Raw genomic sequence first — 144179 nt, 5'->3', positions numbered from 1 at the left:
AGTGTACCGTTCAGTGTTTCTACCAACATAAATGTTGGTCATGGTGTTTACCAACAGAAAACACAAATAAACTACAAACAATTGAAATGAAATATCTCAGGAAAGTGGCACAAAAAACAAGACTAGACCGAATAATAAATCAAACCATAAGAGACAGCCTTCAAGTTGCACCTCTGAATCAATTCATAACACAAGCCCAAAATGTGTTTAAAATGTGTTTAAAATTTTCTGTAAGATGTGTTTGGATTGTTACTGTTTGATGTGGTCAAGGGCTATCCTTTTTCATTAGTTATAATTGCTTTAATATAATGCAAAGCACACACCCTTTCAGATGTGTATGATGTAATGCATTATGGGAAAGTTCACTACCCAGACTATTTGACCTTTTGAGGTGAAAAAGTAAAGGGGGTTCATCATAAGACCTAGAATAATTAGTATAGGAGTGCAAGAGCCTGCTAGTATTAGGCGAAAAAAGCCTCAGCTCTTATCATCATATATAGCTAAAGAATCGTTTTTCCTTTTTCACAAGTCATGCACCTGACACAAGATAAATTGAAACTAAAGCACAAAGATGACTGATACCAATGGCGGCCGGTGAAAATTTTAAGTGGGGATGCTGCATATAAAAAAAAACAAAAAAAAACCTTTTTTTTTCCTAACCAGTAATGAATTTATTAATAAATAAATTTACATATTAAAAATTGCTTTATTAAAAATATTTCATCCTCACCACGAACAAACACCAATAATAAAAGTTTCGTATCAATTGCAATGACAAGTGCAAACGAATATCGGCGTTAGTTCGCAGTGCATTTGTTTTATTATTATTATTATTATTATTATTATTATTATTATTATTATTATAAAAACCGCCATGGAGTCAAAGACTCATCGTGGGAGGTCCACTGTTATACACACAGTTTATCATACTGTGCCTTAAATATATTCACTGTCTCTGCACACACCACACTCTCAGGCAAAGCATTCCAATCACTCACCACTCTCCATGCAAAAAACCTGCTCCTCACTCTCTTGCTCACACCCTCCTTATACAGCTTCCAGGAATGACCTCTTGTTCTCCTGCTATCCTCACCCATTCTGTGCAAAACCTCCCTGACGTTAATCTGGTAATAACCACTCAACAGCTTATATATCTCTATCATATCCCCCCCTCCTCCTTCTATCCACCAATTTTTGCAAATTGCATTTTGTCAATCTGTCTTCATACTCTACATTCCAGAGACCAGAAACCACCTTAGTCAATCGCCTCTGAACTTTTTCCAACGCCATTTCATCTTTTTGAAAACCAGGTGACCAGATCTGTGCACAGTAATCCATATGTGGCCTGATCAAAGCCTTATACAAAGGAACCATAACATCCTTACTTCTACAAGTCAATGTCCTCCGCATCATTCCCATTATCCGCTGTGTTGTCTTCACTATTTTAGTAACATGTCCCAGAAATTTTAGGTCCTTGTCTACAATCACTCCCAGATCTCTCATTTCTTCTACTTCTTCCAAGATATTCGCACCGATTGTGTACTTTACATCCCATCTCTGCTTCCCAAATTTCAAAACCTTACACTTTGAGACATTGAATTGACATCCCCACTTATTTACCCATTCAGACAGTGTATTCAAGTCCTCTTGCAAAGCTACAGCATCCACACTACTCCTGATAGCTCTGCCCAACTTTGCATCATCTGCAAACAACTGCACATCACCATTCAGACCTCTCCAGATATCATTTACATACAAATTAAACAGCAATGGACCCAAAACAGACCCTTGAGGTACACCACTAGTAACTTTCCTCTTCTGGGATATCGCTCCTCCATAGACAACTCGCTGATACCTATCAGACAACCAATCTCCAATCCAGTGAACCAATCTACTGTTCAGCCCCATTCGTTCCAATTTAATTACCAGATTGTCATGTGGCAATTTATCAAACGCCTTTGCAAAATCTAAATATACCACTGTATATGCAATACCCTTATCCAACGCATTTGTCACTTTATTATAAAAAGTAAGCAGGTTGCTAAAGCATGATCTTCCTTTAGTAAATCCATGCTGGCCACCAAAGAGTATTTTTCTGTTGTCAACCCAATTCTGAACTTTATTCCTAACTAACTTCTCTAATACCTTGACCACAACTCCAGACACACAGACTGGTCTATAATTCAAAGCCCTACTCTTATCACCTTCCTAATGAATTGGAACAATTTTACCTTCTTTCCACTCTTTTGGAACTTGACTCAGTGAGAGACTCATGTTGAAAATATATATACAAAAGCTGTTGTTAACTCTCTGGCACATTCCCTCAAGACACGTGGTGAAATAGCATCAAGTCCCGCAGCCTTATTTACATCAAGTCTATTCAATTCCTCATATACCTCCTGTTCACTTACTAACAGTTCCTCCTCTTCCTCCTCCTCTTCTCCCACTACTTTCAAGTTCTGCATGATGTCACATTCGCAAGAGTGAAATACCTTTAGAAATTGTTCATTAAATATCCCAACTATATCCTCCGCAGCGGTAATCATTCCTCCGTTTTCACCAATCAATCCCATTCTACCATAATCATTCTTTCTTCTACTGGCGACATATCGAAAAAACTCCTTAGGATTTTTTTTGGCCGCTTTAGCTAACTGATGCTCATACTGCATTTTTGCTACCCTTATCAAGCTAGTCACCTTCCTCGCCTGCTCTTTGTACTTTTCATGCAACTGGTTGTTATATATACTCATTTTGTGTTTCTTCCATAATACCTTCTTCTTCCATACTGCATACCTTATCTCTTGATTCATCCATTTTACACCCACTCTGTTTACCCCCTTGACCCTCGGAATACACTCTGATATTGCCTCCACCAAATAATTCTTGAGTATGGCCCAAGCAGCATTGATATCCTTTCCATCCAGTTCTTCTTTCCAATTTATTATCGCAAGCTGTTTCCTGAGCTTTTCGTAATTACCAGTCTTATAATTCCACATATATCCCTTTCTAACGGACGTCCTCGAATGACTGGTCACCCTGCACGTGATCACCTCGTGGTCACTCTCACCAACTGGTGGAAGATAATTTGTGTAACGATAATTGAAAAAATATTCTTTTCATATTTTCAACAGTGACACTCGTCATAATTCAGCCTTGTATCTATAATAAATAAATAATTATATGTTATTTTAACAAAATAAAATTTACAAAAAAAAAGTTCACCAGGAACACACGCCATAATATAAACGTTTAATATCTCACAGAAATAACGCGCGGAAGCATACTAAAAATACACTGCCGTTTGAGCAGTTACAGTTGGGAATGACGTAACGTGCAATGACAAGAGCAAACGATCATCGGCTACTTGCGACATAAAGACTGAATAATATAAGCACGTAAACACAAGAAAGATATTTAATTAACCAAATATTTCGGTCTGGAAATATCAGACCATCTTCAGTGGCACTACAAGAACAGTTTAAAAATAATAATAAATAAATACGAGGTGGAATACTAACAATAGATCATTTAAAATTATTATTATTGTTTGACACCTCCAGGGAGTCCAAAGACTCAACCAAGGAAAAAATAGAACAAGCCGCGTGAAAAAAGGTTGAAACCGGTCTGGTAGTGACCTCTCCTCATAATGTAAAGCAGTATTACATCTCCTAGGAGCTGTGTTTTACATTATGAGAAAATATCCAGGGTAGTGAGGGAGCTTTCTCTACCTTTGCTTCGAGTTGCCTTGGTGTTGTACTACAAGGTGTTCACTTACGCTTGGATTTGTCGATAGTTCTTCGGCATGAAACTCTTATATCGTAGTTTTCGATCTCAGAGTTTTGCATACTGGCTGTAAAATAATAAGGGCTTTTTATCTCCTTAATTTAAGCTGCGTGATGTTATATCACTGAGTATTAAAGGGAATATTTTTAACAGAAACATGACTGAAATAAAGATATTGATAGTAGTAGTAGGGGAGGCGGTTTGAACCAAATGCATCCGGTGGGCGCGGCTTTTCCCTGAGGGTATATGTGTCAATGGCTTCAGCTCATAGTAGGGGTGACGGTTCTGACCAAATGCATCCGGTGGGCGTGGCTTCCTGACGTCATTGTGAGTGACGTCATGAGTTTGGAATGTTAGGAATTTCCGTGTGGGCAAGTGTGTCACTGGCTTCAGTTCTTGTGTTTTGGTTCGCGTATGGAATTGTGGGGTATTTTTTTGGTTTGCCTATGGAATTATGGGTGATGATAGATATAAGGATTCGTGTTGTGATTGGTGGGACACTTTAAACCAAATGCTTCCGGTGTGCGTGACTTCCTGAGTCAGGAATTTCCCTGTGGGCAACTGTGTCACTGGCTTCAGTTCTTGTGTTTTGGTTCGCGTATGGAATTATGGGTGATGGTAGAGATAAGGATTCGTGTTGTGGGTGTGTGTTGTTTTCAGATGTAGATAAGTGACGTCATTTGTTATTTGTAAATAAATGTCGTCATTTGTTATTTGTAAATAAGTGACGTTCTTGTTTTGAATGGAAAGGATGATATTAGTGGATAAGAAATCGTGTCGTGATTGGTGGGACACTTTAAACCAGATCAAGATCAAGATAAGATAAGGAAATGTGACGTGAATATTTGTTGTTAGTTGTAAATAAGTGACGTTATTGTTTTGAATGGGAAGGATGATTTTAGTGGTTAAGTAAACTTCTCGTGATTGGTGGGATACTTCTGACAAGATCAAGATCACATTAGGATTCGTGATGACGTGAATGTTTGTTGTTATTGAGTTTGGAATGATAATTTAATTTAACTATATTCTATGTCACACAAACATGCAGTTTTTTTTTCTTCTATAAATGGTTGTACTAATTTTCCAATACATTTTGGGTATTTCTTTCCTGTTAAAGTGTGGGAATTCTTAAAGAAAATCGTGATGGCTCTCGTGTTTCGAGTTTTTCTGAATAATTAATTATATACTTAAAAAACCTGTCCTTAAACACACATATTAGATATAAAAAATCACTAATGTATCCATGTTGATACTCTAATATATACCCTATGATTATTCTTATGGAAAAAAAAAACTATTCAGTATTAGAATTGCGCTTACCAAAAACATACGAGCAGTTGTTATGTTTAAGTTAAAAAAGTACTTACAGTTTTCCAGATGACTCTTCGAAATACGAATATTCCAAAATAGTTGAATTTATATCCACAACACAAACACAAAAACCACAAAGAATGAAATTTCTGTAAATACTGTAACCTGAACTAGTTACTTCGTCCTTTTAGATTACAGAACGTAGATGCTGGGCTTTCGTCATTTGCAATATCCCCGAGCGAGTGGTTTTCTTCAAAGGGGATGACATGAGTCACATCCGTAAATTGGGGTATTGTTCAAAAGGTATCATTTCTTCAAGTTTGGATATTTCTCAAATAATTTCATATGACTAAGGACTTACTATCAAGATGTTTGAATAACACATATCCTAAAATTATTCATTCTTCGTTACCGTCAGGATTCATTGGTGTTGTTAATTAATGCTTACATTTAATTTTAATTTAGAGTAGTATCCGATTGGTTGTCTGTATTAATTCTTTCCCACTTGGGAAAGTCTATGCGCCATTTTGTTTAGGGTAAGTGTTATTTCCGGTTTCGAATTCCGATTGCTGTTAGAGTATGGAATTCAGACAAGTGAAATTTTTATTATTATTTTTTTTCAATTGATTCGTTATTTTCTGTATTTTACTTTTACAGGTCATATTCTAACAGAATAACTGAGCAGAATTAATAAATATATAAAGTATATGAGAATATATTTTCCAACACTGTATATTTCTGATTAAGTCTTACCTTTAAGTATCTTTAAGGTCGCCTTTTGTTGTACGTAGATGAGAAATCGTGTGTTTTGTTTTGAACTCTTGGTTTCCGTAGGGAAATTACCAATATAACTATTAATTTTACCTTCGATTCCTTGTGCTCTTAACCTATTTCTGTAAGTAGAATTTATTTGTGAATTATTTTCCCAAACTGTTAATTTTCATTCATTAACCTTGTTTGTAGATAACGAACAAATAAGAATTTTAATTCAATGAATCAAAAAAAAAATTCTCTGGTTACTTTGTGGCATGAAATTCACAAGGGAAAAAAAAATGTTATCTTCCTTCTTAAATTTGTATAACACATATATGACACCCAATTGTTCATTTAAATTTACACATTTTACTGAACAAAATATTATTTACAAATTGTATTTACTGACAAATTGTATTTATCTAACAATACAGAAAATAAATAAATTGAAAAATACATCAAAGGTTCTTCCATGGTTGTGGAATTGCCATCGTATGGTTTTGACAATGTGACTCTCATCTGAAAGTTAATTTTTCGTTTGGCATTCGTTGGGAATTTATTACTGCAGTAAAATTAAGGGTTGTGTATTTATTTCTTTGAAACCAATACGTATACTTCAGATATACGACACCCAATTTGTTCATTTAAATTTACACATTTTATTGAACGAAATATTATTTACAAATTGTATTTACTGAATCTAACAATTCAGAAAATAAATAAATTGAAAAATACATCAAAGCTTCTTCCATGCTTGTGGAATTGCCATCGTATGGTTTTGACAATGTGACTCTCATCTGAAAGTTAATTTTTCGTTTGGCGTTCGTTGGGAATTTATTACTGTAGTAAAATTAAGGGTTGTGTATTTATTTCTTTGAAACCAATACGTATACTTCAGAGAATTATTAAAAGCACAGAATCTTTCGTTATGTTTCCAAAAGCATTTAAAAGTACACGTTATGTTTTCACGTTTCAGGCATCCAATTTCATTTAAATCAAGAACAGGCCTCCCTATTAACTTCGTTAATGTTTTTGATTTTTCTCTTCCTTTGGCAAGTAATATATGATATTTGCATGTTGATTCTATCATCCAATCTCTTAGTTTGTCCAAAGCTAGTGAACCAATTTCCCACTTCAGCTGATGGTTATATTTTATTAACCAAGAATTCTGATTTTTAACTCTTTCAGGTAATTCTTTCCAACTACAAGGTGATTTTGTCACTGCATATCTTACACTAATTCCATCAGAAATACAAATTTCTTTAGGAAATAAATTTGAACTCTTATTCAACAAAAATTGTACATCAATTATCCTAATGATAACTGAAAATTCGTATTTTTCACCCACTGTCGATTTTTCATAATCGTTTTCCTTCATTCTTCTTCTTCGATTACTTCATATGGCACCACAAATAAATAGTTATTTATTATTATTTCACTGATTATTAGCTCTGATCGTATACTTTATGGTAACATTCGTTTACAAAATTCTAAACAATTAGAACTTTTCACAAAGAAACTTTCAAAGAATTTGTGGCTCACCCATTATTTTTGCATTACCAAACACAAATCACAAAACAGCAGCTGCAGTAGATGAACGATTACCTTAAGTCCAAAGTCACTCAACTCTCTGGTATTTTCTTATAGTACTGTTTACACTTACCATCCCCTACCCTGACATTTTCCTTCAAAAATGAACCTTTTGCACAGATGACTCAACGACATGTTTTCACATGCCGTTGGATATACTGTTGGTGTGTTTTTATCTTACTTTGTGTAGGGAAAGGTAAAATTTGTATATGTGTTATCTGTAGAGTACAAAGATTTTCTCTATGCCAAACTTTAAAGAAGTGTTAAATTCACGTTTTGTTGGTTTAATTAGGTGCTTCTGTCTCTCTCTCTCTCTCTCTCTCACCCTCTGTAAAAATAACCAAATTCTGACAGTTCGGATTTTCGATTATGTGAACGATTTGTTTTCAGATAACTCAAATAATGTCAATAGGTAGCATTAGACAATTTCTAAAATAATCAATACACGGATTTTCGTTTTCAACACTTTTTTTTTCCTGTCCTGGCATTAATTTCACAGTTGTGATTTTTTAAAATAATTAAACAGAATTGGATTAAGATATAAAGTTGTGGATTTAAATATCAAGATCTAATCAGAATAACTGAGTAAAAATTCACTGTGGAAAAACACAACAACAAAAACACACATCTTTGTTCATTTAAGTTTACAAATGCACATTTTATTTTGCTGAAATACTATTTACAAGTATATTCACAGAGAAAAATTCGAAACATGTAATTACCTAAAATATTTCACAATATTTAGTTTAGACTCTTAACATTTTCCAAAGAGTTCAATGAATAAAATTTTTGTTACTCACTGTTTCTTGGTTACATTACATCAAAATAGCTGGTCACACAAAAGAATTTTTAAATCAGATACCATGGTAACCACACTTCCATACGTTTGATATTGTGTCAGTCTGGAAATGACACCATGCCTCGCTAAACATTCTGTGTATTCTTTTGTCAGCAAATATACACAAACAGTTTTTGTAAAATGTTTGTAAATGTCCCAAAATAAAGAATCTTTATCGAATTGGATAAAATCTTGAAAGTCTAATTTTACCATTGATGAATTTAAATGTTGAGCGATAATTTTTCCCATTATACGGACAGATGGTAATTCAGTTTCCAAAAATAGTAAATGATTATCAATGTCGTACATTTTTGTTGAAAATCTCTCAGCTTCTTCACAACTAATAGAAAAAACCTTACTTCCAGCAGCTCCTGTATCATCAAGTATTAGTTCCCCATCTTGGCATTTCAGAATATAACAATCACCGAGGTCCATTTCGTAGTCAACACTTCTTTGCAAGTAGCCGAGGATATCAGACCACTTCCTGCATAATTTTTCCCAAGTGGTCCAGGATAAATACATCACAATGTACGTGTCTTCTAAAATAATAATCGGTTTCCATCCTTTTAGAGCTAGGTGAAGAGTTTTGTCTCGTGCTATTTTCCTGAAGAAAGAAAATTTCAATGACTTTTGTGGCTCACCCATTATTTTACTTTACTTTACTTTCCTGGATACCAATCACCACAACACAATACGATAACTTCACAGGATGAACGAATTGTCGTAACTGCAAAGACACTTGACCCGTTTATTTTTCCTTATAGTACTGTTTACCTGACCCTTAACCCTGACCGTTCCTTCCAAAATGAAACTTTTGCGCAGATGATTCATGGACATGTTTCTACATGGTGTTGGATAAACCATGATGACAAAGGACGGATGTGTGTCACCCTGGAAAAATTCCAAGATATCTTATCTCAAAAACATCACCCACAATTCCATAGCCAAACAAAACATGACAACAATGTCGTTATGTATTTGGATATTTCTGGGGAACATATGTCTCTCATAGTGTGATATCACAGAGGGTGACAGATGTCTTCCCTGCAATGCTCCCCCACCTAACCCCATCACCCTAGTCTCTCACCATCCCCTCTCCTCCAGAAGATGTCTGCTCAGCCTAGTGGAGATTAGTGAGCTCATCGTTTGCAGATATCTTTTAGTGATGTCACCTCCAATTGACACTGATAACTTTTTTGGGAAAAAAAATTTAAAAAACTGGTTTTTTATGATAACTTTTTAGGAAAAAACGTGTTTTTTATGAAAACTTTTTTGAAAAAAAATAAAAAAACGCGTTTTTTTATTTTTTATATTTATATCCAATGGCATGTGAAAACATGTCATTGAGTCATCTGTGCAAAAGGTTCATTTTTGAAGGAACGGTCAGGGTAGGGGATGGTAAGTATAAACAGTACTATAAGAAAATACCAGAGAGTCAAGTGACTTTGGACTTAAGGTAATCGTTCATCTACTGCAGCTGCTGTTTTGTGATTTGTGTTTGGTAATGCAAAAATAATGGGTGAGCCACAAATTCTTTGAAAGTTTCTTTGTGAAAAGTTCTAATTGTGTAGAATTTTGTAAACGAATGTTACCATAAAGTATACGATCAGAGCTAATAATCAGTGAAATAATAATAAATAACTATTTATTTGTGGTGCCATATGAAGTAATCGAAGAAGAAGAATGAAGGAAAACGATTATGAAAAATCGACAGTGGGTGAAAAATACGAATTTTCAGTTATCATTGGGATAATTGATGTACAATTTTTGTTAAATAAGAGTTCAAATTTATTTCCTAAAGAAATTTGTATTTCTGATGGAATTAGTGTAAGATATGCAGTGACAAAATCACCTTGTAGTTGGAAAGAATTACCTGAAAGAGTTAAAAATCAGAATTCTTGGTTAATAAAATATAACCATCAGCTGAAGTGGGAAATTGGTTCACTAGCTTTGGACAAACTAAGATATTGGATGATAGAATCAACATGCAAATATCATATATTACTTGCCAAAGGAAGAGAAAAATCAAAAACATTAACGAAGTTAATAGGGAGGCCTGTTCTTGATTTAAATGAAATTGGATGCCCAAAACGTGAAAACATAACGTGTACTTTTAAATGCTTTTGGAAACATAACGAAAGATTCTGTGCTTTTAATAATTCTCTGAAGCATACGTATTGGTTTCAAAGAAATAAATACTCAACCCTTAATTTTACTACAGTAATAAATTCCCAACGAACGCCAAACGAAAAATTAACTTTCAGATGAGAGTCACATTGTCAAAACCATACGATGGCAATTCCACAAGCATGGAAGAAGCTTTGATGTATTTTTTAATTTATTTATTTTCTGTATTGTTAGATTCAGTAAATACAATTTGTAAATAATATTTCGTTCAATAAAATGTGTAAATTTAAATGAATAATTTGGTGTCGTATATGTGTTATACAAATTTAAGAAGGAAGATAACATTTTTTTTCCCTTGTGAATTTCATGCCACAAAGTAACCAGAGAATTTTTTTTTTTTGATTCATTGAATTAAAAGTCTTATTTGTTCATTATCTACAAACAAGGTTAATGAATGAATATTAACAGTGTGGGAAAATAATTCACAAATAAATTCTACTTACAGAAATAGTTTAAGAGCACAAGGAATCGAAGGTAAAATTAATAGTTATATTAGTAATTTCCCAACAGAAACCAAGAGTTCAAAACAAAACACACGATTTCTCACCTACGTACAACAAAAGGTGACCTTAAAGATACTTAAAGGTAAGACTTAATCAGAAATATACAGTGTTGGAAAATATATTCTCATATACTTTATATATTTATTAATTCTGCTCAGTTATTCTGTTAGAATATGACCTGTAAAAGTAAAATACAGAAAATAACGAATCAATTGAAAAAAAATAATAATAAAAATTTCACTTGTCTGAATTCCATACTCTAACAGCAATCGGAATTTGAAACCGGAAATAACACCCTAAACAAAACGACGCATAGACTTTCCCAAGTGGGAAAGAATTAATACAGACAACCAATCGGATACTACTCTAAATTAAAATTAAATGTAAGCATTAATTAACAACACCAATGAATCCCGACGGTAACGAAGAATGAATAATTTTAGGATATGTGTTATTCAAACATCTTGATACTAAGTCCTTAGTCATATGAAATTATTTGAGAAATATCCAAACTTGAGGAAATGATACCTTTTGAACAATACCCCAATTTATGGATGTGACTCATGTCATCCCCTTTGAAGAAACCGCTCGCTCGGGGATATTGCAAATGACGAAAGCCCAGCATCTATGGTCTGTAATCTAAAAGGACGAAGTAACTAGTTCAGGTTACAGTATTTACAGAAATTTCATTCTTTGTGGTTTTTGTGTTTGTGTTGTGGATATAAATTGAACTATTTTGGAATACTCGTATTTCGAAGAGTCATCTGGAAAACTGTAAGTACTTTTTTAACTTAAACATAACAACTGCTCGTATGTTTTTGGTATGCGTAATTCTAATACTGAATAGTTTTTTTTTTCCATAAGAATAATCATAGGGTATATATTAGAGTATCAACATGGATACATTGTGATTTTTTATATCTAATATGTGTGTGTGTGTATGTGTGTTTAAGGACAGGTTTTTTAAGTATATAATTAATTATTCAGAAAAACTCGAAACACGAGAGCCATCACAACTTTCTTTAAGAATTCCCACACTTTAACAGGAAAGAAATACCCAAAATGTATTGGAAAATTAGTACAACCATCTATAGAAGAAAAAAAAACTGTATGTTTGTGTGACATAGAATATAGTTAAATTAAATTATCATTCCAAACTCAATAACAACAAACATTCACGTCATCACGAATCCTAATGTGATCTTGATCTTGTCAGAAGTGTCCCACCAATCACGAGACTTTACTTAACCACTAAAATCATCCTTCCCATTCAAAACAATAACGTTACTTATTTACAACTAACAACAAATATTCACGTTACATTTCCTTATCTTATCTTGATCTTGATCTGGTTTAAAGTGTCCCACCAATCACGACACGATTTCTTATCCACTAATATCATCCTTTCCATTCAAAACAAGAACGTCACTTATTTACAAATAACAAATGACGACATTTATTTACAAATAACAAATGACGTCACTTATCTACATCTGAAAACAACACACACCCACAACACGAATCCTTATCTCTACCCTCACCCATAATTCCATACGCGAACCAAAACTCAAGAACTGAAGCCAGTGACACAGTTGCCCACAGGGAAATTCCTGACTCAGGAAGTCACGCACACCGGAAGCATTTGGTTTAAAGTGTCCCACCAATCACAACACGAATCCTTATCTCTATCATCACCCATAATTCCATAGGCAAACCAAAAAAATACCCCACAATTCCATACGCGAACCAAAACACAAGAACTGAAGCCAGTGACACACTTGCCCACACGGAAATTCCTAACATTCCAAACTCATGACGTCACTCACAATGACGTCAGGAAGCCATGCCCACCGGATGCATTTGGTCAGAACCGTCACCCCTACTATGAGCTGAAGCCATTGACACATATACCCTCAGGGAAAAGCCATGCCCACCGGATGCATTTGGTTCAAACCGCCTCCCCTACTACTACTATTGATTAATAATATTAAATAACAAAATTAATATGAATTAATGAGTTTTCCTGATTAGACTTTCCCAGATTTTTGATATAGATATACAGTAATTCCGATTCAGGTTAGGATGATGGAGTAAGGCCTCTATGGTTTCTTTGAATAAACAATCAAATTTATAACGGGATCTATGTAAGAGGCGAGTTTTTGACCAAAGGATGTTGTGGTTAGTTTCAATCCCGTGCTGAGCCAATCCAGATTTTTCAGGTTTGTTGTGATATATGGAGGACTGATGTTCTTGGATTCTTTTTTCAAGAGAACGTCCAGTTTGTCCAAAATAGGAGAGTCACAGTTGCAGGAAATTTGATAAACTCCAGGAAGAGACATAGTTGAGCGTTTGTCTTTAGGAGAAGGAAAATGGGAAGATAATTTGTTAATAGGTGAACACGTAGCTGTTAACTCATATTACTTCAGAATTCCTGCGATAGGTTCTGAAATCCCAGAGATGTATGGAATTGGAACTCGAAGTATTGAATCTTTGTTGTTTTGTGGTAGATTATAAGAATCAAGAAGATTTTGTGTACTCTTTTCGGAAAAGCCATTGTGTTTTGTGTTGTTGGATAGTAGAAAGTTCTTTCTGTAGAAAATTAGAAGTAGAACAATTAGTTTTGGCTCTTCTGATTAGACATTTTATGATTCCTGTTTTTTGACAACGATGATGGGCTGATTCTTTAAGAACATAACGACCTGTGAACGTTGGTTTCCTGTAAACTGTAGTTGTAAGAGTATTTGAAAGTGACCGGATGAGGGGAACGTCTAAAAAGATAACTGGTTGTTTTCTTCCATTTCCATAGTAAGGAATTGATGTAAGGAATTGATACTGTTTAAAAAAGAAGGTAAGGAGTCTTTGTTGTGCGGCCATACAGTAAAGATGTCATTTATATATCTTATCCAAAAGGATGATTGAGGGAAAATAGATGAGAAGAGGACTTTTTCTAGATGTTATAAATAAAAGTTGGCTAAAGAAGGAGAGAGAGGACTTCCCATGTAAAATTTGTTTTGACATAAGAAATATCCAACTTTTATTTAGAACATCTAGAGAATGTCCTCTTCTCACCTATTTTTCCCTCAACCGTTCTTTTGGGCAAGATACATAGATGACATCTTTACTGTACGCACAACAAAGACTCCTTACTTTCGTTTTTAAACAGTATCAATTCCTTCCATCATTGTATAAAGTTTACTATGGAAATGGAAGAAAACAACCAGTTATCTTTTTTAGACGTTCTCCTCATCAGGTCACCTTCAAATACTCTTACAACTACAGTTTACAGGAAACCAACTTTCATAGGTCGTTATATTCTTAAAGAATCAGTCCATCATCCTTGTCAAAAAACAGGAATCATAAAATGTCTAATCAGAAGAGCCAAAACTAATTGCTCTACTTCTACTTTTCTACAGAAAGACCTTTCTACTATCAAACAACACATGGAACTCAATGGCTTTTCCGAAAAGCGTGCACAACATATTCTCGATTCTTATAATCCACCACAAAACAACAAAGATTCAATACGTCGTGTTCCAATTCCATACATCTCCGGGATTTCAGAACCTATCGCAAGGATCCTGAAGAAATATGAGTTAACAGCTACGTATTCCACTATTAACAAATTATCTTCCCATTTTCCTTCTCCTAAAGACAAACGCTCAACTATGTCTCTTCCTGGAGTTTATCAAAATCCCCGCAACTGTGATCTCTCCTATTTTGGACAAACTGGACGTTCTCTTGAAAAAATAATCCAAGAACATCAATCCTCCATTCATCACAACAAACCTGAAAAAATCTGGATTAGCTCGGCACGGGATTGAAACTAACCACAGCATCCTTTGGTCAAAAACTCGCCTCTTACTCTTACATAGATCCCGTTATAAATTTGAACGTTAATTCAAAGAAAGCGTAGAGGCCTTACTCCATCGTCCTAACCTGAATCGGAATGACTGTATATTTGTAGAAAACGTCTGGTAAAGTCTAATCAGGATAACTCATTAATTCATATTAATTTTATGTTATTTAATATTATTAATTAATATCTTTATTTCAATCATGTCTCTGCTTAAAAATATTCCCTTTAATATGATAAAGAGCCAAGAGGCTATTTTTCCGGGAACATAAATTAAGTTAAGAGGGATAGTAAATCCAGTATTATTTTACAGCCGGGTACGAAACTCGGAGATCGAAATCTAAGCGTTTCATGCCGAAGAACTATCGGCGAGTCCGAGTTGGCCTACCCAAGTGATGACTTACGCTTGGACTCGCCGATAGTTCTTCGGCATGAAACTCTTAGATTTCGATCTCCGAGTTTCGTACCCGGCTGTAAAATAATACGAGATTCATTATCCCTTGTAACTTAATTCCCTTTAATACTTAGCAATATAACGTCACGAGGCTTGTTCTATTTTTAAATGATCTATTGTTAGTATTCCACCTTGTATTTTTTTTTTAAACTGTTCTTACAAGAACAGTTTAAAAAAAAATACAAGGTGGAATACTAACAAAATACTAACAAAAATACAAAGACCATCTTCAGTGGCACTACAGTGCCACTGAAGATGGTCTGCTATTTCCAGACCGAAATATTTGGTTAATTAAATATCTTTCTTGTGTTTACGTGCTTTGCTTATATTATTTTATTCAAACGAATATTGGCGTTAGATCGCAGTGCATTTGTTTCGTAATCTAAAGCGTTAATCGAATAATTCCAATTATTAGGTATTCAATCAATGTCAAAACATAAGCTGTAACCTTTAACATGTACTGCATTTATATATAATGTTGTAAGCATTGTCATTATTTATAAACACAAACAAAATTTATTTTTTTCCTTGGGGGTACTGCAGTGTCGCAGTGCTTATGTACGGGCCGACACTGACTGATACCCAGGCCTTACCTGCATTGGCCTTCTCTGCCTGGAGTTCCTCTCCAGTCATTCCTGCAATTGATTGTAAGACCACATTGAACTAAGCTGATGGAACTATTTAAAAAGCATTCATAGTAAACATAAATTTTATCTCCTGCTGGTGAATATTGCATAATGTGGGAGGTCTACACCACGTACCCCAAAATTTGACTGAACAATGAAATTTCCATAATACAATATTGTAAACTGGTTATGTGGCATACTTCTGATTTGAATTCAAATCTATGTTTCGTCTTAACCTTCCATAAATGGCATTTTAGTTATAAAAATAAAAATTCTCTTCTTATTGCTGATAGATAGGAGGTACTAAAAAAAAACCTTCTGTTATAAGTAATAGAGCAGATTACTGCAATTTGTTCCAAATTACAATAATCTGCTCCAAATACACAGGGCAGCTGTAGAATGCATATTCTGTTTCCAATCACACAGATTGGATCTCCAATGTTATATTATCTCCATTTGATAGTATTGACTGGAAGGCTATTGCATACAATTCTCCAAGCAAGATCCCCTCCTTTAAGGTATCCTTGGAATTTTAGTAAGTTACAAAATTAAGTGTTGTCAGTATCCAACTATGGAAGTTTGTGGCAAATGAAATTCCTTTATACCAAATTTTACTTTTATTAATGGAAATGTCTCTGCCAGAATGTAGCAATCTTAGAGTTAAGCCTAGAATGTTGTAGTATTCAGGAACAATTTCAGCATTTGGAGTAAATGATTATAAAGGTCCAAACATAAGGAAAATGAAAACCAAGGTAGTACTGGAGAAGATCTGTACATGCGATTGATCTGCAACATTGCATGGATTTTTGAAGCTCGTCATCATCTGAGCAATTCAGGTATAGGCTTTTATGTGCTGTTCCTGCTCTTCAGATGAAGTTGGTCATTCCATCATAGTCTTGTATGTCCGCAGTCTCTTCTTCCTGTAGGTTTATATGCTAGTTTGGGAATTCTATTGTTATTCATCTTTTCTATGTAGTGTAACCAATTTTGCTGATATTCTTCTATTTCTTGTACGATGTTCTTTGTATCTAATCGTTCTCTTATTTCTGTGTTTTTCTTTTTATCTAATCTAGTGAGTCCCAGGAGAGGTCTTTTGAAGCTATATTGCTTAAATAACAGAATTTAAAGACAAACTCCAAAAACCTCCATGAGGTTTGATAATTGAAGAAATTCCTTTTTAACTTCTATCAGCTGGAGCTACACCCAGAAGAGATACCAAGTTTGAAGTAATATCCATATAAGTAGTCAATAGGTGTCGCACCTTAAAATACTGTAGAGAGAGAGAAAAAAATCTCTAATACACTTGGTTATACTATAAATTTAAGATGCCAAGAAATATATTCTTGGTTTAATCCTTTATCCAAGTGTAAGCAAACTGTATGTGTGTATTATCTTCATATCTGGACTACTCTTGTATAGAGGCTGTCTTCAAAGCATTTGCGTATTATTTTTGTTGTTGCTTATATTTTGTATTTCTGAATGTACAATTGTAATCAAAGCATTTGCGTATTATTTTTGTTGTTGCTTATATTTTGTATTTCTGAATGTACAATTGTAATCAAAGCATTTGCGTATTATTTTTGTTGTTGCTTATATTTTGTATTTCTGAATGTACAATTGTAATTCAGTTACATGCTAGAGTAATCGATTTTTATTAATTAAGCTTTTAAGTGGTCTGCTAAACCACTGCTAGACCTCAACAACTGGAACATGCTGATAAGTGTTAGCTTTAGCGAACAGGACAAGGAACTGATTTGTTTTAGTGCCATTATTAAAAAAAAATAAAAAATCAACATTTTATAAGTGTAGATACTTCTCTCATGAAATTAATACAAAATGACCAAGTCAATTCTCACTAACAAACATTGTTTATAGTGAATGAATTGGTATAGTAAAGTGCTAAAAAAGTCCCAAACTCCTTACAATGCTTGGAAAGAAGTCAAGGGACACCATAATGTGAGGAACAGAAAGACATGGCATCCACCTTAAGATGTAGGACCTTTCACTGCAATGACTAGAGCAATCCTACAGGGCATACATTAAGCAGTCATTGGGAATTTTGAACCATTCTCTTGTGTGGTGGGTGTCCCTGGACCTCACCTGACACTCCAGTTCATCCCACAGATGTTCAAGTAGGGGTAGAGATCAGGGCTGTGGAGGTCAAGTGAAGTGTGGTGATGTTCATGCTCACAAACCATACAGTTACAGTAGTAGCCTCATGACATGGAACATTGTTTTTCTGAAAGAGAATGGTCATTTCATACTACATTACAAAAGTAGGAAGCATTGTCCAGATACCTCTGACTTCAATGTTTGCGGCTTCACAAATAGAGGTCCAAGGCTAAACCAGGAAAAACAGGACCATACCATCGCACTGCCACCTCTAAATTTCATATTTTTGGGGGTTATGCATCTGGTAAGAGATGTTCACTGGGCAACCTCCACAGCTATCCATCTGTTTAGTAGAAGATATAGCATGATTCATTGCTCCATAACAGCTTTTGAAGCTTTCATGTCCTACTGTACATGCCCTTTGCACCACTGAAGACGTGTGTTGATTTGGGTAATGCGAGGCTTGCTATTGCAGTCCTACCATGGAAATTCATGTTGTGAACTTCTGTTCTGAATGTTTTTGTGCAGATTCATTCCAAGTGATGCCTGGAACTCTGTATTCAATTACAGCTGATGAATGGCAGATTTTACATATCCTTTGTAGCACCCTACACTCATGTTCAGCAAGTGTTGTTGGTCGTTTATTGCTGGTACCACCAGGGCCGACAGAAGCGGGAATTCAGAGCATGCAGGCACCGCTGGCCGGGCACGGTTCATAAATTTTTAAGAAACAAAATTTTTATCTTAAAACAAAATTCTTAGAATAATCAATAATAAAATAAATAAGGCCAGATACACCGAATAAAAATTTAAAAAATTGTATATAAATTGTATGTTTACAATTTTGCAGCAAGAGCAGGCTAAATGCTTGGCTGCAGAATGTTGTGTCTACTGCAGTCTATCTAAAGTGAAACAGTGAATGAATTTCTGCGCAGAAACGAATTTTCATACAAAAATTTTGTTGCTACGTAACCAGTCATATCATATGACTGGTTACCAAGCAACAAGAGCCTACTGACAGTAGCGCAGTGCAGACTATAATTTCGTCTCTGTGTCGTGTTGTGTAATAATTTCTTGTGGGTATAAAATAGAAACGGAATCAAAAATTAAAAAAGTTATCCGCTGCACAAAATCGTAAGTATCATGCTGCGAAAGAAGCAGATATTAAGAAACAAACTGGGGCTCTTAATAAATTTGTTAAAATATTAAAATATTCTGATGCAGATTGTAACCAAACTCGATACATCAGAAATCAGAGTTGACGAACCGTGCACATCATCCAGTTTTCATGAAAGTACTATTGCAACTATTGAACAAGATAACAAGATGCACGATTTAAGTGAAAAACAGAAGATTTAGTCGTAGTTGACCACGAAACTAAGACATTGTTAGTCTCTGTAAATTTAGAAGATCCAGGTGAATGGGAAAATATTGATGAAAAATTACGAGTTGTTTTAATTGAAATGAAGCCTGTTCAAAAGAAAAATATATATCCCAGAGATACATATGGTCGTAAATTTGGCGACACGTATTGTAATAGAAAAATGGAAAACGAGGAGCTCGTGCAAAGAACATGGCTCATTTATTCCGAAACTTTAAATTCTGTTGTTCGCTTTTGTTGCAAACTTTTCGCACCTACTGAATCAAGTAGTTTTGTAGAAGGATATAACGATTGGAGAAATATAAATACAACTTTGCATAGACATGAGACTAGTTTAACTCACATGAAAATTTTCTTAAAATGGAAGGAACTTGATAAAATTTAAAAAACAAAACTACTATTGATTACCAGACTCAAAGCATGTATGAAATGGAAAAAAAACATTGGACGAGTGTTTTTAGAACGCTTGATTGAAATTGTGAAATTCCTTGGTAGCCAAAATTTAGCTTTTCGCGGATCATCTGATAAATTATGTGAAAGGAATAACGGCAAATTTTTAAAATTAGTCGAACTATTTGCGAAGTTTGATCCCGTTATGGAAAATCATGCTGAAAGGGCCCTGCAGCGAAACAATAGAGTACATTATTTGAGTCAAGACAGTCAAAATGAAAAATTGGAAACCTTAAGTAACTCATTCAGGAATACAATTTTATTATCAATTCGAAAATCTAAATATTCCAAAATTTTAGACTGCACACCTGATGCAAGTGGAACAGAACAAATGACCATTATTATTCGCTTTGTTTCCTGTGACAACGGAATTGTCAAGATCAGGGAAAACGTTTCAAGTTTGCAGATATATCAGATTCCACAGGACATGGTTTATGTGCAACAATAATGAAACAACTGGAAAAAGTGAACATTCCCGTTGAAGACATGCGAGGTCAAGGGTTATGACAATGGGGCAAATATGAAAGGGAAAAAATATGGGCTCCAAAATTGGCTTTTGAACAAAAATCCTCGAGCCTTTTACGTTCCATGTGCTGCTCATACTTTAAATTTAATCATTAACGATGCAGCCAAAGTGAATGCAGATACAATTAGTTTCTTTGCAATTATCCAAGAAATATACAATTTCTTTTCATTCCATCACAAACGTTGGGCAATCCTTTTAAAGTTCGTAAAAAATTTAACATTGAAACAGCCATCAGAAACGCGATGAGAAAATAAAATTGATGCAATCCGCCCTCTACGATATCAATTAGGAGAAATTTACGATGCACTTTTTGAAATTTTAAATAATGAAAATTTTAATAAAAAAAACTCGGCATGAAGCACAAACATTATGTGCTAAAATAAAGGACTACAAATTTATTTGCTCTCTTATAACTGGGCATGATTTACTTAACAGAATAAACCCTGTGAGTAAAATGCTTCAAGATAAAAATATGAACATTACACTTGCTTTAGAATCTATCGAAAACTTAAATATTTTTTACAAGAGTATACAAATTTTAAAGAAGTTCTAAAAACGGCAAAAGAACTGAGTGAAGAGGTGGATAGAGAACAAGAATTTAAAACTGGTACGGAAGTTCGACGACGAAAGAAGACAATTCAATTTGACTACGAACACCATGACAAAACGCCACAATCGCCAGAAGATAAATTTAGAGTGAATGTGTTTTATACACTTCTAGACGTTGCAATGTGTTCGTTAATAGAACGTTTTGAACAATTAAAAACATATAATTTCAATTTCTTGTATAGATTACCACAAATTAATAACGAAGATTTACGAAAACATTGTGACGATTTAGAGATTCTCTTGAAGGACGGCGACAATAAAGAAGTAAATGCAATAGAACTATATGACGAGTTGTTTTCCGGGATATTTTTCGGAAGGATAATTTAAATATTCAAAACCCTTTCGATATTCTTAATTTTATTGTGTCCAATAAAATATCTTTCCCTAACTTTTCAATTGCTTTAAGAATACTATTAACCTTACCTGTTACTGTAGCAAGCGGTGAACGTTCCTTTTCCAAGTTGAAATTGATTAAACCTACTTAAGAACAAGTATGTCACAAAAAAAGGCTTGTTAGTTTGGCGTTAATAGCTATTGAAAATGATATATGTGCGGAATTAGACGTTAAGACTTATTTCTGATGTTGTGAATATGAAATCAAAACTCCTAAAATTTTAATAAAAAAAATTTCAAGTATATTTATTTAATTTAATTTATTTTCTGTTATTCTATAAAGATTGTATTTTTGAATACTTCTATTAAATGTTCTAATTATTTCTGAATTCTTTTATTTTCTCATCTATCTTGAGTTTCTTTTATTTTCCTAAAAGAGAGTTCCACTTATAAAAATTATTAAAAAAAAGTTAGTAAGAATTTAGTAACTTGTAAAATGTAAGAATTTTTAAACTTTGTTTCAAATAAATTTTAACTTTAATTAAAATTCATTTTAATTTTGTTAGCGATTCCCCTGCCTAGTCACACGAACCAACGTGTGGCTGTTCTGTCGAAATTTAAGAAATTTGAAATAATTTAAATTTTTATTATCGTAAAAGAACCACACACGCCCGAATCGTTACAGGGGCGCTTAGATAGAAATTGCATGCGGGCGACAAAGACCCTAGCGCTGGCACTGGGTACCACTTGCCATTGACTCCGTGCTTCCATCTCAATATGGTATAAGTGATTGTTGGTTTGGGATGGTACAATTTGTCAACCATTTACCGAACAGATAGCTCTATCACAACGCCTCTTTCAACGTTAGTTTCCTTCTGACAGCCATTTCACGTAGACAGTTGCACCAACTTGGGATCATCATATTCCAATTTATACCGGCTACAAAGACATGACTTGTTACATGGCACAATTTGCCTTGCTCATATGGATGTCAGTTGACTTCTTTCCAAACAGTGTATATCAATTACTTGCCCTAATGGGTTAAACTACACTGCTAGCTTTAGATTAGGAACACCTGTTTAACGAGTTGGTACACCTCTCTGCAATCACAGCTTGCAGACACATAGGAGTAGATTGCACAATGTGTCAACCATCCTCCATGATATCTGCAGCAACTCCAATTCACATTCATTCCATGGTGGAGAACATTTCTCCGAGCCCATTCTAGCATATCCCACATGTTCAACTGGGTTACAGTCGGAGGCTTTTTTTTTGGGGGGGGGGGCAAGTCAATGTGGCGATTTTGTCTTGTTTTTCCTGCAGATATGGAGATAGTTAGCTAACATGTCCCTGTAGCATTCACGTTTATTTGTGGGATTTTAACCCACAAATAAAACCGCTTAGGGTGTGCCAGGAGGAAACTCCCTAGACCACACCACATCAACCAGCATGTTTACGCAAATACGAACCCAGCCATCATGGTGCAGCAAGAAATGGGACTCACTCCAGGCTACCTCCTTCCATCTGTAGAGGGTCCATTATCGACGTTGCTTGGCCCATGCGAGGCGTTTGTGATGCCTGGCTGTCATCATGGGTACCTTGTTGGTCTCCAGCTGTGGAACTCCAGGCAAAGCATGGTGCATGTGTGAAACGGGTCGAAATGCCCACTGTTGTACTCATTGGTGAGCTGTGTGACTTGCATGTCGTTGCTGAGTTACGAGTCGTGACGTAGGATCAACTACGCGAAGCTGACTAATGTGAGTTTCTGCTGGATGTCTTCATGGTTAATCCAGCTCTAGCATACTCTTGATAGTACGGAAGCAATCAACAGGTACAGCTGTTTCCAAAATACTGGCATCTGCCCGAGGTTTAATTAGCTTATGTCGTCACGTTTTCCCCTTACTGGCAAAGGTTTGCTGACTGCGTACAAAGGATAGGTGTGCCCATTTATAGTAGCCGCACGTGATGTTGATATCATGTGATACTTCAGTATTGCCTTGCATATGTAAATAGGTGGAGTCGTTTTAATGCAAAGCTAATCCAGTGTATAATCAATAACTGCGAAGAGACCAATCTTGTACAGTTACCTGCTGAAAATAAGTCCTTTTCTCAATTTTTTGCATTACTGCTATCTGGACCAAGATGTATCGTTTTATAAATGTTTGTCCTCAGCATTGACTCCAATGTCACCATTAATCCCCAACAAAAGTCTTTATGTAATAGCATACCTACTGAGATTTGTGTATAATTACATCCATCCACTTTTGGTATATTAAGAAAAAATGAATTTTTATGAGCAGGGTAGGTTTTTTCGTTTTCGAAATTAGTATATTGATAATCATTTCAGTCTTATCTTGATTCTGATACCAATATATATATATATATATATATATATATATATATATATATATATAAAAAATACACAAAATCGTGCATGAAATTCAATTTTGTTAACTTTTGAAATGTAACAATTTATTTTACAATTCTTTACACAATATAAATAAATACCAACAGTAGCAGAATTATAATTTACATTAGAAGACGACGAAGAACAAGCTAGTTCTTTTTTTCCAAACATTCGCATAACATGCATGTTACTATATTATCACAATCAACATTTAGTATTTGTACAAAAACAGTCCTTTGTTGCATTTATTCGAAGAAAATTAATATAACACTGCGCCATGTGAAGCAGTCTAACACCGCTGTTTTCTTTTCTTTTATGTGGAGGACTGGGATAAATCTTTAGATATAGTGAAAGATGATGACCACCAACTCGTAACTTCTACCAGATGACCGAGAACAGAATTTCTTACTCTTTGCTAGCGACGAAGTAGGCCAGGAAGAACTTCCACGCCAATATAGCTAACACCACTTGAACAAAATACGACAGGAATAATTTTCTGTGAAATAAAGTTAAAAAAATGTGAATAAACTAAATTCATGAAATGGGTAGTGCATTTATTAGTAGAATAAATAAAATAATGAGATAGGGTTATCGCTTTTAAAAATTCTCAGCTATTATTCCTTCCACTAAAGAGAAACTTAAGTTTATTATGGTAGCGCATGGTTGAAAATGTTTATGAATTGACCATCGTTATTTGATGAGAATCATTGGAGGAAAGAGTAAGTTATTTTCAAATTAGCCACAAAATTCAAATGAACGATACATCCAAATTTAATCTGATTGTTCATGATCTTTAAAAATTGAGTAGTAAATCACTGTGGATAATAAAAGTGGCAATCGAGGATTGAATTCCTTTGAGCTACTTTGTAGATTTAATCTTACTGCTATTTACATCCCTTGAAAATGGGAGTCTCGATGGACTATATCAAAATTATTAATTCTGCAGTGCATCTGGATTATCGGATTATTATGTGTTCCTATATTGAGGTTAATTTTTATAATCTAAGTTCGATAAAAGTTTGTGGACAGAAGTGTGCTGATTATCGGCACTGGAAGTTCTAGTTCACATTTTGAACATTCTTAGGTTATTATTCGTGTCATGTTATTAAGCCTGAACTTCAGTGGTCTTCTCTCCCACAAAGAATATTCAGTTTGCAAAGGTTATCCATATATGTACAATAGGAATAGGTTGACATGGTTGTTCCAAAGTTATATTTGAAATCTTAACTGGAATAATCATTTCAGCATGCTCGCTCTGAAATCACTCAGTCCCTCCCTCCCCGCCCCACACCAGGTCATTTCTTGAAAAATTTGAACATTACCTATTGTAATTTCGAAAAATGACATGTGTTGCTGATTATTTTCAATGGTTCCGAGAGATATTTTTAGTAGTGGTTATTACCCTCAATATAAGAAAACGCTTTACTCCTGAAAATTGACCGATTAGGCCTAACGTGAAATTGAGTCCTATGTTCCTGACTTAATAGTCGGCTCTCAATTTTTCGTTAGACCTAATCGATTAATTTTACTAGAAGGCAAATAAGCTTAACTGTTACAAGCCGTGATTACTTTGAGAGAATCAAAATTTATTTTCTATGCATGCGAAAGGAATTTATTTCTTGGAAACAGCTTTAAAATTCAATGATTAGGAATACTGTCTTTATCTAATAGAAAGGTACTTCATTCACAGTATCGATGTCTTCTTATAGAATGAATCGAAAGAAGTCAAGTTAGTAACAAATTGATTATATCATACGAATAACAGTAAACTTGCAAATACTTCTATCTTTGAGATGTATTCTGGGGAACAAAATCATTTCGGTTTAGTGAAATAGATAACTTGAGCATAAAATAGAAGAATGGTTCAAACTGCGCAATAGTTTATCATGTGGGTCTTATTGCGGGCTATTTGGAGTTATAGCTGAAGGAACTAACGGTTGTTTCAAGGATACTTGCGACATAAGGCTGAATGATATAATCGCGTAATCACAGGAAAGATATTTAACCAAATATTTCGGTCTGGAAATAGCAGACCATCATCAGTGGTAATACAAGAACAGCTTAAAAAATACAAGCTAGAATACTAACAATAGATTGTTAAAATTCGCCGCGTGATGTTAAATCACTAATTATGAAACTGAATATTTTCAAGTACAAACATGATTAATTTTTTTTTATAGCAAATTCAATGAGTAATCTTGATTAGACTTTCCCAGATTTTTGATATAGATATGCAGTCATTACGATTCAGGTTGGGGCGATGGAGCAAGGCCTCCACGCTTTCCTTGAAGAAACGTTCGAACCTATAACGGGATCTATGTAAGAGGCGAGTCTTGGACCAAAGGATGCTGTGGTTAGTTTCAATCCCGTGTTGAGCCAATCCAGACTTTTCAGGTTTGTTGTGAAGAATGGATGATTGATGTTCTTGGATTCTTTTTTCAAGAGAACGTCCAGTTTGTCCAAAATAAAAGCGATCACAGTTGCATGGAATTTGATAAACTCCAGGAAGAGATAAAGTTGAGCGTTGAGATAGCTGTCTCAACGCTCAACTCAGTCTCCAAAAGTTAGATAGGGCTAAAAAACGGCCTTGCCTACTTCCTTTACGGGAACAAAAATGTGTTAGCTAATTTTTCCGATTTAAAAATTGCTTTATTAAAAATATTTCACCCTCACCACGAACACACCAATAATAAAAGTTTCGTTTCTCACAGAAATAACTCGCGCAAGCATACAATTTCTCTCCACTTGTCACTGCGTTAGATCGCAGTGCATTTGTTTCGTTATTTAAAGGGTTAATCGAACAATTCCAATTATTAACTATGCAATCAATGTCGAAACATAAGCTGTAACCTCTAACATGTTGTATTGCATGTATATATAATGTTGTAAGCATTATTTATAAACACAAACCAAATTTATTTTTTTTTTCATTTTTTCCTTGGGGTGCCGCAGTGCTTATGTACAATCTGCCACTGGTTTGAATTTTAATATTTAATAGCTAACCTTCCATGGTTGTACAAGAAAGTGCCCTTTAAACTCGTATCCTTATAAAACGAACCATAAGGAAAAACTACTTACAGTTTTAATGCTCTTCTTGCTGCTGGAATGGTTTTCGGATCCTCTTTTAAGAGAAACTTCCTGACTCCTAGAATATTATATTCTAAATATCTATTCCAGTTTATATTTCTGACATCGAAGTTGAACGTCTGAAAAACATATGCAGTAGAGAAAATATTAGTTGTTGCTTATGTACAGACATTTCACACAATGAAAAATTTTATTCAAACAGCATGAAAAAAATTTAGTTTGTAGTATTCTTCATGCATGACAAAGCGTACATGGAGACCTACCTGCTTGGCTGGCTGAGTAGCTACCGCATTTATTTTCAAATCTACAGGATGTTGATTGCAATTCCATCTTTGGGATGGATGTTTGTAGATGTCTAAATGGTACACTTTTTTTACTTAACCAATGCGCGATCCTGCTTATTAAAGCAGTAAATTGCTATATTAAGTCTATCGAGGAGTGGATTATCTAAGCCCATTTACGAAGCTAAAGCGTTATTATATTTCTTGAATGATTTAAGAAAATATGTTAAATACTTACTATTAATCCCCATCAAAATGAGTTGCAGTGTGTTGCAGAATTTGTGTGTCTAAAGCGACGTATTGCCAAAATTTAAAAATACAATATAAAATAGCAGACTTTTATAACTATTTATTTTTAACATTTTGCGCCCCAAATCTAGTTGCGGTGGCGGGCGCCTCTTTCGCCACGCCCTCGTTATGGCACCGCAGGCCTTATTTTAAGATGGATAAATGCTCACTTTAAATTATTTTTTGTACTGTGCAAAAAAGTATGGATATCCTAAAAAATAATTATGAAATAAATGTGAAATATTTCCTAGTTATTTTTATATTTACTTAGGTTACAATACTTCGTCCAACCATACGAAGAGCCTAAGTATTTTGTTATAAGATTTAAAGTTAAGACGGATGCAGACATTGGATTATCGGTGAGGCAGCTATCAATCGCATTTTCTTGGGGGAGGTTGTTTCAGGAGAAAACGTAGAATAATGGGACATAGTATATTTGGATGATAGAATGAAACTTTGAAAACTAAGGAAAAAGTGCTGTGCAACTCCGAAATAATAGCTAGACGGACATTTAAGGAAGCTAAATTTCACTAAACGAGGAACTGTGTAAGGGGGGGGGGGCTGTTGTTTTTTGACTCCCACTAAAGAAAGGTCTCAAAACCTATATCATTACCACCATGGGCGAGTTAAGGATTTTTCTATTTCCATTCATTTTTAGTATTTTTTTAATTCATTTTTTTATCTGGTCCAGAAATCCTGTTCTACAAACCAAACATGAAACTTGTCAAGCTACTTCAAGCCATCAAATAAGCTGCGGTGGTCTCGCATAGGACGACGAAATTCATCTCCCGCTTAAAGACTGCCATTCCTCTACGTTGTCTATTGGAGAACGGACGTGCTAACCACTCGGCCACCCAAACCGGCGTACGCAGCAAACCAATTTCCTCATTTTAAAGTAGTTTGCTTGTTACAAATTGCTTTTGAATATTTGATTAATCTGGATTTTACTAAAAGGGTCCACATATATAGATGAACACAAATAAAGCTTAAACTATATTACAGAATCAATTTACTTTGTTCTGCAAGACAAGGATTTCAAGTCCTCATAGTTCAACTTCAAATTCGCAGAAAAGTCTTCGTTCATTGCTTCTACTTATGTCTTTTGGAAAATGAATGAGTGTTCCAAAAAATAACCAGCAGGAGTCTTTCAAAATGTCGACGGGTTTTTATTTCTCCCCAACCTTCTGTCTCCAGAGTGGCATAGATTAAATCTATCATAACCTCACGGTAATAGCTTCATTACACACACACTTTTCTTTTACCACAGGGGAGATAATTTAAATCATTGTCTAGTATAAAAATAACTGAGCATGAATTGTCGCACTAATTCATGATGTACAGAATTAGTTAATCACCAAAACTGTCCTATAGTTAACTGACAAGTTATTTACAATACTTGAATATTAAATAACTCACCTCCTTATCTGTGCCTTGTAATTCATCGCCAAGTTGCAAGACGTTTTGAGCTTCGAATGCCCACTGATGGGTGGTAAAGTATTCTAGCCTCTGCAACGCCTCGTGTATTTTTCCGTATAACCTGAGCATCCTGCAAGGGGCAAAAATATTATTGTAGAAAGGAGTCAAATATGCCTTGTCAATATTACATAGCGTGCTAACAAGTGAAATTACTCTGTTTATCTAGTTCTTACTTTCATATTTTCTTAATTTAAAAATACTACCCTGCCATTTTGCAACAGCACGTGGCATACAACTAACAGGACTACCCAATAATTAAAATATAATCATCTGCGAACTGTGAGTCGTTAAAACTACGGGTCATCTTTCAGAACTTAACTGCCTTTCATGCTATTATCTACGAAAGGCAAAATATCATGGTTTTGTACCAAGTGGAGACAGACTAAAAGGTAATTTGCAACAAATAAGGTGCCCATAACAAGATTAGTGATGGGCATGCCATCTTTCAATATTTCAGATTTCTACCTATTATAGAAAAAAATGGGTTGTTATAGTGCCGTCCCTTGCAAGTTTTACGTAGTGCTTTAACATCTTAACAGTCAACAGTTCCAAACAACAAGCTTGTTTAACATATTGAGAACGGTTAAGAACTAACCTAAGAGGTTGCATCTTAAATATTGTCTATTAAGACGACAATTATTTTGACGAAGTAATTACTTCAGAAGAAGTAAATTGAATTGTTACCAGCGTTGAAAAGTTCATTACATAACTACTACTTGCAGTGAGGAAACTTTTACAAACGTGTCGAATCAGTAAAGATTGTTCCCAAAGTTAATCTCACCACATTCATTTGACACATTGGTTTCATACCACTGTTGCTGACCCGTGTCGCATACTTTAGCACTTACCGTCCAAAAGAGAGCTAATTTAAGTATATTGTTTGAAATATGCACAGAAATTCAATTTTTCATTCCATACATGTAAGGCCATTTAGAAATTAAGGCGCGTCTAAATTAAGAAATTAGTCTTAGTGAGCAAGCGGAAGGATAACTTTGGTATTGTGTATTCGTTTCTGAATTCCCAACTTAAGTATATCAGACTAACTGGAACAGTCTACTTTCTAATAAGGGCGACTTATTAGAAAGTGATATTGATTTCATTCAACAGAATGTTATGGAATCGAAGATAAATTGCAAGAAAAATTAAGATTCAGCTATTGCGATTCTGTGACGCGTTAAGATGAAAAACCGATTATCAACCTAGATTTTTCTTTCTTCCTATGCCTTGGAGATTCAGAGGTAACTTCTAAATATCAAATTCTTTTTTCTCCTTATTTTCTCTAGAATTTGAACATTTAATGGGGGGGGGGGCGTGTTTCAAGAAAAAGGAGATCAAATTTGAATCAGTTGGAATGAGTTTCTCTGGTTCAAAATAACTGGGTCTAGCATCAACAGCATGGGTAGCAAGTCAAGACTTTAATTTTAAATCTCAGCAAACCAGCTAACTTTCTAAAGTAATAAAAGATAACACGACATTAACAGACAACTGGTAAGGAGGTAAAATGTCCTTGACAGAAACGACATCATCCGAGCTGATTTAACGGAAATATTGTATTTGTCAACAATCCTTGCTATTTGTTGCTACGTTCCTGTGTATGGAAGTATTTGTCCCAGATTGTAGCCTGATAGACGATGTGTCAATTTTTGTCGGTTTCGTGAAAAACAGTGTTACTGATCTCTTCTTTCCGTGATGTCTGTTACACTGGACGAAATAAATTGGAGATTAACAAATTCTATATTTTTTCTACATGCTAGCCGTATAAATGTTTAGAAATAAACTGCTTGGAAAGAAGTCAAATGGACATCCCATGGGCAAGATGATTCGCAGCACGTAACGAGTCATGTTTGTAGCCGGTATGAATTGGGCGATTATGGTACTCCAAGTCAGTGCAGCTGTGTCCGGGTGAAATGCTGCAAGAGAAATGAACTGACGGAGTTTAAAAGAGGCGCTGTGATAGGATGTCATGTTGCAGGCCGATCTGTTCGGTAAATTGTTGAGAAATTTGGCCATTCAAGGTCAACAATCCAAGGTTACACCATACTGAGATGGAAGCGCAGGGAATCGACTGCAAGTGCTACCCGCAGTGGATGACCCACAACACTCACCGAACGTGAGCGAACGGTGCAACGAAGCGACGAATCACTACACCCATTTACCAAGAAGAGGGGAGGTGTCTGGATGTGGTGGATGCCTGGTGAACATATCTTAACAGATTGCGTAACCTTGATATGAAATTCGGAGGTAGTGGTGTGATGATGAGGTCCTGGTTTGGCCTCAGAACTCTGTATTGGGTGCCACGAACACTGAATTCCGAGAGCTATTTAAGCATTCTGGAGAATGCAATGCTTTCTACTTTGTGGCGTTTCTACAGAAACGACCATTATCTTGCTGAACGATGAAAAGAGACAATGTAGCATATCATAAGCCTGCTGTTGGACTGTGGTTTTTGGACTGAACGTCACTTGACTGGCCTCTCAGAGCCCTGATCTCAACTCTGTTGAACATCTATGGGATGATCTGGAGTGTTGGGTGAGGTCAAATGATGTCCGCCTTACAACAGGTCCTGGAACTCATTACATGCCCACAAGAAGAATGGTCAAAAATTCTTATTGATCACTATCTTGCGATTGTGGAAAGTATGCCCCGAAAGTATGCAGCGAAAGGAGGTCCTACATCTTTAGGTTGGCACCATGGCTGTTTGTTCCTTACAGTATGGTGTCTGTTGAATTCTTTCAAACCAGTGCGTCATATTTACTTTGCTCATCGGAATAGTAATATTTTAAAAACATTAATCTTGTTGTATTAGCGCTTATTACCTGATATTTGATATGGATGTTTTCTCCCTTTCCCCAATCAATTATATACCGTTGCTGCTGTTGGTTATTTTTTCTTTGTGATCTCTCGTGTCCAAGGACCAAAATGTCATACCTTCTCAGTGCTAAAATTTGGGTTAGAATTTCAAATGTTTTATATGAAATGTTACGAGAGTTTACTGAAATCAATATTTCAACTCTTGATGCTCGAATAATCCTTCCATTCTCAGCGCTAAAAAGAACTCCAATTAGCTAGTGCCGAATTTCACTAGCTAATATACTTTTATGCATGATATTGCAAGGACAATGTCCGATAATATCACCTTGAAGGATATCGATACGAATATTCAGAAGAGAAAAGATTCCAAATTCAACACAATTTTTGAAACATACCGAAATATACTTGACTCAGCATGTTATAAAATTAAACATTGAGAAGGTTCTGATCTCCAAAATCTCAGCATACAAGTATTTATGGTTTTAGAACATAATGTGGGAAGGGCAAGTGAGAATTACAGTGATAATTAGTGAACAAAATGATTAGGCTTCTGTACACATTGAAAAATTTACCTCTACAAAATAGAGGTTTAAAATATTAAATCTACTCTTTGAATTTTTTTCGTGCTCCAGTAATCTATATATATTAATCGTGATAATTGCAGTCTTATTTTAAGTATGTTAATTCATCTCTAGAGTAATAGGAGCGAATCCGTTGTTTCGAAATGGCGTTCGAATTAACCGAACAAAGAAATTATCGACTATACAATTTGAAAATCAACTTACCTTGGTTTTTTCCCTGCAATTGCAATCACAGCATCGGTTATTACTGCTGGGATATAGTGGTCAAACAACTGGCATATGGCATTTGTAAAGTGAAATTTCTTTATACTTCCACCAGGATAACGATACACTTCAGAACTTGGATATAATGCAGCAAACGGTTTGCTTCTCTCTAGATACTCACTCCATGTTAACTTATTTAAGGTTCCGGAAGCGCAGTTGTACACCATAATTCCTTTTGGCCTGGATGAGATGGATTAAGTCAGTACTTTTCACAGATACGAGTTTCTAATAACAGTCTAGCAATAAAATTTGATAGTATAAAAAGAAAAACTGTATATCATACTGGTTGAAGGTGACTGAACACCATTGTGTTACAGCAATAATAATATTCATTCACATTGGTATGCAAAGTCTTTCAAGCTGATGTGCTAAAAATGTTTTTTTTTTTTTTTTATCCTATTGATTTTTGTATCCCGTTAAACTGAATGGAGTGCTAAGGTAGCATAAGCACTTAATTATACACTGAATCTAAAGCAATATTTTCTATTTAGCGAAGAAAGGCGATGGCATCCAAATCGCCGTATTTGATTGAAGAATTTAACCAAAGGGAATTTGTCCAGTGTAGAATCCACTGCGGAATGCATGCTTTTCCGAGAGTGGCTGGAGTTTAGTTTGAGAGCGGTAGTAGTAGGAAAGTGTGCCGAAAGTGTCATGAAAGCGAGTATCTGAAGTGTATCTCAGGTCGCGAGATTGACGTGGTGGATGAAAGTCAGAATGCGACAGAAAATTGTGAATGTGTGATAGAAAATTGTTATAACGCCGGACAGCATTGAGAGTGAGTTCAAAAGTGACACAATTGATGGTGAAAGTATAGGGCGAGAGAATGGATTGACTGATAAAAAAAAAAACAACAACGAAGAGTTAGCTGCAATGAGAGAGATGTGAGAGCTCTTGCGCGGAGTGATATATAGGGCGAAGTAACAACTGGAGCGATTACAAATATGTCTACCGAGTGGATCAGCTAACAAAAGAAGCAAGTGCGTGATAAGATAAATGAGATCATGATCGGGAGTGAAAGAAAAATTAAGGAGCGAGTGTCGTATGGTGATTCAGTAGTAAAAGGTGTAATAGATTAGAGTTTGACAAAATCGTGCTTTCCCGGTGCGAAAATTAATAATGTAAGTGAGGCTATTAGAGGACAGAAGCATAATGTGAAAGAAATGATAGTAGTGGCTGGAATGAATGATTTAAAAGATGAAAAATTTGCTACGAGAGAGGACGCGAAAGATTTACTAGCGGTAGCAAAAGGAAAGAATGAGAAAGTTAAGATAGTTAGTCTGTTACCGTGGTATGACAGAGTAGAATTGAGGAAGGCTGTAATTGCGAATGGCTCTATGTGTAGGTTATGCAGGAGTGGTGTGGAGTTTGGAGCGAGTTTGACGGGCGAATGGACTTATACAAGAATGGTTTGCATCTGAATGGATTTGGTGTTCGGAGAGTGGAAAAATTGTTGCTGAATGAAGTGAAAGTGGATGTGCAGAATCAGGGAAACTAGATCTTTTAGGGAGAGTGGGGATGCTATTAAGTGGACATGCAGACATCAGTGAGGCAATCGAATGTAATAATTTGTATATTATGCCTAAGTTAGGGCGAAGGATAACAAACCAAAATGGGATGGTAAGGTATCAAAATAAGGGTAGGGCTAAGGGACTTCTGCACTTTATGTACCCTAATGACAAGAGTATTCGGAATAAACAAGAAGAATTTTTGCCTTTGTTCTTCCTGGCCACAGGTTATTGGCATTAGTGCGACATGGCTAACAGAAGATGATATAGTTAGTGAGACAGAATGTGAGGGGTATAGTGTGCTCAGGAAAGACAGAAAAAGAATGGGAGTGTTATTCATGATAACTGATGAACTGCAGCCAAGGAGAATAGAAGTTGAACCACAGGATAGTGAATAGAGCACAATTGAGGCTATGTGGTGTGAGCTCGAGGCCAGCAGAACAAAATATAGAATTGGGTGCTGCTATAGACCAGGTGATGGAATAAATGGAGATAGTATGCAAATAGACTCAATGAGTGGAAGACGGGTAGTTAAGGGGAATTTCACTATGGTAACATTGATTGAAAGGAGGAGAGGACACGTGGGAGAAGGATTTTATGCATAATATATATTTTATGCAGTTACTAAGGGATAACTACCTGAGACAGCATTTAATGGAATATGCTTGACATGTTAATTGCATCTGAGAATTTAACAGTAATGAATATGACCACGTTGCCACCAATTGGTGACAACGTGGTCATATTCATTATGGTCATATTCACAAGCTTAGGATATTGCTTGGTTCAGTGCCATGGCATGTTAAACTGCAAGAGCTGGATGTTGATAGTGCATGGGAAGTGGTTAAGGAGCGTTTGTGGGAGGTAATAGCTGACTGCATACCTAGAGTCCGGAGAGTAAATCAAGTGGGAGTTAAATGGATAAATAACACCATTAAGCTTGAACTGCAAAACAAGAAAGAATTGTGGATGAAATTTAAGGAGAAAGGTTACTTGCAGGCACACGAACAGTACAAAGCACAGGCCAGAAGGGTAACCAGTGTGGTAAGAAAAGCAAACGCAGATTATGAAAGGAAATCAGCAATGCAGGCTAAAGTGAATCCCAAACAGTTCTTTCGATATGCTGCGAGTAAAAGAAAAACGTATACGGCAAAATGATTCTAAGGAATGCCGATGGCAGGGAGGTCATTGAATCAGCTGAAATAGTAGAATTACTAAGCGAACACTTTCAAGAGTATATCATCCAGGCTGTGATATTGCAGGAATGAGAGAACGAATGGTTGATACAGGAATTGAAGTGAATGAAATGGAAGTGAATAGTATATTACAGAACCTTAATGTAAATACATCTGTGGGATTGGATGGTATACCGCTGGAGTCTTACGTGAAGCGTCAGAAGAATTGTCAGTTCCCTGTACCATTTTGTTTAATTGAAGTCTCAGCTCTGGGTTAGTCCTGATGGTGGGGGTGGAAAGAGGGGAAAATAGTTCCACTGCATAAAGGAGGTTCCAAGACTGCTGTTGCAAATTACCGACCGATCAGCATATCAGGAATCGTTGTCAAGGTTTGGAGATATTAGTCAAGAGCAAAATACAGGAATGAGGACATCATGGTTTTGTGAAGGGTAGTGCCTCAGTGACTTGCTCACGTTTTATAACACAGTGACGGCTGAGCTAGATAAGGGTAATGGGTTTATAGTGATACTGCTGGACTTTGCTAAGATCTTTGACAGAATATTACATGGAATTCTAATCAGTAAACTGCAGCAAATGGGGATGGTTATAGGGTTCGTGAGATGGAGAGGAGGGTGATTGACGGAGAGATATCAGAGAATAATTTATTCAGGAGTGGAGTCCAAAAGAAGGCCTGTTACTAGTAGTGTGGTGCAGGGTTCTGTTCTTGGACCACTGCTATTTATTTTGTTCATTAACGATGTAGGGAAGGGTCTAAGAGGAACAATTTCTTTATTTGCTGATGACGCAAAGTTGGGTTGAGCAATAATGAATGCACATGATGTCAAAATTTTGCAGGATGATTTGGATAGATTGGCAGTGTGGGCTAATGAGAATGGATGTCAGTTTAATGTAGCTAAGTGCAAGATTATGCATTTTGGGGTGAAAAAATTACCACATTGGTGAAACTCTACTCCAGGAGATTGACGAGGCCAGGGATTTGGGAGTGTTGGTGGATAGGGAGTTGAAGTTTAGGGGCACATAGCAAAAGTGGCTAAATCAGCTCATCAGATGACTTGGTTACTAATGAATACTTTGACGAGCAGATAAGATAAGTAAATTATTGTTCCTCTTTATCGAGCCTTGATAAGACCCCATCTTGACTACTGTGCCCAGATCTGGGCCCCTTGGTTTCTTCTTGATGGGGTAGAGAGGATCCAGAGGCGAGTGACTAAGATGATATGTGGTCTATGGAATGAACCTTACGAGAACAGGTTCAAGATCTGTGGGTTACAGAAATTGGTTGATAGGCCGAAAAGGGGTGATATAATTGAGATATTCAAATTACTGAAGGGTTTTTACAAGATCAATTCATAGGAAATTTTTCAGAACAGAACTAGGGGCGTCCATGGAAACTGAGCAAGAGTGTAGTTAGCAAGGGTGTCAGAACTAGGTTTTTTTACTTGGAGAGTGGTGAATGATTGGAATAAGCTGCCAGAGTCTGTTGTGGGTACCATGACTGTGAATGAGTTCAAAGCAAAGTATGATAGATACTGAGCAAATGTCGAATAGTTGTCCTTGATTTGTTTAGGGCCTTCCTCGATGAGTCTAAAAACTCATTGGAGTTGCCCGTAATAATAATAATTTACAGTAAGAGTGACAGTAGGAGTAGCGAAAATATGTGAATGTTGCTTAAAACGATCATGGAATATGGAATTCATAAAAATATGAAAGAAAGTACAGCATAATTAAATTGGAACGTTTATGTGGGAGATTTTAAAAATTCTGCTCCAAGTACATATGTCCTGAGCATATTTAGAAATTTTCCAATTTTAATTTTGGGGTCCGACAGGAATTAAAATCTAACCCAAGTTTTCCTTTGCTATTATGCACACAACGTTTGAACGTGACGCTTCCGAAATAACTTTATTAAAAAAAAATCTTAGTTATCTAGGCGAAAATATCTGGAAAAACTCCAATAAAGACATTTTTAACGTCAATGAAATAACTGATGATACGAGTACCAAATTTAAATACAATAACATGTGCGTGAACGTAAGAAAATGTAATTCATGTTTACGGGAATATTGACTTAGTTTTTTAAATTCCACCCGTGACATTCTGATTTCTATGCTAACTATTATAAGTAGCAAGCATAAAACTAGGATACATTTCACAGAACGTTGCACTAAAAAAGGATCAACACTGAAGTATATCTTGAATAATTTGATGTCTAAGTAAATTATGGGAGTCAGCTGGGTGTGATACAATTTTCAATGAAATTTGTGTACCTTTATAAGTTCGCCCACAGATTCGAGACCCTTCGACACATGTCACATAAAGGAGAATCCATTTCGATAATAGGGTAATCAATCCGTCTTCTGGGATGAGTTTGTTTATTATTACAGGTCGGAAATTTTAGCTTTTCTTTTACGAACTTTGTATTTTTTAAAGTGTAACTATTTTGCTCGTATAACAGTTGGAAAAATGTACGTAGAGTATTAACAAAATTAAAAAAAAAGGTATAGCATAAAACAAAAAATAATTATACAGAAAAACAGACTTTTTCAAATGAACTTAGATATTCTGAACTTACAGTTGAGAGAACTTAGACACTTTAATGTCCTAAACCGATGAATTATTTATGACTTGTTGCGACTCTCTTAACAAACCCATGCAAAAAAAAATGTAGGAAAAACATACCATTATCAAATCCTTTTAATCTCCATAGTCATCTGAATCGGTGTCCGAATCGCCATCACTTTCACTTAAACTAATCACCAAAGATTCGCATAATTCTTCGATAATTCCGTCTCTGTCCCAATACATATTTTCCAATGAGGTGACAAGAGAGTAATATTTTCCCCATGTTTGAATTGCAATGCTTTCAATCGCCTGTTCTGAAAGCTTAAAAAGTTTCGACATATCAGTATCCTCCCCAGTTACGTTGCGATGGCGAATGAAACTTTTCACTTCTGCCCAAACATACTCAATAGCATTAATATAGCAATGTAATATTAATATACTATATTGCATTAATATAGCAATAGAATTAAAACTACTCAGTAGCATTAAAACTGTATCCGATTTCATTAAGTATTTTCCTTAAAGTTTCTCTTTTCCAAGGGAAATTAACTTTTTCTTTAAGCACAGGAATCAGTTTCGGAACAGTTGGCACTCTTTTCTCGATCACGTGAAATTTGTGAATAGTTCTTATAAGGAGATTTTTAGGAGATTTAAATTTTGACTTACCTTCACCTTTTGATTCCCTACGAATTCTTTTAACAGTCGACCCAGATACGCCCGCAATTGCACTTGCAAATTGTTTTATGACTTGAGAATGGGGAACAAGGAGACTGCCTTTTAACGATTTTTATTCGCAGAATGTCAGCACATTTTTCAATATTCTTTTGCAAGAGCTACTGAAACGTTTAACAACACAAGTTGTTGACTGTACTGGATCCATTATACAAATTAATAATAAAAAAATGAAAAAAAGGCGACAACAAAAATCAAGCTACTAGAAGTACAGCGACAGACAAGAAATCAAGTGATTTCGCTTGTTGGCGACCAATTCGTACATCATTTCTTTCTCCCCTTCAGCATGAATCGACTATTCTTGGCAAAACGCCAAGCAGAGATCTACAAACGGTGGGCGTAGATATGCCTATATGGTATTGACGTAACTTCTATGGGTATGACAAAGTTACGCAACAAACACAGGTCTGATAAACGAGCAGTTAAGTGTGATATATACAGTATTTGATCGATAACTAGCGTAAATATTAATAAGATGCACAGGTTAATCCGTGGAGCTTTTATCTGTATGTATGTAAAAAATGCAAAGAATAGAGACGGATTAACGTATTAACACGTTAATCCGTCAGCTTGGCAATGAACGTGTTAACACGTTCATTGCCAAGCTGATGGAATTTCGTGTGGTAGCCAATTTTTTTTACTTGATAGCGACGTCCACGCGATAACGCGTGATCGACCACCCGGTAAGAATTGAACCCGATATTGAACCAGCATCGAGTGTTTTGACGAGTTCATGTTGAAAAGGAAAAGAAAATTCTTTTCACTAAGGTAAATTCAGTACACCAGTAAGGTGTACTATCATAACAGATCTAATTATTAAAATTATTGGCATAGCGAGCTGATGTCTACAGGACAGGATTACTTAAAAACAACACCTTTTTGCTAGAGACCATAGATGTGCGCTTTGGGCGAGTTTTCTTTATGTATAATAATACCAATATGTATCATATTGCTTAATTGAAAACATCAAGCATATTAAATGAAGTAATAAGTTTTCTATGTTTCAGTGATGTAGTGGCTTTAAGTGTCAAATAAGGTTTTTCTTTCAAGGAAGAGGCCATCATATGAATAGGTGATTTTTTTATCGATTCCAAACAAATTACGCGTGAATCCCTGTTCAAAGAAAGGTTGTTAATCTACTATCGCGTGATTGTTTCACGGTTAGATAATCAGAAAAAAGGATAGAATAAATTATGAACTTTTTCAAGTAGTTAATAAGCAGGATGTCCTACCAGACAACGAAAAATAGTTTAAAGTTAGAGATTTATGGCAATAGTTTATGTGATTCAGCATGCGATTGGCATAGTCTGTTGAAGGATTATGTAAAAAAGTGCAAATGATTACATTGTTCAGACATTTTGTTCTTTATAGACACGTATTTCCTAATGAATTTCCAGCGCTAGAATGATCACCATGAAAGAGTTATTCCAGATTTACCATAGAAATTGTTACGGTTGTGCAACTCATTTTCTGAAATGAATCGGCGAGAAACAGGGCGAGACATCTAAGATCAATTTGTCATTCACAATAGGGGAAATTGTGTTGTTCATCGCATCTCCGATGTGCAATAAATTACTTCACAACTGTTCTGTCCAGTTCACTGAATTGTATTAGTGTCAGTATCCACATTTAGCTGACTTTTCTCTGAACAATATTGCAGAGATTTCAAATGCTGCTTCAAGTAGATTACTCTCGAGCAGAGTTATATGTGCCGTTTTCATATAGCCTCGAAACTTCCTCAAACAGCATGTGATACAAGGAACTCGAAAAGTCAGTGTTAAATATGATTACTGACAGGGGATTGTAGTTAATTATTCTGCCTTCGGTTGGTGACGGTGATCAAGAAGTACTCGCTTGGGAACTGAGTAAGTTTATGAAACTTCGTTTCAGGAAGAGTTACGTGCTGAACTACAAAGCAGCAAATTATGATTATCTGAGGAGTATGCCGGGTTCTGCGCCATTCTATCAATTGCTGGATGGAAAACTTCTTAAAAAAGATACTTCCATGATACAATATCCAAATTGTGTCCCAAGAGTTCGAAGAACAAACAGGTGGGAGAAAAATGGATGTGTAACCTAATTAAGCAAGGGGTTTGCAAGAAGAATATAACATGAAAGAAAAACAGCGTGCATAAGGATGTCCATTATGAAAATTATAAGCAGCAGACTAGAACAGTCGCAATTGTACGAAAAGCTAAGTGAGTATGAAAAGAGACTAACTCTGCAAGCTGAAGACAACCCAAAGTAATTCTATCGTTATACTGCTGAGTTAAGAGATTAAATATGAAAGAACTACTAGATGCAGATGATATACGGGTGACTGATGCAGAGGAGATTGCTCAATCTCATGAGTGCCATTTTGCTAAAACCATCCACCTGGTATGCAGCACTGAAATCTCCATTGTATGAGGACTAGGTATTAGAGCTGTTGCACAAACTGAATATGAATTCTGCAATAGGGACTGATAGGATATCTGCGCGAGTGCTAAGTGTTCAGCTGAAATGGCTATTCCGTTGACCAGGCTATCTAACTCGAATCTCAGAACAGGGAAGATTCCAGATAAGTGTGAAAGAGTATGGTAATATCATTGCATAAATGTGGTGCAAAGACTGGTGTACCCAATATCAACTTAGTATCTATAGAGTGGTGAAAAGCTTCGTAAAAGTTGGTTAGGACTTGCATATAGAAATGGGTTGACAGAGAATTATACGTTGTCACTAAACGAAGCTCATTTGAGCAACTTGTTTGCGTCCTATAATAGTTATCGGTATATTAAACAAAGGGAATGGATACACCATGATACTTTTTCATACTTTTTATTTTTCATGATACATGAATTTTGGTAAGGCTTTTGACAGAATAGAGCATGGAAGACTTGCGTAAATTGGAGAATATGGGATTGGATTATAACCTATTGTCATGTCTAAGAGGAAGGCTGACAGATATCAAAGTCGTATATGGGTGGAGGGGGGGTTGAATCTGGTAATTAGGAGCGCGCTGATGTGTAGTTCTTGTAGAATGATTTGAACAAGCGGGAATTATGAGCACACGAGAATGGCTATCAGTTCAATGTCAGCACATGTCAAGTCATGCACTTTGGTGTGGCGAGATGACATTGAATATCTCGCCACACCAAAGTGCATGACTTGACATGTACTGACATTGAACTGATAGCCATTCTCATGTTATATGCTAGAAGAAACTGATCTGGCTAGGAATCTTGGAGTCTTAGTAGACAGGAAGTTGAAGTCTAATTGCCGTATAGTAAAGAATGCAAATATAACTTAGAGGATAACTGCAATGCTGAAACAAACCGACATGTAAGTATGTTATTTTTGCCTCTTTATAAGACCTCACTTGGATTATTGTGCACAGGCCTGCTTTCCTGATGTTTCTAGTGATTTTGGTAGTGGAAAGAATGCAAAGTAGACTTAATATCAGGATTGTGGAATACTGATTATGAAAACAGATCGAGAATTTTGCCCACATTAGTAAATAAATGAGAAAAATAAGTGATATGATTCAGACTTAAACTTTGAAAGGATTTCAGTAAATGGAAATTTATTTTATGGAGTCGGGAAAGGACACGAGAGCATCCTTGAAAGTTGAGAATGAATGCCGTCAATGGGGTGAGGGTTAAATTTTTCCTCGGAGTACCGCGTGATTCGAATGCATTGCCATTGCATGTTGTGTGGATTCAAGGACAGGTAAGGCAGCAGTACGGATAACATTTGGCCTCTCTCGAGCAGTCACCGACTCCCTGGAGGTCTTAATTCCCTATTTATCGCAAAACCGAGTCATGAGACTAGACACCTCATTTCGTTCCATACACGTTTGTGGTGCCAATATATCCGAACCAGAAACAAATCAACAAAACTATAAATTGATTGTTTAAATGGGTGTTAAGAATAACTGTTTACATCGCGTTAATGCAATGAATGCTATGGGGCAAGTATATATTTTAAATTCCACATGTTATCACTTAATGTAGAATGAAACCCACGTTACTTCAGCATGTCAGGTAAGTCAAATTTTATAAGCCCTTAAAAACTTAAAGATGGAGCTTAAGTTGTCCACTATTAAAATTTCCAGGTTTTCTTTAAATTATTATTACGTGACACCTCCAAGGTCTCATCGCGGGAGGACACTACCCACAACGCTAGCTACCTCTCATCACTACTACCAACATTTGTCTATAAATTGCGCGTGTTCTGAAAGCCGATTTGCCTGTATGTTGGGTGAAAAACTCGAGTTATGAGATTTTTTCCATTTGAAGGCGAGTTAGCCTTCAAATAATAATAAAAATAAAGATTCCTCTGGTAAACGACAATTTAGGTCTTTTCCAATCGCAGTATACCGTTTTCCTTCCAATTGCGCTACGGCGGCGCATAACTAAATGGTCTAACGCATTCCAACTTCAAATCAGCGAAGTTCATTGAAGCAATCCAAATGAATATTTTTAGCAAACCAAAGTCACTTACGACGATGAGAAATGACACAGTTTTATGTCTTTTGAAGATGATTTCTTCAAAGTATGTAGAATAAATAGCTAAGGACAATTTCAGACATCGAAGTTGTTGATAAATGGTTCGCAAGTAGCCAAATCGTCTGTTGTCTATCGCAACTGCATATTAGTGAAGTAAGCATGCCGAGGAGCTTTTAGATCTCGTTTCCTTGAATATCTCGCATAGTTTTTTTTTTTTTTTTTTAATTGAACCAAAAATTAGATTATGGCTCATTTATGACACTGAACAGTTTTGTCTCTCATTCGAATAAATTAAAATAAACTGAGAAATATGTAGGCATTCGCATTCCCTTGAAATGAAAATTTCGATTGAACATTTCTTGAACTTAAAATAATTACCTCTCAACTCCAATCTTCCATCCAACTGCTATGAGAAGATTAACTACGACATCAACAGGTACGATATCGACAGTCTTTTCTCCATGGATGACACATGTCCGTAGCACACCTTTGAGAGCCTTAAAGAAACAACCAAGAATTCAACTACGATCTTTTTTTTGGCGTACATTAATATTTAAGAGAAAAATAGATTTTATTCATTATAACAAAGAATATGTAATATGTTTCGATTTTTATGGCGTAAACACAAAAGTCATACTGCGCCAGGACACAAGTCACACATGGCAATTGGTTAGGACAATCAAACATCCATGCTCTTAGCGGGATTCGAACTTGCTGCAGAGCGAAGCGAATACGCTGAACAACTTGGACAACCAGGCCGAGGAGTATATAATGTGTATTGAGTATGAATATTAATAACTTTTTTTTTTAATGGCCTAAAAACCTTAACTCCAAAAATGATTCGCAGTTAGGAAAATTACAGTTATAATTGTATTATAATATTTTATCTTCGAAATGTTGGGCTCTTAAGAATTAAATATTGCTTATATCTCAAAACTTCTTGTTATTAAATTGATGGGGAGAATGCCATTTAAAAAAAAATAGATTTAAAAAATTTTAAAATCTAGATTTCGTTGGATTTACGTGTAACTATGGAATGATTAGAGCACAGCCTTTGGATCGGTCCTCAGTTTCACTTTTAGATCATTTTCTACAATTCCAGTATCTTACTGTTTTCAGGCATCTAGTTCCTGGAAATATTCTAACTACTGTGAGAAACTGAACCGCAACATGATTCACATGCGTAGGCAATACTGGCACTATCCCCAATGTATATTCTGGTTGGCAGGTTTGTGGTCCTCGCTGTAAGAATGAGAAACGATTTCGAGTGTTTCATTTTTTTTTTTTACTGATGCCAATTACTGTTAAATAAAATTACGAAGGCCAACTCTCCCACCCTATTGAAGTATCATATAAAGTTTATTTAATCGACCAAGTAGTTACCTTATCTTCATAGTATGTTGTCGATTCTAATCTTACCGCGAGCATAGTTTGTTTACCGATGTAGACGATATTTTCATCCCAGTGTGCGACACCACTAGTCTGCTAATTGGAGACATGACGTGACTTGAAAAGCTCCATGTTTGGTCTCTAGAGTGGTGTTTCTGGGTTATCAGGTCAATCCACTTAAGGTATTAATGCACTATAGGTTTCCCCTATGAAAAATAGTAAGAGATTAACTTTCAGCCTTCAATACTAGTTCATAATGAACACTTGATCTGCACAATCCATCCAACCACTATTGTCACTTGTCCTGTCCTTTCTGATAATATTTTATCTTCCATGCGTACAGACTACCTTACTTCTATTCTTAACTCGTCTTTCATCCTAGTAAGGTGCATGCATAACACGAACGCATCTTCAGACGACATTTCTGATGTAGTTCAGTATGAGAATTTCTTGCTATACTTCTTTAAACAGTGATCCCAAAAGCAAGTTGAGGGAAAAGAGCATTGAAGTTTGCTGGGAGATGAGGGCGTTAGCAATTTTAAATGAGATTTACATGTTAATTTAGCAAGTTTTTTGTAAATGTTTTAAGCAAGTTTCTAAAACTGACAGTCGAACTATTGGATAACATCAACGGTACAGCACTATTTAAGTAGAAGGTCGCAGGGTCAGTTCAGCAAGTCAACAACACAGGCTATTAGAGGAGTAACAGTCCTCGAACTTTCTGAAACTTGCCTTTTTTCCCGCCGGAAATACTAAACTAATGCCAACAAAGGTTCTCTATCATAAACAAGCGACCATAATACTTAAATACTAGGGAAAGATCTTTAAATGATAAAATTTAGTAACAGTAATCTTTATCACCAATCAAAAAATTTCACACATGCAAAAATGTAAATACTTACTGCTATCAACATCGCTACAGGTCCATTCATAGAGTCGCCCCATCCCTGAAAACAAGAAAAAAGTTAAGCGTCATTTTGCTTTCCAAGGTGGCAGTATAATACAGTATTAAGGTTACTGAAATTCTATTGTTAAAGACAGCGTTCAACATGCTAATGAGTGATCCCCGATGTTCAAACTGAAGATCTTTATCTACAGAAGTAGAACATGCCTTGAATTAACTATTCTTCAGTTAGGATAAGATGATCTACGTGGTTACAAGTCTGGACTAGGGAAGTCACGCACATTCTGGGACCTCTTGGCTTCCACTGACAATAAACCATTCATACTAATAAGGGTTATTAAGTATGGATGACCTCAACTGTTTTTCTGGAAGATAACCAAGGCTATAATACTGTGTTAATTGCGCGCATTTTCCGGCCGGTTTGTTCTGCAAGAGAATATGAGCCGAAATCCATCTCCGTATGAGGTCGGCTAACTTATATAAAGCTACTTCACATCAAGAGTGAATTTGAGTCAGTCTTTCCAGTCGAAGGGCAAAGTGGAATCGTCCTTGCAATTGCGTAGCAGCGGAAATCAAATGTGTTTGATAGCAGAGGGAATGTATAATGACAGAGGTCATTACCAGCTTCGTCATTTTTAACTGAGCCAAGAATGTTTCAGAAACAACCCTCGAACATCTTGAGAACTCGACAATATGTTGGATCAGATGAATTGCATACAGTTAAAACCTAATGACAAAGTTAGCTGACGACAAAGGAAGTATATGTATTAAAGTATAGCTCTTATAAGTTGGAAATTAGTAGTCAAAATGTTTTTGTTAATCACCAATTTGACTTACCGGATAAGGTTCTTTCCACGAGCTGCTGACAATGCTTGGCCGTACAATAGCCACAGATAATTCGCCTCGCTCTTGTTCTACTAGGGTCTCCGCAAGAGCTTTCGAAAAGGTATAAGTATTAGGCCTTCCCTCCAAAAGTTTTGGTGTTATTTCTTCTAAAACATCTTCCTTTATCCAGCTATAGAGAAATTCAAAACTGTATTTCAATATGATAAATGCTCTGATTCAACGTTTAAACTGAGTCGGTAGAGTAAACTTTGCACGAATTTAAAAATTTAATTCGGTGTTCGTCTTAACAATTTAAGCTTTGTGACCAATCAGCTTAACTTAAAATCGTATCATTCTTAAATAGAAAGTTTAAAACGAATTTGTCATTTCGCTATAAATCTATAGCAACTAAAATACTTTTAACTATTATAAACCACACATTCAAAGCTATAATAAAAATCTGGATTTTTTTTTTAAAGCCAATGAAAAATATTTCAAAATTTAATACGTGCATTGAAAATCCACTAATTGCATGATAGTTTGATGATAGATTGCATGATATCCACTAATTTATGACAGGTCATAAATCAAATGCAATAGACAGCATTTGATTTATGACCTGTATGGATAGGGAAGTCATTTTACGTTTTTACAAGGACTTGATCTTACCTGTTATTGTGCTCGGATTTGGTCTCCGAAGCGATGAGGCTGCGGAGAAGGTGGAAAGTTACAAAGTGGATCCTGGGATTATGGAATGTAGAGCGATCATGTAGTATATGGATCGCAAACGCGGGTAAATGGAGGAAGAGCGATATAAAAGATTAAATTTCGGAAGGAGTTATATAGGATACCAATAGCTTTCTTTTTCATGTTTTGGAGGGTAAAAATAGGTCATCCGTGGAAATTGAGAACAGGTAAGGAGCAAGAGCTAGATTTCCCTCTCGGAGCACTGCAATTGGAATGGCTTGCTTTTAATCTAGTGAGAAGGTAGTGTGAATAAAAAAGTAAGTGTCGGCACTGTCGGTGCCAGGTTATTTTGAGCCCTAGGCAAAGTTTACAAGTGCGCCCCTTATTGGATATTTTTTTAAATGAAATTTTAAATATAAAAAGTTAATTATTTTGGCATGCTTTATTAATAATATACAAAATGTATAATATATGAAAATCAAATTTTTCTTGCCTTCAATTTTACAAAATTTTGCGCCCCTTCATGGCTCGCGCCCTAGGCGGTTGCATAGTTTGCATAAATGGTAACGCCGGCCCTGAGTATGGGTGATGTGGCCTTCCTCGACGAGATTCTGATTTTCTGGAGGTCTTTGATAAATGTACTTGTAGAAAGACAGTAACGTTTGTATCCCTCCTTGCTATAAATAAAGGTCTAATTTTTCAAGCTCTCTATTCGGGGTCCCGGAAAACATTATGCTTTGGATATTTCAAAATCTGCTTACCCTGAAGATATTCTCATCGATTTAGAAGGTATTCCGTTATACATTTCAAAAATATAAATAAAACTGGCAATTATAAATAATGCTGACAATCAGTGAAGAAGGGTTATACACAAGTCTATTAGTGTGTTACATGTATAGAGCAATCTACATTATACATTTTAACTTACAAATGGTAATAGTTGTTAATACTAGTAATATTAACAGGATAAATAAGAATATTCATTTAGTTCATCAGTGAAATACTAATGTTGCATCAAGACTCTCCCCCCCCATAGTGGGGGAGTCTTGATGAGATTAATATCAGTATGCTAATCGCATAACAAAACAAAACCGCGTGATGGAGTACTTTTAAGCATTGAAGAGTAGTTAAAATTATTTCGATTCCTTTTTTTCGGCTGGGTGTTAAGGAAATTAATGCCTATGGTACTTTTCTTACGCCAACCCACTTTCGAAAGCGAAATGTCTCAGGTGTATAAATATTATCGAAGTAAAATTAACATATATTTTGTTATAAAAATTTGTCAGTGCAGCATTTTTAAGATGCTTATACTATTAATGAATAATTCTTCACTCCAATATGCTATAACGTGTAGGGGTGGAGATTACCATAAACAGTCTTTATTTGATACGAATTCAAAATAGAATAATCAGAGCTATAATCAAAGGGGTGCTTAAGGGTCAAAGCTGTATAACTAAGAGGAGACCTCCACATAGCCTTTAAAGGAATGCGGAGAACCGACCAGGGCTTCTGACCTAATGTCCAATCCTCACCTTCTCGTGAACACCCTGTTGGGTATCTACTTGGATACTGAACGGACGAGGATGGGCTGGCAATTTGGGATTTAGCCGACCAAATTGTATTCTTATTGGTTAAACCAAAATAAGAATGATTGTACAACATGACAAAATTTCATGCCGGCTGGGGCGTCGCCCGGTTGAGCAAGGCCCCCGTTGTTTTCGCCAGGGAACCAGGGCGAACAGCGAAAAGTCAGCTACTGGAACAAATCTGAAAATAAACCCCAACTCAACATCACCAGAGTTAAAGATCGGTACTATCAACGTAAGAAGCCTGAATGGCAAAGAAATGGAGCTAGCTGAGGAATTAGATAAGTACCAGATCGACATAATAGGGGTGACTGAAACAAAAAAGACCAAAACTGGTGAGATCTTTGAGCAATAAATACAAAATGTTATATTCAGGCAATGACAATCAAGGAAAAGGAGTAGCCTTAGTATTCAACACAAAATACGAAGCTAATCTTCTTGAATGGCAGTCCGTCTCGAGCAGAGTAATGTGGACAAATATGAGAATGGGGAACTGGACAATGAGACTTATTTTTGCCTATGGTCCCACAGAAGGTTCTACTAAGCTAGAAGTGGAGGAACTTTTTGAGGCTTTAGAAAAAGCAACTGACACAATGAAAAATGAAAAGTTGGTCCTTGTTGGGGATCTAAATAACAGAGTAGGAAATGATTGTGAGACATACAAAAATATTTTTGGGAAAATTTGGAGAAAAGAGCAAAGCTAATAATAATGGCAAATATCTGTTGGATTTCTGCTCAGGACATGGACTGATTATTACTAACACCATGTTCCAACATACAAATGTGCACAAATTCACATGGAGAGAAGAGGCTAGGAATAAGAAAAGTCTCATTGACTATGTTATTGTTGATAGTGATGTTTTCTCCCTGGTGCAGGACACCAGAGTGTACAGAGGATTTGAAATTGGAAGTGATCACTATTTAGTCTTGAGCAGGATAAAATTGAATTTCATATTGAAAAGAATAACATGTAAGAAAGTTTTAAAGCGAATAAAAGTTGAGCAGCTCTCAGATGTGAGCTGTAGACTAAAATACACAAAAATTATGGATGAAAAAATGAAAGAGTTTGGTTTGAGAACAGGAATCAAACCTTGGAGATTCAGTGGCAAACTCTGAAGAAAACATTGATTGATTCTGCCAGAGAGGCATGTGGTGAGGTTGTCTGTAGGGATAAAAAAATCAGAACTCCCTGGTGGACACAGGAAGTTAAAGAGGCAGTGAAGGAAAAGAAGAAAGCATATCAAAAGTTCCTGGCAAATAAGTCAGCTTTTACTCTTACAGAATACAGAGACAAATGTAAGAAAGCTAAACAGTGTGTAAAACTAGCTAAACAAAAGTCATGGGAGGACTTTGGCAAGAATATAGAAAATAAATATCAAGAAGGTGGCAAAATATTCTGGAGGTTGTTGAAGAAGCTTAGGAATGGAGGAAAGAGTGCTGTAAAAGGAATTAGAGATGATAAAGGTGAAATGAAAACAGGAGAAAAAGATATCCTTGAAGTATGGAGTAATTACTTTGAAAAACTGCTAAATGAAACAAGCAGTGATGACAGCACAGTGGTAAAAAACACTGACCAGGCATGCAGTCAGGAATACATATCCATACTAGAAGTAGAAAAAGCCATCAAAGGCTTGAAATGTGGAAATGCAGCAGAAGTAGATGATATTCGACCAGAAATGCTGAAGTATGGTGGTATAAAAGTCTTACAGTGGCTGCACTGCATAGTTCAGAAATCCTGGACAGAGAGACGAATTCCTGATGATTGGAGTAGAGCTCTCATAGTATATAAAAAGGGAAATAAAACTGAATGTGAGAATTACAGAGGTATATCCCTACTGAGTGTTCCTGGCAAGATCTATGCAAGTATACTTGAGAAACGGTTGAGAAGAATTGTGGAAGAAAAGCTTGGTGAAGAACAAGCTGGATTCAGGCCAAATAGAGGCTGTCAGGATCAGATCTTCACTTTACGACAAATGGTTGAGAAAGCATTGGAATATAACAAAGATCTGTATTTAAGTTTTGTCGATTTGGAAAAGTCATATGACAAGGTGCCAAGAGAGAAGCTATTCAATAAGCTGCAGTTATATGGTGTCAATGGGGCATTATATCAAGCAATACTTAGTCTTTATTTGAGTTGTAAGTCAGCAGTTAGAATTGAAGGAAGAACAGGAAGATGGTTTAATGTTAAATCTGGTGTGAGACAAGGATGTACATTATCCCCTCTGTTATTCATTATCTATATGGATCACATTATGAAGGAAAGTGGTATTAAACATGATATCAAAATTGGAGATGTTAATGTCAGCTCTTTGCTTTATGCGGATGATGTTATACTTCTAAATAAATCCGCTACAAGTCTTCAAGATTCTCTAACTAAATTGAATAGCTGTTGTAATAGATATGGTATGAAGGTCAGAAATAAAAAGACAAAGACAATGAAAATAGGCAGAATCATTGAAAATGTCAACTGTGTTGTGAATTCAGAACCTGTGCAACAAGCAAAACATTTCAGCTATTTAGGCACGATTTTTACAGAAGGTGGTAAATTAAATATAGAAATAGACAACAGAATCAGCAAAGCTGGTATGGTGGGAAGTCACTTGAATACATTTATATGGAATAAGAGAGAAATTAGTAGGAACACTAAATTAGCTGTATACAAGACAGTGTTCAAACCAGTTTTAACTTATGGATCTGAGAGCTGGGTCAGAAGTAAAACACTTGACCAAAGACTAGAGACCACAAATATGAGAGTCCTGAGAAAGATTATAGGCATGAACAGATGGCATCAATGGCAGTATCATATTAAAAACGAGGATATTAGGAAAGAATTTGACATTGTCAGCATCCAGGAATGAATTAGCAGAGCTAATCTCAGGTGGTATGGTCACTTAAACAGAATGGGCGAAGAAAGATTAGCAAAACAAGTGTTCTGCCAGGTTGGCAGCAAAACGCCCCAGAGGAAGACCAAGATATAGTTGGATTGATATGGTACAAAGTGCTTTAGACGATAGAAATATAAGACCTGATAATGTTGGAGTGTTGACAAGTAACAGACTGATTTGGAGGAAAATTGTAGATAGGAAATTAATAATGATGTAATTTTTTTCATGTAGTACTATCATATCCTGTACACCCTTTGAGGGTACATGGCAGGAATTTGATGATGATGATAATCATTGCTAATTTCGCATATTCAACTAGGGACCTATTTGCCATTACGGAAACTATAACTGTAAAGCATATGTTATGAAATAACATCGTAAATATTTATATGTAATGTAGATGATGGTTTACGCTGTGGTCGGAAACTTACTGATAGGTCCCAGAAGGCAAGCAAATATATTTCATAAATCTCGCGTTAATTAGGCAGTTCATTGTAACTGCATGTTGCTAACAAAATCAAGTAACATTAGAATATACGTTTAGAAAAAGATTGAGAGACTGCCTCACTAAATATTTATTTATTCTGAAGGTATTATAGGATACTTCTCTTGCAGTAATATGACTTGAGTACTTTCTGTATTTTACGTGTACCCTCAGTCATTTTATGTTGAGATTGTCGTCCATATTTGCATTTTATGTACTCAGTATGGCTATGTCCCTTGGTTACATACATTATAAAGTTCCTTTTAGTCCATTTTTATTCTTTTCTTTATTCTTAAGTCTTCTTTAAACTATCAATCTCTGTATTACTCATTATAAAAATATATTTTTATAATATGGGAAATTGAAACTGCTGTTCAATATACACGTGACTGTATCACTTGTACTGCTGTATTCATCACTATTCTGTTATTCTTTCCTTTCAATGTAAAGAAGTTTAATTTCAAAAGTTTGATAAACAAAGACAAGCCTAGAGGCCTACAAGCAAATATAAGACATTTGAACAAGAGAAACATGTAGTCAAGTTACTCGGCGAGGATAGAAATCTCCCAACTTTATGGTGGACTCAAGGTAGAGCTCCAGGAAAATAAATCATACTGAAAGTTACTGTTGATAAGTTAGTATGTGCACTTGGAGTATCAGAAAAATTTAAGCTAAGCTGGTGAACAAAAGTGGCTAGATTACCCGCCATGATATTTTAGTCCTTTCAATGATTGAGTAAATAGCGTATTGACTTATTAGGGGAAAATCTTACTTAATGACCTACTTAGATTTTATATTAGTGTGGCAATTGAGTGGAATATGAATAGCACTTAAACAGTGGATACTGGACTTTGCTATTTTTGTAATACTATGTTATTACCTAGTGATTAGGAGTGAGCAATATGCTTGTGGGATAGACAAGAATGCTCTTATAAATTCCAAGAATTTATCGAATTTCCCAGTTAAGCGTTCTCAGGTAACTTTAATGCAGCTATTATTCTCCTGTATCCCTTAAGGAATGAGATTTGTAGATGTGTGTACAGGATCGGTTAGCTTGCTTGGAAGCAAAGTCTCCTACATCTGTAGGAGACAGATCAACCCACCATTACCTGAGCCTTTGAACTATTCTTTCAGTCCCAGATTGGCTTCGAATTCCTTTCTTTCCGCCTAAAGGGCGTTATCATTATCGACTGAGTCACGAAGTTTCCTCAGAGAATAGAGAAACAGAATTAAAAGAAAGTAAAGTGAAGTGGAGTGCAATGTGTGCTAAACTTGGATATCGCTATTTCATTCGTATGTTAACTTAATTGTTAGATGAGGATATGGAATCTCTCCATGCCAACTTTCGACACGCAACAAGAAATATCCAACTAACCCATTAATATCCAATAAACATTGTACTGAAATATCCAACTAACCCATAAAATATCCAACCAACTTCAATTCATCCTAACCCATTAGGATGAATTGAAGAGAAGAAAAAGGTTAGTATGGCACAAGAGAATGAATACTGCTCTTAATGTTCGTAAAGTGCGAGATTTTGCATATCGGATCGGGAAGATTGAAGGTCATCGGTGGAAATTACCTTCAGACGATTGAGAAGTCTAAGGATCTAGTGAAGAATTCCGAGGTAAAGATTGCAAAGGCATCAAGGATGAATGATGTGCTAAACTGGACAATAATGAAGAGAAATGCTTGTTCCTCTTCAAATGGCCTTGAATGAACAGCATTTGGACGCAGGTGAGATATCGTCGTTTTGGGGGAAAATGCCGAATTAGTGCAATCCCGAGACGGATAACCGAAATGTTAATACTGTACTGTAGAGCGAGGTTGTAGAGATTTGACAGATTTCAAAGTACGTTACCATAACAATTACGTGGTCTATGAAATGGCACATGATGCGGATACCCAACTACATCGTTCTCCCTCCATGTAATCGCCGTAGTTTTATGAAGTATCAACTTGAATCTTATTCTCAGGTGCTATGGGGGAAGGGTGTTAGTCCAAATCAGCACTCAACCATAGAAAATTTAATTACATACTTCGGTATACTACTCTCAGCAAGCCGTATTCAGAAAATCCGATTTGAAGAGTATCAGTCTCCAAAAGGTCGCCAATAGTCTAATGTATAATCAGAGTAGCAATCAGAACAAACTTAAGATTGAAGGACAATATTTAGCTATATTTCGTAAACCTTCATGGAATAGGAGGCTACAGAGTTCAGTACAATGTTTTAAAATAAATTTTAGAAAAGTAAAATGTTGATATGATTATGAGAATTCACTGAATTAGGAAGAAAGCGTGATTCTCTTCAGAACCATTCATTTCCGTCAATGTGTGTAACCAGTGATCATTTATTGGATTTCATTTCTGTTGCCAGTCTTAAATTGCATTGCCCACAGCTAATTCCCATTCTCACTGAAATTCCGAAAGCTAGATATCTAAACGAACACCACCAAATGGAACTTTAATACAAACAATATGAAAACACTAACCTTACTGTCTGAATTACTTGGTCGGGAGTAACAGAAGAAGGATATATTATTTCTTCTACCCTTTCCAGTTGGCAGTTACTGTAAGTGGTGGAGACGTGTATTAGGGCCTGCAAATAAATGAAAAAAATTATTGCAATACATTTTACAAATATTCAAGGCGCCGCTAACAATCAGTGTGGATAACTTCAGTATACATACAATATTCAAACTAATACCAATATTATTTTCAAGTCAATTCTGGAAAGATATGCTGCATGATGCTCTGTATCATGCGGCATGTGCCAACCTGTTTAACGGTGGATCTAATGGAAAACAGTAGTAGAAAATTGCATCCTCAAGAGTCCCTGTATCAGTTTGAAAACGACGCCGTCTCCTTTCGCTGAAATTAGTGTTTCTGCTTAAATTTTTAAGATTCCTAAATTCAAAAATTACTGTTGCTAGGTGTTACTAGCTTGCCATCTAAGAAACAATATCGTTTCTTAGATGACTTAAATTCCATCCGTCAGGCGTAACTTTCTTTCCACCCTTTCCCCGTAGAGCTAAAAGACTGATGGATTTTTTTTCTCCAACAGCACCGAACGCAAAGAAGTGCAATGGAAAAGATGGTAAAGTCTTTCGATATTGTGTACACCACACATTCCACTTTGATAACATTTACTTGTTCGTCATTAGATCTGATACATGATTGACACAGCAGAGAAGATAAAAAATCTTTACGATTTATTCTAAAATAACAGGAAGATATGGCCTTGGAAAAAGGAATGAGAGAGGTGAAAGACTTAGAGTTTTGTAAAAGACACAAACTAATCATTGGTAATACTTGGTTTAAACTTCCAAAGAGAAGAATATATACATGGAAAATGCCAGGTGATATCGCAAGATACTAGATTGATTATATGTTAATACAAAACAGGTACAGAAACAATGTAAAAAGGATATCAACATATCCAGGAGCTGATATTGACTCAGACCATAATTTGCTTGTTATGGAATTAAGAATACACTATAAGAAAATAAACAAAGGTAAAAGCAAGAAAAGGTGGAACCTAGAAAAACTCCAAGGAGATGCAGGTAGGAAATTCAGAGAAGAACTGGAAAATAAAATAAGGAACAAAGAGAATATATCTGAAGAACTATGGATGTTAATGCAAAATGGAATCAACTGAAAAACTTGATATATGAAACAGCTGCTGAAGAGATAGGTTTTGTGGAAAGGAAAAAGAATTAAAAAGCCATGGATTACAAATGAAATGATAAGAAAAATGGAAGAAAGAAGATGGAAAAATGTAAACACTGAAGAGGAAAGAAGAAAATACAAAGTATTAAATAATAAACTGAAAAGAGAAACTGATAAAGCAAGAGAGGAATGGTTGAAAACAGAATGCAAAGAAATCGAAGAAATGGAAAACAGGAGGCTATATGATAAAATGTTTGAAAAAGCAAAAGAAATTACAAATATTAAAAAAAAGCATAAGAAATATCTGCCATTAGAAGATAAGCAAGGAAAAGTGATTTATGATATTGAAATACAGGGTGAAAGATGGAAGGAATACATCGAAGAACTTTACGCAAAAAATGAAAGACCAACAAAAATTGAATTGGAAGAGCAAAATGAAATCTCAACAGAAGAAAGAGGTCCTGAAATACTAAAGAGAGAAGTAGAAACAGCAATTAAGGAATTAAAAAGTGGAAAGATGGAAGGAGTGGATGGAATACCTAGTGAAATCCTAAAACAACTGGAGAAAAAAGGTATAACAGAAACATGGAAACTCTGCAACCTCATTTACAAAACAGGAGTATGGCCTAAAGATTTCACAGAGAGTATTCTTATACCAATTGAAAAGAAAAGCAATCCTAAGTGCAGTGACTACAGAACTATAAGCATACTCTCACATGCCTCCAAACTACTGCTAAGAATATTAAATCAAAGATTGCATAATAAAGTGGAGTATTATCTGGGGGATGATCAATTTGGGTTTAGAAAAGACAGAGGAACCAGAGATGCAATTGGAGTAATGAGGACCATATGCGAAAGGAATATAGAAGTAAATAAAGAAGATTATATTTGTTTCATCGACTTGAAAAAGCATTTGACATGGTGAAATGGGAAAATCTGATGGAAATATTACGCAAAATAGGTTTAGATTGGAGAGACCGAAGGTTAATAGTTGAATTATATATGAACCAGACGGCCATAATAAAGACAAAAGTAGGAAAAACTAAAAAATGTGTGACTGGCAGAGGTGTAAGACAGGGATGCTGCCTGTCACCGACGCTCTTCGATATTTGCAGAAGAAATGATAAAAGAAGCATTTTATGAAGAGGAAAGAGGAATCACTATTGGAGGAAGAACAATACAAATTTTAGATTTGCAGATGATCAAGCAATATTAGCTAATACCGAATATTAACTACAGCACCTAATGCAAAAATTTAAAAATATATGCAAGAAATATGGTATGAAAATTAACGCAAAGAAAACAAAAGTGATGAGAGTCTTCAGGAAACCAGGAAGTATCAAGGTGATGATGAATGGAGAAAGTGTACAGCAAGTGAGACAATACAAATACCTTGGTAGTATAATACAAGAAAATGGAAAATGTGACATGGAAATAAAAGAAAGAATTAACAAAGGAAAATATGCCTTTTATAGCAAGAAAAATTTGTTTATTAATAAAATGAATAAAAATCTAAAGAAAAGGCTTATTAAGTGCTATATTTGGAGTATGACCTTATATGGGTCAGAAACATGGACAATTAGGAAGAAAGAAGCTAAAATGTTGGAGGCATTTGAAATGTGGTTATGGAGAAGAATGGAGAAAATAAAGTGGACTGAAAAAAATCACCAATGAAGAAGTATTACAAAGAGTTGAAGAATGGAATTTACTAAAGACCATAAGAAAGCATAACTGAATAGGACATGTATTAAGAGGAGACAGCCTACTGAAAAGAATGATAGAAGGGAAAATTGAAGGAAAGCGACCAGGAGGAAGAAGATATCAGGAAATGAAGGAGGAAGCAAGAGACAGAGGAAATTGGGGGAAGAGAATCTGCTGAGTTATATCATTGGATCTGTCAAGAGACAGAACACTAATGATAATGACGATTTGATAATCTATACTGCTATGAATAGACGAAAGAAAGTGGCATATTTTTCTTTCTTACGTTATCGAGTATCAAGGGTACAGTATTTTTCGGAGGGGAATACAGGATAAAAGGGGGCAGGTTGCTGCTAATGAAATCAAATAACTTCAATCCAGTTAGAGTTAAGAGCTTACTCTTACTATGACTGCAATACTAGTAAGATGGTAGACCCTAACAAGATCAAATAAATGGTGGGGGTGTTGTTACAGACTTGGTGGATCGGTTGTTAGCGCGATGAAGAAATGCATCACCAAATAAAGATGGGTGCAAAAGTAGTATTCATAATGGGCGACTTTAATTATCCGAGCAGCAACTTGGAGGAAGTGAAATCTCAAGAATGAAACTGAATTTGAGCTGTTGCGAGGCAATTTCCTCAAGTGGCACGTGACAGAGGTAACTCGAGGTCAAAGTGTTCGATCTGATTAGCGTCATAGGGGGTTTCAGTTAAAGACGATTATTTCTGCCTCCGGTTGGCGATCGTAATCATGCGGTAATGACTTTGGGAAATGGCTGAAGTTTATGAATGTGCCATGAAAGATTACACCCTGAACTACAAAGCAGGAAATTATGACCACTTGAGGGGTATGCTGGATTCTTTCATGGCATCGGTCATTAAATGGGAAGAATATCGATAGTGTATGGGAAGCGTTTATGAATCAATACTAATGATGTAATATTGGAAAGTGTCCCTAGATTTTGAATACAAGTGAGATGGCAGTGTAATCATATTAAGCAAGAGATCCGTAAGAAAGATGTGGAAGAAATGCCGTGTACATAAGAATTGTGTCAGTTATGAACAGGCAGGCCAGAATAATTACAAATGTTGTACGAAAAGCAAAGCCCAATTATGAAAAGAAACGGGCTTGACAAACAAGGAAACAATTCCATCGTTATGCTGTAAGTAAAAGAAAGAATAACTACTGAAAGCAGATGGTATGCGAGTGACAGACACATTAGAGATTGTTGAACTAGTGCCAATTTTAATAAAAGCTATCAAACCTGGTGTTCACAGGATTGAGCTCTACTACCTCTTCGCTGGAAGAAGAAACAGAGGTGTACCAGGAGAAGATACCAGAGCTTTTGAACAAACAATAAAAATTCGGTATAAGGACTGATGGAATATCATCATGAATGCTAATAGTGCTCAGATAAATTGGCAGTTACATTGAGTAGGTATGCAATTTGAATCTCAGAACGGTGAAGATTCCACAAGTGCTGGTAAGAAAGTATGGTAATCCCAATATACAGGGGTGATGCAATGACTGGTGTATCCAATTATCGACCCGTCAGCATCTCTAGATTGGTGAAAATTTGGAAATTTTAGTTAGGGCTCACATACAGTAAGGGTTTGACACGTTCGATAAACTTTCTGACATTCTATAATAAAGTTACCGGTGAATTAGACAAAAGGGGGGTGGATTCCATGATAGTTTTAACTTTGCTAAAGCTTTTAACAAAATACGCATAAAGAACTGTTGCAAAAATTGGAGAATATAATATTGGATTATAAAATATTAGCGTGGATAAGAGGATTGCAGACTGACATCAAAAGTTTCATATGGGGAGACTCGAATCTGAAAGATTCACATCTTGCAGGTAATAACCAGTGGAGTACCACAAGGAACAGTCCATTGTTATTCAATGTATACATTAAATCATATTTGGAAGTGATTTTCCAGGAGACAGCTATTTAATGATGTAAAATAAACACGGTAACCAAGAATGCGGCTGATATGCAGTACTTGCAAAGTGATTTAAATAGGCTGGGATTGCGGACTTGTGAAAATAGTTGCATTTCGATGGGTAGTCATGCACTTAGGTGTGATTAGATATCATATTGGTGAGATTATACTAGAATAAACTGATCATGCTATTGATCTTTGAGTTTTAGTAGTTAAAGTTCAAAACCATACAGCAAAGATCGTAAATACAACTCAGTGGATAATTGCAATGGTGATGCGATTCTTGACATGAAAAGATAAGTCATTTTTTCTCTTTACAAGGCCTTCATAAGACTTCCCTTGGACTATTATGAGCAAATTTGGTTCTCGTAGGGATTGAGATACAGATACTGTAGAATGCAGACTATTGATAGAATTGGACTGCAGACACTAGCAAACAGGAGAAAGGGGCGATATGATCAAGACTTACAAAATCCTGAAAATCAAAGACATCAATTGATGGAATTTTTCATTTTGTGGATGGTGGGGAAAGGACAAAGTTTGTAAGTCTCAATAACATCACCACTCTTTCTCCTGTTAAGAAGTGTCTGCAGCCTACAAATTCTCAATTTTCTTAATCAGTATTCAACAATCCTGATATTTTTAACTCTTTTGCACTGTATCAGAATCACCACAGAAATCAGGAGACGACCAGATCCGCGCACAGTAGTCTAAGTGAGGTCTTATCAAAGCCTTGTACAGAGTACAAAATTGCATCCTTATCTTTACATGTTAAAGTTCGTTTCAGCATTGAAATTATTTTTTGAGTTGTATTTGCAATCTTTGCTACGGCCCCTTGGACTTTCACTTCCTGCCAACTCCAATTTCCCTAGCCTGATCAGTTCCTTCTAGCATAATCCCATCAATATAATACGCCATTGGAAATCTAAATCACATCAAAGTTCATGACCTTACATTAACATTGAAATGACAGACACTTTCACAATCCCAACTTATTCAAGTCATTCTCCAAGTACTGCATATCTGCAGTACTTGCAGAATGACACCCATGATCACACTACTTAGCTTCGCATCATCAGCAAAAAACTATGTCGCATGTCAAATCATTCCCAATGTCGTTAATGTAGATTGAATAATAATGTATCAAGGACTGATCCTTGAGGCACATCGCTGGTTACCTTGAATCTTGCAGATTTACACCCCCCTCCCAAAAAGACGACTGATATCTGTCAGCCATCCTCTAATCCATACCAATAGCTTGTAATCGAATCCTATATACTCCAATTTATGCAGCATGCTGTATTCCATGTTGTATTCTGTCAACAGCCTTAGCAAAATCCAAAAGTATCGATTTCCCTCGTCTAACTGAGTGGTAACATTATAGAATGTGAGCAAGTTGCTAAAACATGATCTTCCTTCAGTAAACCCATGCTGTTCGTTGGAAAGTAGAGATTCTCTGTCATCCCATTTCTGAATGCCAGCCCTACCCAACTTTTTTAAAAATCTGCAGCACCACTCCTGCGATACTGATTGGTCGATAGTTGGATAGGTTGGTCTTTGCACCACCCTCGTGCAAATGGGATTATCATACATTCTTTCCACTGCTGTGGAATCATCCCTGTTCTGAGACTCAAATTTTATAGCCGCTTGATTTTCTGTAGTTCCTTCGTCATGTCTAATAATCTGCTTTAACCTAGCGATCTGTGGGATTAAATTGCTTTCAGCATCGTGTTTAGTGGACAAAATCTTGGTTCACTACTTTGCTGTTCTTGTTAGCGTTCTGTATGTTTTGCGTTTTTTGGCGCCATTTTACAGGTGTATTTAATATTAAAATATCACAATAAAGATATGTTATAAAGACACTTTATACTCTAATATACTATGATAGAATTAACCAAACCAATTTTTATCTGTTTTTGTTTTTTCCTTAGAAAAAAACAACTGATAAAAATCACCAAACATAGCCAAGTTAAATGGGATAAACATACAAATAAGCATTAAAATCAAAATGTTTCAATTAGCCATTTATGCAGAAGTAGAAAACAGGCAAGACGGAAAAAATTAGGCAATGGGAATTTTAAAAAAAAAAAATCGATGAATAAATAGTAGCTTCTGCATTTGAAGAATCACTTACCACAATATTCTTTAACTTATGCGCGAATTCCAAAACATTTCTCGTACCTATAAGATTATCCCTTACTGATGTCCTGCAATATAAAAACAAACATTTAATATTCGCATCTTATAAAGCAACTGTGCATTAATTGCGATTATAATTATATATTATACTATTAAGTGAAATCTTTACAGTAATTGATCGCATTTATTGAAGTAATAATGCAAGCAGAATATGCAACGTATGCTCTACTTATGAATCTCGTTGCATGGACAACAGTGGATCCAGAGGGAAGGGCCATCAAGCATCTTAAACAGGAGAAAAAAATGAATTTAATAATTATAATATAGCTTAATAATTTGAAAAATGCTAGAGGAAAATTTAACGTCGATTGTTCTCTTAACATATTCAGAAAAGCTTCCTTATTTCAAGTTTGAAGTTACGCTGGTGCAGATATTTAGCATAACAAGAGAATCTCCTCACAAGGACGTTATAGCGGAACTTAGAATAGTGGGCGATTAGAAAGAAATTGTCAGATGTGATTGATTTCATTCGAATTAGAGGGAAATATCAAGGTTGGATATAATTGCTGTTTTCAATTACTTTTTTGTATCGTGGCGACCATCAGGGGTCGCTAATTTAGCGAGCTCAGATGGTCGCATGATACGTAAACAAAAAGGAAATGTTAATTATATTAATATTAATTTATATTATATTAATGTTAATTTGATTAAAAATCAAATGCGTTTGTGGAATCACTAAAAACTGCTGGCTTCGATATTTCTTTAGGAACAGAAAGGAATTTTGAGGTATTTATTTGCTCGTTTTTCGATTCGTGGCATAATCGAAAGTTTCGATGTATTCGTATGCAAATTATTTTCAAATATTAAATCTCACCGAGGAATAGAAATAAAAATTTGTATTCTGCAAATTCCGATACCTACTTTAGGGGATCGTTAAACTTCACGCTCGCTGCACAGTGAAACACTATGGAAACTTCCGCCGTTAGGATTTCTTCATCTGACTGGCTGATGTTCATTCCTTGAAGCGTAAGATCCCCTGCTATTGGAATTACTTTGACCAGAGAGGCTGCTGCTTCCTCCTTGAGTTTATCGAACACCTGACAAGATTAGTCGAATGTTAGCTGATTTCTTTTGAACGGCAAGAAAGAAAGCATTTATATCTTATGTATTATTTGTTATAGCAAATCCTTCGCTCAACTGATAACTCATTATCTTCAACTTTTGACGCATTCTAAAAAGCTGAAATTGGTATATTGATAACATTATAATCCCAACCAATTAAAATTGCAAGGGTATAAAAATATTGATTTTTAAAATCAGCCTTCAAATCAATTGGGACATTGCTTGATAGAAAAACGAGCGATTTTTTCCCTAGAGTAATTTTTTTTTCATTATTAAAACTGGATGTAAAAACACATTTCATTAATTCAGCAAGTGAAGTCTTAATTTTTTTGCTTTAAGTGCAAAAGGAAATAAACATATTTATGAACAGATTGTTTACAACTTAGTGAAAACTGTCCTTCAGAAACAGAAAAGCGACTAGTCTTTCCAGATTCAGAATAAATACTCAAGGACGGAAACTAAAGATGAACGTTGAAAAACTTAAAACTGCATCCGTGATTTATATCGTAGTTTGCCGAGGTTTGCTTTATTTTCATTGAGACAGCGTCTCCTAATGAGAAACTAAGACCTTCGAAACACGGCACGTGCTATTGCCCATACTCAAACTGGAGTAGAAATAAAAATAAATAATTCCTGTTAATCGCATTGAACTTTTTAAAACTTACATTATATTGTCTGCATTGATTAATATTGCTATTAATAATCCTTGGAGCACCAGTAGCTCAGTTGGTATAAAAGAGCCATTTGGTTGGAAAAACCCAGGTTCTAATCTTATTTATGACGGAGGAACCTTTATCAGGTATTTTCAGTCAGGCGTGAGTTAGCCGGTCAAGTGATTTCTCCAGAAAACTGATTTTGTTTCATTCTGATCATGCTGTGCAAGATCCAAAACTACGTTTTGAATCTTGCATGACATGCTAGTTGATCATTTAAGATATGGAAACATACGAAATTCTCTACAAGAATGAGGAAAAACACGCCCCCTCGTAGGCACACACTACTGGAAAAATATAAAACTGGGTCTACAGATTATCAACCAAATACATAAGTTCTGATATCCAATTACGAACAATCCATTTCAAGAGGATTTGCTCGCCTTGTTGGATGAGTGGTTTAGTGTATCAGCTCACTGAGCAGCAGTTGGTAATATCATTGAAGGCATGGAGGTCTAATTGTCTTTAGGTGGGAGTTAATCTCATCTTACGGTGCGAGACCACCGCTCAGACTCGCTTATTCAAGATCCGAAGTCATCTCCAATAAACGGAGCTTGGTGGTGATCAAATTCCATGTTTGGCCACTACATCTGGGTTTCTAGATCAATTAAAAACAAGTCAAATAAAAATATAAAAATCATTAACCCATCTACGATAGTATCGTAAGAGACTCCAACTACAATGCGTGGTGAAGTCTTATAAAAAGGTACTTTCATTTCGAAACCGCGACTATGTTTGCAAGAAAAAAAAGAGTCGGGCTTTGCTGCTATAATGAGGCAGTTTTTCACAATAGAAATGGTAAGTTATTCCAGAGTTAATAAAAAACTTCTTTCAGAATAAGTTCAGTACATAAACAGCAAAAATATCAGATAAATTTCTGAATATTTTAAATCTTAAACTACAGCTCATAAATCAACAGCAAGAGTGTCACCTGTATTCGGATTCCAATGAAAACATTGCTAGTATAGATACATTTTAACAATGCATTAACTTGAGCAGTGCATTGCAATAAAGAGCCAAATTAAAATTAACGACACCCTATGACAATAAAAACACTTGTGTATATTTGAAATTACCGACTTCTCAAACCGGTTCCTAGTTATGGCAGCTGTCCATTTAATACTAAAAATTATAATTTATCAACGAATAAAATCTTATCTTGGCATCATCGCCATTCACCTAAGGAGGTTAATTTGCGAGAATGTACAAGGAAACTGGTAATGCCTCTGACTAGGGTGCCTCAATTCTGGTAGAATTCCAAGGGACTGGAAAGGAGGCAAAATAATTCCCTTGCATAAGAGAGGTTCTAAGACTGCAGTAGCAAATTATATAGCAATTAGTACGTAGTGGTAAAAGTACTGGAAAAATCGGGCAAAAAGTTTTCAAGAATGAGTGGATAAGATTGATGCTCAATGAGGAGCAACATGTCATTGTGAAGGTTACGCCATGCCTTAGTAATTTATTATTATTATAATAAAGTAACAGCTGATTCGGGATAAAAGAAATAGCTACACGATGATTCTGCAACGGATAGAATACCACACGGAATTCTGTTACGCAAAGTAGAACAAATGAGGGATCGATATGACATTGGTTCTGTGGATAAGAGAGAACTACTAAGGTTTAATTTGTACATAAATGATATAGGAAATCACCTGAAAGGAAATATTCAGATGTTTGCTGATGCAAAGTTAGATAGTAGAGTAATAGTTAATCAAGGAGATTTGGAGAGCTTCCAGGACGATTTCAGTAGACTATCAGTATAGGCAATAGTTAGTGGGTGTCAGTTTAATGTGGAGAAATATAAAGTTAAGTATTTTGGGATAACTAGATTACAAACCGTGCATCACATTGATAGCACTGCAACTCCAGAAATAGATGAAGCTATAAAGATTTTAGGGGTGGTAGTAGAGGGCATATTGCTAAGGCAGCCCATAAGATTACTTGGCTATTGAACACCTTAACAAGAAGAATGTTATTACCCTTGACGGGGCATATAGATCCATCGCTGGATTACTGTGTTCATGTCTGGTCTCTTGGGGTGAGGAAGCGATGGAGAAGATTCAGAGGCGAGCGATCAAGATGGCGAGTGGTCTGTGGAATGTTCTCTATGAGGATAGATTGAGGGTGTGTGTGTGGATTACAGAAGTTGGTTGATAGGAGAAAACGAGGGGATAGGATAGAAACATTTAAGTTAATCAAAGGGATTTTATAGGACAGATGCAGAGGATGATTCAGCACTTGGCTTCAGGGATCAAAAGGGGGGTTGTCCCTGGAATTTGAATAAAGGTTGGTTAGTAGGGGATGCAAGGACTAGTTTTGTTTTATTTTTTGCTTTGAGAGTAATGAGTATGGGTTGACATAGTCATTTTGCTAGTGCTTTGTCTGTTAATAGGTTCAAGGAGAAGTGCTATAGATTGGGTTTCGCGCGATGAGGCTGCGGACTCCATGGAGGTGCCCGTACAATAACAATCATGTTGTCACTGAAGAATGATTTGGAGAAGAATTTATTCCACTTTTAAAGGGAACACTTTAGTTCCTTACTTAGAAACCTGTAAAGTACTTTGAAGTAGATGCGAACTACTTATGAACTTTTAAAGGTACGGACAGTTTGTACGTACAACTACCACGAGGTCTAATGAAGTGCGACCATTCAACTTATGAGCACATTTCAAGGGAAGAATTATGTCCGTAAATTGGGATTTACCTGGGCAGCGTACTGTTAATCAGTAAAAATGAGTGTCGGATTTATACAGTTAATTCATCCAAGATACTATGTATACAACCTGGGATCGTCCGCGAGTTGTGGAATACTCGTGGGAGCCACGAATTGCGATTCTGTGGCATATGATAGCAAAGGGCTGTCACAATATCGCCTAAGAAAAAATTCCAAATATTTCAGGCATTTATGACAAACCTTCATATCCACAATAACCAGCATACTATGCGTATGGATGTTCTTTCTCCCTTTTGATGCATGCCATTTAATACAAGTTCGATTTCTTTACAATTTTAGTAGACTAGTTTATAAATGAATTTAATAGAAGATTTAAGAACTTTCTTCATCATCAGCATGCGTATCAAGGATTTAGGCCTAACATGGCGTGTTCTGGCCTTAGAAGTCCTCGTTGAATCGTTTAAGAGGATGTCCTGGTTTTCTTTTTTCCTAATGGCTTGTACTTTAAAGCTTGTTTTGGTAATCTTTCTGTTTTCATTCTTTGAAAGTGTTCCATGCATTTATGTTTATATTTTTTAATTTTTTCTATTATTGGTTCTTGGTTTAATTCATTCATAATTTCTTGATTTTTTTTGTGACAAATAGGGTATGCTTTGCAGTTTTTCTCATAAACTTCATTTCTGCTGTTGTTAATCTTTGTCTTTTTGTTTTATTGTCCAGATTTCGCTTCCATACATTAAGACTGGTAGGGCAAGTGTATTGTATACTTTTAGTCTGGTTTGTTTTTGAACTAGGTTTGGTTTAAATATAGAGTTAATTACACCTGTTATTTTTAAATATTTTGCCATTTTTAAGTTTATATCTTTTTCATTTCATATGTGATCATACATCCCAGGTAGTTAAATGAATTCACCTGTTCTAAGATCTTGTTATCTATTACTATTTTAGTTCTTGCTGGAGCTTGTCCTTTAAAGGCCATAGTTTTTGATTTTTCTGTTGATATTATCATAGCATAATCTTTGGCTATCTCATTTAGATCTAAAATAGATTCCTGTAAGTTATCTTCAGAATTTGTAATTATTATTTGGTCGTCGTCAAAGAGGAGAGTGTTTTAGTTAACTGTAGGAGAAAGTTTAATTCCTTGATGTAAATTTTTATTCCATTTTATTATCATTTCATTTAAGTAGATATCTTAAATGAAATCCCTTGGTTTATCTCTCTCGTATATGATAGCTCATGGTTTAATCTTATTTGCATTTGATTATTTTCATATATACTTGTATTTTTACCTGATTATTTTCATATATGCTTTTAGGATATTATTGGATATTTGTCGTTTTTTTAATGTTAAATAATATGTTTCTTTTAACTTTGTCAAATGCTTTTCAAAGTCAATAAATGCAATGAAAATGAACGAAAATGAAAAGGAAATAACTAAAGCAGAATTAGAAATCAGCCTGAAAGAAACAAGAAACGGAAGATCACCTGGAGAAGATAAGCTAGGTTCAGAACTATATAAATACGCAGTAACAAGATTCAAAGAAAGACTTATTATTTTTAAATAAAATTTACTCAACTGGTATCCCCCCACCAATAGAATGGAAAAAAGCAATTGTGATTCCTATCTTTAAAAGAAGGTAATAGAGATAACCCCTAAAAACTATAGGAGGTATGAGTATACTAAATTCCTGTTACAAAATATATAGCAGAATCTTAAATAACAAACTAATGAAATATTCCGAAAACTTTATTCTAGAAGTACAGAATGGATTTAGAAAAGGACGATCCTGTATAGACCCGGCCTTTTGCCTAAAATTAATAAGAGAAATGAAGAGAATACAATCTAGAAACACATATTGCATTTATTGACTTTGAAAAAGCATTTGACAAAGTTAAAAGAAACATTATTTAACATATTAAAAGAAAGACAAATACCAAATAATATCCTAAAAGCTACCAACAAGTATATATGAAAATAATCAAATACAAATAAGATTAAATCACGAGCTATCATATACAAGAGAGATAAACCACGGGGTCCGAGAGGGGTGTCCCATTTCAGCAACTCTTTTTAATATCTACTGAAATAAAATAATAAAATGGAATAAAAATTTACATCAAGGAATTAAACTTTCTCTTACAGTTAACTTAAACACTCTCCTCTTTGTCGACGATCAAATAATAATTACAAATTCTGAAGATAACTTACAGAAAGCTATTTTAGATCTAAATGCGATATCCAAAGATTATGGTATGATAATATCAACGGAAAAATCAAAAACTATGGCCTTTAAAGGACAAGATCCAGCAAGAACTAAAATAGTAATAGATAACAAGATCTTAGAACAGGTGAATTCATTTAACTACCTAGGATGTATGATTGCAAAATATTTAGAAGTAACAGGTGTAATTAACTATATTTAAACCAAACCTAGTTCAAAAACAAACCAAGCTTAAAGTATACAATACATCAGCCCTACCAGTCTTAATGTATGGAAGCGAAATCTGGATAATTAAACAAAAAGACAAAGATTAATAACGACAGAAATGAAGTTCATGAGAAAAACTGCAACGTATACTCCATTTGATAACAAAAGAAACGAAGATATTATGAAAGAATTAAACCTAGAACCAGTAATTGAAAAAAAATATAAACATAAATGGATGGAACACATTCAAAGAATGAAAACAGAAAGATTACCAAAACAAGCCTTAAAGTACAAGCCATTAGGAAAAAGAAAACCAGGACGTCCTCTTAAACAATTCAACGATGACTTCTAAGGCCGGAACAGGCCATGTTAGGCCTAAATCCTTGATACGCATGATGATGAATAAATGTAATGTGTTTCTAAATTGTATTCTTCTTTTCTCTATTATTAATTTTAGGCAAAATTCCGGGTCTATACATGATCGTCCTTTTCTAAATCCATTCTGTACTTCTAAAATAAAGTTTTTGGAATATTTCATTAGTTTGTTATTTAAGATTCTGCTTTTTTATTTTGTAACAGGAATTTAATAAACTGGTACCTCTTCAGTTTTTAGGGTTATCTCTATTAACTTTTTTTAAAGATGGGAATCACAATTGCTTTTTTTTCCATTCTATTGGGGGGATACATTGAATAAAGTTTATTTAAAAATAATAAGAGTCTTTCTTTGAATCTTGTTCCTGCGTATTTATATAGTTCTGAACCTAGCTTATCTTCTCCAGGTGATTTTCCCTTTCTTGTTTCTTTCATGCTGATTTCAAATTCTTCTTTAGTTATTTTCTTTTCATTAATTGTTTGCCAGTTGTCTTTTTTAAAGTAACCTCAATTAGTAAACTAAACAATGTTTAGTTTACTAATTGGTATTCAAGAATGCCGATATTCTTAGTTTCAAATGGTGTGTTCCGACATAAAATATAACTTTGAACATTAGCTGAATGCTTCCTACTTGGGCCAAATATTTGATTATAAATCTGACAAACCCGCATTCACTAATCTCCAACTTTATGTAATTAAGTCAGCGCAGAGTTTGAGGGTGGAGATTTGACACTGATCTTACTCAGTAATCTGCCAAGTGACATAAGCAGGATCTTATGGCTCGACAAGAATAGATTTTACACTGACATTCCCTTAAGATTTCTAGAAAGCGCAGTGGGTGGGATTAAGTAGATTTTTTTTTTGCATTCTTTTAGAAAAGAGTGCAGTGGGATGACATTTCCATAATACTTTTCAGGGATGATTTAATGGCGGGGTTCCAAAGATTAAAGAATGGAATTGTAGCCAGAAAAAGATTAGTCATCTCTGGAGTATAAATATTCATAACATGCGCTACTTGCTTGAGCGTGAAGAAAAACCATTGATCATCGAATGCATGAATTGGCGTAAAAGAAACCCAGTTGATTGTAAGTGTGCCCAACTATTGGTTGGAAAGGAAGACCTAAAAAAATAAAGTCGTATAATGAGAAAGCACAGTAATAGCTTTGGAATGCTGCATGTCTTCTGCTTTGGGAGTCTTTTAAAAACTAGTTTCCGGTATTTACTGTAGGCATAAATTTTCGATGTAACTAGTTTAATATTGATTTTTATGCCGGAAAACCTTCAATTCTTGGAAATGCTAAGGCAGTACGAGAGAGATTTAGGTGATATGATCACTTGGTCATGCATAATTTCTGCAAGCCTGGTTAAACAAGAAAACTGTTTTAAAAATCGTTTTCGCTGGTATTACTGCTTTAATGATTTCTGTTGCTTTCGTAATACTTCAAAAACAGATAGTCTCTTCATTTTAAAAATTGTCATTTTTAAGATCGTCATTTAAGACATTTAATTACTTGCCTTAATCGGCATAAATGATATAAATTAAGTGGATATTAAATCCAACAACATTTCAAAGCCGAATACAGAAACTATAAAGTTTTCGTGCAAAAATTGATTATAGAGCTGTGGGGAATACACCCGCCGCCATACTACGTGTTGCCCTAGCCGAACCCAATAGAAAAAGCACCACGAACGCTAAATGCGCTCGTGTTGCCTTCTGTTGGTCCATTTTGATAGGTTTCACTAGTCTGACAGCTGTTTCAAACTCATTGGTTTTCGTCAGAGAAGCTGTTTAAGTAAAAGGTCTCTCTCTAAAAATTAGGTGATCCTCCGGACCACTCCTACGAGTGACCAAAAGATCGCCCAACTCAGCGTTGTTTTCCACACAGTGACAGGCTCACCTTACCACTGAGCAGAACCGTTCATATTCCAGGGAAATGCATCCACCGACAAATAGGATGCATCCACCGCCGTTTATATGATGATACTTCGGTTAGTTTGAACAGAATTACGCCCTTAAGAGAATTCATTAGAAGAGAAACGGCACTCATCACTGAAATGAATTCGAAATGGGGATTACCTCTTAATTGGATTGTTCTGATAGATTTTAGATTCTGGTATTGAGACAATGTTTTTGTGCCAGGAAACGGTAGTATGTAAGCTGTTAGCTCAAGAGTAATGTCTTGAGCTGGATATTATCAAAACGTAAAAGGGTCACATGAAGTGAAATATCTTTCGAGAAAGACTGGTTGATAGAATTAGTATCGATGGCTATTCGCTCCATTGGAGAATGATTGGGAGAGCAATGTTGAAGGAATGTATGGAAGATCTTGAAGCTCTAAATCATGGAGTAACCTAAGGTTTCTTAATGATTATACGTACAGAAAATCTTGGACATGAGTTCAGATCAGCGTCTCCAAAGAAAAATAGGATTGAGCAAAGTTCCGAGATCCGGAGCATATTCCATCATTTGCCATGGAAATTTGAAGAAAGGATGTCATTCGTTCTGATATGTAGTAAATAAGCAATGGAAACGAAGACTTCTTCCCCACAGAGAAGTTAATTTTAGGGCTCGACAAATTATGAAGAATCTTACTCGCCACGCAATAATAAAACCAACTCGCCCAAGACCACCCCCCCCATTTTAACATATCCCAATAAATCAAAGAGCCCCTATAATGATTAGTATTCATGTTTTTGTAATTTAAGAAAACAAATTACTTGGAAATTACTCGCCAAGGCGAGAAAATATTTCCAGCTGGCGAAATACCGCTACGTGCGAGTAATTGAGTTCTGAATCATTGCCTAGTATGGGTGGAGTTAATTGATCACCTTATCTTCGAAAAGAAATAAATTCAACTGATTATGTAGTAGATATAACTAATGGCAACATGTCAGTAAGATAATTTCATGATATATGCATATCATGCAGTTTTGTCTCCTATCCACGAAAGAAGAATCATATTACATCAGTAACATGGCATTTACTATTATTTATAACGCAATTCAGAATCCTTACTCTAGCGACCAAAAATTACATATTTGGATGTTTATATGGAGGATGAAGCTTACGGGATCAAGAAATTATTCCAGTTTGCAGTCTGATATCATGCCACTAATTTCATATGGAATCCAACTCTATAGTAGCTGGATGATTTTACACCTCGAAACCCTCTAGTATTCACTGTATTGTGGGGCGGAAAATGTTTTGAGATCATTTTATTTTTTCTCTTCCAGCTTTCTTATAGCAGGCCATTTCTCGTGAACGTAATTTGAATAACAGCTACATTCTAGAATTCTTCCACCAGGAATTGTGGAAAGTGATGGATTTCTTACCTAAACCGAATCTGCTCTTGGATGACCTGTTTGAAGAAAGCAACGTATGAGAAAGGGGAAATGAGCAACGATCGAAGAAATTCGTGTTTGTTAAACAGACGCTGTTGGACTGAAGGGCCTAACTGATGTTGGAATTCGAGACATTTGTGGAATGGATTCCACATTGATTTTTCCACGTCTCATTTTCACGGTTATGAAAAGTTCAAATTTGAGATTTAACAATGCATCGAGGATTGCCTAGCTGTACATATGCAAAAAATGAACAAATGGCTTCAGAATATTTGAGTAACAAGCTTATTTGGATGCCTCATTGCTAAGTTAAGTAAATTGAAAATCAACTGTCAACGGAAGAACTCTGAAAACAGTCTTCTCGAAAAGATGTTCTGGGTTGCTACTGCCCCCAAACTCATGTAACGTGTTTTAATGAGGAAGAAATTCGATACTAGTCCAATGATGGTTTAGAATGTATTTAAAGCATAGTATCAGCGTTACTTAGTTCGATAAAATTAGTATTTCATCAATACCGTAAAAGGCGTTTTCCCTTTGAAAATTACGGAAGCTATTCCTTGACATCTTTCTACATCTGAGTAGAAGTTTCCTTCTCTTATTGGTTTTAAGACCCAGGTTGCAGACATCGCGTCTATTTAGTTTTTCAGACAAATTCCGAAGTTCACTATACACACTACTTGGGGCAGTTGAGTGCCATCAACATGTTATATTTCGGAGGTTATTTGTGCTAACTAAGGAGAGTTGTGCTGTAAATGTAAAATGCAGAAATGGGTAGAAGAATTCTAAAATTAACTAGTTTTATTTGGCTCATGCTGGTGAGCCGGTTTACTAATATTAAATTCACACTATAAAATCAAACTTAGCATTAATTACAAACATTTCTAACCAGGTGAAGGACTAGGAAAGATTCCAAAATTAAAGCTTTTTAAATTAAAAAAATGTTTAACAGCTTTGAATCATTTCAAACTGGACCTACCGGTTCGTTAAGCAAGTCGTTCAACCTCTTCTGATAATCTCTCTCCTTTTTGGTTCGTAGAAGGACGTACACATTTTTAATTTCTTCACATGACCTAAGAAGTTTTTCGAGGAGAATCTACGAAAAATTGTATTTAACAGAACTTAATTATTTTTGCTTCTTTATAGAAATCTTAGAAGCAATGTTTTAATAAGCAAAATTTCAGGACTATCTAATATTTGAAATGTTATTCTTATCGATACATATTGTATAGCCTGCGTTATTCAGAGATCCATTGAAACATGGATCTCTGAATAGCGTCCAACAGATCCATTGAAATCATGTTTTGTTGATAACATCAACGGTAAAGTGGATTCATATTTAGCTAGCAAAATATTTAGAGTGTACCTAAAACAGCTTAAATGAATATTAGAATAATATCCAATTTAGAAAAATAAGTTATTTGAAGTTTTTCGCTTTCTGTTAATGGTCTGCTCGTTTGGGAAGTAGACCATTAACAAAACGATGAAGTTTTTCTGATATCCTGCTATTCACAACCAGGAGAAAAAGAGGTTTGATTTGAGTCGTTGACAAGAATCTTTGGTACAGAAAGGGATTTCTCAGCTCATGAGTTATCAAACGAAAAACCATCTTTGATTTTCTATGATCATCTGTCTTGTCTAATACGAATATTCTCCATTGGGGAATGGAGAATATTCATATTACACAATACATCGACTTTTGCTTCGATCGCAACTCCAACCCACACAATGCTATTGAAGATAGATGCCTCATTGATTTAGAAAAAACAATCGAAATGAACAATAATGTCAGATTAATAGAAGCTTTCCAAGAAGCTGTTTTGCATCTTTACAAGACGCCATTACAAACCAGAAAATGGATTGATGGCTTTAAAATAAGAGCAAACCTTTTTCAACAGTATTATTTTGCTAGGAATAACCTATGGCAGCGAGAGATGGAACATAAAAAAAGGAATAAAGAGGACAATAGAAAGAAGAGTTTGTAAAATAAACAAGAAAATCACATAAGACATTGAAATAAAGAAAACACAAATCTGGATTTAAAGATATGGTATATGCTATCTATAACAAAAGCTGAGCAGGACATAGCACGTATAAAAAACGGACTTCAAGAATAACAGACATGTATCCTAGACTCAAAAAGAAAATCTGGTAGACCGTATAGGAGATGGGAGGATCCTATTAAAGGCAATAGAGGCTGATAATGTTTAGACAGTGTTATTAGGATACAAAGAGGAAACCGGTTATGTTGCAAATTATGAGTCATTACTGTGAGAAAAAAATACTTTATTCACTCAGTGGCAAACTCGACGGCATCGCGGGAGCAATAGTTAGTACTAATAGAATTCCCATCGTATTAGTTGCTCACGATTAACTGTTGCTTTCACCGATTTTTTTTTTTTTTTTTTTTTTTTGCAAAATTACGTTGCGGCCAAGTCTTTTATAAAGCAAAGGCTCTCATATGCTGAAATGAGGAATATAATTGAAGGAAAACAAAAAACTGCGCATATTAAATATGCGAAATTCAAAATCTGAAGATGAAACAATTCAAGAGAAAAAAAATAGCATAAAAAATACTTCAAATTTCACAGAAAACAGCAGGATAATTGTTAAGTTAACATAATGATTAACAAAAAACAGTATGTAGCAGATTTCCTTAAAACGGGAATAGCTATGTAAACCTCATAAGTTTATTGAACAAACTATAAAATACTTTCCAGATACTGAAGAACAGGCACAACCCTAGTCTTTAAAAGTTATAAATGTACACGAAATGCGTGAGGTTCACTAGAAGTTTATAGCATTATGCAGGAAGATTCTGCATTGCTCCTTTAGTCACTTAAAATAACTGAAATATTTCGCATTCCTAGATCACAAAGAATGCTTCTGAACAAGACACTTAACTATATATTTATTAAACCACAGTACAGCCTGCACGAAAAAACATTTGAAGAATCAGGAGAAGAAACAAGGACGTCCACTATCTGAAATATTCGTAATGTACCGTATATGAAGGAAACAATAGAGGATAACCAAAAAAGGAATCCAAATATTTTATTTTAGATACTTTTTGTAGATAACTAAGGCCACAAAGGAGAAAGAATCTGTAAGGATGTTAAGCGTGTTTGCTTTCATTGGGAGCCGAATGTGTTTGTAAAAATTTTGCTACATATTCAGTAAAACGCGAATTAGAAGTCAAATGAAAGAATTGTTTTGGATATGCGATATCGTTATTTTTCAACTATTAAAAGAAAAAAAATGTAGTTCGTGGTATTATCCATTGAGAATCACCAAAATCCCCTCAAGTCGGTTATCCACGATTAAACGAGAACTTCGGATTATCTTTTAATACTGCTTTTATTTAAATATCACTGGGGGTCTTCCAAAGAAAGCCTTAAACAGCACGCACACGAAACAGCAATTTAGATGTCTAGGAGTGCCGTCTACACCAGTGATGACAAAGCCTTTTCTAGACAAAGTGTGGAAACTTCCAAGGTTATTCCTTTTCACTTTATTATAATTAAGTTGCCACCCCCAAAACTTAAATTAATTGAATAAAGAGCGACTAGTGAGAATGAAAATTTTAAAAGTTCCCATAGGGTTTGAATTGCTAGGTTAGATTTTAATACGTAAAATCCTCGTGGATTTTACGAACCATTATTTAAACAGAAAACAAATTTTGGATGTTTCCACTGATTTATTAAAGTCGCTATGCAGTGGTGTCGAGATATTCTTTCCAGAAACACGCAGTTTGCAGTCCTTTTCTTAATTTTGTCTCGCAGGGCATGAACACCCGGACTTAATTCTGGGTTATGATCCCATTTCACCTTGACGCCTTGCGCGTGGTTGATTACCCACTAAATTGTCTCAGCGTGACTTTCGTTTCACTGGAAGCCAACTATTTCTCCTTCCCCCCCATTCGCGCCACCTGAGGGGATCTCGGGGTTCTTTCCCGTTTAGTGTAAAAGAACTTGTTAACTTTAGATGTACAAAACGACACGTGTTTCAAAGAAACATTAAGTATTCCACTTAGGTTCTTGACATATTAAGGGCCATGAGTTCGCCATCACTGACCTACATGCTAGTGGTGCGAAAGGCACAGCGCCTTCGTGCTCGGGGCTGTTGCCGTCCTTCGGCCAATTTCCCATTAATATAAACTGAAGTTTCATAAATTAGTTATTACTCATTCTTCGTTTAACCGCCAAAGTAAAGTGTGGGTTTATTATTTCTCTCTTTAATGGAAAATACCGCTATACAAAACCTGTATTATGTCCGTGTAGAGAATACGCAGATGCACAATAGCAAAATACGATGCCCAGGCGAAAAAAAGAAAGTTATTGGTTAACTCTGTTGCAGAATATAGTCCCAAATCAATTCACTGTACTGGGTTATGCATTTATTATGAAATGCATCCGGCAGTGAAGCAGTTTTTTGGAAATGGGCCGATTCTAACGATCTTAATTTCTAGTCCATAAGATTCTTAACTACAGAATCATTATTATGAAAGAATAAAATTACGTAAATTAGGTATAGTTTCTGGGAAAATTCCCATGCTACTCCTCTTAAACACTATTAATATAATTACGGCTATTATAGCTTGCTTTTGTTAAGGAGTGTCCCTTATTTTAAATACATTGGCTATTATTACTAAAAAAAAAAGGGGGTATATATATTTTAGGGCATTATGGGTGAGTACAGAAGACAATTATGGCAGAATAAAAGAGGTGGAAAAATCTTGTACATATCTTCTTTTGATTCCAGGATGTCTTCCAATTTCATGATCCTGCTGAAGGTTGTTTATAAAGGGGGGGAAGGGAGCGTAAGGGTGTGTTTTGACGCGAGAAAATAAATTTGGAAACCCGGGTTGTGTATTAATAATATATATACGTATGGATGATGGTCAGTCGACCGAAACGGTCCGCACCTCGTTAACTCCCTCCCCTGCCCCAGTTTCCACATAAGTAAACCTTTCCCCCCCCACAAAATGCGCCCCTAAACTATATATATATATATATATATATATATATATATATATATATATATATATATATATATATATATATATATATATATATATATATATATATATATATATATATATATATATATAATACATAACCCGGGTTTCCAAATTTATTTTCCCACGTCAAAACACACTCCCACGCTCCCTTCCTCCCCCCCCCCCCCTTTATAAACAACCTTAAGCAGGATCATGGAATTGGAAGGCATCGTAGACTCAAAACAAGGTATGTACATAATTTTTCTACCTCTTTTATTCTGCCATAATTGCCTTCTATACTCACCCATAATGCCCTAAAATATATATACCCCTTTTTTTTTTTGAGTAATAATAGCCAATGTATTTAAAATAAGGGACACTCCTAAACAAAAAACAGGCTATAATAGCCGTAATTATAAGAACAAAATTACGTTTTTTTTTTTTCCCCGTAACATTTGTCGCTAACCATCTGTCGCCTAGTTGCTTTATCCAATGCCATTTTGTTAATGCCAGTAGCGCACTTAGGGTTTAATCTTGGGGGGGAGGGGGTCGAGTTGAGTAGACGATTTGAGAATACACACTACGCACCGCATACGACCTCTATGACTGCGCACCTGTAACGATCGCTAATTCATAAGTAGTAGAGAAATAGAAGACTAAATAAAAAAAAAAAAAGAAGTTTATTAATTAGGAAAAGATTTTTGGAAAATTTTCTAGCGTCTTTTTCCTTTTTCTTTGGGGGGGGGGGAGGCAGGGCCCTTGTTTCCCCTCTGGGTGCGCCACTGGCTAATGCTCTTTCCAAGCTGAATTATTAAAAAAAAAAATATTTATTTCGTGTTATTTTACAGCAGTCAATTGAAGATAGCAATGTAACGAAGAAAAATGATTTTCTAGGTAAGACGTTCTTGAACTCTGGATTGGTTCCGATGAACCGTTTCCAAATACCTACTCCACTTAAGCTCTGGTTACACTTTCTGCGCCTTTTAAATTATTATTTTTTTTTCTAATAGAATGACTGTCGGCTTGGTTGGCAGAGTGAACGATCCGCTTTCGAAAAGGTTGAGTTCGTATTCTACACAGCGCTATGGATGGCGTGTCTTTAGGAGACCGATTTTCATTCGATACCCAGTTGCTTATTGGAGACGCACAGTGAATGAAAAAGAGAACTGGATTATTTAATTCTCGGCCCACCCTCTGTTCTAGTGTACCATAGGAGTTTGCAATCCATTGTGGATAGGATACACACGAGTTACCCAGGCGTAGGAGTGTTTTAAAATTAAAAGGTGTAAAAATTATGCAAATAATTCCACTGTCGACGACTACTAGATTTAATTTAGCGGAAGACCGGCAGCGATCTAAATCGCATCGTGTGGTATTCTTTCTACATCCGGTGTTCAGCCACAACCCAGAAGTGTAATGCTTTGATCCCAGTCCAAGGTTTTAAGCTTAGCTGGTTGCAAAAATTAGTGACTTAGCTGTCTAAAAAGCTGAAGTTAGCAGCCGACGCTGAGGGGGTGGGGACGCGTGATTTGTTTTTCGAAAGCAGCCCAGATCGTTATTCCTTCATTGTGAGAATCCTGACGAGCAAGATACGAAAGATCTCGTGGTGAGGTAGGTAGTATTTCGAAATAAACTCTTCAGAGCAGAGGACCTTGAGTGCACATGGAATATTGAAAAATTAAAAAAAAAAAAATAAAATAAAGCAAGAAAATTCCGTTAATTTTTTATTAAGTATGAAAACAATCCTGTATTTAACAAATACCGGATTTTAATGGTTCGCCATTAATGGCATGCGAAAGAAAAGCTAATCCCTTCAACGAAAAACAAAACGAGAAAGCATCCGTTTACAGGAAGACTAGTAACCGATTCATAACAGCAATAATTTACATACCGTATATACTTCTGTCCCTTAATCTTTCTGTATGGCTCAGCATTGCGAGCATGTTTAATTGTCAATACACAAATATCATGCATTACACGAATTCGTCAAAAACTTCGGTTTTAACATCTGATTCTCCAAAGTGATAAATTATTTTTCCTCCTATGGACTGGTTTGCTTTCATATCTTCCCGATTGAGTCATTTTCAGAATGCACTTCCAGATAATACAACTTAATATCAACTACCGTATGAATTAAAAAAAAAAAAGCAGCAGTATGCGTCTGGATAGGATGGGAAGGGTTATCTCACTATTTTCAAGATTTGCACGTGGGATAACCAATAACCAAAATCCTTCGCCAAAAATTCAGATGTAATAATCACACGGGCTTGGTGCATTTATTTAGTTCAAGAGACAAATAAGTAACACGGATTTATTACAAGATGTAAGAAAAGATACTGGTAAAATCAAATATTAGGAATATAATCCCAATTAAGGTAGTTTATCATTATTATAAATGCTTGTGTAAGAAAAATGCAAGATAGTTTTTTACAATTAGATTTGACCCTTTTGAGTCAGGTGTAACGAAAATATTAACTTTGCAATGTCACAAACGCCTCATGTACTCACTTATGATACAATGTAAAAAGTAAAGTACTACAGTTCGCTTCAATTCATACAGGTTGGATATTTATGTATGTTGAATATTTTATTGTTAATTATGGGTTACTGTTATAGTGCCTGTGGAAAAAAATGTTCATAATTAAACAATCGACTAAAAGAAATAATTTAGCAAATTTGTTCGAAATTTCATTTTGCCTTATAGGAAGGGCTGTCAGAGTATTTTTTTTTTTTTCTTACTGAATGAATAAGAGAAAATACTTGTTATTTTACGTGTGTTTCCGTCCTCGGAAGCATATCTGTCCGAATTATTAAGGAAAAAAAAACAAGGATTAAAAAAGAAAAAACTTACCTTTCCTACAAATCCTGTCGCCCCTGTGATGAACACCGACCGCCCCTTGTAAAAATTTTTGATTGAGGAAGTTTCCATTGTCATGTCTTCCACCAGTGTTGTAACAGCCTGCTTTTTAACCTGAAGCATTGAAAAAAAAAAGAACAAATTCGAGTTAGAAATATAAGTAAGGCAAAGTACACAGAAACAACGTATTACGAATATTTCTGTAAGTGACAAATCAAAATAAAGACAACTGAAATGTACGTGAAATGGACAAGTAGACAAATATCAATCAGCGAAACATACAGAGCCATCCTACGGACTTTTTCTGCAATTCTTGAAATTTAGAAAATTATTTCGATCGTTAGTACAAATAACAGTGAATCAAGCTCGTATAAATTATGTTTTTTTTACATGAATTCTACACACGAAACTTCACAAAATCTATATTCTCATCATCCCACGAATGGAGCATGGAACATGGAAAGAGCTTAACAAATACCGATTTTAATGGTTCGCCATTAATGCCGAACAAAACAGGAAAGCTTTGCCACGAATGGAGATAAAGGCGAATAAAGAGGAACAGAAGGGGATGATAGAAGAAGTTCGTAGATGGACTATGTATGGACGTTGCAAGCTAATGCTTACATTTTTATAGATGTGGAGGGGGGCGGGAAGAGAGAGATTATGGTTTACGGTTAGATCGAATGTTCATGATGGTATCTAGACTAAAAAACGTAGAAACAGATTGTGAAAGAATAAATTCAACCAGGTATTAGATGGCTTGTCAGTTGGATTTCCCTCTTCAGGATCGCTGACTAGTTCTGGTGTTGTTTTTGGTGTTCCACCACAAATGGTGTGGGAACCGTATTAAGGTAGAAAAAGCTATATGTAAAAGTTAGCCAAAGAAAGCATATCTAATATTTTTTTATTGACTCCATACGCGAGAGGTCTCAAGATTCATAACACAACAGCGCACGTGTTGTGTTGTGGACTCGGCTACTTGTCCACTTGTTGTGGACAAGTGGCCGAGGAGAAAGAAGGAATCGATTAACAAGTTCCTTGATAACCTAGGAAGGGGAAGTTAATTATCGGGGGAAAATCATGAGAAAGACTCTTCCTAAGAACAGAGGAAGATAGAATGAAGAAAATGAGAAGTGGTTTGATGTGTTTTTAATTGGACTTAATGTATGGATTTAACTGTTAATGACTGTACAGATAGTAATAAATTAATGTTCTAAAATATATGGTAAAATTTATAATAAATATATGAAAATTATGATAAAAACAAAGAATATATATATAAGACCAAAGTATATTGTCTCGGTGCATTTTAAAGAAAAAAAAACATTTTGTGTGTACATGACCAAAGCAGTCAAGGATATAAGGCCTTAAGTAGGTTAATCGCTTTTATTCGTAGGCGATTTTCCGGTTAAAGTCGTGTTTTCTGAAAGCAATCCTTGCCATCTCCGCGACTCGATAACTCATTTCCAACTGACATTAAAAAAAAAGAAAGAAAAAAAAAAGAAGCCAATCATATGTCATGTTCAATCTGTCAATATGAAATCCTTCAAATTATATATAATGACATATATCTGTGTGTTTCCCTCAAAGTAATGGTTGGTGGGTTAGCTTCCCTAGAGAATAATAACTTCCCTAGAGAATAATAACAGAGCAAGAGGGTTTCCCGTTGTCTTCCTTGTCCAACAGTGTTCTTTGTTAGTAAATATGTGTATTCTGAGCCGGTCTGCCTGTTCTAAGAAAACAAAATTCCCGTGTGTCCAGGTAAAAAACTTTCACCTCTCTACGAGACCGGATAACTCACCTTGGATTGAGAAGCCCTGAATAAAGTTCAAGTCACAGACGGGATTTGAACCCAGGTCTTTCCAACTAAATGGCACCGTCGAAACCAAGTGAGCTACAAAAACTCTATTATACCATAAATAAAATATATGAAATATAAAAATAAAGATATTTTCCATGAGGGGAACAAGCTAAAGGTTACCGAGCAATCGTGTTAGTGTTTGTAAGTAGTGGAGAGGATTTTACTGTCGAACAAGATGCAGATTTAGCTTTCGTCTGTTCGCGTTGATTGTTTAAGTTGTTGCATGCATCTACGATCAGTGTATAAAAATAAAAAAATGAGGATGATGCCAAATATTCAGGTCATCTAACAACCGCATTTGTGCTGCGAGGCAAAACACAAGGAAAGACTGTGAAATAAATTTAAGACGTTTTAATGTTTCCAGATAATGGATAAGTGATGAAATCAATAGCAGAAATGGAGCAGCGGTGACTGGGTCCTCGGCCATGAAACATTTTCTGTCTTCTCTGTGCACCAGACAGCAAGTATGCTTAATATGTTCTAATATGGCCTCTTCTTTATTAAAACACTTGAGGGAAACACTTCCCATTGATGTTTAAAAGGCACACTGCTATATTCCTTCACTTCTGTTATATTGGTAATTTTCCGATGATCAAGACCAACTTCCTACTAACTTTCCTTTAACTGACCTGCAAAGGAGCATGTGAAATGGTCCTTTAACGACTGGTTCCCTAAACATTGAAAATAATCAACCGGTATCTCTTTCGTACATGGTTAATCCTGCAAGGTTTGATAATGCAGATAACACATGCAAATGTTAATTTTATCTTCAATATATATAACGATAAAGCTTTCTATAATTTATACAACCCTCAGTAGATCACTAGCGACCTTTGTTCGTTATATTCAAGGTATGATCAAAGCATCTATTAAACCGATTAAAACGAAAAGCATATTTTATTAGCTTTTATCTCATGCTATTATGTTTTTTGGGAAAAAGTTGTCATACAGTATTGTTCCTTGAATTCCATTGGAGGAATTTTCGAATAAAGATCAGTTATTCCGACTTATACGGTGATGGCAGTCCTTGAAACTTGAGCATACCTACTACATCTGGAAAACTAAGCTCAGGTAGATTGTTGCCTACTCACTGTATTGAACACACAACTAAGAGTACAGATCATAAAAATTATAAAATTAAAATAATAATAATAATAAAAAATGAATGTATATATAATATTTCCCATGGCCATAAGTGCCTGTCTATAATAATAAGATTGTATTATGCGGTCGATTTTCCTCGAAACAAAAATATGACTTTTTGAAGGTCCAGCTGAATTACAACTGGATAATCGCAGAGCTTCCTGTTCAGACAATTTTCACTATATTGTCTTATGTTTCTTACCTGCTTAACAAATCCATTTACGCTACCAGAATCCCACTCCGTCGAAGGCTTGCCGTTAAGTGGTACAGATTTCATTGTTTTGGCTTTTTGTGGTAAACTTTGAATAACATGTGGTCCCAGATCTGAAAAAAATATTTTGAAAGAAAACTCGGTATATAGGTATAACGAAGAATGCATCTGATTATTGTAAAGGCATGGGAAAAATATCAAAGCTATAGTTAATGTTTATTATCACCCGAAATCTTATATTATTACCATTCTCTGAACTATTTATTGCTTCTTTAGTAGAGAAGTGCATAAATATACTCGCCAATTAAATTTTTAACTCCTAGATTCTTTTGCTAGAAGCCACTAAATTAGTGGCTTCTAGCAAAATTATGCATTTTGAACACGATGTCTTTCAAAATCGCTATTAACCGTAATGGATGATGGTCATTTAGATTTCGCAACTGCTTGAATACATTTGTTATGAAAGTTTATGAGAGGTTTTATCTTAAATAAGAATTTTCATCTAAAAAAGTTATTTAACAACCACAAAGTATAACTAATAGATCTCTCAGATATTTTAAATTCTAATTACCAAGTAGGAATAGGATTCACATTGTTCACTAGCTAAGGGTAAAAAGTAATATCAGTAATACTTGCGATGTTTACTCCTCCAGTTTATGAGTAAACATATAGATGCGATTTTGCAAGTGACTTAAGGCCTGTAGTTTACAAAAATATGCAATAATAATGTTTCAACTATTTATAAAATAGTTGACAACTGCCTTCCAGCCCTCATCAGCGGGCAGAGAATTTCTGTAGCTCGGTCGAACAACAAAATTTCCTTGCATCTGGATTCCAAAGCAAGAAAATTCCCACTAGAACAAAGTCCTTTATATGGGATTTTCTACAGAACATGAGTTTTGACAGTTGCACTCATTTTGGTATTTTCTACATATAAATAAAAACTGAAAATAATAACGAATCACAGTTTCTATACACTTATCAAAATTCAGGAGATGATGGTTTATTAAATGGTTAATCCAGTTTTCGATTCTCTAACGAAATCAAACATTAAATAGACGAATGTTGCTGTTGGCACAATTCACAAATTTATTTACATATTCCGGAAGGAACTCATTTGATTTTGATGCTAAACATAAAACGCAGTCTTCAAAAACAGCAGCGGCTTAAGTTGCTACTATGGCATGATAATCTATTTTAGAGTTGATTTCTGATTACTCGTTCTGAAATGCCGACCAAAAATCCAACACTTTCAACCTTCGTTAACGTCGATTATTTATATCTAAATATAGATTCTAATATATGCGATTTAATAAATAATTGAAGCTACTTTGTTTAAAAATATTCAAGGTTGCTTATTACGCATACTTGAATTAAATCTATATTATGGTGTGGTCTGTATGTGATTAATTATAACATATTTAAAAAAGTACATTATTTATTGTAAGTATTTTTCACATATAGGATGTGTCATTATTTTACAATAATTTCCCACTCCGTTCACCCTCAATTGATTTCCACTCCTTCTTCTTCAGCCTCCTTCCACCCACTACTGGATATAGGCCTTCCCCTTAATTGGACAGTTATGTCTGTCTTTAGCCCATGTCCAATATCTCGTGTAAACCTTTGTAGAAATCTCTCCATATTGCTCTTTGGCGACATTTCGTTCTTCTTCATTCCTTCTCTTTAATTTTTTTCACCTTTAATATGTTCATGATCAGCCCATCTTTATTTACATGCTTTACAAACTTCGCAGTTTTCTGAATTCTAGTCGTCTCTCTAATATATCTCTTTTTTGTTACATGACGCATTCCTCCGAGACTATTTGCGTCATAAACAAGCTGTCTTGTTTTTCTTAGTCGTTTTTCATGTCTCACTTCCATAGGCAAGTACTGGAATAATGTACACATTAAATGGCTTTATTTTTAAACATGCAAGTAAATCTCCTAACAGATGATTTTCAGTGCAATCAAAATGGCTTCTTTCGTAATGTGATTCTTCAATTCATTTCTTTGTCATGTTTTACAATAAAGCTAAATAACTGACAGATCTAAATAGATTCATCCATAATTTTCAATAGGACTATCTTATTTTAGTTCACTTTAGTCTGATTGATATGTTGATTGTCGTTCAATTTAATCAGATTTGCCATAAATTCTATTTTAGTTTAATTCCAAAACCATTTCTTCCTGCTTTCTCTGTCAAGGTCGCTTTAACATTTCCTGAACTACTTCCTTAAGTCTTTTTCCTAACAGAACAATGTCATTCGCATAACGTAAATGATTTAGATTTCTTTCATCGATAATAATTACACAATTTTCTCATGCTACATTCCTGAAGTCTTCTTTTAATGTAATAGGGAAAAACATTATCGTTTCTAATTTCTTTTCATTTAACTTCCACATTTCTACAAATTCCACATCCTTCATGCTACCCCTACGTCTCCTTTTCCTTAATTTTTCTAATTTTGTATATAATCAAGGGTCAGTATAGTGGGTTTTTCTCTACATGTTTGTTCTATTTGCTAGTAATGATTTCCTTAAACGTTTAGTAACTTATATTATTGTTGAAGCTATTTCCTCCATTCTCTCAGTTAAGTCTCATTTATTCATAATTCTTTCCTTCAAATTTCCTCCAACTTTTATTATGTTTTTCTTTCATTGCCAATTTTAATCTTGTTTTATGTTTATTTTTATCCTTGTCCTCACTAGCCCATTATTATTGTCATAATCGTAAACTGGTTGACAACATAAATCTAATATTTAGATTTATGTTGTTAACATGAACAATAACATAATCGATTTCATTCAAGGATTTCCGGCTCTACTTTCGGTTTTTTTAAAGAAAGTACACCTACAATTGCAGTCCCTGGTTTTCTGTAAATTCAGTAAATCATTGTTCTCTCCAAATTCTTTAGTTTACACCTTGCATACCTAAAGCAATTTCTCGTGTTGTTTCTTGTCTACTTTACAATTAAATCTCCCATTATAATTTTATAATTATAAATGTAAAATTATAAAATTATAATTTTATAATTTTCCTTGATATATATTATTTCTAAGAATTCTAGAGACAGAACACATGGAAAAAATTGTAAATTTCTTCATCTGGATGACTGGAATGTAGGTTTGCATCACTCGAATCAAACTGCGTATTGATTTTCGATCTACGTGTTGCAATTCTATGTGAAATTGGTTTAAATCCAAGATTTTTTCATCTTTTTTGAGTCATAATTTCAATTCTTCCTTGCTCATAATTTTCCCCTGTGGCATGTAAATATATATTTGTTAGTTTCCGTAATTTTATCTTCTCTTTTAGTTTCAAGAAGTTCAAGTATATCTCACTTTATTTTTCCTAGTCGCGTACACAGTTATTATTATATTCTTCTTCTCACGAAATTCTGAGATTATATGAATAAATATTCAGTTTCCTTATCGCGTATGGGATTAAGTCGACTCCGTCCTTCATTCTGAGAAGTGGATATTCCATGCGAAGTAATATGCCCATTTTGGCCTTGGCTGCTACGCCAGTCAATTCTTATGAAATCCGTTTTAAGGAGGTATTTGGTCTGTTTTTCCAAGCCAGTTGGGTGCCTTAGAATTCAGTCTACTAAGTAATGTAAATATCTCGGAGAGAAGGCTACCCCCCCCCCCCTGTATGAGAGCCCTTAAATACTCTAATAGCATTGGGGGAAAGAGCAATAAGAAAAAAAAAGAAGAAGAAAGATGAGGGTAGACAGGTATATAGTGAGCCCCCTGATGTCTAGGCTACAGCTCATCTCAAACTTTGGCACAAATTAACGCCATATTTAGTAACTATATGATATACAAAGACATTTCAAAATGTAGAACAGTGCTGCTTATTATTAGGCTTCACTTAACTGTACAATCGTCAGCGCCCTCTTGCTGGATTTTGTATTTTCCGTGAAAATAGATATAATACTGTATATATTAAAACAATAAATGAAAATAAAATAAAAAGTAATATATATAAAACTGTAAAACAATTTTATATATGTTAATTATATTTTACATATGTTATATATAAAATATAATTAACATATATATGTTAATTGTATATTATATATGTTAATTTTTATATAACATTATATAATATTTTTTATATATTTTATATAATTTATTTAAATTTTATCTACGCTCTACAATCTTGAGATATAGTTTTGTATATTATTATATTTTTATTTAAATTAAAAACCGCCATTTCAATGCTAATTCTCTAGAATGCAACCTTCTATAGGTTGCACTGTCAATCTGGCACTCTCACTATGCCAATAATCAGAGCATCGGACGTGCAGTATTATACATTAGATGTTCTGATTCTTCGTGGAACAATAAATCTCCGGACAATGGCCTGCCACTACCTCAATGGGGAGTCATAAAGCTAACTGAAAGGAGAAAGAAGACGGAAGCAAGCTTTCTAGACTGACTGACTGCTAGTTACCTGAAGAAATGGAAAGAGACGCTACGTATTTAGTTTAGTTACTCTCTGATTCTTTTAGTATGTCAAGAACAGAAAATAGGCTTTCTTATTGACACATTTGCTAAAGAGAAACTACATAAGTATCCCCTTTTCCAGAGGAATACACTACGAGATCGACTGTCGTCATTCCCTTTTTTTGCATCATACCAAACACGGTTTGGTAGAGAGTACAGTTGAATGACGAAATTTTTTTACGTTTCAAAACAAGATGCATTTATAAACTACTGCAACGCTGTAAGGAAATGAACCTCACTGACTGAGTACTGGTATTTGAAATATTATTATTATTATTATTATTATTATTATTATTATTATTATTATTATTATTATTATTATTATTATTATTATTAGTTTAATCCTTTATCCAAGTGTGAGCAAACAAAGTTTGCGGGTTTGCGGAAAGGACTGGAGTAAGGTAGTACAACACCAGACAACTCGTTGCGAAGGTGGGGCGAGCTTACATCGTTTCTATCTCAGTATCTCCCATAATGCAAAACACATCTCCTTGCGGATATGTATAATGTTATGCATTAAGGGAAGGGCCACTACCCAGACTAGTTTCGACCTTTGTTGAGGTCTCTTCAGTGGGAGCCAGGCCCAAGACAAAATTGATGATATTCAGAAATCCACTGACGCGACCAGTTGATAACAAATATAAAACCATCCAACATCCACTTTCCAACATAAAAAACACAGAGAACAGCAAAACCACTACAATCACTCAGGTTGAAACATTACGATACCTTGGAATTTACTTCGATGCAGATATGAACTGGAATAGCCACATAAACCATCTACACATCAAACTCCGAACAGTAAGTGGCAAACTCTACAGGTTAAAAGACATAGTTCCCATACGCCTATAAACACTAATATAAAAAGCACTATGCCAAAATATACTAAGATACGCTATAACAACGTATGCTTTCTGCGCACCCTACAAATTAAATAGGTTAATGTCGCTACAGTACAAAATGATAAAACTGATCTTTTGGGAACAAAGAGCAATGTCAGAACACAAAATGCTGACAGCAAAACATTTATGTCACTATGCGGCTTTGCTAAAACATTATTTCGATGCCAACTACAGGACAGTCAGAAATACATACCGTATAACAAGACCTCAGATAACTAATTATATCACATATAAATACAATAATCACTACGGAAAGGCCACGAAACTTCTACGTCCCAGACATGATAAACAAATTACCATTTGAATACAGAAACCTTACAAACAAGAATAGCGAGAAAAGAGCTCTAAGGACATACTATGAACAAGAAACACGCACCCAAAATACCATACAAACTTAATGAAACACAATATATTCGCTCAGGCTTCCAGTTCAGCGACGCATCAATACATTCCAAGTTATTGTGTGTGTGTGTGTGTGTGTGTGTGTGTGTGTGTGTGTGTGTGTGTGTGTGTGTGTGTGTGTGTGTGTGTGTGTGTGTGTGTGTGTGTGTGTGTGTGTGTGTGTGTGTGTGTGTGTGTGTGTGTGTGTGTGCATGCGCGCACGCGAATTTCTCAATCATAGATTTCGTAGCTCCCCAACACAGCAAAAAAAACAATAAATAATAACTAACTAGTGTCATCCTCAGATAAGCTTACATATAAGCTTCGAGGATGAAAGCAGAGAAATTACTTCTCATCCAAAATGTATCATATGTAACCAAATGCATGTAATGTACGTATCACTTGTAAATCAATATATGTAATGTATGCATTATATGTAAACAAATGTACGTAATGTAAGTATCATATGTAAACAAATGTAAGTAATGTATCATATGTAATCAAATGTATGCAATGTATGTAATAACTGTAACAAATGTATGCAATGTAATAAAAAAAAATATTCCTTACACCTCCAAGGAGTCCAAAGACTCATCGCGGGAGGACACCTACAACTGTCTCAACCACGACTACGAATCATCTCCATCTACCGCCCACCTCCACCACCACAACAACTAGTATTTTTTGTCTGTAAACTGCCTGTGTTCTGAAGGTCCGATTTGTCTGTATGCGGGATGAAAAACCCTGCTAACCTCCGTATGAGATCGGCTAACTCACCTTCAATTAAAAAAAGCCAACATAAAGATTCCTCCCGTCACGACTAGAATCGAACTTAGGCTTATTCCAATGAAGGGCGCAATGAACCGCAATATAATGTATAGCATTTCACTCCAATTTCTGGACTATGTACCTACATTCTTTTTCTACTATAGCGAAAATGAAATTGTTGGTATTTATTTGTGATGTTTGTTAGCCGCTGCTTCTAACTGTATGCTCTTTAACTTCGTATATCCATTCGCTAGCTAACAGTGTAGCTACGCTTAATACAATAGTTTTTCATGTCCTTGAAGTTTTACGGCTCTGTTTACATGGAATATTTTTTGAGTATTGTTTCTTGGGCTTATATGTTGAGCGCAGTTACTACAAGTCTAGTTATGAACTGGTATGAGGCTGATAAAATTCACAAAGTTAGTGGGAAAGAGAACATAGAAATGCATCGGTTTGGTTGGTTTAAATGAATATTGAATGACAAAGAGAAAATAAACTATTAGCTGACAGATAATAGTTTTTTAAGTACTGTCATTTTAAGTAAGTAGCCATGGTTTTTTTTTCTTTTTTTTAAAGATCGACGTGTAGTTGAGTTTTAACTATTCCTTATAATCATAAAGTGGTGAGAAAAATGGCTGTCACATCTCCAAAGGATGATTCACATGCTTTATAACAGAAGCATAAATCACGAATTGTCCGTTAGTCTTAATAAAGGCAATCCCGTTATTCTGCAGAGCCGGTAATGGAGAATGATTTACATATGGACTTCATTTCCGCTGACCTTGAACTTAGGAGACACGATTTGATTTAATTTCAATTTGTGAACAGCGAAGTACGAAGAAAGGTCATATTGAGTGACAAGAGTGCATCGTGTATGCGGAAAAGTTTTTGAAAGGGAACTAGGAGAGAGAGAGAGAGAGAGAGAGAGAGAGAGAGAGAGAGAGAGAGAGAGAGAGAGAGACAGTGATATGTGGAAGTGAGTGGAATGAGTTCATTTAAGAACAAGGTCAGAATCTTATAAGCAGGAGTTAGTGGGGAACTGTTTAGTTCACGGAAAGTGAAAGTCGAGCTAGCTAAGAATAGCGATAAGCGACGATTGACATTGCTGTCTTTCCTTCCTTACATGAGTAAGAAAGAGGGAGGGGCTTGTTGTGTTTGTGATTCTCCTTTAAGGAAGAGACTCACTTTTGTTTTAACAATGTTACTTAATCGATCTTTGCACAGACTTGCTAATGAGAATAGCAATCAAATTAAAATTAAATTGAAGCCAAAGAATTTTGCATTTTGATTAAAGTGAGTTATGTCACCCTATCCTTTAAATGGAAGAAATTTTTTAGATTTATTCTACTGTCCCATTTCTAATCTAAGGATCCACATTCTAATGATTTACAAATTTGTATTTGATCACAGCGTATTTTCAGATTGCCTAATTTCTGATATTTTCCTACGATTGTAATGTGTAATGTGCGTGCTTTTGATTTCTTATTTGCATTTTCAAACTAAAGATTTCTAAATGGCGGCCATATTCTTTTTGTGTATCGTTTCTTTTATAAAGAAAATTTCGAGAATATTTGACGAATAAAAATTTGAAATTTTTATGAGTGATACTCTTAACCGTATTTTTTGTACATCATGAACTAAAGTATATCCACCCATCAATTTTTTAGCATCATATGAATAGTGTGCCATGTGACAATAGCAAATGACAGAGTAGAAATAAATAAATACATGCTTGAAAAAGAAAACAAAACATTGATGCACACTCACGTAAAGTGATGCACTCTAATTGGAAGAACTCTTAAAATTAATCTGTAATTTAATTATTATTACATTTTATGTTTTACAATTTACCCCATGAAGGAGTGAATTGTAAAAAATAGTTATTCTTTCTTTTCAAGAAAAAATCTTCAAGAGTTATGTACCTATTTCCTGTAAGAACTAGAGTTCTTCTGAGATACTCTTTGGTGTCAAAAAGTATCTCTGAAAAACTTTAGTGAAAAAGAAAAGCTCTCAGTCATATCTACTCAACCATTGCATGGTAATTCTTGTATGGTTCGGCTATTTGTTTTGACCATTTTCAAGGGTATACCATAATAACTGAGAATTTGGAGTATCCTTTATTTATTGATTGAATCGAAGACTTTGAGAAATCTACGATGTTTAAGGGAAGATTTTCTCTTGTTCCTTTTAGCTTCGGTTTAGAAGCATTCTGTTATAGATTTTTGTATGGTAGGAAGTAGTATGATTACTTTGTAATTTTCTAGGTTGTTTAGATTGCCTGTTTTGGGTTTTGGCATTATTAGGCTTTCTCTCCATCGTGATGGAATGTTGGATGTAGCTGGAGTTGTATAGCAGATTTTTAACAGTTATTTCCAAAGCTCCTTTCGTCCATGTTTAAGAACAGCCTCTACCATTATACCATCCAATGTTTTCTCATTCATTTGGATTTTAATGCAATTTAAAATGCTTGCTTTATAAAATTGTTACATGTAATGGAAAGGTCATTTTAGATTATTAAAAATAATCGCTTTTGTTAAAAGAATAAATAATGCAGCTTTAGGTCTCTAATGATTTCACTTGGAAATTTTATTCTTAACAACCTTAAAAAATTCTTAAATATATATATATATATATATATATATATATATATATATATATATATATATATATATATATATATATATATATATATATATATATATATAAATATAAAAATAAATAAATAACTGTTGAACCCTAGGTATCCTGTTCCAGACCATCTGGATCTTAAAATGTTAAGTTAAAATGTTGCTGCATGATGGACAGCAGGTTCTGCGCACAACAGCATCGAATGCCTTTCTAAAAAACAAGGGAAAAAAAGAAAATAGACAGAAAAAAACCCATCATATCCATTGCCTTGGTCTACTTCTCTCGTGACCTCTTCCTATAATAAACAGGTTTGTCATAATCGATCTCTCCTCAATTAGGTATCGTATCACGATAGCAAGGATATTCTGATACGATACCTAATTAGTTATTCCATTAGTTTGTCCATAATACTAATAAGACTTTCTGGAACAAAAACCAGAGAATAACCCTTGCCAATTTCTAATCAAATGTATTTCCAATCTCAGCAATTCATTGAAGATTGTTAAATAACCTTGACATGTATCTGCTTACCAACAAAGATGATAACATCGTCCATTCCTAAATCATTTCTTAAGATATCAACAATTTCTTCTTTCGCTGTTACGTCATTAATTGCCATTAACCTATTGTGGTGAGTACTATTCACATACACACTCAATTCTTTGACATCCCTAAAAATACTTATTAAATTCTTCCGTGAATTGTTGAGAACTGTAATGGAAGAGTCTATTATTCTTGATTATATTCTATTATCCATAATTCCTATTATTTTCATTTTTCCTTTTAAGTATTAGGCTAAATGATCCTTTATAGACACGTACCGTATATGTCGGCGTATAAGAGGACTCTGAAATACTACAGAAAATCCCTAGAAATCATGGGTCGTCTTATACGAGTATAAAAAGGAAAGCTTAATTTCTTGGATGAACATTTAGGTAGTTACAATACATCGTTGTATAAGAAAATAGGCAGTGTTTGTAAACAAATAACATTAATTTTTGTTATTACATAAATTTATTTAAATTATTACAATAGATGTAAGTCTTAAAAAACAAATAATAATTATTAACCTCAATTTTCATGCTAATTTTCTTCATCATCTGTTGAAATTAGTTCTTCAGATTCATAATTTAAATGATTGTCATGTAGATCCCAGTTCGAATCCGGTGAATTGATTTCGTCTTCATGGTCATCAGTGTCCTACAACAGATCATCTTCCGTATCATGCATAAGATTAGAGATACCACACTTTTTAAATGATTTTACTTCAGTCTCTACTTTTACTTTATTCCATGTAAATGATTCCGTCTGTAAATGATTTTTCACTAGTCAACATCCAATTATTCCACTCTTCTCGCATGTGATCTTTAAATGGTTTGTTCGAGCAGAAGTATAGTGGTTGCAACATAGAAGTTAAACCACCTGGTATAACAGCAATTTTTGTGTTATTTTTCTAGATGACTTTTAGTATTCTCAGTTAAACGACTACGAAACATATCCCACACTAATAAACTGCGTTTCTTCATTATACCTCTTGGTCGCGCGTTCCGTACATTATTTATCCATAATTTCACACCATTTTCGTCCATCCATCCTTTCTTTTGTGAAAATGTACAAAAAACACCTGAAAGAAATTTTATCTTAGGTTTAGTTTTACGTTTAAAGATGATCATTGGTTTTAACTTGATTCCATCAGCCATAATTCGGGGTAATTCGCGTAAATACTAAATCTATGCTATGCAAAAAAATAACAGATATGCATAGATATAAAAATAACGAATATAACAACAAAATCTAACGTTGCATTAATATAAGAAAGAAGAAATTGGGGGGGTCGTCTTATACAACCAACATAAGCTTAAAACCTAAAAATAGCCTAAAATTTAGTCCTAGTCTTATATGCCGGTCGTCCTATACGCCGACATATACGGTTAATTTGGTATCCAAGAAAACAAATTCGGAAGGTTAATCCTATCTGCAAGTTTATTTGTCTGTAAACTGTGTATTTCTTGGCTGGTTTGCACAAAGGAAAAAAAAGCCATAGTTTCTGGGAGAGAAATCTCTGCCACTTCCGTATGAGGCCGAATAATTTCCATTCAGCTGAGAAGCATTTATAAAAGATTCTCCTTCTAGAAGGAATTCCAACCCAGGCCCTTTCACTTTAGAGGATATCATTACCGTCTAAACTGTGAAAGCTCTTTACTTCATTTTAAAGATCTAAAAAATAGTTTTAGATTACTTTTAACATTCCTAGTAGTGTAATTAATATATTTCTTTATAATCTTTAATTACTAATTTAGTTAACACTGGTTGTCTCTCATGTCTATGCATATTCATAGTTCTTTTCCTTCGATGAGTTTCTTAAAGAATATCATTATTTATCCAATCAACTCGATATTTGTTATGAAATTTACTTCTCAAAATAAGTTTAGCACATGCCAATTATTTAATAAAAATTCAATTACTTTAATTATTTAAATCAGCAATGACATTTACTAGTCAGTGTCCCCATGTTAAAATCTCTTACTAATAATATTTTATTTTCCTTATCTTTAATTAGTATACCCAGAATTATACTATTATTTCATCCTTCATGGTCACATCCCTGCAATATTAAAATCCTCGATTAATAGGACAGATTAATCGAGGTCTTTCAATTCTTTGTAACATTAAGTAACAGGCCCGTAATATTGTGACTACTTCCTCCACTACATTGTGACTAATATTGTGATTACTTCCTCCTTCTGCCCTTAAGCGATAGCAGAAGCCTCTGGTCAATGGTTTAATTCAGTCCACTTTCTCTATTGCGTCGATTAACAGAAGGTGTTCAATGTCTGTGGGTGTCATGGTCAGTTTTCCTGCTTACGGAAACGAAGTAAATAAATAGATACATTAACCTGAGGTATCGAAAAAAAAAACCTTTCCTCTATTGGAGACAGCTAACTCATCTTCATTTTAAAAGCTTTTAACAGGATCTTCGCTTCCCTAGATGGGATTCGAACCCACATTTTTTCCAACCAATGGGTATCGCCATTAACGACTGAGCTGCGGGGCTCTCTTTCATCCCCACTTCCAATCAGTTACAATCAGGTTCATTGCTAAATCTTTTTAAAAACATGAAGGATTTTATGGCTTTATTGAACTCGATGGATTGACAAGTATTTATACGGATATCATCGCTACCAAACCATTTCCGATCAGTAATAAACAGCTGACTTAAATTAATAAAGCCACCGCCTCGTTTGCCGTTGTTTTGCTAATGGATTCATTCCTGGTAAACCTGGAGTTCACATTAACCTTTTTCAAAAAAAAAAAAAAAATGGTTAACGCCAAATATTATCATCTTGTATGCTCTTTATATAACCAACATTTTAAATCATTCCTTTCTACTTGCATGAGGGTTCAGAAAATCTGTCATTTCCATTATAAATAGCTTTGTTTAGACTGCCCACCTTAACCCGAGGCAGCTATATCTAGTAATATTCTTGGGATTCTAAATTATTCCAACTCTCACCAAATGGTCATACATTTAATGTCAACACTTAAGCAGAACTGTGTCTATTGCAAATCAAACACAGAATTCTTCTTATTGGAATTCTAATCCCCGCAAGATTCATCCACCTAAAAGTCAGCTATTTTTACTCACTAAAATTTCTTCTCTATTTATCACTCTTATTTCCAGATCATATCTTTCCATATCACGTACTGAGTCTTTCAATTCCTAAGATACTCAGCTTCTTCCCCACTTTTTTTATTACTGGAACAGACCTTCCACCATTATAAGAAGTCTGTCGTTGCTTAGAATGTAGAGCAGTGGTTCTCAAACTTTTTTGTCTGGCCGCACACTAAAATCAATAAATAAATTTCACGGCACCCCTAGTATTTGCTTTTTATAGAGAGTAAAGTGCCGATTAATTGATTCTGAAAGACTCGCATATATAATCCATAAATAAATTGATATTACAGATACTAAAGATATGAAGGAAAGCGTGTTTTAAAGAAAACATATTTTATTTAAACTAAATTGGTTTATTTTCAAACAACCCAAAAACATACAAAACAAAAGTTATTATAAAGGTTCAGATAATAAAATATGAACTTAATGTGAAATATGTGCGGTGTTGTTTGCATATTTCTTTGATATGAGGCCTTGTTTTTGAGAGACATATTCTCATCTAATTTTCAAGGGCCTTTAGTCTTTCTCTCTTCTTTGTTTTAATATTTACGAGTGCAGAAAAATCCAGTTCACACAAATAAGATGTTAAGTGCTTTGAATCCTATATTGGGGTACTCCTGCATAGTTGTTATCCAAAATGAATTCAGACACATTTCTGAATGCTTCAATCTCAACGTACGATCGTTACTTATATCAATTAATTCTTCGGCTTCTATAAGACTTAACTCACTCATTGCTGATGTTGACTCTACAAATGGATTTCGAATCCAATCGTATACATTGACTGAAATGTCTGGAAAATAATGGTCAATTTTTTCTTCTAACGATGTTAAATGACTGTAAATAAGCTTTTGCAGATCAGTGTTCTTACATTTTCTGGAGACAACTTTAAGGAACATTTCTACATTGTTGGTGCTTAATATTATCTTCCACATTTTTATTTTATCTTTAAAAGCTTTCATTTTATCTGTAGATGCCAAAATATTCTCATTTCTTCCTTGCATGTTGGAGTTCAGCTTGTTCAGATGATCGAATATGTCTGTTAACTAGGCTAGTTTGGAACACCAAAAATCATCTTGTAATAATTTATAGAATGCTGGTTTGTCTTCATTTTGAAAAAACATTAATATTTCTTCTTTAAGTTCAAAAAACCGATCCAATACGCGACCTTTTGAAAGCCATCTTACTTCGGTATGAAGAAGAAGATTCTTGTAATGAGATTGCATCTCTTCACATAGTCCTGCAAATATTCTAGATTTTAATGGTCTGGCCTTGATATAATTAACCATCTGAATGATTTCTTCTAATACACTTTTTAATTCCAAGCCTATTGTCTTTGCCACCAATGATTCACGATGAATGAAGCAATGAGTCGTTATAATGTTCTCATTTTCTTTTCTAGCAAAGGAAACAAACCCTTTTGTAATTCGAACCATAGAAGGTGCACCATCTGTACTTATACCCACACAAGTTTTCCAAGATAGACCATTTGTATTAAAATATGTGTTCATTATATCAAAAACATCTTTTCCCGTCGTAGTTTTTTCGAATTCCTTGCAGCATAGAAATTCTTCGATAATTTTATCGTCTTCAATGAATCGAGTAAAAACAAGTAAGTGTGCTTTACCACCGATATCAATTGACTCATCTTACAGCAAACTGAAAAATTTTGATTCGATTATTTTGGTTATAACTGACTTTTCAATATCGACTGACAGATCATTAATATGTCTACTCATAGTATCATTTGATAATGGAATCTTCTTTATTTCTTCTTCTGCCTCAGTACCAAAAATTCTTCTCACAATTGCTGAACAGGCTGGACGAATCAAGGTTTAGCCGATAGTATGAGGCTTCATTTCCTTCGCAATTATTTCAGCGACTAAATAACTCGCTTCTTGAACTCGGTCGGAAATTGTAAACTTTCTTACAAAACTTTTACTTTGTTTTTCTTGTAATCTTATTAATCAGGATTTTTATTCGACAAGTTGTCATGTTTTGTGGAGAAATGTCGCAATAATTTGCTAGGAACCATAGCCTCATTTGATAGAACCAAACCACACAAAATACACTTAGATCTGGGAATTAATTTATCCCCACACCACGTAAATCCCATTTTTAGATAGCTCTCTTGATATAAACGAGTTTTTACATTCTTTTTCATCGTTCCCTTTTTACACGAACTTATTCTTTCTGTTTCTGTTGTTTCATTAGTGCATTTTTGTTGCTGAACGTTAAAAATAGTCAAATCTTCATTAATGTATCAGTTTTTGATAATTTATTAGTGCGAATTGGTTCGTTAGCTTTGCTACAAGTAGACATTTCTTGATCGTCAGAATCTTCACTTCTTTTTTTAAGGAAAAAATTATTCATGATTTTGAAGGGCATATGTAACTTTAATATTTTATTTTAAAATTTATTTCAAGTAAATAATTTTTTTTCGGGATGGAAAAAGGAAAAACATTTGTTTACGATGTCTCTCGTTATAGTTGGAATATATAACAATAAGAAAAACCTCTACACAGTGAATTTAAAGAATTTAATATTGTACTTCGTTTATTCTCACCGATGACAAATGACTCATGATTTTTGTTCAGGGAAAATGATCATGTATAATACATGTTATACTGAACAGAGAAATACTAAAACAGACAGCAGGACAACTAACCATTCATTAGTTCATTTTCCCCAATATTTATGTGCCGTCACATATCTAGTTACTACGACACGGCGATCTAATGAAATCCCAGATATAATATAAGAGTGATACAAAAAATGATAATTTTTATATAAGCTTCATCCATTTAAATCAAAATGTATAATTTTTTTGTTTTTGATTTAGTTATTTATGGCAATAACCTCTCTGCCTAACTGCAGAGAACCAAAAACCGGTTAATCCTGTAAATAAGATTGTTATGTTCACAATAAAAAAATAAAAAAAAAAAATATTTGTGGCAATTGAATATTTTGCTTTTTTCAAATAAACGATTGAAAATTTCGCGGCACCCTTGTGGCATACGTGCGACACCCAGTTTGAGAACCACTGATATAGAGGAAAAACTCTGGTGTAATTGATTAACAAATGAATAAACGCTAATGATGGGCCAATTCCATGTACCGATAGCAGTCTCACACTTTTACGATCATCCTCCATTCCATACTTTCGTTTTTTTACGTATTGCATTTGTTCGGTTTTCTAATTTTGTTTTTAGGGAATCACAGCCAAAGCAACTACATTTATGACGCCAATATATTATGATAGTTGCGTGTGTGTTCTCCTGGCACGTTTTTCTATATCACCACCATCATCAAATTCCTGGTACAGGATATGATAGTACTACATGAAAAAAAGTACATCACTACTAACTTCCTATCTACAATTTTCCTCCAAATCAGTCTGTTACTTGTCAAGACTCCAACATTATCAGATCTTATATTTCTATCGTCTAAGGCACTTTGTACCGTATCAATCCACCTATATCTTGGTCTTCCTCTGGGATGTTTTGCTCCCAACCTGGCAGAAAACACTTGTTTTGCTAATCTTTCTTCGCTCATACCACCTAAGATTAGTTCTGCTAACGCATTCCTGGATGCTGACGATGTCAAGTTATTTCCTAATAGCCTCGTTTTTAATATGATATTGCCATTGATGCCATATGTTCACGCCTATAATCTTTCTCAGGACTCTCATATCTGCGGTACCTAGTCTTTGGTCAAGTGTTTTAGTTCTGATCCATAAGTTAAAATTGGTTCGAACACTGATACACAGATAATTTAGTGTTCCGACTAATTTCTCTCTTATTCCATATGAATTTATTCAATTGACTTCCTACCATACCAGCTTTGTTGATTCTCTTGTCTATTTCCATATTTAATTTACCATCTTCACTAAAAATTGTGCCTAAGTAGCTGAAAATTTCTACTTCTTCCTCAGGTTCTCCGTTCAAAACACAGTTGATATTTTCAACGATTCTACCTATTTTCATTGTCTTTGTCTTTTTGTTGCTGACCTTCATACCAAATCTATTACAACATTTATTCAATTTAGTCAAGGAATCTTGAAAACTTGTAAAAGATTTATTTAGAAGTATAACATCGTCCGCATAAAGCAAAGGGCTGACATTAACATCTCCAATTCTGATATCATGTTTAATACCACTTTCCTTCATAATGTGATCCATATAGATAATGAATAACAGAGGGGATAATGTACATCCTTGTCTCACACCAGATCTAATATTAAATCATCTTCCTGTACTTCCTTCAGTTCTAACTGCTGACTTACAACTCGAATAAAGACTAAGTATTGCTTGATATAATGCCCCATTGACACCATATAAGTGTAGCGTATTGAATAGCTTCTCTCTAGGCACCTTGTCATATGCCTTTTCCAAATCGACAAAACTTAAATACAGATCTTTGTTATATTCCCATGCTTTCTCGACTATTTGTCGTAAAGTGAAAATCTAATCCTGTCAGCCTCTATTTGGCCTGAATCCAGCTTGTTCTTCACCCAGATTTTCTTCCACAATTCTTCTCAACCATTTCTCCAGTATACTTTCATAGATCTTGCCGGGAACACTCAGTAGGGAAATACGTCTGTAATTCTCACATGCAGTTTTATTTCCCTTTTTATATATGGGTACTATGAGAGCTCTATTCCAATCATCGGGAATTCGTCCCTCTGTCCAGGCTTTCTGAACTATGCAGTGCAGCCACTGTGAGACGTTTATACCACCATACTTCAGCATTTCTGGTCGAATATCATCTACTCCTGCTGCCTTTCCACATTTCAAGCCTTTGATGGCTTTTTCTACTTCAAGTGTGGATATGTATTCCTGAGTGCATGCCTGGTCAGTGTTTTATACCACTGTGCTGTCATCACTGCTTGTTTCATTTAGCAGGGTTTCAAAGTAATTACTCCATACTTCAAGGATATATTTTTCTCCTGTTTTCATATCACCTTTATCATCTCTAACTCTTTTCACAGCACTCTTTCCTCCATTTCTAAGCTTCTTCAACAACCTCCAGAATATTTTTCCACCTTCTTGATATTTATTTTCTATGTTCTTGCCAAAGTCCTCCCATGACTTTTGTTTTGCTAGTTTTACATAGTGTTTCACTTTCCTACATTTGTTTCTGTATTCTCTAAGGTCAAAATCTGACTTATTTGGCAGGAAGTTTTGATATGATTTCTTCTTTTCCTTCACTGCCTCTTTAACTTCCTGTGTCCACCATGGAGTTCTGATTTTTTCTATCCTTGCAGACAACCTCACCACATGCCTCTCTGGCTGAATCAATCAGTGTTTTCTTCAAGGTTTGCCACTAAATCTCCAAGGTTTGGTTCCTGTTCTCAAACTGTTTAATTTTTTCTTCAATAATCTTTGGGTATTTTAGTCTACAGTTCACATCTGAGAACGTTTTTGATTTTGATGGACTTTTTTGATTGACTTTTATTCGCTTTAAAACGTTCTTACATGTTATTCTTTTCAATATGAAATTCAATTGTATCCTGCTCAAGACTAAATAGTGATCACTTCCAATTTCAAATCCTCTGTACACTCTGGTGTCCTGCACCAAGGAGAAATCATCTCTATCAACTCTATCAACAATAACATAGTAAATGAGACTTTTCGTATTTCTTGCCTCTTCTCTCCAAGTGAATTTGTGCACATTTTTATGTTGGAACAGGTGTAAGTAATAACCAGTCCATTTCCTGAGCTGAAATCCAACAGATATTTGTCATTATTAGCTTTGTGCTTTATTCCAAATTTCCGCAAAATATTTTTGTATGTCTAACAATCATTTCCTACTATGCTATTCAGATCCCCAACAAGGACCAACTTTTCATTTTTCATTGTGCCAGATGCTTTCTCTAAATTCTCAAAAAATTTCTCCACTTCTACCTTAGTAGAACCTTCTGTGGGACCATAGGCACATATAAGACTCATTGTCCAGTTCTCCATTCTGATATTTGCCCATATCACTCTACTTGAGACTGCCTGCCATTAAAGAAGATTAGCCTCGTATTTAGTGTTGAATACTATGGCTACTCCTTCTTTTCCTTGAGTGTCATTGACATGAATATAACATTTTGTATTTATTTCTCAGAAAGATCTCACCAGTTTTTGTCTTTTTTGTTCCAGTTACCCTTATTATGTCGATCTGGTACTTATCTAATTCCTCAGCTAGCTCCATTTCTTTGCCATTCAGGCTTCGTTTAACTCTGGTGATATTGAGTTGAGGTGTGTTTTCAGATTTGTTTCAGTAGCTGACTTTTCACTGTTCTCCCTGGTTCCCTGGCGAAAACAACGGGAACCTTGTTTAACCGAGCGACGCCCCAGCCGGCATGAAATTTTGTTATGTTGTACCATCATTTTGTATTTTGGTTTAACCAATAAGAATACAATTTGGTCGGCTAAATCCCAAATTGCCAGCCCATCCTCGTTCGTTCAGTATCCAACTAGATACCCAACAGGGTGCACCACGAGAAAGTGAGGATTGGACATTAGGTCAGAAGCCCTGGTCGGTTCTCCGCATTCCTTTAAAGGCTATGTGGAGGTTTCCTCTCAGTTATATAGTTTGAACCTTAAGCATGAGATGAAAAATCCAAGTTTCCAAAGGGAAAACCTTCCTACATCCTTGTGATCATATTTTCAGCAAAATCCTGCAATGAGGAGGTCGCAGTAGCTTGAGTCGAAAAGGAGGGATCGTTTTAGCAGAGGGATAGATGTACTAGCTTACAGAAAATTAGGTCTGTTAAATGATTTCGTAATGCTGACTGGTGATCTGTCTACCGTACAGCATGTAGTAGTTTCAGTTATCTTATTGCATGGGTAATACACTCTGTATTGTAAAAGTATAACCTGCACTAGTAGAAGCAGACACTATGAAAAGAAAAAACCTGGCAGAGAAAAGTTACACAAATGATATTGATGGCTTTCTAAGGAGATACGTTTATAAACAGAAATGCTAGTAAGCGTTTTGCATTGCATTTGATCGGTTTGGGAATTCCTTTTGAATCTATGCCATAAATTCAAAAGGAATGTTACCAGACTTTGCTAGGAATCGAACATTCCGAGCACAATCTAGTGAGTTCGAACGTGATAGCTAGAGTCCGTCAGTGTAATCATACCAGCGATGGTGGCAACGGTTATTAAACTGGATTCTGGATGACGGAAGAGTTATATTGAAGCAACTAATCTTGACTACGTTTTATTGGATGGGACGAAACTGAATTCGGTGGAGGTTCCGTAAACTGTCACCACATAACTTTCTGATCAGTTTTAAAAGAATGTTGTAGAAGTGTGAGGACGTGGAATATTTGTGATAAGGAATTAGCGTGAAAAGCATTTTTTATCGATGCTAATAGAGGGCACCTCCTTTCCATTCTCAGTAACGATAAACCCTTTATACTTAATGGAATTCCACAGTGAAAGATCATGTAACCGTTTCTGTTCCAAGTGTTCCCATTATGGCTTGGCTTCTGAACAATAACGTTCCTGTAATGAACTGACTATTCCAGTTCAGGTTCCCAATTTAAACTCAGGTGAAAAATGTTGGATACAATGCAAAAATAAATGAGAAACTACCCTTAGAGGCTAATATTATTGGATGACATAAAAAGACAGTCCTACATTAATAATGAAAGGCAATGTCCCATGAAACTTGTCAACAGTGCGTAAAAAGTTTATCACATAACTACAGGACCAATGATAAGCCTATACCTTATAAAATTTTGATCTTTGACTCGGATGTCCCACTACTTTTAGCAGCATAATGAACGTGTTTGCTAATTATAGGATGAATTAGGCTTAAGAGAAAAATCTGTGAGATATTCTGTAGCATTCGTTTTGCATGAAGGTGAATTAGGAAGAAGGAGGGATCTATCTACTTATCTTTCTGCTGCAAGTAAGAGATAACCGTATTTAGGAATAGATATAATACTGTATATGTATAGATATTAAATCCTTTGGAAATTCGTGGTTATTTTCTTAATCAGATGAGAGTAATCTCTGACAGAGTACAGGTGAATCCATATTTCACACCTGAATATCCAAATATTTGTTTTATTGGAGGACTTTAGTAAATTTTGAAAAGACGACCAGTATGACATTCTTTCCTTACAACGTTTGGATTATTTTTCTTAATCAAGCATATGATCAATTCTTCTAAGAAATGCATGAAACGAGAGGTAATAGCATTCGATGACAGATAAAATGCTAAACCGATGATAGTCGGTTTATTACCGTTCTTTCTTTATACGAACTTCTACAAATTCTCTGCTCTTTTAATCGCAGCATCTTTTCTCTTTCTGTATATGCATTTGTTACGACCCTAGAATTTCGGTTTGGTTTACTTCTTTGTGTAACTCTGTATAAACGAAACTCGGCCATTCCACTGTATGACATGAAGCAGCTATTAAGAATGACCTGCACGTAGCCTTGAATCACAGCCTTCGGCTATCGTGTGTTAAGTAAAAACCTTCAGATAGAATTCCTGAACCAATGTTGAGTTCAAACCTGTCTCACCTAGGGAATTTGTAAACTTCCTGGGCAGGGACGAATTTCTAATTTTATGCAAAATGGTAGTACAAGAAGGACAGATATGCCATTCGATGATATTCTAGTAAAGATTGCAAGTCGATGAATCTTCACATCTGTGACTTATTTGGAAGAAAATATGTTGGAATCTTGATGCAATGGCATCCAGCTCTTTTATAGAAATGTTGGATATTCACAGGTTAAAGACGGAGCGAAAGAGAATAGGAGAAGAACGTTATTAGGAAAAAAGAAGGATGGGTTATGCAAAATGTTTGGAACAGGATTTCGCCAGAGAAAACAAATTATAATTCCTCACCAACGTTTTTCTGTCTTCAATAATTATTTTAAACTGCCGATGACTTTCGCCTCTGATCATTTTGCTGTATTGTCATGATATACTCACAATATTTACCTAAATGCACGTATACTCTTTGAAGAAAATAACTAAAAGGAGATATTGTCATAGGAAAAGTATTGAAGGATGACCTAGTAATCATTATTTAAAAGTGAATTTGGCAACCCCAATAATACATAAACTCTCAGAGGAATTATTTGGCGCCTAGTCGCTGATAAGATTCAATAATTTAAAACAACTGTCAGGCTTTAAACCTTTAATTATAAACTAAATTAAAGAGTTCGACTTTTAAACAGGCGTTTAACACCGGCACAAATCGAAAGTTAGTTTCATTTGTAAACTGGCAATCACTTTTGAAACTTTTAATGATTCAAACTTACTTGACTATAAAATAGTCTTACTTGACTATAAAATAATAATGGCTTACTTGACTATAAAACTTACTTGACTATAAAATAATAATGGCTTACTTGACTATAAAACTTACTTGACTATAAAATAATAATGGCTTACTTGACTATAAAATAATAATGGCTTACTTGACTATAAAACTTACTTGACTATAAAATAATAATGGCTTACTTGACTATAAAACTTACTTGACTATAAAATAATAATGGCTTACTTGACTATAAAATAATAATGGCTTACTTGACTATAAAACTTACTTGACTATAAAATAATAATGGCTTACTTGACTATAAAACTTACTTGACTATAAAATAATAATGGCTTACTTGACTATAAAATAATAATGGCTTACTTGACTATAAAACTTACTTGACTATAAAATAATAATGGCTTACTTGACTATAAAATAATAATGGCTTACTTGACTATAAAATAATAATGGCTTACTTGACTATAAAATAATAATGGCTTACTTGACTATAAAACTTACTTGACTATAAAATAATAATGGCTTACTTGACTATAAAATAATAATGGAGCATCCTTTTTTAATAAAAAGTACTTATATTTTATGATGCTGATTTACTTGCTGTCAATAACGTGAGCCATGCATTCACTACATCAGCTAATCAAATGATTGTTGATAAGTATTTCTGAATCCGCTTCATTTATGGTATGAACTAGTAGGAATAAGCAATGCATCTTTGACAGTGACACTCTCCCATAATCTTATCATAATTTGTCCTTGTGACAGCAAATGTTGAATTCTCTCTCTGATGTTCTTTAATTTATTTTTTAATCAAGAAAATTAACAGAGAATATTACGAAAGAGCTTCGCAAAACATTGGGCGTAAATTTTCCTGATAAATAAAAATCTACCTTAGAGGAAAACCGGTTTGAAGGACATACACAATAACAGACATAATAAACAATTGCCTCCTAGCCTTAGTTTGTCGTAACTCTAAACAACCCAGTGGCGCATTCAGGGAGGGAGCCAAGGGGCCTTAGCCCCTCCCCCCCCAAAAAAAAAAAGAAAAAGAAAAAAAAACACTAGAAAAATTTCCAAAAATCTCTTCCTAATTAAAATTCTTTTATTTATTTATTTGTTTATGTCGTGTCTTCTATTTCTATACTACTTATGAATTAGCTGTCACATAAGGTGGGAATACCCTATAGCTCTCGGGAATCACGACCGCTGTGAACACAAGGTGAACGAAGTAGTCCTCGGGCGGACCCAGCGCTACTTCGTTTGCCCGAGGAGGGCGAGAGGAGATCACGGGTATCATGTATTGGCAATCACTGCAGTCATAGCTCGTATGCAATGTATTGTGCATTCTCAAATCGTCTACGCAACTCCCTCCCCTTCCCCCCGAGATTAAATCTTGAGTTCTCGTCCCCTTTCAAGATTAAATCCTCAGTGCGCTACTGAAACAACACAACCCAAAATCTCTCCAACCTCCTTGCTTTAATTTTTTGTTGCATAATATGATGTCGCTATTTTTTTTTTTATGACGTTGATAATTTTTCGAAAGAATAACGATCAGTTTTTTGCGCGTTGTTCTGTCTTGTTTGGACTCAAGAATTGAATTACTAATTAGCGTTATGCTCATCTGTTCTGTTTACAGCCGCCTTTGCCTGAAAACAGATTTTCCCGCACAACTGATCAGATGCACTTATACTTTTTTCCCCCCGTTTAATAGAATCAGTGGCAGCTGAAAAAAAAAAAAGTAATATCCCCGAAATCTTAGCTCTGCAACCATACCGAAATTTTAAGGGTTGGTCCAGTTTTATTGCCATAAAAGGGAAACAATACAAACATATATTTTGAGAAGTAATGTGTATTATAATCGTTACTATTAACATATAAAAAGAACAATCATTACAAAAAAAAGGCAGCCACGGGACCTTTACGCTCCGAACAGGATCGACAAACTATTATTTGATATCTGATAAGCGAAATCTTGCTAATTATATACAGTTGAGCAGGCACTGTGAGGATATTATAACGAAAGAGAAACGCGTGCATTGTGAGTTTAATGAAGCTTGTTATCACAGACTTATTCATGTATATCGGATCACACATACATGTATATAATGATTTCTAAACCATCGTGCGTGTGTGTGCGCGCATTAGACCAGAAACACGGAATCGAATCACTGAACTGTAGCTATCCAAAATCATCTTCAGATAAGCTTACTTATATATATTCTAGAGAAAGCGTTATACGTATAACATTATGAAAGTTATAGACAAAGAATTAAAACAAAGGAGAAAGTCAACCACTGGTGTTAAAAAAGTTTTATTATCAGTAAAATAGGACCTTTCACCTTTCGATCTAAAAAAAAAATTCTTTTGGTTGTAAAGCGAAGATTTTTATTTTACAAAAATTCTCGAATTATTTGTTCTCAAATCACGCAATAGTTTAAGTGTCGCAATTAGGGGCAGCTTTGTTCCTATTAGTTTCTAGGTCATAAAAAAGTGAGAAGTATGTTCACTCGGGGGCGATTTTTCATTAGCACAGCTGTCCTCCTGGGTTCCGGTTCTGTTTCGCACGATATTACGGAGCTCTCAAGGTGAAAGAATCTAAAATCTTGGTAACTGGAAGGGGGAGGAAAGATTTAAAAAAAAAAAAAATTTTTTTCGAGGTAGTTAACTTTGTTATACATCAAACCAGTACAAATAATCATTGATAAATTTCACTTCAAAATACGTTAAAACTCCGTATTTTACTTGTTCATTTGATTTCTTTCTACATTATAAGGGATTAAGTGTTCGACTGTACCTCAAAAATATTTTAATTCAATAGAAACATGTCAATTAAATTATAATACTATGAAATTTAAGTTTAAAATATTTTGAATTCTACTTTATAATTTATTTGGTTGGTCATAAAAGTGACGGCTTAAAGTAACACGATATAAAAAACGAATACGATACATTACAACACGAAATACGAAGCGACAGCGTAACCGAAGTGATTATTTAAATCAACTGTTTAAAATCAATGATGACTTTGGCGAGTAGCAAACAATCATTTTTAGACAAGAAAAAAATACAGCGACTACCACGTGGAAAAGGTGTAGATGAGGTATCTTCAGGACTGAGGCAACTGGTGATTGGAAGCTTTTTTTCCACTTGGTTAAACTATAATAAATTTAGTTTATTCCTTTATCCAAGTGTAAGCAAACGAAGTTTGCACCTGGAGTATCTTCAGGACTGAGGCAACTCGTGGTAAAGATGGACTTAGCTCTCATCGCTTGTCTTAGTATCTCTTCCACCTTAGTATCATCACCACTGGGTCTGGCTCCCACACAGGTGTACACACACATATATCAGCAACATGTAGTTACGCAACCTTAGTTGCCTCTCACAGTTCGAACCAAACTCAAGTGCAATCTACAACATTTATGTTACTTCACCGCGAAAAACTTCAGAGACGTAGAGAAAGAGAAGTATCTCTGTTAAATTTCTTCTGAATGATAGAACGAAAAGATCACTGCAAATTAAATCGCGCGCAGGCGACCTGATGGCCTTGTCAGTAACCTGTTTGCATTAAAAAAAGTAAATAAATAAAAAGAGTCGAAAACAAAGCGATTTAACGGATTTTACATCGACAGTCGTCCTTTCGTCAATAACAACATATAAATTAACTTTTTTTCCCTGTATTTTTCATGTTTGATAGCCTTGAATTCCACATCGCAATTATTTGAGAATAATATGGATAAAAAACAAAACAAATAAAACAAAAACATAAATGGAGGCTTTACAGTTATTACGCATTCTGATCATCCCACTATGAAATGGTAAATACGTCTCACTCTTGACAAGTGGAGAAATTTTACTGATAAGCTAAAGTTTGTATTATTATTTCCAAGTAATGACGTTTTAGTAAAGAACTGTTTTTCGCTCAAACCGTGTTTTTTGTTTTTCTCTCCCCAAAATATCCATCCCAGGTTTTAGCGAGTCTTTGATTATCTTTATTACAAGAAGAATCAGGACCAAATTCCGCCTGCTATAAATCCAGTTCCAAGTTGATTATTATCGATCTGCTACTTCGATAGATGCGTAAAACTGATAAAAACATAGCAGGTTTTCCCTCCGGGAAAATCGGCTTTTTAATCTTGGAAAACAAGCACACGCAATTAAGAGACGTGATTAACCGAACGTCGTAGCCTACGTTACTTGGGTCTGAATTCCAACCAGCCAGGATTCGATTTACAAAAAGAAAAAAAAAATCCTTCTAATTATTTCTTGATTATTCTATCTATTTCATCCAAAAAACAAGCGATATCTCATAAAATCATCTTACATGTAAACAGAGGCGATGATGTCATCACTGTGTGTAAGCTCGTCATTCAGGCTTATTGGAAGCCTGAAGTGGTTTTGAAAAAGTATTCTGTTTAGTCTCGAGCACAGTAGGATTCAGGATAATCGAACGTTTAGCCTACAGTGGTTAATGCACTTATAGAATTTATAGCCTTCGTAGGTGAGATTTACATAAAATAGAATACAATTAATTATTAATTGATAAGCTATCTAATTAATCAATTAGATATTATTACTTTCTGGGTAATAATAATTAATTGATAATTCATAATCACCTTATGTAATCTCGTAAAAATCACTTCCTGTCAAACAGTGCTTTTTACGAGATTATTGTTACTATTATTAGCTTGTCATACAGGAAGTTTTCTGCTATGATAATCTATCGTGAAAACGCTCATTTATCCATTAAAACATTGTCGGAATTCTCTTGCCTAATCCCATTATTCTAAAATGTTCAGAAGATCAATAAAATTTGAATTTAATACCAAATTTTAATAAAAGCAATGACGTCAGATTGGAATATGGATTGGTTTGAGTGAAAGGATACGTTGAATTTCGCATGCATACATTTTAAGAATTACAAATAAAAGTTTCCGTTTTCATTAATATTTTGCAATTTTAGGATCCCCTCGTATTGATGCACTGATCTGGAGGTGTGGCAAAACTTGCAATCCTTCAAGCCTTTGCAACATCGCTTGAAACAATGCCCAGTCATGTTCTAATTTCCGGAATGCTTCGCTCCATTGGTACACACTGCATGACCATCATGGGACGTTCATGGTCAGAACTGGTTTAATTAGGTCAGGACGTTAACCTTTTCAAGAGAAATACAACAGTATTTCTCACGGAAGACAGTCGAAGGAAGGAGACCGTAACTCCCGAGAATTAATTTATTCATCCTTTCTCTTATTTTTTAGCTAGTAAAGTTAATTATGATTCCTTCAGAAAGGTTTTTTTGCAATATACATCTACGTTTCTAAGAATTTGAGAATACTGAGAATTTACACTTTTATGGAGGGTCGTGTCAGCACTCTGACTTGATCATCAAAATAGCAAAGTTAGACTGGAGAGACAATTTCGATTTAAGCTTTGTACTTCTTCCCACCATCATACAGATGCACTGTTTCTGCTTTTGATGCCGTTGAGAGCGGCTGTCACGCAGTTCAACTGCCAACACACCACAGCAGTGGCGGCTCGTGGCTTGAAATCGTGGGAGTGCTGCAACTTTCGAAATATACATACACACTGTAAGTACAGTGTATGTATATTTGGAAATTACTTAAAAATAAAATCCATTATCATAACCCCAATAATGTACTAAAATAAAAACTATAACAAATGTTATGTCTTTAATTGTAATGTCCAAATATTTAAAGAGACGGAGTAAACACGATAAGTACTACGAACACTCTACTACTGGCGCAAACTGTATATAAACAACAGTGGAACTGCGCGACGGACAGTGCCGCATTAGGCTAATAGCTCGCATTTCACTATGATGTGCATATGCTTGCGCGCGTAGCAATCTGACACTGTGGTAAACACGGTGCTACTAGCGCCCTCCTAAGTGCTACAAGATGGATTTTTATTATTTTTTATACAAAATAAGAGAATTGTATAGGATTGTTGATGATAAAATTAAATATTACAAGCAAATATAAATAAATTAATAAATATTTATATATCGAGAAAAATCGGGGGTGCTGCAGTTCCGCAGTGCCTATGCACGAGCCGCCCCCAGCACCACAGTTAATCACCAATTTGAACAACATTTCACAAAGTGGCCTTATTAGAAATAAAGTGCTTAAAACAGGCAACTGTCACGGTATTCATGGCTGTGGTTGATAGCGATTAGGAATTGTCGTGGACTGCTACAAAAATATCGGCGTTCTTGCTTTAGCATTCAGTTTTCTATATATATATATATATATATATATATATATATATATATATATATATATATATATATATATATATATATATATATATATATATATATATATATATATATATATATATATATATATATATATAATCTTCACCTTGTGCATAGGAGTCGCAATAACTGAAAAACGGACATTTCTCTCGAAAGAAGCGAATAAGAATATTTAAAACCTGTTAGAACAAATCTGTACCAAAATATACTTCCATCATAGAGAGCGCCTCACTTTAATGCTTATGCGAGAAAGAATCACTGAGCGCTAATGCTCAGGTCAACAGAGGATAATAGAAAAACTTGCTTAATTTTACATTTAAATTTACAGAACTGCAATACGTGAATATTGGGATAAGAGAGACGCTTACAGAAATCACGTTTTTTTTTTTTTTAGTTTTGTTTAAAAATGTTGTGTAAAACATACAACCTAGGAAATAAAATACGAAACAGTGCACTATAAATGCGGAGTAACTTTGTTACTCCACATTTATAGTCGACCGCTGTTATATTTTATTACTCTTTCAGTCATACCAGTTTAGCCCTAAGCAGAGAGCAGATTCTAACTGGCTCTACAATCAGAATTATTAAGTATTCTACAGTATTCAACTAACCCATATAAATGCTATTATCGATTATGATATTCCTTAAGTGAAAAGGCACATTATTCGTTGCATCAAAAGATAGTGAACTTACTTAAGAATATTAGTGTATTATAGAATTAACGACAACCATTGGATGCTAAGATATATATGCTAATATGCAAGTCATTAACATAATTTTTGTAAAAATACTGTGACTTACCTTTGTAATTCAAATGTTAGAAGATTTAATAACACGCTACTTGACCAATACTGTAAAGAAAAACACCCTGCTTCCGATTTTTCGAAATGATGGAAACTTGCCCAAAGAAGCTGACCTTCGTTCCACTTATTTAAGTAGTGTTGGAGCTGTGACGTCACACGGTAGCACACCGTTTTATAGAAATAAAGTGACGTAGAGGAATCATATCTGATGTCAGTCGATTTGGCCTTGGATAATGAAGACTGAGAGAGAGAGAGAGAGAGAGAGAGAGAGAGAGAGATCCTAGCGGAGCAAAGATATATCATTAAACTATTAAAAGCAGACATCTGACGAACAATTAGTATTTTTATTCAAAACATTTCCTTCCGGTTTTTGCAATAGATTCGACTACGAAGATGTCCATATGACTGCTTCTTCAGATCATTTAAGATATGCAAATGATTAATATCATCAAGTTATCTTAATCGGTTCAGGTAGCTGGAAATACTATTTGAAGTAACATCCGTTTCGTTAAAATCAGATTTTGCCAAGGACAAACTCATTGAGGAAAGTGAATGCATAAAAATTCGGAGATATTTTGAGTTCTATTGTTTTTTCGTTATATTGAAATTCTGAATTTCGCAGATGGGTGTTCAATAGCGTGATTTATCATGTCTGGTTGACTGGGTACCCGCTCAACCAACAAGCTGCGTGTTTGAATCTAGCCTTGAGCATGGATGTTTCTGAATGTCATTAGTCTGTCGATGAATTTCATCACAAGATGTGCGAATACCGCAACGCTTATTGAGGGACTGAAGAAGATATCATATACTGAAAGGCGTACAAATGAATGGGTGTTAGAAAAGATCAGTAGAACTCTAAGTCTCCTTAAAGATATTGACAGAAGAAAGTTAAAATATTTTGGACATAAAAGGGATGGAACGGGGGACTTCTCAGAACAGTAATAGAAGGTAAAGTTCCTGGCAAAAGAGGCAGGGGTTGACCATCAATGAGATGAATGGAGGGTGTGTGTGGAGTGACTGATCTTCAGAGAGCTGAGGCCGCTCGAAAAGCATACAACAGGACTACATGGCGAGGCCTGGTGTGGCACATCACTGAGCATCGGGGTGACCATGCGGCATCTGTAGATGCACAGTGAACTATAGATAGATAGAAGAGGCTTGTCAAAAAATTCTGGATTACATAGGTAACAGAAATAAATAAATAAAAATCTTAAACTCCATTTATGTCGTACTATAGATTTACAAATTTTCGTCAGTAGAAGTCATATAAAAATGTAAATCTATAAAAATGTAAATGTGGAATATGGAATTAAAAAATATATTTTTCTAATTTCGTTTCGTATCTCGAATTTTTGATCGGAAATAATTTTAATCGGAAATTAATTTTAGAATTAAATAAACATTTGGAATGATCACTTAAATATATCACTTTGCATGCAACATCCGTTTATTCGTGTATCACTCAATTAGGCAATCACGATAAATATTTTCGTTGGTTTCCTAATTATGACTGTTATTTCTAACTACTCTTCAATTATTGGCGATAAGCAGCGTACACGTGCTCCCTGTCGATGTGATCTCCCCTCCAAATCAGAACTGTTTTCGCATTTCTCTTGCTATCCATTCCTGTTTACAGTTTTGCTCATTTATGTGGTTTCAAGGTTAGTTGTCACTGTTGGTTACACACTGCAGTCAATGTTTTTATTATTTCATTATAAAGGCTTTCAACTATTCCTTCTTATGACTGTTTTCTTCTTTCTGTGTCTGTAGACATTTGTTTCTCCGAACTACATTCAATGCTGCACGTAATGTGCATATTTAGCTACTACTGACTGCACTAGGGTTTGGTAGGTATTATTATTTTGTTGATGCTTGAATAGCTTCGGTTATTTGTTATTGTCCCTTGATATGTTTATTCAGAAATGCGCTAAAATGGGCAGGCAGTTGCATGCAATTCTTAGAAAGGAACTGATAACAAAAGTGGGTCTTGGCTAATGAGTTCGATTCCAACATTTATAAGAGATTTTCACCAAAAAGAAAGTTACTTTGTGTTGCTCAGTGATTGAAGAGTTTTCTTCCCGCATAATGTTCAATCTGCCTACAGATCGTATCAAATTTACAATCATAACGTAATCGAATATATACGCCTTTTTAGCCATTATTCAGGGACCGAATTAGGATTTTACAAGTTTGTTTTGACCTGATCTGACACAGTTATTATCGTAGGCATCGCACACTTCTTTTTCGTAAAAACAATGGGAAGATCTACGATCACGTCCTATCAAGGACGCAAGGCATTTTTCTAACTACTTTTCAGCGCACGCAATGTCAGATGGACTAAGAGATATGTGGCTGATGTTTTCTACTGTAAAATTCCAATTTTTTACCGATGTAGCCGAGACTAGCTGAGAAGCTCACGCTCAAAATACAAGGAGGAAATATGCCCTTAACCACCTTGACATTAATATATTCAATGATCATTATTATCTTGCCTAGTGTTGTTACAATCGTTTCCTTGTGGGCTTCTTAGATTTAATATAAGAAACTAGCATTTACTTCCGACTGTGTTGTAAACTGGAAACACGTTTTTATTACTAGTCGTATATCCAGACATGATCAGCTTTCTCTTCTTGGATTGTCTTTTCTTCTAGACTGTCTGGTACATTCATATTTCATCCACAGCTTTTTCAATCTCCATAAAATTTGGTCTCTTCGTTCAAATACTACGTCCCATATGGTTCCTAATTCTATAAATACCAAATTCTCCCGACCTTTGCAAATTATTTTCGCTCGTGGAGTGGTGCACGAAAAAAGACATTAAAATTTTTCGATGCTGTCCAGCGAAGAGCATTACAGTTAAGAGCACTACAGTTGCTCTAATGAGAACTCCCATGTTCTCTTTAGCATATCTGTCCCAAGGCCCTCATTGTGTTGCAGTAACGGCGTTTCTATCCTATAAAGAAAATAAAGCTTACTGACCTCCAATGTAAATGCTAGTTTTCACCCCTCGAATACGATTAATGAAATGAAGAGGCGTTTTACGCACGACCTGTTAGTTGAAAGTTACTGATTTTGTATGACTGAGTGATTTGATTTAGTGCTGGCGCCAATGCCCTAATTACAATGGCGCTGTGTTATCAACGAAAATGTACACGCCTGTTATTGTTGTCTGTTTAATGATACAAAAAAACTGTTATATGCAAAGGGACTGCGTGCATAGCCTCATGATATCGTTCAGGATACTACATACATACATACATAGCTCATGGCAAAAACATGATGTTAAAAAAGAGAATCATGATGTCATTAAATATTAACAGAATTGAAGAATTTAATTATTTAAAATAAAGAGCCAATAGGCTTCATTTCTTATTCTTATTCTTTGAGTTTCTCATTCGGTTTTAAAACAATGTGGGATTTAATATCCCCTTAATTTAAATAATGAAGAATTAAAAATATTTTAAGTTAAAACTTTGAAGGAAAACACAGATCTAATCCAAGAAGTTGGAAAATTAAAATAAGAGTTAAAAGTAAAAGTCTTAATATGTTATAATAAAGAAAAGAAACATATATATCATTATAAATTCAAATCTAAGTTCGTGATCCAGGTCACAGCTTCAAGAGGCACTTGTAAAAAGTCATTCCAGTCATTCTGATAAGCACGGAAGATGCATTCTGTTACAATATGTTGCATAGTCTGTCGTGGAGCACCACAGTCACATTCTGGAGATGTTTGTCTGTTCCATTTATAGAGAGTATCTCCACAAAGGCCATGATTTGTCCGAATTCTATTTAGTACCGTCCATGTTTTGCGAGGTAGATCTGATCCTGTAATGATTTGATCACCTTTAAAGATGTTATGCAAATGTCCTTTCGTATTTTCCTTCCATGTTTCTTCCCACTTTGATAAAGGTTTAAAATTAATTAGCACTAGTTCTACTGCTTGTAGTGATGGATGGCGAGATTTCAATCTATTGACGTTAAGAGTTGGGAGATCCTGATGAATAGGTAGGTTCGGATTACCAGCAATTTTTTGAATTCACGGACTAAAGAATTCAATCTACGCAGTTCTGTAGGAATAATGCGTGCTAAAAGAGGTAACTAATATGTTGGGGTCGATCTAATAGAGCCTGTAATGAATCTTAAGGTATTGTTCAATTGAGAATTGATAATCCTTGTGTGAGGGCTATTTAGCCACACAGTAGCATAATATTCAGCACTTGAGAATACCAAACAAGGGCTGTTATCCGATATCCGAAGAGTAGAGGCTCTAGAACCCCAGGTAATGCCACAGAATCTCTGTAGGATATTATTACGTGTCCTTAGTTTATATGCCAAGTTTGAAAGATGTTGCCGGAAAGTGAGAGAACGGTCAAGTGTGACTCCCAAGTACTTAAGGAATGTATTATATGAAAGTATAGGGTTGTTCAATTCAATTTTTAGTTTGACATTTGCCAAGTTATTATTTAGATGAAAACAAGATATTACCGTTTTGCTCCTATTTAAACAGAGTCTCCATCTTTTAAAATATTCATCCAGAATAGTTAAGTCAGCTTTCAGAATTTCTTCTGTACGACTTATGCATTTATGCTGTGTAGTTATTGCTATATCGTCGGCATAACAAACTTTCCTTGACGTAGTGACGGGAAGATCAGATATATACAGATTGAATAATAATGGAGATAAAACAGATCCCTGTGGCAGTCCATTATTTAACTTCCTTTCGCTGCTAGTTTTATTACCTATAGCCACTATAAATCTTCTATCGCTTAGCATATTGTTAATAATATGGACTATAGTTTTACATGGGATAATTTTATTTAATTTATATAGAAGGCCTTGTCTCCAAACGGTGTCGAAGACTATTGACAAATCAATAAATGCTGCTGATGTTTTTAAACGTTTTTGAAAACCAGCTTCTATGTGAGTTACCAAAGAGAGAACCTGGTCACAACACCCACGATTTGGTCTGAAGCCAGTTTGTTCTATTGGGACATTTTAAAAAATTGTGGAGCTTATTCTATTATCAATAAGTCTTTCAAAGAGTTTATAACAACAACTGATCAGAGTAATAGGTCGGTAACTTTCCAGTTTATGATTAGGCTTACCAGGCTTTAAAATTGAAAGTACTTTTGCTTTTTTTTTTTAAAATAGTGGGAAGTTTACCAGTTATAAGGATGTCAGTATAGAACTTTGTTAACCATAATCTTGCATTTCTTCCCAGATTAATCAAAAATTCTGGATGAATGTTATCAAAACCAGGAGCGTTACTAGGCTTTAATTCCTTTAAGGCTGCTTCAACTTCTTGCTGCGCAAAAGGGTGTGCAAAATTTGAAGTTTTAGGTGAAGACTTGCTAAATTCGTTTAATTTTCTCTTTATATATCTTGTATGCTTTTTAATTTATTGGGATACGTGATATATTAACAACATGTACAGCTAGTTGATCTGGGGTGATTCTTGGTTGTTCTTTAATCAAAGGAGCACTACCACCCAGTTTCCTAAGAAGGCTCCAGGACATCCAGCTGGAATGAGTAAAGTCTATACCTTGAACTGTATTTACCCATTTTTTCCTTCGGGATATATCCAAATTTTCTAGGAGTTCGTCTGCTGTTTTGGGATCATTGTTTATCTGATATTCATTATAAAGTAATTCACATTCTTCGCTTCAACCATGTATATAGTTATGTCTAATACCTCTAGGAATACTTTTCTTCGTAGCAAGAAGGACTACTCCTATAAATCGATGAAAATTACTACTTATTGGAGATATCCAGCGAATACATTTGTTAAGTTCATTTGCGTATTTATTCCAGTCAGCCGTTTTAAAATTCCAGCGTGGGATAGGCTTTGATCTTACAAATGGAATGGAAATGCCAATGTCAATTAATACCGGTCTATGTTGACCATGAGGAAAGTCAGTTAAGACCCTTCTCAGATTTTGCATAGGGTGACCTGAATTATTTTTGCTCACAAGACGTAAATCAGGGTTATAGTCTCTTTTCCAGGCCGCAGACTTAAAAGTGCCTTTGTCTTTGGCATCAAAGACTAAGTGAAGATTATTTAGTTCGGTAGATGGTGAAAGTAGTGTGTATATTTCAGTTTCAATTTAATCTGCTTCACGCTTTGTAGATAAAAACGCACTCATCTTCTGCAATTACGCTGGTGGGGACATCCCTTAACCATTACAAATTCAGGAGTAAGGAGAGCCACCAATTCCCATCTGGGAAAAGAGTTACACGTAATGAAAAAAAAATGAAAATCAGTTTTTTATTGTATTGCAGTGTGTAAAACATCGTTTAGAAAATGCGTTTCTGTTGTGTGTGTTCATTGGCTGCTTTGTCTGTTTTCAGATAGAATAAACGCGAATATCTAGGTGCAGAAAACCCCCTTTAACCTAGTGAAAGAAAGTATTGGAATCAACTTAGCCTATATCAACCACGCTCAATCCTAAAAAGGAGCCCAAACGGATATCAACGAAAGCCCAACACGTTCTCGCAAACGAGACCAAACAATAATGTTTTATTGTTTGATTATTGTGTTTTTTTATTTGTTAATGATATGTATTCTAGACTTGTTTGTCCAGTCGATAGGATCTGCTTTCCTACAATATAAAATGCTCTCCGAATATAAAGGGTTGGAATCCTCTTATATTTGTGAATGTCTTTAGATTTCACTGACTGTGTGAGACCATCCTTCCTATTGGAGGTTTGAAAGCATTCTGTGTTTGATCTTTACAGCAGAGTCTTCGATTGCCTAACTATTGGCCCATGCCCAGCTAAATATGTAATAACTTTACCACGCTTTGTAGGGGGGGTTGCCTTAATATGCTTTAGTCTCATTTGGCGGGTTGATTAAAAAGAAAAAACTGTAGTTTCCACACAGAAACAACTCTTCTCATGTTCAGTGATTGATAGTTTATTCAGCTTCACTGACAAAAAGGCATATTCAGCTATCTTTTTGCTTCTTTAAATCGATAGTCTACAATGTAAAAGCGCCTTTCTAGCTGGAAAGACGACGTGTATGTTTTGGAAAGATCTGGGTTCGACTCCCATCGTGGTGCAAGAGGCATTTTTATGCGAGCTACTTTTTTTTCTAACAAACAAACGAACCAGAAAACACAAGCAATTTACACATAGACTTGAAACTGGCTATAAAAGATTTTATCGCAATATCTTTTGTCAAAATGGACTTTGCCATTCGGGATGATCACGGAGTAGGGTCACAATGCATTCTAAAGGGATTGAAAAAGATCTGGATTAAGAAAATTAAGGGACCTGATGGAAATGCAAATGCCGTAATATACAATGAATGAGCAGAGAATGCTGTAATAGACACGTTTGGGCAGTGGCGAGTGAAAAATAATTGAGCAACCATCTCCTTCAAAGGTTATTTCAAATGGTAATTCTTATTATTTACATTCCGTGAGTAGGAAATAACTGGGTTAGAAATAAAGCACTTGATCAAAGACTAGAGACCACAGATATGGAGATTTTGAGAAAAAATAGGGAAGTGATCCGATGGTATCAATGGCAGAGTCATATTAAAAATGAAGATATTAGAAAAGAACTTGACATTGTTTGCATTCAAGAATGTGTGAGCAGAGCTAATCTAAGGTGGTACGGCCACTTAAATAGAAGGGTGAAGAAGGGTTAGAAAAACACGTGTTTGATGCCAAGATGGGTAGGAAAGAGACCCAAAGGAAGACCAAGGTCTAAGTGAATTGATTTAGTCAGAAGTGCCTTAGAAGCACGGAATGTTAGATATGACAATATTGAAGTTCTCACAAGTATTAGACTAATTTGGAGAAAAATAGTTGATAGGAGATTAAAAATAATATAGGCTTAATCATATGGTGCTGTCGTTATAACCTGAACACTCCTTGTGGGTACATATCAGGAGATCGATGATGACATTCCTTGATCTAGTATATCTATAATGTATTATTGATTAATAATTACTAATAATAAAGGTTAATAATAAAATTATTAACCAGTTTGTTAAGTTTACTTAACAAACCAATAAAATGTTTTCTGAGATGTCAAGTGACATTTATTTATTTTATCTGATTTTTTTGTTGTTTTCGATTCGCGAATAAGCACTTCTGCTGATCCGTGACCTCAAGATCGGTACGGAACGAACACAAATGATTTCAGAAGTAATTTCAAATATTTAGTTTAAAAATTAAATGGCAGAAATTAGAATTTATTAATGGATGAAGAACTTCAAAACGTTTTTGTATACTGGAGAAATTCAGTGAATTTAACTTCATTCCCCCCCCCCCCCTTTTTTTTTTTGGAATGACTTAAGTTCTGTTAAATACTTGAATGGGAATAAACGATGCTCCTTTTGAGTTCGTCGGTTTCTTTTCGGGTCTGATGTTCTTACTGCTTCTTGTTCCTAATGCAGTTTTTACCAATTACATTCGATCTGATGAGCGAATTACATTTTTAGGGTTTCAAGATTCCGATGCATCTGGAAAAAAAAAAAAAAGAACTTGTGACCGACTGGGGAGAGTGCAGAAACTGGTGAAACCGGTATTCACCATCCTCTTTGTGCGGGCCTTAGAAACTAATTAGCGGAAGATTCCGAATAAACATTTTTTTCCCTTCCACTCAATTTTGCCACCACTTGATGCAGTCCAACATTTTCTTAATTGAAAAAGAAGAGTAGGAATTGCTGGCATGAACAATATTAATTAACACACTTGATAATTAGTAAGCTATTACTTTTGAAGAATTCGTTAAGAACTAAATAGTCTTTGTTAAAGATACCAAGCTATTTTAAACCTGGTTTTACTCCATTTCCCAAGTAAGCAAATAGACAAGTAAGTCAAGTTTGCGCCTGCAAGTAATGCAAGTCTAGGTGACCCCACACGTAGTGCAAGTCAAGGCAACTCGTGGTAAAGGTGGTTAAGGTCTGATCACTATTCTTAATATTTACCGTTAATGCAAAGCACATCTCCTGAAGGAGATGTATGATGCTTTGTATTAAAGGCAAGGGGCCACTACCCAGACTGGTTTCGACCTTTATTAAGGTCTCATCAGTGGGAGCCAGGCTAGAAATACCAAGATTTTAGTAATACAGAGTTTATAAGTATTTTACGAGAACAAGTTACCATAAGGTATTCTGGTAAAATACTTATAAGCTCTGTATTACTAAAATCTTGGTATTTCTAGCTTGGCTCCCACTGATGAGACCTCAATAAAGATCGACACAGGTCTGGGTAGTGGCCCCCTTGCCTTTAATACAAAGCATCATACATCTCCTCCAGGAGATGTGCATTGCATTAGCGGTAAATATTAAGAATAGTGATCAGAGTTTATTCACCTTTACCACGAGTTGCCTTGACTTGCACTACGTGTGGGGTCACCTAGACTTGCAATACTTGCAGGCGCAAAACTTGACTTACTTGTCTGTTTGTTTACTTGGGAAATGGAGTAAAACCAGGTTTAAAATAGCTTGGTATCTTTAACATTTATTATACCCAAGGTAAAATACTGTCTAAATAGTCTTTTTCAATTGGAAGGGAGATACATGATTAGAATTAACTTTTAGCCTTGAGCAAAAATATCTAGTTATGGCACTTTGTGTGTGTGTGTGTGTGTGAGAGAGAGAGAGAGAGAGAGAGAGAGAGAGTCGTCATACCTCAATTGTTAACAAGAATGCTCTTTGATGAGAAGTATGCTTTATAACTCCGCTTAAACGAAGAGCTTTTATAAACATTATAATAATATTTATAATATTATAATACTTATAATATTTTATAAACAAAATTTACATATATTTATACTGATATTCACTTGAATAACGAATATCAGCGTGAGTAGAAAAGCAAGAGGCACAGAGATAAAAGCAAGGTTATACAGGATAAAAGGGTTTTGAACAATAATGGAAATGGGACTGCTTTGGAGTGTTCTTATAGATCGCATTTTTACTAACAATTTTACTCAATTTCAGGACTCAAAAAATCCTGCGAGATTAACTATGATGTCTTTAAATATACCTAATATGACATAAATATATATTTGATTAAAAGATGAAAACTTGATCTTGAAATGATACCCAGAGACTGATCACATAAAACTGACAAATGGAAGCGTAGAAGAAGTATGAACACTGATATTATGCAGATTATTATTATTATTATTATTATTATTATTATTATTATTATTATTATTATTATTATTATTATTATTATTATTCCTGACACCTCCAAGGAGTACGAAGACTCATCGCGGGAGGACACCTACAACTGTCTCAACTGATACAGCTGTCTCAACCACTACACCGAACCTCTACTACGAATCGTCTCCATCAACGCCATCTACTGCCCACCTCCACAACTGGTATTCTATGTCTGTAAATTGCGTGTGTTCCGAAGGGCCGATTTGTCTGTATGCGGGATGAAAAACCCGAGTTTCCGGGAGAAAAAATACCCTGCTACCTCCGTAGGAGATCGGCTAACTCACCTTCGATTGAAAATCGTCCAGATAAAGATTCCTCCCGTCGCAACGAGAATCGAACTTAGGCCTATTCCAATCGAAGGGCGCACAATTGGAAGAACGACGGAGGCTCGTGATGTTAGCCAATCACTGTTAGTTCAGTTTTAAGAAGACTGAATGTATTCAATATTTTATAAAACCTCATTCTTTTAATAATTGTTTAGCTGTTAGATAATCCGATTAGCCAATCACTGTTGGGGGGGGGGGGGGGCAGAAGAAATTAAAGGCATTCAGCATTTTACGAAACTCCATTCATTTACGATTAAAAATATAATAGTAGGGTATTTTAATCAAACTAAAAAACTGATGCATCCGCCTCTGGTGACGAGTTTAGTAAACGGACAGTAAACTGCATTTATTGTACTGCTGTGTTTCACTGAAAATAAATTGATTTTTCATTTTTCCGAACTTCGAAAGAATAAAAAATGAGTAGCTGATTCAGCTTTGATTAATAAAGGCCTATAATCACTTAAAAAAGAGAGATCATTTTTAATGCAGACCGTATCGAATTTATGTTCAAATAAAAATAAGTGCGTACATTATCTCCTGGAAAATGTGCTGTTACCGAGAGTATGTTTTCCGGTTGTCTTTGTTTGCAAATCTCGTGTCATAAAACATAAAGCGTGCAGGCATCCTTCGGGAAAATCATTAAAATAATACAAACATAGTTTGAATATTTTTAGCTCTCTACTTCGTAGCATTCATACAGGAAAACAGACGTCAGTTCATATAGAATACGTGGCTTGGTAAACTTTTCGTGCACCATGTTTAACATTGACAGTATTTAACGAACAAGTTATTAAGGCTTCAAACAGGCTGTTTAACAGCCCATATGGGAAAGAGAGTCTGTCAAGATTAAAATTCGAATGCAAACAAATTCGACAAACAGAAACTGTTGTTTTAGGTGGAATAACTTGCATTTTTCCTGTGTTTGCATTTCCTTTTAGTCGTGTATTTAAATGAATTATGAGTATTTCGTCCACTACAGTGATTGATTGATTGATTGCTTAAGCTTCGTTACTTTCCTTATTTGCAGACGACAAGGAAGCAAATGATGTTAAACGATTTCTTGGTGTCTTTCATGATTTGTGGTTTGCTACTTTCGTTCATTTTAATTCTTCCAGAAACTAAAAACGAAAGTTTATCTTTTTCTGCGGGATATTTTAACGATTTCTTTACTTTCAGAAGCTTCCTGTTTTACAACTTACAAAATCGTTTGAAGACTAAGTAAGCAAAAGGAGAGTCCTTGTGAAAATAATTTTTTAAAAATTTCTGTAATACAAAACAAACAAGGAAATGATTGCAGCCTCACAAAACGCAACCACATTCCTGTACAGCGACTCCAATCTTGATCCCCCAAACTGAACTAATTTATAATTAATGTGCCTAATTTTGCTATTAAAATCAAAATTTCAATAGTGATTCTGAATACAATCTTTTATTATGTCATCAGGCTATGGAGGAACTCCTATTATATTAACATTTCGGAATTTTTGCCATTAAAATAGGGCCAACTTATAGAAAAAACGGTAAATGCTAATTATTATTATTTTAAATTGTTTTTGCTAAATGATAAGTAAAGCATCGAGGACAATCACACAACGATGCAGTTTGGAATAGTGAGACCGTTCATTTTAAATTTAAGAACCAAGATCCGTTTTTGGCAGATGTCCTAAATTTTGAGGAGGGAGGAGGAACACTGATGGTAAGTGAGTTGCAGGTATACCTGAGGAATTCAGTAAACTCGATATCACTACGAATATTGAGGAAATATTCCAGCGAGTTGATGACAACTTTAATTTACCTCTTTAACACGAGTCTTAGATCAGCCCAAGTTCCAAAAGAGTAGAGAGGACATTAATTGTTTAGTTTCATAAAGAGGAAAGAATCATAAGACTAAGGGTTCGAATTACAGGCCAATCTGCTTGTCTGTAACTGGTTTAGCTGTTAGAGAGGCTAGTGAGAACCAGGATTCAGAACTGGGTTCATAAAACAGCAGAAATCACTTTGATGAACAGCATGGAGTTGCTAAAGGAAGATCATGTTTTTAGCAATCTATTTACTTATTATTACAAGGTGAAAATATGTTGGACAAGGAAGACGCATACACGGTGTTATATTTAAATTTTGCAAAAGCTTTTGATAAATTTGCTCATGACAAGCTGGTAATTAAATTGGAACAGATGGGGTTCGATAATAGATTAGTGCACTGGATTGGAGATTGACCGATAGCTGTTAGCAAGTTATGTATCAGAGAGCAATATTCAAGAAGAGGAAAGCTTCTAGTGGTGCGTCCGGAAGGTCTGTTTTGGGAATTTTGTTTACTTTTTATGTAATTGATATTGAAAAGGGCTTAAATGGTGATATACAGTTGTTTGCAGATGATGCGAAGTTGGGGAGAACTACGAGGAGTTGAACAGACTAAGCTCAGTATAGCAAAGCGTCAGGTGTTAGAATTTGGGAAGCAAAGATGGGATGCAAAATAAAAGATTCTTGGGGATATCTTAGAGGAGATTGAGGTTATGGTGGATCAGAAAATTTAGGGACATTTTGTCAAACTGTAGATACAACGCATGTATTATAGCATTTCAGAGGTAAAATTTCAAATTTTACAAATTTGAAACAATTTGTAAAATTGTTTCAAATAAGGCTTTGTTTAGACCGCTACAGTACACAAGTTTGGTCACCTGGTTTTCAAAAGAAGGAATGAAAAGATATTGGAAAGGGTTCAGAGACGATTGAATAAGGAACTTTCTGGTCTGTGGAACACGGACTGTGAAGACAGATTGAGGGAATGAGCTCTAGTATACAGAAGGAAGAGGAGACAGAATCGAAATATAAAAGATTGGAGTAATTACTGGATTAATATGGATGAGATTTTCATAGAATAGTGGAGACAGGGGAAGAACAAGAAGCCATCCCTGGAAGCTGTATAAGGAGAGGATGAGGAGTAGGTTTCTTTCCATGAGTGGTGAGCGATTGGAATGCATTGGCATAGTTTGCTGAGTAATGAGAGGAGACAATGAATGCATTTAAGTCATTGTATGATGTATTTGTGTGTGTGTGTGTGTGTGTGTGTGTGTGTGTGTGTGTGTGTGTGTGTGTGTGTGTGTGTGTGTGTGTGTGTGTGTGTGTGTGTGTGTGTGTGTGTGTGTGTGTGTGTGTGTGTGTGTGAATAGGACACACATGTATTTAATATATTTAAGCGCTGTAAGAAATAAATGTAATAATTGTTTTTTTTATGTTTATCTCGATTGAGATGTAATGTCTCAGCTTGCATCCTCGAAGCTTTTATTAATTGACATTAAAACATTGTGGTTGTATTTAAAGCTGTTCTTTCGTTTATTGTATTGTTGGGAAAGTACGTGCTAGTAGCATCTCGTGAACGCCAGTACATGATTACAGCTGAATGACTATCTGAGAGGTTGTAGCTCAAGTTATTATTTAGATGAACAGGAATGAAGATGATTTCTCTAGATTCCACGATTTTTCTCTCTAGTTCATCATTGCAACGGAAGATATTAGTAGATTTTTTCCAGCAGAATTTGTGACTTTGGCTTTCATCATTAGGATTAGCCGAGAAAAGGATATGACTTGATAATGCACTCGCTGTCTGTTGTAAGTAATGTCCCTCATGTGTTCTTCCATACACAATTCGACAGATGTTTCTGTCTGCCCAAAATAAGGAATATTACAACCACACAATATTTTATATACACCAGAGTATTTAAGATGATGATGACAAGATTTTGTGTGGCTTATTAAGAAACGGATTCTTTGATATGTTCGAGGAACACCATAATGCTATCTCTTCCTTTATTTTAATACCTAAAGGTTGGAAACGCTATGTAGATAATATCTTCATTATTTGGAGCCATGGATATGATTCCCTTATGGTTTTCCTCGAACATCTCAATAGCCGACATCAAAGTATTAAGTTTACTGCCGAGCTTGAAACGGATAATACCTTGCCTTTTCTTGATGTCAAACTGACCCGCTCTTCTGGTAAACTCAAAATATCGATATATAGAAAGCGCACACATACCAACAGATATCTGCATAGTCAGTCCCATCACTTCCCTCCTCATAAGCTTGAAATAATTTCCACCTTGGGACATAAGCCCGTTCTCTTCTGAATGACCCAAATGAGCTTCTTACAGAAATAAACCATCTCAAAACTTCTTTCAAAGTTAATGGATATTCCAAGAGAATCATTGAAAGATTCTTTCTTAAATCTCCTAGACATCGCTCAGAAGAAACAAATAGATTCAAAGGCGATATATCTATTCCTTACATAAGTACAGTTTCACACAAATTAGAAAGTTCTAAGAAAATACAATATCAGAACTTTGTTCACTCCACTTCCAAGAATCCGTTTCTTAATAAGCCACCCAAAACCTTGTCATCATCATCTTAAATACCCTGGTGTATATAAAATATTGTGTGATATATTTTATCACACAATTAGGGACATTACTTAGAAGAGACAGCGAGCTAGTGCATTATCAAGTCATATCCTTTTCTCGGTTAATCCTAATGATGAAAGCCAAAGTCACAAAGTCTGCTGGGAAACATCTACTAACATCTTCTGTTGCAATGATGAACTCTACCCACGCCACTGACCGCACCACGTCAACCAAGGGGGTTGACGTGGTGCGGTCAGTGGCGTGGCTAGAGTTGTTGCCGCCCGGGGCGATCCCTGAGTTTGCCGCCCCTCTCAACAGACACCAAAAATACCACAAAAAGTCAAAACGACATATAGAGAAATAAATTAAAAACACTGTTTATTTTTGAAGTAAAACTTTAATTTCAACATTCCAAAATTTATTTTTCTTGCTTTTCTGTTAGCAAAATCCTCGATGACATTGGCGAAGTGTATTTCATAGTAATGTAGGTAATTCTTAATCAAATTTTATTTAGAAAAACTCCTCTCACAACTAGCAACACTTAACAATAATTGCGAGGAAAATTCGCAGTAGTATTACAATATTTGGAACTGAGTTCTCGAGACTGTATTTTAAAATTAACTGCAAAAGTTCAAAAAGGTTCAAAGTGCCACCGGGGCGGACCGTCCCCTCCGCACCCCCCCTAGCTACGCCACTGGGTGCGATCCGTTTCGACTATGCTTGGTCATCGTCTGAACTCATGGAGGAAATGGATGCTATGTCAGGTCGGTTAGGTGTTTCAGTTTTTGAAGTGTTTGGGTTATCGCCTATTGGTCGAGGTTGTGACCTTAATTTTACGTTGTGAAGCTTCCAAACCTCGGAGATTATGTAGTGCCGCTGAACGCTGACAGAGTTCTCGTCACATTTTATGGATATTCTTTCCGTTATTCTCGAAATTGCCAAACATACACTGTTATCAAAATGATTACAATCGGCTGATTGTAATCATTTTGATAACAGCCTTCATTTATTACTGTAGGTTGCGATAGAAATACTAATAAGCATTGATCAAACCGCTGACGTTTTGGAAAAGCAAATCTCTCTCTCTCTCTCTCTCTCTCTCTCTCTCTGATTGGAAGTATTCGTTCTCGGATATTTTACTGATTAAATTATAAACCTAATTTCATTGTTTTTTTGCCTCTATCTTCACAGTTTAGTCACAGATCAGTTACGAATCACAAATCACGTTCACTCTGCTGCATGGATTTAATTTATACAATTTCTTATGATTAACACACGACGCGAAGCCATTTTCGCGTTAGAATATTCATTTATTGTTCAAAACCAGACATGTCTAGTGAGTCACTGTAATCCAAAGAATACCGGCTGTCTTAGCAAATCAATGTTGATGTTTTCAGATGAGACAGAATTCAGAATTGATGAAATGTGCTCTCGAGTTCGTGTGTAAAGTCGTAAGGTGTGTAAGAGGAAGATAGTGATAAAATATTAAGTAGGGAATGCAATTTGAAAAATAAATATTAACATTTACGTCTGTTTGCGTCATTTCATTACTAAAATGATTGACTGTTAAAGATCTTTAAACAAAGACCATTAATTCCGTTTCTGTAAGTATTAATACCTCTATTATAATCTAAATAGTTAAATAGTAGTTATCTCTTATACTGCTACTGAATGAAAGAAATGCCACGCTTTTATAATAGCTTTTATAGAACATTATATTCAAATTTATAGAACATTAAAACACAAGGCAAGCTATATATTTACTGAAAGTAGTTTCATAAAGATTCGTGTTCTTAAAATCCATCAAGGGTAATCAGCCAGTGGTATGCCTTTCAGATAGTATTTTTCTGTACTTTATCTGCACTTTTATGAATAATCATCGTTTCGTGACGAGAATACTTCTTAGGCTTTTTCTTTGCATTTATTTATTCTTCTTTACAGTGCATGAGTGTCATCATCAATGAGTGATACTTGCCTCTTTAGCCTATACGCTCGTCTGTGACAAAACCATACGCTACCATATCTGGCACGTTTTCTTTGAATTTCTGCACCTGCTTTTGCCTTTAGACAGTAAAAATTAATTAATGCCAAAGAATATACTGCGTGTATATTCTTTTCGTAAATGATAGTCTGTACTGCTATACAAAGTAAACATATATTCCTATTTTCCCTAAGACTACCTTGTTCGAAATCAGCTGTTGGCCGATGACTATTAGCAATTGGGAATGTGAGAGTTCCATCTCAGTCAACAAACTCACTGGAAGCTACTAATACCAAGGGAATGAAAAGTATACACTGAAGGATGGGTACAGAAATCTCTCCAGCCATAAGTGAAAAACAGCTAGAGATTAAAAAATATCTATGAACTTCAGGCTAGTCGTAGAATGTTACTTAAAGTGCTGAGAGCTTTGTATGGAAGGGTAGAGTTGCCTTCGTTTATTTGCAACCATGGTTGATGCAAAGGCTGTTATTCGCAACTAGTTCATATGGTGTTGAAAGTCCGTGATATGGAAAATGACTTTTTCAGTACTTTTTATAGGATTAGCGAGTATGGTTATGAATGATACGTGCGAGAATACCTTATAATTCTTAGGTTCGTTATCCCAGGTGTGACGCTTGACGGTAGGGAAGCTGTTTCTCCTGTTAGTTTTTATTACCTGGAAAGGTGAACACTGACGGATATGAACGACTTCATGCTATCACCTTCCTCGTGTATTCTGGTAGCTTTACGGAAGAGATTAATGTCTTGATTCAACACAAAGCATCACAGTATCTCAATTCCAAGTGAACTGAACACTTTGGAGATGAACTACAACACAACATCGTTGCAGAGCAGACTCGTTTTTGTGCATCGCGTGGTGGTCAATTTGAAGGAAGAATGGTCCCAGTTTACTGTCTCATATTGTCACAAATTAGTGGAAAACTTGCCTAGAAGGATGGAAAGTGTGGCCAAAGGAGGGCTACACGCTGTTTAGTTTGTGTATGATTGAAATATATTTCAGGGAATCTGATTTCGGCTAGTGTGTCCCCACAATCGCATTCCTTGACTTTTGAAATGAACTCAGTTCATCTCTTAGTGAGCTAAATGTTTCCCAACTATAGGAATATTGCTGAAATCTAGAAAGTTCTCAATATTTACAATCAAAGTTTCGGTCTTTTTCATGTTAGTCTTCACTTCTATTTTTTGAAAACTCTACACAATTTCATATCGATATTCAGTTTCATGTCACAATTGGATTCCTTTCACTATCTCTTTCTGTAAGTTTATCGTATCCTGCTCTCTTCATTTTTTCAAGAACCTTCTTCCATTCTAATCTTAATCTAAAACTATAATTAAGTACTTATGTTGGTCCTATTGTGCATTAGGTTCAACAAAACTAGTGAAGGCGAATTTTGTTAAGTATCTTTTCAGTTGAAAGTGAGAAATCCATCAGACAAAAACGACGTTTTCCCTCATAAGTGTTCTTAGAAAGCAGGAAAATCTGTCGATGAAGGGAGGTCAAATCCGCTCCTGAATGCACCGTTACTTAAGCGGATTAAACATTTAAACACGAATTTCCCTAAAACTGAATAAAACTGAGAAGGCCTCACTTTCCTGTATTCAATGAATTTAGTGATGATTGGTTATTTTGATTTTATTTTCTACTGATTTCCTTCTATTATAATCACGAAATAAGGAAGTTTTACAAATACAGAAATGAAAAGACAATAGAACTAGTCTCTGTTCTCTATTCAATCTTCTGAGAAATGTTCTAATTAATATGGTATTTATTATTTTTACTACCAAGGTACCCATATCTTCATCATCAAATTCCTGCCATGTACCCTCAAGGGGTGTACAGGATATGATAGTACTACATGAAAAAAAATACATCATTACTAACTTCCTATCTCCAATTTTCCTTCAAATCAGTCTGTTACTTGTCAAGACTCCAACATTATCAGATCTTATATTTCTATCGTCTAAGGCACTTTTTACCGTATCAATCCACCTACATCTTGGTCTTCCTCTGGGTCGTTTTCCTGCCAACCTGGCAGAGAACTCTTGTTTTGCTAATATTTCTTCGCCCATTCTGTTTAAGTGACCATACCACCTGAGATTAGCTCTGCTAACGCATTCCTGGATGCTGACAGTGTCAAGTTCTTTCTTAATATCCTCGTTTTTAATATGATATTGCCATTGATGCCATCTATTCACGCCTATAATCTTTCTCAGGACTCTCATATCTGTGGTCTCTAGTCTTCGGTCAAGTGTTTTATTTCTAACCCAACTCTCAGATTCATAAGTTAAATTTGGCTTGAATACTGTGTTATATATAGCTAATTTTGTGTTTTGACTAATTTCTCTCTTATTCCAATAAATAAATCAACTGAATAAAGTTATTCAGTTGACTTTCAGTTGACTTTCTGCCATACCGTCTTTGTTGATTTCGTTGTCTATTTCCATATTCAATTTACCATCTTCAATAAAAATCGTGCCTAAGTGGCTGAAATGTTTTACTTGTTCTACAGGTTCTTCATTAACAATGCAGTTGACATTTTCAATGCTTCTAGCTATTTTCATTGTTTTTGTGTTGTTATTGTTGACCTTCATACCATATCTATTACAACAGTTATTCACTTTAGTCAGGGAATCTTGCAGACTTGTATCAGATTTATTTAGAAGAATAACATCATCCCCATAAAGTAAAGAGCTGAGATTAACCTCCAATTTTGATATCACGTTTAATACCACTTTCATTTATAATATGATCCATATAGATAATGAATAACAGAGGAATAATGTACATCCTTGTCTCACACCCGATTTAACATTAAACCATCTTCCTGTAGTTCCATTCTAACTGCTGAAACTTAAATCAAGACTAAGAATTGCTTGATATAATGCCCCATTGACACCATGAAAAGCTTTTATCTTGGCACTTTTTTATATTCTTTTTCCAGATCACCAAAACGTAAATACAGATCTTTGTTATATTCCCATGATTTCTCAGCTATTTGTTGTTAAGTGAAAATAAGATCCTAACAGCCTCTATTTCGTCTGAATCCAGCTTATTATTCGTCCCCAAGATTCCCTTTCACAATCCTTGTCAACCTTTTCTTAAGTATACTTGCATAAATCTTCCCAGGAACACTCAGTAGGGGAAATACCTCTGTAAATCAGTTTTATTTCCCGTTTAATATGGGGGCACTAGGGGCTCCCACGGGCTACCTAGCTCGTCCCCTAGGTGGTGAATGGGGAGGGATCCTGACTACCACCCGTTGGATATTGGATATTAGGACAGCTCTGAATATGTTGAATAAACAGCCGTGGACCAGTGGGTTTGGGACTGGCAATCTCATGTGAAAATATTGCCATTCACCCCTCCGCACTTGACCAGCGTGGGGAATTTATGGCCTGACCTTCCAAAATGAATCCGACAGAAATAAAATGGCCCTCATTCCCCGGAGACCGGATTGTTACTACCTACTCCAACAGGAAGTTAAACATGAAGGCAGAGGATGCAAAGAATCCACTGCTAACCAGATCATACTATCATTGGAAAGTAGACCTTGGAACATTAAACTGTAGGGCTCTGAGCAGTGAAGCACGGCTAACTAAACTAACTGAAAAGCTAAAGCGACTAAAATGGGACATTCGCGGACTGTGTGAAGTTAGGCATAATATTGAAGAAATTCTTCAGTTAAAAAATGGAGACATTCCAACACGAACTAAACAATAGATTTAAATATCTTACTATAGATGACAACGCTGATCTATCAGAAAGTAATGACATCATTATCCAAAACATTTTACAATGCTCACTTGAAATAGCTGGTACTGCAGAACAGAAACAAGACAAAATGTCTGAGGAAACGAAGAGAAATGAAACAATCAATTAACCTAAAAAATAAAATTAAATACATTGAATTGTGCAAAAGGATCAGAACATGTATCACAGAAGAAATAAGAAAATTCAATTGTAAATTGATACAACAAACAATAGAAAACAACTGTAGTCTCAAAAAAGCCAAACAGCAATTGATGAATAGCAATAAACAGATAGTTGCAGTCAAACTACAAGATGGGCCCAACGCCAGAGATAGGTATGCTATAGCAAAAAGAGTTGAATAATTTTACTCAACCTTATATCAAAATGATGAATTAAATCAAGAAGAAAAAGACAACCGCGAAACAGCTAAGTACTACAGATTCTACCAGAAGAAGTTATGTGGAGCATCCAAAGCTTGCAAAATGTGAAAGCTGTAGGTGAAGATGGAACTATAGCTGAACTTCTAAAAACAGGGAGAGATATAATCTACAAACTCCTAGCACAACTATTTACTTTATGCCTGAAGAAAAATGATGTACCAAGAACATGGAAGAAGGCTACCATTCTGTTAATTCTGATACATAAAATAGTATAGTAGAAGAATTGACGAACTACTGACCTATCAGTCTACTATCAGTAGTTTAAAAAGTGTTTACAAAAGTCTTAGCTCATTGGCTTTGTGCCACTAGAGACCTAGCACAACCAAACGAACAGGCAGGCTTTCGAAGGGGCTTTAGTACAATGGACCATATTCAAGTTGTACAGCAGATTATTGAACGGTGTAATGAATATCAATTACCACTATGGTTTGGTTTTATTGGCTATGAGAAAGTCTTTGATTCACTTGAAACTTATGCAATACTTAAAGCATTACGAAACCAACAAGTACAGGAGCCCTGCATCACACCCATTAAATTGGCATACACCAATGCCACAGCAGTAATTCATTTCAATGGAAACATCTCCACTGTGGGAATACAGAGAGGTATAAGACAGGGTGACACAATATCTCCAAAATTATTCACAGCGTGCCTAGAAGAAATATGAAGAAATATTCAAACCTCTTGATTAGGAAGGGAACGGTCTGAAGATAAATGGAAGATATTTGAGCCATTTATGCTTTGCAGATGACATAGTTATCTTTAATTCAACTGCCCATGAATTAAAGACTCGTGTCCATGAACTCAAAATTGCTAGCAAAACAGCTGGCCTAAAGATAAACCTAAAGAAGATCCAAGTTATGTTCAATAGTTATGTTCAACCAGAAATAATAAAAATCAATAATGAGGAAATTAAGCAAGTAGATCATTACATATACTTAGCACAATAGATATCAATGGAACAAAATATCATGGACGAAATTAAAAGTCGCACAATGTTTGGGTGGAAAGCATTTGCAAAAATTACATTCAGTATTCAAAAGCCGAATACCATTACGTCTGAAGAGAAAAGTTTCTAACTAGTGTTAGAAATCCATGTTTCACATCCCTATGTCCTACACTGACATAGGGATGTGAAACATGGACACTGCATGCAAAGGAAATTCAAAAATTAAGAACATAAAAAAATGAGATACACAATTTAGTATGGAAAGAAGTATTCTTGGTATCACAAGACTGGATCACCAAATGTGTGTAAGAAACCAAACCAAAGTCTCGGACATCATAGGATGAGTGAAACATCTGAAGTAGTAATGGACTGGACACATTGCTCGAAGACAAGATCAACTATGGACAAAAGAAGTACTGGATTGGATTCCACGAGAGGAAAAACGATCGCGACGCCGACCTAAATTATGGTGGATTTATGATATCATCAGATTTGCAGGAGTGACATGGAAGAGGGAGCCATGGACAGACAGTATTGGAGGGATTACTCAAAACCTTGGAAAGGCTTTCATCCAGCAGTGGATCGACAATGGCCAAGAATGATCATGATATGGGTACTATAAGGGCTGTATTCCAATCATCTGGAATTCGTTCCTCTGTTCAGGCCTTCTGAACTATGCAGTGCAGCCACTGTATGACTTTTAGACCTTCCACACCTGAGCATTTCTGGTTGAATATCATCTGATCCAGCTGCCTGTCCACATTTCAAGCTTTTGATGGCTTTTTCTACTTCAAGAATGGATATGTATTCCTGGCTGCATGCATGTTGTGTAATTTTACCACAGTGCTGTCATAGATTGTTTCATTTAGTAATTACCTTTTCGAAGTAATTACTCCATATATCAATTATATCATTTTCGCTAGTTTTCATATCACCTTTATCATTTCTTTTACAGCACCCTTTCCTCCATTTCTGATCTTTTTCAACAACTTCCAGAATATCTTGCCACCTTCTTGATATTTATTTTCTATGTTCTTGCCAAAGTCTTCCCATGACTTTTGATTATCTAGTTTTACACAGTGTTTAGCTTTCTTACATTTGCCTCTGTATTCTGTAAGAGTAAAAGCTGACTTATTTGCCAGGAACTTTTGATATGCTTTCTTCTTTTCCTTCACTGTCTCTTTAACTTCCTGAGTACACCCTGGAGTTCTTATTTTTCTGTCCATGCAGAAAACCTCACTACATGATTCTCTGGTTGAATCAGTCAAAGTTTTCTTTAGGGCTTGGCACTGAATCTTCATGGTTTTCTTCCTGTTTTCCAACTCTTTCACTTTTTCTTGAATAATGTTTGTGTATTGTAGTCTATAGTTCACATCTGAGAGCTTCTGAACTTTTATTCGCTTTAAAATTTTCTTACATGTTATTCTTTTCAATATGAAATTCAATTTTATCCTGCTCAAGACTAAACAGTGATCACTTCTAATTTCCAATCCTCTGTACACTCTGGTGTCCTGCGCTATTGAGAAAACATCACTATCAACGATAACATAGTCAATGAGACTTTTCGTATTTCTTGCCTCTTCTCTCCAAGTGAATTTGTGCACATTTTTATGTTGGAACAGGTGTTAGTAATAACCAGTCCATTTTCTGAGCTGAAATCCAACAAATATTTGTCATTATTAGCTTTGTACCTTATTCCAAGTTTCCCCAAAATATTTTTGTATGTCTAACAATCATTTCCTACTCTGCTATTTAGATCCCCAACAAGGACCAACTTTTCATTTTTCATTGTGTCAGTTGCTTTCTCTAAAGCCTCGCAAAATTCCTCCACGTCAACCTTAGAAACTTCTGTGCGACCATTGGCACAAATAATTCTCATTGTTTAGTTCCCCATTCTGATATTGTCCATCTCTCTCTCTCTCTACTTGATATTGCCTGCCATTCAAAAAGAATTGCCTGGTAGTTAGTTTTGAAGACTATAGCCAATCCTTCTTTTACTTGATTGTCATTGCCTGAATATAACATTTTATATTTATGGCTCAGAAAGATCTCACCAATTTTTGTCGTGTTTGTTTCAGTCACCCCTATTATGTCGATCTGGTACTTATCCAGTTCCTAAGCTAGCTCCATTTCTTTTCCTTTCAGGCTTCTTATGTTGATCGTACTGATCTTGAACTCTGGTGATGTTGAGTTGGAATGTGTGTCAGGATTTGTTCCAGTAGCCGACTTTTCGCTGTTTGCCCTAGTTCCATGACAAAAACAACCGGGGTTCTTGTTTAACTGCGCGACGCAGCAGCCAGCATGCAATTCTGTCATCTTGTACAATTTTATATTGTGGTTTAAGCCAATAAGAATAAATCTCAAATTGCCAGCCCATCCTCGTTTGTTCAGTATCCAGGTAAATACCCAACAGGGTTCACCACGAGAAAGTGAAGATTATATATTAGGTAAGAAGCCCTGGTCGGTTTTCCAATTCCTTTAAGGCTATGTGCGGATCTCCTCCATATAGCCTTTAAAGGATCTTTTACCCTTTGACTCTTAAGCATCTCCATAATAATAATTATTTTAATTTTCATTTAAATATATTACTAACCATATTTTATTGTTGTTTATGACGATCATACACACAAGAACATTTTTAAATCTATAGGTATATTAGTACCTCGTATTCTCTCCACTACCACAAACAGTATATCAGCAATAATACCGGTTACAAATACCTTCAATAAACATACGAATGGTCTCCCTCTGGATAATGAAATTCATCTACTCCCGAAAAACATTTATAGGCATTCATCCGCAATGTACACAAAACGTGAATGTGGGGAGGGGTGAGTGAATGATGATTTTAATCAATTAAAGTAACTTTTAGTCAGATTTGTTCTGTGGATTCCAGAATGTTTCTTGGTGTTCATTTTTATACGATAGCTTTAAATAATGTCGTCCCTCAGTTGATACCGAGGATCTATTTAAGGAACTATTCAAGGGAGAATTTCAAGACAAAATTTAGCTACATAAATTCTTCATGCGTATTCTTTTTGGGAGTTTTGAACAGAGTTATAGTTGGGTCTTTTTGATAGTATTGAATCAGGCTATACACTATATGTGTTTACGTTATAAGTTCATATAATAGATACTCATCTCAACAGTTGAATGCTATTTTTCATCACTACAAAGCGTGAATAGTTTAGTAGATCATGATATTTATGTAATTTTTATGACTATTTCTATCAAGGAGGACCAATGCAGATTACTACGCCAATTAATACAAAAATACAAAATCTTAAAAAAGGACTGATAAATCAGCGTACTCTTTGTCGTTTTGATATGCTGACCTGTTATGGAGAAGGGAAGATGAGATTCGAAACAGTTACCAAACTCAAAAATTACGCATGTTTGCCACTGTGATATTCATTAATTTCTTCCCAGTACTTTATGAATATCAAAACTGTTCTGCTCTTCCTGGAGAGGTGGTGACACCTATTAGCATATCGCACAAACTAATCGATTCCTATGACTTCTTTTATTCTTCATGGATGCTTACGTTACCTCTTCGTAATGTTATGCCATTACACTTGCGGTATTAAAACCCGGAGTGTTGTCTACTCAATTCAGAAACGTTGACCACATTACTCATCCCATATACAAACAGTAACACTAGAAAGCATTACGAACACGAGATTGTGGCAGATGTTTGCTGTATTCTTGGATCGCTTTTGTCCATACACGCCGACAAAATATCACACCAATTCTCCGAGGATGACGAACGCAGAGACCAGTAAATAACTGATTTTGAAAAGGTTAAGAAAACAAGTGTCGCCTACTACCTTCATGCGAAAATTAAAAAAAAAGCGCATAGGATTTATTTTTTTATGAGATTTCCTCCAGGAGAATTGAGCCCATCTCGTCTCAACAACAATATGATGGCCGCGATTTATCAAATTCGTATTTATATCTGGAATGAGCGCGTGATTATTACCAATGTATTAAGTTAGTTTTAGATCTGTGAAGAGGAAAACCAACATTACAGCCACAGCCGTGCGCAACTAAGTCAATATACTGAGTGATCGTTACTGGGGGCTAAAGTTATGTTCACCGCTTCTGTAACTCGGTGCTGAAGACCATTCCACAAATTTTTAACTGTAAGAGTAAACAATAAACGTCGCGCACCTGTTTTGGCTTTCTTCTTCACTGTCTTTGATTTATGCACATTTAGGACAGGGTGCAGCAATATTTGTTGTTTAAAGTTGGAAGCCATAGTTCAACATAGTATTATTGGATTGACTCCCAACCAGAGACTAGTATAACAGTATCATAAATTGTTTTCGTTTTAAATAAATCTATCCTCTTCTTACCTTTAAAACAAATACTTGCATTTGTTCAGAAAGAAAGTTCAAACTTTTCTTTCCTGTCACTCATCTTTTAAAATCATTCTGTAAATAACTTATGACATTTGAACAACTGATTATGCTAATGAGATTCACATCATCATCAGCAGAAAAAAAAATTAACTCTCTCACATTTTTAACAGGAGTTTTCGTAATATACTTGGTTTCAACGATGCCCTTTCGTTGAAAGAGATAACAGGTCTTATGTGATGGTGGTGGTGATGTTTTTCATCCCTCCCAACAGGAAGACATCAGCTAGATGTCTTCCTGTTGTGAGGAAGACATCTAGCTGATATCTTCCTCACAACAGGAAGCGTTCCTAACCTGAGACATCCAACTCCTACTTTGGAACTATGATAACTGTTTTATTACGAACTTAATAATACTTTAACTCTTTCGCTATTCATGAGATTTTTGTACGCATTTATTTAGTAGTTCGCGAATTCGTGGAACGACGCTTTAGCCGAAGTTCTTATAATTTTCAGTCATACAATGCACTGTACGAGTTTAAGTAAATATGTTAGAATACCTTAGTGTAATATTTTAGCATCGCTATAACATTACATTAAGAACGGATACTATACATTATAATGCTCCAATTTAGGATCTTGCTTACGGGGGATTGAGTAAGGCATGCTCTTTTAAAGCGAGATTTCGTCTATGGTTTAATGAGAACTAGACTCGAAGATTAGAAAAGGATTAAAAAATCTACAATGTCTGAACATACATTTTGAGTGCATACTGACAGTTGTTATTTATACTAGAAACAAATTTAAAACAGATCAAATATCATATCAGTTGAGGGAGGACAGAGGCGACCCTGAAACCACAGTTTGCTTTACTGTGATTGACAGCAACTAGCCTCTTGCTTCGTGTATAGTATTGTGAAATAGAATAATGAGTAGATCATATGTGAGTGTTGGACAGATAAGGAAAGATGTCAAAGCTGGAGATATGCCAAATTCCAACACATCTGGGATTTAAGTATTGAGAAATATAGGAAGTACACGTAATAATTATAGTAATCTGTTCTCATGGCTGGTTTACCTGGTTGTTGGATGAAAAACTCGACGTTTCCGGTAGAAAAAACTCGGTCACCTCGCATGAGTAGGCTAACTCATATGAAGTTAGCCATACTGATAATCCCTGATAAAGGCTTTTCGAGTTCAAAACTCGATTCGATTCCAGAGTTTTCCAACCAAACGGATTCGTCGAAATCGAGTTAGCTATCTAGGTTTTCATCACTCCCACACCTACATACAAGGGTAGTACAAGAAAGATTAAAAATAAAAATTAGAATTTTCCTGAAGCATCGATGCTAAATGAAGAAATAAGTGCCACCATTGCTATTATCCTTAACAATAAATACTTAATAGGGAAATAAAAGAAAGAAATGTTTTTCATTGAACATAATGTTTTGGCATTATGGAACCTGCTCATAATGTTTAAAAGAGAGAAATGTTTTTCCTTGAACATAATGTTTTTGTATTATGGAATGTTGATTCCAAGTGAACAGCATCAACACACAAGACTAGTGGTGAAGTTACTTCAAGCGAAAACTTGTTTAATTTAATATAATAGAAGGGCTGCTTTACCCTTGCCCAACCTTGACAGCTGATGGAAATTTGATTGTATCAAATCACCCGAAATATGAAAAACCTGGAAAGTAATATCAAGGGGAAATAAGCATTCGAAGAGGTAGAACAAATATCTCAGCAGTCTATTTCGAAACGAGGCACTCGAAGAATCTTCGTATTTATTCAGGTTAATAGGTAGACGTTATGTAAAGAATTATATAGTACCTGTGTACCGTCCAAGCGTCTCATTCACACTGTGGTCTTCAGACAGTGTCTGATATTCTTCAAGAATATCAGACCACTGTTTGGAGTGTCAAGAAAGATGAACGGTCACGGTTATCGAACCCACTTCTTGATAATACAATGCATTCTACATAGTTTTGCTGACTAGGCCCATGTCTTTTTCAACACTACAGTCCACCATGTTCTACAATGTACTATTGATGCGATTGCAAGGACTGAGAAAAATGCGTGATCTACAGTTTATTCGATTGTAACATGAGTGACCACATACATGCGCTTGTAAAAGGCGTGAAGTTGGCAGCGGACGCCTTTTATAAATTATGCGTCAACTACCAGAAAAGAAATAATAATAAAAAGTAAACTCTATTCAGAGGAATGAGGAGGACGACGCTAATTTAGAAGTGATTTCTTTGCAGACATTAATTATTGCATTGGCTGATATTATTGCAAGTGTTATGATACCTCTCGAAATTTTCAGTGAATTTCCACTTCCGCAAATAAAACGATATCTGCCAATCACAATTTTCTCAGTACTTGAACTGTTTTTTTTCTTCCCTATATGAGATGTTTCATTTTTAAAATTGAAGTGGGCAAAACAGTAGACAAATAGCTTATTGAAATCTGTTCATTCTCTCAATCTGTAGCCATGCCTGCGGCATTTATCTTTCTTTTTTATTCCCCAGAACCCACCTACTTTTTGAATGAAATGTGTGCAGAAATTATCGTGTTTGAGTGTGTAAAGGAATGAAGCTACCTCGATATCACCTTCACTATAATCCAATTTGGTTGAATTTCTCAAGTGGGATTCAACATGTCAGAGACAGTCTTATTACAAAATCGATTGCGCCATGCACCTCGCAGACGTGTTTTATGTCCATAATATTCAAATTCGAATCGGAATTAATGAGTCGAATTTTGACATTAATAATTCGTTATGTCAGCGGGTCCGCGATTAGCCTAGTGGCTATGCGCTTCGCAACCATATGCTTGAGGAAGGAGTGTCCCAGGTTCGATTCTCGTCGACGATGTGAGGAGCTCAAGAATCTTCCTCAGTCATAGCTAAGTTATCCGGTCTTGGGCGTGGACCGCAGGGTTTTTCCTCCCCACTTTATCTGGGGTTTTTCATCCCGCAAGCAGGCAAATCTGCCCCATGAATACATAGGATATAGTAAGGCAAGGAATAGTCATTTCTCCAGATGGTGGCATGTATATACAGCTGCACCTAAACAACAGAAAGGCTATAACCACAATAACAATATGAGTGGTCAGTGGCTCACCACTATATTTGGCTAAAAGATCAACACAGCGGCTATCATCGGTTATGGAATTTTTATAACTTGCAATCTTGAAAACAAAATTCGTTTTTTCCTGTCTTATAATAAGAAAACTTTGTGAAACATCATTATATGTCATAGGAATTTTTTTTAATAGGAAAAAGAATAAAATCAAGTTTCTATGCCTATGAATTGATCAGTTGCCAACAATATGAGATGCATTGTCTGCTCTTTAACAGGCATTTTCATTTTATTATTTTAGATTGTGACAGAAATATTAATGAGCATTGAAATTGCGACAGCATCACATTAAAGTTGTTTTTAATATTATTGCGTATTAAAAAAAATCACACACACACACACACACACACACACACACACACACACACACACACACACACACACACACACACACACACACACACACACACACACACACACACACACACACACACACACAAAAATCTTGTGACATATATTAACAAAGAAAGGTTCGGAGAAAATTTTATAATATAACTTTGAAATAAATTACGTAATGAATTCTTGTTGGGATTTCTATACTGTCATCCAGAATAGGAAATAGGAAATAGCACATACGAGCACTGACGTAAGGAACATTGTGATTGGTCTGTGGATCACTGGAAATTCGAGATAGGGACCGATGAGGAGAATCAAGGGATATCGTTTTCAATGGAATTTGGGAGAGTAGAAAAGGGAAAAGCCTGAAAGAAAAGAAGAAAGAAATTAATTGCTAAATATTAATTAATTAATTAATAAACATTTTAAGTATTTACTCTCTTTCAAAGAAATTACATGTACATAAAAATAGATAAAGTAAAAAGAACACCGTGATAAAAAGTTTTAGTTTCGTTATAGTAAGTAGAATTAATACATTCAAATGAATACTACTAATAATAGCTTTCTTTTAATTAGTTCTTCGTCTTCCACTCAAGGATTAAGCATTTGCCTATTCCGGCTTCCCTGGTCTTTTCATCTTGCACCTGGTCTTCCTCTCTCTCCCTCCCTTTGGTCTATTTGGCACATTCTATGGATGAAAGGTAGGTCGATGCTGGTGATATGTGAAGTATTATATCGGTGTTAATGCTATATTAACTGTGTTGGTATAGCTTCCACAGTTCGTGTTTCAATATTCTGTAATTGTCTAATTTTGTAGTAGGCTGTTGAGCAGCGTGGGTATGAGATGTGATCTCAATGAAGAACAGTATGTGTTGTTGAAGGGTCTGGGGTGTAAAGAGTTGGTTGTGGTGGGACGGGTTATGCGATATTTGTCTCTGTTATTACGATAGATGTAGTTGCAATTCAGTAACATTATGTAGTGTGTCAGAGTTTTCAGGATTTTTTGCATCCCCATAAGCGATTTGGTTATTCATTATCATCTGTACATTGGACATCCGCAGATGCCGTATGGTCATTCTGATGCTTGGAAATGTACTACACCAGTACTCGACATGTAGTCCAGTTGTATGCTTTTATGGAGGCTTCAACTCTCTGAAGATCAGCCACTCCACCCATCCACCCACTCACCCACCCACTCACCCACCCACCCACACACACACACACGCACGCTCCATCCATCTCACTGACAGTCTATCCCTTTCTCTTTTTCCAGGAACTTTACCTTCGTTACTGTTCTGCGAAGGCCTCCTTCCATCCCTTCAATGTGTCCAAAATGTTTTAACTTTCTTCTGTCAATATCCTTAAGGAGCCTTAAAGTTCTACTGATCTTTTCTAACATCCATTCATTTGTATGCCTTTCAGTATATGATATCCTCAACAGCCTTCTGTAACACCACATCTGAAAAGCAGCTATCCTTTTCCTGTCTGGCTTCTTTAGGTTCCAAGTCCCATATCCATAAGTCACTGTTGGAAAAACAAATGCATCCAAAATCCTCAACTTTGTTCCTGTGGAGATAGATCCATCCTTCCAGATTTTAGATAAAGTTAGGGACTGTTGTTTAACACATTCATTGCCAAGCTGAAAATTAAATTGGAATTTCATGTGGTGGCCAATTTTTTATTATTATTTTTTTATTTAGTTAGCGACGTCCACACGATAACGCGTGATCGGCCGTTTGGTGAGAACTCACATCGCGCGATATCGCGTGATTGGCAATGAACGTGTTAAGCCATTTCTAATCTTCTTCTGACGTCTTCTGAATAGCCATTCTTCACATTAATAATGGATCCCAGGTACTCAAACTTGCTGACTTCCCCAATTCTTTCTCCATTATGGTAGATATCTTTATTAGCAGCTTCCCTGTCTGTATTTGTTTGAGAAGCATAATCTTTGTCTTCCTAAGACTGATCTGAAATCCTCTGTTTTTAATGATCTCGGTAATTTTGTCAAGAGTTTGTCCCAGTTCTTCCTTGTCATTACAGAGGAGTGCGAGAACATCAGCATACCTCAGATTACTGATCAATCTACGACCTATCCTAATTCCTGTCTTAACTGC

The 144179-nt window shown here is 35.2% G+C and overlaps 1 protein-coding gene across 1 annotated transcript; it reads right to left on the bottom strand.

Moving 5' to 3' along the window:
• Nucleotides 1-26790: 26790 nt before the first annotated feature.
• LOC150092542 (putative fatty acyl-CoA reductase CG5065) lies at nucleotides 26791-92740 on the bottom strand. Its single transcript, XM_090414230.1, has 13 exons — nucleotides 92653-92740; nucleotides 82920-83041; nucleotides 79708-79827; nucleotides 72837-72953; nucleotides 62127-62302; nucleotides 61201-61273; nucleotides 54242-54348; nucleotides 46117-46294; nucleotides 45278-45322; nucleotides 43365-43483; nucleotides 32445-32684; nucleotides 28789-28918; nucleotides 26791-26922 (listed from the first exon to the last, which is right to left on the bottom strand). Exons 1-13 carry the CDS (start codon nucleotides 92738-92740, stop codon nucleotides 26791-26793), a joined length of 1647 nt encoding a protein of 548 aa, XP_090270356.1.
• Between the last annotated feature and the right edge of the window lie 51439 nt (nucleotides 92741-144179).

The sequence above is a fragment of the Typopeltis vanoorti genome, chromosome 25 (assembly GCF_054136105.1).
Source record: "Typopeltis vanoorti isolate ZY-2024b chromosome 25, IOZ_Tvanoo_1.0, whole genome shotgun sequence".
Lineage (NCBI taxonomy): Eukaryota > Metazoa > Arthropoda > Arachnida > Uropygi > Thelyphonidae > Typopeltis > Typopeltis vanoorti.
Note: the sequence above shows the minus strand (reverse complement) of the source record. Positions and strands in the feature narration are given on the sequence as shown.

Coding starts and splice junctions, on each gene's coding strand:
- LOC150092542 (XM_090414230.1), bottom strand. CDS start 92,740: ATGGCAATTAATGACGTAACAGCGAAAGAAGAAATTGTTGATATCTTA. Junction 79,828..82,919: donor TAAATGGATTTGTTAAGCAG/GTAAGAAACATA, acceptor TCAATGCTTCAG/GTTAAAAAGCAGGCTGTTAC. Junction 45,323..46,116: donor CGTGGAAAGAACCTTATCCG/GTAAGTCAAATT, acceptor TCTTGTTTTCAG/GGATGGGGCGACTCTATGAA.